We start from the raw sequence: 144,179 nt of genomic DNA on the forward strand, positions 1-144,179 counted from the left end.
GTCCCTTACTGCTCCCTTTTAAAACAATTTTGCCTTACAACTCTTTCGGCACGTCGTTATGAATTGTGTTTCAAATTTGGTGTTGGTATTTTAGCAAATCCGCAGCTTCGTGGACCCCTCCCCTCCCTCTGAGCATCTCCCTTCGCACCAACGGCTCCCATGATAAGTACCTGAATCGGTACCTAAAATTCAGCCGGTGCCAGCACGACATATGCGTTACACAAATAGTTTTTTTCCCTCGTTTGTCAATGTTTTTAATACTACACTCACTCGCCAATAATTGTACATACTTATTTGTTTTAGTTCCTAATTCTTTTCATTCGTTGTTGACTTTAAAGGTATTTTTTCTTTTTGAAATTTGAACTTGGATTTATTTTATTTGTTTTTTTACACAGAGCTCAATATTTCAATGTCTTAGGTTTTAGTTTGACTCTGTTTTTGATATTTCGAGTCAACATAAAAATTTGTATTACGAGGGCTGTGCCTGTGATTTTTTATATGTTTAGTTGCCTTATCTTTATTTATGACAAGGTTTGAACAAGAAACAACAACTATTGGTACCAGTGGGTTCATCAGTTGCCCCTATTACAACTGACAAGTATATCCAACGACACCCCTACGGTAAAGAGGGGACTTTAAGGGTAAGATTTTTACCAATTTTCTACTAATTTCCAACAATCCTGCTGCTACTCAGCATCTGCTTGCTTCCTGCATTGTGCTTGGTTTCTGTATTCTGCTGTGCTTTGCTCATATCGCTTCTTTGAAATGTCTACCAGGAGCCAATCTGCTGCTGCTAATTCTAGGACTGCCAACCCAAGTAATCCTGCCATTGTTACGCCTGAGATTCAGACAGATATTACTAATTTGAAGAAGATGGCAAAGTCCATTGAAGAAAATGTCTTTAAATCCCCGCCTACCATTGTTACAAAGAGTATTCAGTCACAAGTTCAATACTTTGGTCTACCTGAGAAAAGTGACAAAGTTGACCTTAATTTGAAAGTAAAAAACCTGAAGTCAGGCTCGATCCAGGAAGACATAAAAAGATGGTCAGTTAACAGCTTCAAGAAATGGACTTTTCTGGTAAAATTGCAGACATTGAAAAAAAGTTTGCTGATCATGTTGCTGCTCAAACTGATCAACTTAAGCAGCAAGAATTAAAAAATCAACTCATTATGTTTGGATTACCTGAGGATACTACACTTGACAACCCTGAACCTAATTTTTTATCACTTTGCCAAGATAAGTTTCCTGGCATTAGTCTTTTGAACAGTGACATCGTGTTTGTGAAACGTATTGGAAAACGAGTTGGTAATAAAAGTCGACCAGTCATTATTGAGTTCTGCAATCTGAGAGCACGTTTCTTGCTTCTCAAAAATAAAAAGGACCTGAAAGGATCTAGTGTGGTCATTAATGAGTGTTTTACTAAACCTAGGCTTACCTTACTTTCACAAGCTAAAGCTCATTGTGGCAGGAATAATGCATGGGCTGTGAATGGTGATATTTTTGTTAAAAGTAGAAGTAGGGTACTCAAAATATCATCCATTGGTGACATTAATGCCCTTCCTGTTTTGCAAGAATCTTTTGCCAGTATTATTTCAGAATGACTTGTGCTGCTTAACATAACTCTTCTCCTTACAACAAAATTTCATCTGCTTTGTTATTTTTTTGCCCATTTTAATTTTTTTTTTCTTAGGCTTGTTTTTTTTCCCTTGTCATTAAAATTATTGCATGCAGTTTGTTTTTTTAACTTATTTTCCATGCTGTATTCTTCCTGTCCACACTAATTTAGCTTTATCTGTTTCGCCACTTTTCTAATATTGGATAATGAAAATGGATGATACTCCAGATTATTTTTGTTTCCTAACTAAACTTTCTCTTCTTGATTCAGTGTGTTTTGATTCACCTTTAGTTTCTAGTGATGATAATGAAAATGATTGTTGGGAGAGGGTGAAGATGACTGGTCTTCGCCACTGAAATTGGGAGGCAAACCTCTAATGCCACCAGAGTAATCTGGCGGTACCCCAAAAACCAGTGTAGCTTCTACGCGCCACGGATGTCTACTTTTCCCATCTCTGGCGGTTTAAACAACCGTCAGGGCTCTCTGGCAAGTACATTTTCCTAGTGGTTTCCGTGTGCCACACTATTTGGCCTCAGGTACCACAAAGATCGAACTCCACAATTCCCCTTCAAAACACTTTGAGACGCGAACTTGCGCGCGCACCTCTGACCAAAGGCGATGAATGGCCGAATCAAATTAAATTCCCAGCATCCGTTGAAGCTTTCCAATCTGTAAATTTAAGCTATATGAGTCATCGCTCACCTGGCTTTTTCAAACACTAGCTAATTAATGGATCTTTCAGATGCATCGTAATAGAAGCTTTTCCGGGATTTAGATATTTAACATAAATGAAGTTAAATTTACAAAGAGGACATTTTTCTGGAACAAAAGGGGCCAAAAGTCCAATACCTCCCTCCTAAGAAAAATGACCGCCATCACGCCATGGGTCAGAGCACAAAACAGAAAACACAAAATAAATAACACTAACTTCAAAATCACCAAACTTGTTTATCTTCTCTTATTTCTTCCACCAGTGCCTGTGCTCCCACCACTTGGCTCAGAACCTGTCGTCATCCACCCGTCTCTACTGTAGAACCACCATAGTCTCTATCGCATGCCATCCGCATTTGGTTTTGAAAATTGAAGGTCCCAAGATTTGTAGAATGGTCGTGCGCAGCACAATCAAAAATACAAATTTTCTCGCTCTCACGAATTTACATTTAAGAGGAGCAGAGAATCTGTTTTTGGCACATTCGAGGATACCAGCCATTATGAAAAATTGGTTGCTCTAGCCTCTTAATTTCCATCGGTGGAAACAACACCACATGTCAATTAAACTATAAATTACCCCTTCGAATAATTTCAAGTAATTTATGGCCGAAAATGCACAGCCCAGTGAAAACTATAGGGGTTCAGGAAAATGAAGTAAAAATCTGAGCGAACCTTGAGTCGCTTTTTTCTGGGTGGTGTCCCCTAAAATAATCGAATGAATAATGCTCGGCGATGAGGGATGAAGATAATATTGAAGACTGGAAAGACAAGGCTTCAGTGGAAAGACAAGATCACAGCTTGTCCGCCAGTTGTGCATCGAAGACAAGGGCTATCTTTCACGTCTTCCCGCAGGGGATCTTCCCCAAGGGATTCCTCCACCTCATAATGGAACAAACCCCCTTTTGAGTTGATAAAACCAGTCTCAGATTCCTTCCCAAGTTTTTTCAATCCGACCCGACATTCAATATCTCCTAACTTTCCCCAAACCTGATATAGGTCGTTCATCTTTATTTTGTAACCATCTTGTTTTTTTCCCCATGGGTCTTGGACCTCTTTATGCCCCCTATTATTTATGTTATCAAGGCACAGCCCATCCAACTTTTTTTTATTTTTCGCCCCTGCAGGCTGAAGCTCCAAATTTTGTCTTTTTTTTGCATTTATTTATTCTTTTTCACTTTTCTCAATTTTTTCCATGGCGCAAAATAATAAATCATCGTTAAATCTGATTTGGACTCCAGTATCCACCATCTTTGACTGCATTACTTCATTGTAGCTCCGTTTAATATCTCTTTTCTCCCTCTCAGTTTTCTTTTCTTTTGTAGTAGCATCAAATAAATCGTCATGAGATTTGGATTGGGCTCCAGTGTCCATCTTTGACTGCTTTTCTTTATTGTAGTTTCGCTTTGCATCTTTTTTTCTCTCTTTTAGTTCTCTTTACTTTTACCGCAGAAACAAATATTTCGTTATTAAATGGGAACTGAATTCCTACATTTGGTTTTTCATACTGTACTAAAATTTCTCGAACTTTCCGAGGAAAAGCGCGTACAATAAATTTCTTCTCATTGTTCTCGGGCACAATCAGTGCTTCATTTTGGCCTCTACCTGTTAGCGTCTCATATTCATTAAAAGTGTTCTCAAGTTTTCTATTTTCTGCAAATTTTCCTGAAAAATTAGTTTCGCGCGTCTTAGTTTCAATATTATGTTGTCTTTTTACTTCTGCATCCCATTTCTGTGGATTATCAATATTCGGAACACGCGTGTCAACCATGTTGTTTTTCCAACAAGGCAGTGCAGCCTCCCAATTTGTATCATGGGCCGGTCCACCTCCCCCCGTAGTTAACGAAGTTGTATATTTTTCCGTCTTAGTATTTAATGTCTGGTAATTATTATGACAAATTATAGACATTATAGACAAATTATAGACAAATTATTATGGCTATCTGACAGCCTAGAAGTTAGTTGTGATAACATTTTGCCTTCCAAGATTCTCCAACGCACTCTTCTTATATCTTTCATGGTTCTTTTAAACTCTTGGTGATCTTCTCTTCTTTCTCTCTTGACATTTCACCGTTATCCTGCCTTCGTTCTCTGGTTATTGTATTAGACTCTTTCTTTCGTTCTCTGGCTATCCTATCAGCCTCGTCCCTCTGCTCTTTAGCTATCCTCTCTTTCTTTCATCAAATTTAATATATATTGTAGGCTATCATATCTACATGACTACTTTTTCGTAACCCCCTGCTGGATCTCGATTCCACACTGCTCCTTCTATTCGGACTACTTTGATTCCCTCTGTCATTATTTCTTCTTAATTCATTTTCTGAATCTGTTCGTTCTCTATCCGTATTTTCTTTTACCCGTAACTCCGCTTCATTTGGCACAGCCTCTGAGGGGTGAGTTCGTTTTGTTTTTCACATATTATTTCTTCCTTGTTTATTTCGTACCCCCTCATTTTACCGCACATACTCCTTCCCGATTATATTATCTCTTAAATAATTGGTCAATCGTGGTAAGCTCAAAAACTGCCAAGCAAAAATTATGATACACAATTACTATTGTCTATTATCAGCTCCGTGTAATAATATTCAACAAATTTTCAAATAACCGGAATATCTAGACTTCATTGGTGATTAACGACTTCTTTCACAGCAAGCAGTTTTAACCGAGTGAAATATATCTCCGAAAAACGAATTAACAGGGGTTGAACGAGAAAGTAAACCGAAAAACCTCGCGAATATTCCACTAGTGAATTAGCTGGACTAAACTCAAACAGGGAAACTACCCTGTAAAACAAATCACGTATCCTCGCTGGATATTTTTACTCCAAATGTAATCTCCTCTTAGGCAGATTACTCAATAGGACAGGTGCATCCCACCTTCCTTGTCCAATGTGCGCATTAACTGACAAATCCTCCTAATTTGCCGTCTTCAATACTCTTATAACCTTCGTCACTGAAGATCATATCTAAGTCTGCGAATTCACTCAAATAATAACCCAACTTTCAACGTTTTCTTATCTGTCCTTAAACCCTGTAATACTTTTCAATACGGAGATACCCCCACTGTAAACTCAACTCAATTAATTTTACGTTATTCTTTTTTATATTTGTCTAACAAGGCACAGCCCATTATAGACCTTCATAATTCTATCAATTGATTGCGTATTTTTGTCTCTTTAGATGTAATCACAATAGGCTACTCTGTAGGCTAAATTAACTTGTATCTTCGAAAACACAAAATTCTTTTACTATCAGTGCTTTTGATAACTCCTTTTCTTGCTGCCACTAGTATTGGGGGAGGGGGGCAGAGACGATGACTGGTCTTCGCCACTGATATTGGGAGAAAAACATCTAATGCCACCAGAGTAATCTGGCGGTAACCCAAAAACCATAGTAACTTCTACGCGCCACGGATTTCTGCTTTTCCCGTCTCTGGCGGTTTAAACAACCGTCAGGGTTCACTTGCAAGTATACTTTCCCCTTGGTTTTAGTTTGTTACACTATTTGGCCTCAGGTACCACAAAGATCGAACTCCCCAATTCCCCCCTCAAGGAAAGATCTCGGGCTTAGTATACGATTCTTTTTCTATACTATGTTAATCACATCTCAGTCTCGCCGTAGGTTGCTTACCCTACATAGGCCAAGAAAAATAGTATAGAGATATGAAGAAAGAATTCTAATATGTATTCACAACAACATATATCAGACTCAAAACGGAATAAAAACAATACATCCTTACAATAAATAAAACACTTTTAGAGGCGAACTTGCGCGCGCAACCCTGACCAAACGTAATGAATAGCCGAATTAAATTAATCTCCTAGCATCTTTTGAAGCTTTTCAATCTGTAAATTTAAGCTGTGTGAGTCATCGCTCACCTGGCTTTTTCAGACACTAGCTAATTAATGGATTCTTCAGACGTATCGTAATAGAAGCTTTCCCGGGATTTAGATATTTAACATAAATGAATTTAAATTTATAAAAAGGACATTTTCTGAAACAAAAGGGGCCAAAGGTCCCAACAATGATCCTCTGTTAAAATCTCTTCATCAGTCTGATTGTTGTTACCATTCTTATCAACATTACTTTGAAAAAGTGCTGCCCTCAATGTCTTCTGTTAATAACTTTAATGTGTTTACTTTGAATTTGCAAGATTTAAGGGACAAATGGGATAATGTTCTGCAATATATTGGTGGTATCAATTGCCCCTATGATGTAGTAGGTCTCACAGAAACCTGGCTATCTTCATGTGATGATATGTCGGTGTATAACGTACCATGTTTTACTGCATATCGCTCAACTAGATCTCTAACTAAGTGCTCTGGTGGTATATCCCTTTTTGTCAGAATTAATCTTAATGTTGTGAGACGTTCAGACCTTGAGAAGATTTTTGATCCAGTTGTAAATAATAGAAGTGTGTATGCTTTGATTGTTGACCTGTCATGTGATACAGTAAGTTCTGACACTTTTTGTTTGTTTTATAAGCCTCTACCTTTCCCAATAGCGAAATTTTCTGAATTAATTGATGAACTGTACTCTTTGATAAGCTTGCTTCAAGACATGTTTTTATGCTTGGAGACTTTAACTGCAATTTATTGAAAATTGGGTGTGATAATGAGTCTGACCGTTTTTTTAATCTATTTCTTCCTCTGGTCTTCTTCCTTGCATTGTCTTTCCTACTCGTGTGGATCCAGGCAGATCTTCTGAAACTCTGATTGACAACATTTTTCTGTCTTCTAAAAATGATATTAAATTTTCCTCTGGTATTATTTTCTCTGATCTTTCTGACTATTTTCCAATTTATAGTTCTGTTCCCAAATTAAAAATTCTGAGCCAAGAGGATACCAGAGGTGAGTCTTATTCGAGAATTTATAGTCAGAGCAATGTTCATAACCTCATGTCTGATCTTAGTGCTAGTGATTGGTGTTCAGTAATGAATTCTGAAGATGTTAATAGGGCTTCAGCCTCATTAATGAGTCGGCTGTAAACACTAATTAAAAAAAAAAAATTCACTAGCAAAATCTTCTAGTAAATATAAACCCAAGATGCTTTAGATGTCTCCTAATCTTATGAAATCAACAATGCAGAAGTCAGAGCTTTTTAAGCTGGCTTGCAAAAGCCCTGATCCTGATGATTTATCGAAGTATAAGCATTATAAGAATGTATTAACATCAACAATTAGACTAGCTAAGAAGAATTATTTTTGGTTGAAAATTCAGGAATACAAAGGTAATTTACAGAAAGTTTGGAGTGTAGTTAATGAAGCTTTATCTCGTAGGAAACAATCAAAGAAACAGCCTACCACCTTCAAGAATGCAGATAGTTGAAAAAGCATCTGTACCTATTGAAAAATCCGCTGTACCTAGTGCCTTCAACTCTTACTTTACCACCCTACCAACTGTTAAGACCCCCTCCTTTCCTAAACTAGGTAAATGTTCACCAGCTGAGAGAAGTATTTTTCTAACTCCTTCTTCAAGCATAGAGATCTGTGATTTTATTTCTTCTTTAAGTAGCAGTAACACAGCTGATGCGCTTGGACTAACAAACCATGTGCTTAAGTCTGTTTCTTCTTATGTTGTTGAACCTCTTATCCATATTTTTAATCTATCAATCTATTTCAAAAGGTGTATACCCTGATTCGTTTAAAATTGCAAAAGCACTCCCCCTTTTTAAGAAGGGTGACCCCAGCTTAGTGTCAAATTATAGACCAATATCCCTTCTCCCAATTTTCTCTAAATTACTTGAAAAAGTTGTCCAGAAGAGGCTTTTTTCATTCCTGCCTACTGGTGCTTCAACTGGAAGCGGTTCTGTTCTGTCTGATCACCAGTATGGCTTCCGGCCTAAACTCTCTACTGAATGTGCTCTAGTTGACGTTACAGAATTCGGGCGTGTTAACATAGACCTCGGTTTCCAAAGGGGTACCTCAAGGCTCAGTTTTGGGACCACTCCTCTTTCTTATTTATATTAATGACCTTCCTCCATCTCCCAACCTTGATACCGACACTGTTTTGTTTGAAGACGATAGTAATTTTTGTGTGGTTTCTAATGATCTGCCCTCTGCTGTTGCTAAGGCTCAGCTCCTGCTCAACCATGTGCGTGATTGGTGTGAGCAGAACGGGATGCTGTTGAATAGCTTATAAGAGTAGCATTATTAATTTCGAACCCCATACCACATGTCTGAACCTTCTCCAACAATCCTTGGTTTTTATGGTACTGACATAATTCCCTAGTGCTCTTGTCTCAAACTTCTTGGTGTGCACGTTGATTGTTTTCTTTCTTTCAAAACTTATATTTCCTATACAAATTTTATAATTTCTCGTCAAGTGTCTATGCTTCATCGTACCAATCAATTTCTTCCTCCCGATGTAATGCTTTCTCTTTACTATGCATTTGTCCTTCCTTATCTTTCTTATTGCTGCACTGTATGGGGCAATACTAACTATTCTTCCCTTCGGCAACTCCGGACAGCACAGAATAGAGCAGTGACGGCAACTTTTCACCTTCCACGACTCTATCCTACAGCTGATCTTCACAGCAATACAGGTCTAGATGCCTTAGATGTGGTTATCAAGAAGCAGAACCTAAAACTAGCTCATCGAGCCTTTAATTTCTCGCTTCCTCCAAACATCTTATCCTACTTTGATCTAGCATCAACACATAAGTGCCAGACTTTGCTTCGGAGCTCTGTTCACCAATTTCGGCTGCCTAAAAGGGTATCCTCAGCAGCTCAGAGGTCACCAATTTATAGAGCAATTGCTCTTTGGAACTCTATTCCCAGTGAACTTTCTCTTATCAAAAACTCTTCTTTCCTTTGCAGAAAAATATTCTCTAAGGCTTGAAGTATTTTCGTTTTTTTTCGTTATTTGTTTATTCATTTTGCTTTATCTATTGTTTTCTGCTTTACTTTATCTAGTCTTTTTTCATTTCTTTTGTCTTTTCTTATTATGTTGGATCAGATTATAACCCCGTGGTCTATTATTATTATTAATGGTTTGGAATCTATTTAAATTACAGGAAATTTTCAGTTTGAAGAAATTTAAGTATAAGGTTATTGTGTAGCAGTTGTTTTTTTTTTCTCTGGTATTGTTGTATTTTTTTTTCTTCCCTGATTTGTCCTGTTTTGTAAGGATTTTATGTTTGAAATGAGGTCCTCCACAAGCTATGCTTCTTGGGATTTCTAGCGCTTAAGTCTATTTATGTAATTATTGTAATTAGTAAATATTGTAAATTAGAAATTCTGACGCCTTCTGTTCCAAGAACTTTCAAAAACTACTTTAAGCATTACTTTTCCAGACTTTCGAATTACGATATAAGGGATGAGATTTTAATCAGCACAGCTAGAAATACTCCAATAAAGAGTTCAATTGGTAGGGCAAGAATACAAATTTCTTATCTTAATGCGTCAATTTGATTTTTCAGTATCGCAACCAAAATTGGCTTACTAACATATATCAGTCCAATGTTAGAAAATGCTTGTCTTCTATAGATTCCTCAATTCAATAACTCGGGTTATTGACCAGCTTGTCATTACAGAAAAGAACTGTCAAAATAATCATGTGCGATGTTTACATAGGCTATGAATCGGCCTTATCTACCTTCCCTTTACAAGCGTCGCTTTAGTTTGGTCTGTAATTTGGCCAATTTCTTCTCAGCAGTGATAAAATAGAAACATAGTACCATTATCTATGAAAAAAATAATATGCAAGATCAAAAACAAAAGTTAGATTAGAACCGTCAACGGCACGCACGAGGCACCTCCGAACTCCATTTGTACCTTAATATGAGTTAGAGTTTAGTAAGTACTAGTCCACCGTTTTTTTTTTAAGTATAAGTAAAATTTAGTTGTTTATTTTATTCTTGACTACGACAATCGGTTCTAATAAAATGATTTTTACTCTAATGATGTAACTGTTATGCATACTGGAATTTAATTTTTCTATAACTATATACCTTAATAGACCTACTAGATGTAAAACTAAGTCTTAAAATGTCAACTAAGTAATGTTGTAAATCTTTTATTTAGATTTCGTTATTTTTTTGTTTTTTCTTTTTTTTTACTCTTTTTTGGTTGAGAAGAATCCATCTGTTCCTGTTGATTTTCATTCGAATTTCCTTCCTCTGAATACATAGAACACGGTTCCGAAAGTCGACGTGATTCAAATCGCTGTCTCACTAAAACAGAGAAAAAAATGACAAAGAAACCCCTACGGAAAACATTCTTGCCATGGGAAAGCAGTGACTAAATTGAAAAAAAAAAACAATAAAATTTACTATAATAAGAACTGCGTTGTAGTGAGCAACAGCATAATTGAAAGAACAGCAGAGAACTTGAGCGTCATTAAAACAAGCACAGCGATGATTACTTATTTTTTTTAATAGTGATTTTGAATTCCGAATGTGGATTTTTCATTTGTTTATTTATTTTATTATTAAAATCAAGTTACCATCTCAAGGAAGGCACAAAGCAATACCGGATAGGCAGGTTTTCAGGAACGGGGGAGGGGGGAAAAAGTGTCAAAACAATAATAACAGTTATTTAGGTTCATTATATGACCATTATTCAAGACAAAAAATATAAATAGAAAATGAACTCCAGGAGAGTGGGGAGCCAAAGTCATTTCCCAAGTTAATTAAAACAGCCTTGGCGTAATAAAATAAACTAATTGGTTCAAAAGCTATTAAAAGTGTGGCTGAACAGGTATCTTACTCTAACTTAAGTATTTTAAGTAAGTTGCCAATGACAATTACGCCCATAAAATACGGCAGTGCTCTACTTTCCAATTTTTGGGACCTTTTTTTTATTGCCACCCACGGTGACTGCTACAAAGAATTCTATGCTTTCATTTAAAAAAAAAAAAACGAGAACACATAGGGTTCTTTCACATCGTTCTTTATTCAGTGCCCACAACTAGTGGCATTTGAAAAGCATCTCAAATAACAATTCCATAGGGGATTGAGGCCTCACGAAAATGTTTTAAAACTAGTTTTATAAAACCAGTAAAGTGTTTTTGATCAACATAAGAGCTACTTCAAGTTGGATTTCATCTAATAAATCTACAGACAGAATTTCATAAAGCAAAATACAAGGAAAACTTCTTTTACTGAATGGTACATCATTCATAAATCTTAGCCTTTTATTAACATTTGTGACTTCAGTGTGGCACTAATCATCTTTTGGACCAATTTAGAATTCATATTAAAAAATAAGATAATTATTAAGGGATTTTCAGAAAAAAAATCAGTAGACAGAACTTGAAAAAGCAAAATACAAAGAAAATTTTTTTTACTGAATGGCATCAAAAAGGAAATAAAGTTGACTGTTCTTAGTTTGTAGGCTAACACAAACTAAGAAAATAATGGGGCATTACAAGGAGAAAGCCTTTTCGAGAAATCGTGTTCCAGCTGAAATAAATTTGCATGAATTGATGTATAGCATAAAATATACCGTGGGTAGGAGTTTTCAAGTTTGTACCTTTCCTACTTTTCAAGTTCCTGCCGTTTTTATACTTTGTCAAACGAAAGCAAACACATAAATTTTAAAAATACTGAGAGCAAAAACAGCCTTGAACGGGAGAGAGCTGCCGTCCACCCAATCCCCATCCCCACTCGTAGCGATAATGTGTTCCCTACGTTGTACTAGAACAATACATGTATATTTTCTGTTAGAAATCGATAACAAAACCACAATTATCAACTGTTTATCAGTTGTATTGTGGTAACTTTCAAATTAAGCGAAAAGTTTTAACGTCACTGTTCATTTCTAATTAGAAACAGAACATATTTATGTCTGTTGTTTTTTTCTTTTTTTGTTTTTGTTTTTGTTTTTTTGATTTGATTTTCATCCGCTTTTATTAATTTTCATATAAATATGACTTTTCTTTTTCACCATAGCTAATCGGACTCCCCTCATTTATGGGGGTTCGATCCTTCATTTCCAACACAAAATGGTCATTATTTGCTTTACTGATAATGGGGCACAATATTAACTATTTTAGAAAACACAGTTATTATTTTTCTATGCTTAGAAAACAGTAGAATGGCCCCTATTGATCCCACGAGTACCACGTGGTTTATGGTTTTCTCAGTGAGAATGAAAAAACAGGAATTTTCTCACTTAAAAAAAACATGAATTTTCTCACTTTTATGGCTGTTTTCTTGGATGGTTATGGGTGTTGGTCAATTTATTTGATGTTTTTCATGGATGTCAACATCAATTCATGTTTGTTTTTTGGTTTTTGTCCGTGAGAATTTGAAAAAAAAGGAATTTTGTCACATTTAAGGATGTCAACAGCAATTCATGTCTGTTTTTTGATTCATTGTCAGTGAGAATGTACATGCTCGACGCAAATGTTATGAGATTGTTTGGCTAACCTAACTTGAGAACTTGATTTACATAATCGGGGGGGTAATTATTGTTCCACGAATGGGGAATTAAGAAACAATCATGGCTTCTTTGATCTTTAGGCTAACCTAACCTGAGAACTTGATTTACATAATCGGCGGGGAAATTATTGATTCACGAAGGGGGAATTAAGAAACATTATGGTTTCTTTGATCATTAGGCGAACCTAACTTGAGAAATTGATTTACATAATCGCTAGGGGACTATATTGATTCACGAAGGGGGAATTAAGAAACATTATGGCTTTCTTTAATCTTAGGTCTGAGGGATAAACGTTCTTTAGGTCAGAGAGAAAAATTAATATTATATTTTTAAATAGGGCTTCATTGATCTTTACTGTCAGGAGTTAGAAATGACATCACTTGTTATCTTGGAATTATGCGGGAGGCTAAAGAGATAGAAATTCTATTTTTAAATACGGCTTCACTGAGCTTTAAGTCGGAGAGATAAATTGATATTCTAACGAAACCTTAATAGTGTAGCTAGGAGAATTTATGAGATGAAGAGATTAACGTAGGAAAGGGTTTCCTAGAAATTTGAAATGTGAATGCACAGAGATGCCAAAAACAAAAGGAACACGCTGAGATTACTTTTAGGGGATTATTTGGGTTAAACGGTTTTAGTCATTTTAGGGAATTATTTCGACGAAACAGTTAGAGACATTTTAAAAGATGATTTTAGAAAAGGTTTTAGAAGAGGTTTTGAGTGTGGTCGTTATAGTAAACAAGTTCTATTTGAACAGTGTCGTGAGGTCCTCTACCCCAAACCCAAAGGGCCCCGATGGCCCTACCCCGATACAAAGGGTTCCAATCCCCAAAACCCAAACCAAAAGGAACCCCCCCGTCCCCAAAGGGTACCAGGGCTCCCACCCGGCCCCCCAGACCCACAAAATCCCTCCCCCGGCCCCGTCTTTCGTTGATGTATGTTGTCTGAAACCTATGATTTGAGGTGTATGGGTTGCTATTTTTGACTTTTCTGAGTTGGATTTCTTAGTCATTCATAGGTATGTGTTGTATGAAACCTATGATTTGGGATGGGTGGTTTGCTATTTTGACTTTTCTGAGCTGGATTTCATATCCTTTCATAGGTGTGTATTGTCAGAAAATTATGATTTGGGATGTGTAGTTTGCTATTCGGACTTTTCAGAGCTAGGACTCTTAGTCTCTCATAGGTGTTTGTTGTCTGAAACTTCTAGTTTGGGATGAGTAGTTTGCTATTTCAGACTTTTAAGAGCTAGGCTTTCCTAGTATATCGTAGGTGAATGTTGTCAGAAAATTATGATTTGGGGTTAGGTTAGGTTAAGTTAGGTTAGGCTATGTTAGCCTACGTACGCGCGCGTACGTAGGCTAACCTAACCTAACCTAACCTAACTTAATCTAACCTAACCTAATCATACACCTAACTTTTTGCCTGTCTCTCACCTAACCTAAGCTAACCTAAGTGAAGCGTCCGTAGGCTAACCTAACCTAACTTAACCTAACCTGATCAAACCGAACTTAATCTAGCCTAACCTAACCTAACAATACTCGCCGGAAAAGGTTAGTTTAACTTAGCATGAGCACTCATTATAAGATAACCTAACCTAACCTAACTTAAACATGTAGAAATATTTCTATTTATTTATTAATATTTATTTATACTTAACCTAACCTATTGTTTTGGAGGTTAGATGAAGGAGTTTGAACGATTGTCTTTAATAATAGAAGGAGTCACTCATTTTCTAATTTAAAAAATTGATGGGTAAATCCATAAGACAAAGGAGCCAAAATTTAATTTAAAATTAGAATAGAACCTTAAATTTTTCATCTCTTTGAGAAAAAAAAAACAGAACTGAAGTGGAGCCTTTTTATTTTCTTGGAAAAATTAGAAGAGAACTCTGAATTTTTTATGTCTTTGAGGAATTAAGAACTGAAGTGGAAGCTTTTTTCATTTTCATTGGTAAAATTCAGAATTGAGCTAACTTTTTTTACTTCTTTAAGAAAATTCAGAAGAGAACTTGAACATTTTGCACTTCTTCGAGGAAACTCAGAATTAAAGTGATGCTCCTTATCTTCATGTCGAATATTCAAATCAATGTATAACTTTTTTTATCTTCTATGAAAAATTTGGAACAGAACTTTAAATTTTTCATCTCTTTGCAAAAAATCGGAAGTGAACTTAAAAAAATTAGAATTAAAGTGAAACTTTTTATCTTCACTGAAAAATAATCACAATCATAGTATAACTTTTCCTATCTTCTAAAGAAAAATTTAGAACTGAACTTTAAATTTGTTATGTCTTTGAGAAATTAAGAACTGAAGTGTAAGGTTTTTTCATTTTCATTGGTAAAATTCATAATTGAGTTAACTTTTTTCTATTCTTTAAGAAAATTAAGAAGAGAACTTGAACAATTTGCACTTCTTCGAGAAAGCTCAGAATTAAAGTGGAGTTCCTTATCTTCCTGTTGAATATTCACACTCAATGTATAACTTTTTCTATCTTCTATGAAAAATTTGGAACAGAACTTTAAATTTTTCATCTCTCTGAGAAAAATCAGAACTGAATTTAAGAAAAATTATAAATAAAGTGAAACTTTTGATCTTCATGGAAAACAATCACAGTCATAGTATTACTTTTTCTATTTTCCATCTAAAAATTTAGAATATAACTTTAAATTTCTTTATTTCTTTGGGGAACTTCAAACTGAAGTGGAAGATTTTTATTTTCTCTGGAGAAATTAGAATTGAAGTGTGTTCTTTGGTAAAGTTCAGAAGAGAACTTGAACTTTTCTTCACTTCGTTGAGAAAATTTTAAATTGAAATAGAACTTTTTATCTTCCGGGAAAATATTCACAAGTATGGTATTACTTTTTCTATCTTCCACCGAAAAATTTAGAATTGAACTTTAAATTTCCTTATGTCTTTTGTGAAATAAAGAACTGAAGTGGAAGATTTTTATTTTCTCTGGTGAAATTAGAAATGAATTGTGTTCTTTAGTAAAATTCAGAAGAGAACTTGAACTTTTCTTCACTTCGCTGAGAAAATTTTAAGTTGAACTAGAACTGTTTATCTTCCGGGAAAATATTCACAAGTATGGTATTACTTTTTCTATCTTCCACCGAAAAATTTAGAATTTAAATTTAAATTTAATTATGTGTTTTTGAAATAAATAAATTAAGTGGAGGATTTTTATTTTCTCTGTAGAAATTAGAATTGAATTGTGTTCTTTGGAAAAATTCAGTAAAGAACATGAACTTTTCTTTACTTCATTGATAAAATTTAAAATTGGACTATAACTTTTTATCTTCCGTGAAAATAATCACAGGTATGGTATTACTTTTTCTATCTCCACTCGAAAAATTTAAAAAAGAACTTTAAGCTTCTTTATTTCATTTTGAAATAATGAAGTGAAGTGAAAGATATTTGTTTTATCTGGAGAAATTAGAATTGAAGTGTGTTCTTTGGTAAAGTTCAAAAGAGAACTTGAACTTTTCTTCACTTCGTTGAGAAAATTTTGAATTGAACTAGAACTTTTTATCTTCCGTGAAAATATTCACAAGTATGGTATTACTTTTTCTATCTTCCACCTAAAAATTAAAATTGAACTTTAAATTTCTTTATGTCTTTGTGAAATAAAGAACTGAAGTGGAAGATTTTTGTTTTCTCTGGAGAAATTAGAATTGAAGTGTGTTCTTTGGTAAAGTTCAGAAGAGAACTTGAACTTTTCTTCACTTTGTTGAGAAAATTTTAAATTGAACTAGAACTTTTTATCTTCCGGGAAAATATTCACAAGTATGGTATTACTTTTTCTATCTTCCACCAAAAATTTAGAATTGAACTTTAAATTTCTTTATGTCTTTGTGAAATAAAGAACTGACGTGGAAGATTTTTATTTTCTCTGGAGAAATTAGAATTGAATTGTGTTCTTTGATAAAATTCAGAAGAGAACTTGAACTTTTTTATCTTCTGTGAAAAATTTGGAACAGTATTTTAAATTTTTCATCTCTTCGACACAGATCTGAACTAAAGTGGAAAATTTTTATATTATTTGGAAAAATAGAAATGATCAATGACTAATTTCTTTTTCATTGGTAAAATTCAGAAGAGAACTTGAACTTTTCTTCACTTCGTTGAGAAAATTTTAAATTGAACTATAACTTTTTATCTTCCGTGAAAATATTCACAAGTATGGTATTACTTTTTCTATCTTCCAAAGAAAAATTTAGAATTGAACATTAAATTTCTTTATGTCATTGTGAAATAAAGAACTGAAGTAGAAGATTTTTATTTTCTCTGGTTAAATTAGAATTGAATTGAGTTCTTTGGTAAAATTCAGAAGAGAACTTGAATTTTTCTTCACTTCGTTGAGAAAATTTTAAATTGAACTAGAACTTTTTATCTTCCGGGAAAATATTCACAAGTATGGTATTACTTTTTCTATCTTCCACTGAAAAATTTAGAATTGAACTTTAAATTTCTTTATGTCTTTGTGAAATAAAGAACTTAGGTGGAAGATTTTAATTTTCTCTGGATAAATTAGAATTGAATTGTGTTCTCTTGTAAAATTCAGTAGAGAACTTGAACTTTTCTTCACTTCGTTGAGAAAATTTAAAATTGAACTAGAACTTTTTATCTTCCGTGAAAATATTCACAAGTATGGTATTACTTTTTCTATCTTCCACCGAAAAATTTAGAATTGAACTCTAAATTTCTTTATGTCTTTGTGAAATAAAGAACTGATTTGGAAGATTTTTGTTTTCTCTGGAGAAATTAGAATTGAATTGTGTTCTTTGGTAAAATTCCGAAGAGAACTTGAACTTTTTTTATCTTCTGTGAAAAATTTGGAACAGTATTTTAAATTTTTCATCTCTTCGAGACAGATCTGAAGTAAAGTGAAAAATTTTTATATTATTTGGAAAAATAGAAATGATAAATGACTAATTTCTTTTTCATTGAGAAAATTCAGAAAAGAACTTGAACTTTCCTTGACTTAGTTTTGAAAAATTTAAATTGAACTTAAAATGTTTTCATCTCTTTGAGAAAAGTCGGAACTGAATTTAAGAAAATTTAGAATTAAAGTGAAACTTTTTATCTTCATGGAAAAGAATCACTATCATAGCATAACTTTTCCTATTTTCTATGGAAAAGTTAGAACTGAACTTTAAATTTTTAATGTCTTGGTGAACTTAAAACTGACGTGGAAGTTTCACCTACGAAATACTAAGAAACCTTAGCTCAGAAAAGCCTGAAATATCCAACTACTCATCCCAAACTAGAAGTTTCAGACAACAAACACCTATGAGGGACTAAGAATCCTAGCTCTGAAAAGTCCAAAAAGCAAACTACACCTCCCAAATCATTATTTTCTGAAAGCACACACCTATGAAATGCTAAGAAATCTAGCTCAGAAAAGTCAAAAATAGCAAACCACTCATTCCCAAATCATAGGTTTCAGTCAACACACACCTACGATAGGCTAAGAAATCCAGCTCAGAAAAGTCAAAAAATAGCAACCCACATACCCAAATCATAGGTTTCAGACACCACATACCTACGAAAGACTAAGAAATCTGGTTATGAAAAGTCGGAAATAGCAAATTGCATACCTCAAATCATAAGTTTCAGACAACACACACCTATGATATACTAACAAACCATAGCTAAGAAAGCCTTGAAGTAGCAAGCTATTCATCCCAAACTATAGGTTTCAGACAATACACACCTATGAGGGAATAAGAATCCTAACTCTAAAAAGTCAAAAAAGGACACTACAAATCCAAAGTCATAATTTTCTGACAGCACACGCCTATGAAAGGCTAAAAAACCTAGCTCAGAAAAGTCCAAAATAGCAAATAAACCATCCCAAATCATAGGTTTCAGACAGCACACACCTATGAAAGGCTAAGAAATTCAGCTCAGAAAAGTCAAAAATAGCAACCCACCCATCCCAAATCATTGGTTTCAGACAACAAACATCAACAAAGGACTATGAAATCTAGCTGAGAAAAGCCCGAAATAGTAATTTACAGATCCCAAATCATAAGTTTCAGACAACATTCACCTACGAAATACTATGAAACCTTAGCTCAGAAAAGCCTGAAATAGCAAATTACACACCTCAAATCATAAGTTTCGGACAACACACACCTATGAAATACTAGGAAACCTTAGCTCAGAAAAGCCTGAAATAGCAAACTACTCATCCCAAACTATAGGTTTTAGACAACAAACATCTATGATGGACTATGAATCCTAGCTCTGAAAAGTCCAAAAAGCAAACTACAAATCCCAAATCATAGGTTTCAGACAACACACACCAACGAAAGACTAAGAACCTTATACCCCAAATCATAGGTTTCAGACAACACATACCAACGAAAGACTAAGAAATCTAACTTAGAAAAGCCCGAAATAGTAATTTACATATCCCAAATCACAAGTTTCATACAACATTCACCTACATAATACTATGAAACCTTAGCTCAGAAAAGCCTGAAATAGCAAATTAGACACCTCAAGTCATAAGTTTCAGACAACACACACCTATGAAATACTAAGAAACCATAGCACAGAAAAGCTTGAAATAGCCAACTACTCATCCCAAACTATAGTTTTCAGACAACAAACACCTATTAGGGACTAAGAATCCTAGCTCTGAAAAGTACAAAAAGAAAAACTACAAATCCCAAATCATAGGTTTCAGACAACACACACCAACGAAAGACTAAGAAATCTAGCTTGGAAAAGTCCGAAATAGTAATTTACATATCCCAAATCATAAGTTTCAGTCAACACACACCCACGAAAGGCTAAGAAATCCAGCTCTGAAAAGTCCAAAAGCAAACTACTCATCGCAAACTATAGGTTTCAGACAACAAACACCTATGAAAGGCTAAGAAATCTAGCTCAGAAAAGTCAAAAATAGTAATTTACATATCCCAAATCATAAGTTTCTGACAACACACGCCTATGAAAGGCTAAGAAACCTAGCTCAGAAAAGTCAAAAATAGCAAACTACTCATCCCAAACTATAGGTTTCAGACACCAAACACCTATGAGGGACTAAGAAATCTAGCTCAGAAAAGCCCGAAATAGTAATTTACATATCCCAAATCATAACTTTCTGACAACATTCACCTACGATATACTAGGAAAGCCTAGCTAATAAAATTCTGAAATAGCAAACAGCTCATCCCAAACTATAAGTTTCAGACAACAAACACCTATGAGGGACTAAGAAATCTAGCTCAGAAAAGCCCGAAATAGTAATTTACATATCCCAAATCATAATTTTCTGACAACATTCACCTATGATATACTAGGAAATCCTAGCTCATAAATGTCTGAAATAGCAAACTACTCATCCCAAAATAGAGGTTTCAGACAACAAACACATATGAGAGACTAAGAATTCTAGCTCTGAAAAGTCCAAATAGCAAACGACACATCCCAAATCATAAGTTTCTGACAACACACACCTATGAAAGGCTAAGAAATCCAGCTCAGAAAAGTCAAAATAGCAAACCACCCATCCCAAATCATAGGTTTCAGACAACACATACCTATGAATAACTCAGAAATCCAACTCAGAAAAGTCAAAAATAGCAACCCATACACCTCAAATCATAGGTTTCAGACAACATACATCAACGAAAGACGGGGCCCGAGGAGGGCCTTTGGGGGTCTGGGGGGCCGGGTGGGAGCCCTGGGAACCTTTGGGGACCGGGGGGTTCCATTTGGATTGGGGTATGGGTATTGGAACCCTTTGGATCGGGGTAGGGCGATCGGGGGCCCTTTGGGGTTGGGGTAGAGGACCTCACGACACTCTTCAAATAGAACTTGTTTACTATAACAGCCACACTCAAAACCTCTTCTAAAACCTTTTCTAAAATCATCTTTTAAAATGTCTCTAACTGTTTCGCCGAAATAATTCCCTAAAATGACTAAAACCGTTTAACCCAAATAATTCCCTAAAAGTAATCTCAGCGTGTTCCTTTTGTTTTTGGCATCTCTGTGCATTCACATTTCAAATTTCTAGGAAACCCTTTCCTACGTTAATCTCTTCATCTCATAAAGTTTCCTAGCTACAATATTAAGGTTTCGTTAGAATATCAATTTATCTCTCCGACTTAAAGCTCAGTGAAGCCGTATTTAAAAATAGAATTTCTATCTCTTTAGCCACCCGCATAATTCCAAGATAACAAGTGATGTCATTTCTAACTCCTGACAGTACAGATCAATGAAGCCCTATTTAAAAATAGAATATTAATTTTTCTCTCTGACCTAAAGAACGTTTATCCCTCAGACCTAAGATTAAAGAAAGCCATAATGTTTCTTAATTCCCCCTTCGTGAATCAATATATTCCCCTAGCGATTATGTAAATCAATTTCTCAGGTTAGGTTCGCTTAAAGATCAAAGAAACCATAATGTTTCTTAATTCCCCCTTCGTGAATCAATAATTTCCCCGCCGATTATGTAAATCAAGTTCTCAGGTTAGGTTAGCCAAAAGATCAAAGAAGCCATGATTGTTTCTTAATTCCCCATTCGTGGACCAATAATTCCCCCACCGATTATGTAAATCAAGTTCTCAAGTTAAGTTAGCCAAACAATCTCATAACATTCGCGTCAAGCATGTACATTCTCACTGACAATGAATCATAAAACAGACATAAATTGCTGTTGACATCCATAAATGTGAGAAAGTTCCTGTTTTTTCATTCTCACTGAGAAAAACCATAAAACAGACATGAATTGCTGTTAACATCCATAAATGTGAGAAAGTTCCTGTTTTTTCATTATCACTGACAAAAACCATAAAACTGACATGAATTGCTGTTGACACCCATGAAAAACATCAAATAAATTGACCAACACACATAACCATCCATGAAAACATCCATAAAAGTGAGAAAATTCATGTTTTTTTTAAGTGAGAAAATTCCTGTTTTTTCATTCTCACTGAGAAAACCATAAACCACGTGGTACTCGTGGGATCAATAGGGGCCATTCTACTGAAAACATAGTAGAAAATTCTACAAAATAAAGATACTTCAAACAGAGGCCTTACGTCTTACAGTATAAACTTAAGGGTAATATAGTGTGTTTAATCATTTAGACATTACAAGATCCACCTCAAAGCTGCGAGGCAATAAGAGGAATTTAATTTATCAAACATAAGGGGCAAAGGAGCTAAAATCACCATTATTATGACCGTTCAAACATCAAACAATGACATTCAATGGAATAGCGTTGATTCTCTATGCATTTTTTTTTCCAACATCAGCCTAAAGAATGGAGGATTATAGAAAGTTAGGAGTTGAACAAAGTGTTAACTGTCATAAGAGTTAAATCAATTAGCCATCGATTCATGGCTAATTGAAAAAAAAAGCCATAACAGATATTCTGAGTGAGAGGCACAGCTGGCAAAAGCCTTTTTCACGAATGTATAAAAAAATTATGTCATTTTCACTTGTTAATAGAATTATTAAATGATTGTGACTGTATTCCATTGCAACTTTGAAGCTCTAGTGCTATCTATAGGGGCCTAAGCAAAAATCTCCTTTATGCCCCAGGCATATCTACATTCTCACACGGCATCAAATCAACATTTCAAGATGACCAATTTGTTTGGAATGGTCTAAAGGTAAAAAAAACAGAACAAATGGGGTTGCGGGATCTACAAGCTGCATGGGCAAGGGCTATTTTCAAACGCTTCATATAAGTAGTATGCTTATATTGAATTTGCTTGCAGATATAGCAATCTCCATGTTATTTGCTTGAAGCTCTACACCTTTTCAAAGAGATTCAGAACTCCCTCACATGGCATTATACTTCTGGTCCATCTTGTGCTAGTTGGGAATTAAGTAATATGTTATGAAGGACAAGTTTCTGACATACTTTATGTAGACTAGATTTCTACTTCATAATAAATATGGTATACATGCCTTTTAGGGTAAATCCGTGTCAGAAAACCAGTGTGTCTTGTTTAGGTGTTAATATATTCAGTTTTTTTAGTATAAATTCAAGTTTCAAATTATAATTTTATACAGTTTGAATACTTCATTCGTTCTATCGATATCTATATTTTACGATCATTTACATTGATAGAGATATGGAATCTTCTAAGCGACTTCTGGTGAATAAAATTTTCTTATATTATAATAAAAAAAGAAATCTATTTTTGTCTCGCCATTAAGTTAAGGAAGAATTTCCTTTACCTTCCTTACTTACGCTTTTTTTTCACCGTACTGTTAGCTCTTTTAAAAAGCATCCTATGTTAATTAAACAGTCCATGTGTTTCAATTTTAGTAAATATTCAAAAAAAAAAAGAGAGGCAGGTTCACTTCGATTTTGGCTCATTGTATATGAACAATTAGAATAGAATTTGGATATTAGTTTCGGCAGATTTAATCCGGATATGAAGGGTCACCCTCTCCTGAATATCATGCTCTTTACGCTAAACCTGTTAGCACTTTCAAAAAATCTTCCTATTCTAATTAAAAAGTCCCTGTTTTTTTTTCTTTAAATTTCGGTAAATATTCAAAACAGGGCAATCAGTTTCGCTATAAAATAATCAAATCGCTTAACATCCTTCCACCTGAAAAGGGTGTTAATATTCAAACAGGGCGGGTAGTTTCACCAATAAAATAATCAAATCACTTTACGTTCTTCTACCTGAAAAGGGATGTTTTCTCACTATCTGATAAAGAGCATGTTCACACATTTGTTGGCTAAATGGCTTTCTCAAAATTCAGTTACGAATTAACTTACATAACGAAACTTCTATATTTATATGTTTTTATCACATGTATTAAGGAGTTTACCCCTAGTCAATACCTCGCTCTTTACGCTAAAGTTCGAATTTTGTTCAAATCGCGAACTCTTGAATCACAAAGGCCGGTTAATTAGAATAGATACCTCTTTTGAAAGGGCTAAAAAAAAACTTTAGCGTAAAGGCAGTGAGATATTGACTAGAGGGCGACCCCCCTCATATACTTAATAATATTTTGGTTTAGGTTATGTCTAGGAGTCTCCTTTCTTCCTTTTTTTTTGATTTTAAGTATTTCGTAATTTAGGTGTATAAAGTTTTAAAAGCTTTGCATATAAAGAAAAGATCTATAATTGTAAACTTGTTGTGTTTGGTACTATGGAATTGAAAGGTCCAGTGCCCTCCATCAATATTCTGAATAAGTAAAAATTGAACTAGCTAATTAAATTGTGTCATTTTTTCAACTTTTGAGAGTTTGGTACTGTGGTATTGAAGGGGCAGTGCCCTCTCATAAGCTAAATAGTTTGAGAACTGAAAATGATTTTTATTTTAGAATGCTGTTGATCAGCAATCGCAGCAAAAACGTGCCAAGTTGGATGAAGCTCAGAATAACACCAAGACAGGATTAATCGAATCATCGAATGCAATCACGCCAACTGTAATTCGCCTCGCACCACATTCTAAAGGAAAGAAGGAATCTAGCGAGCTAGCTTTGATTTTTGACGTAAGTTTAAATATAAATTCTTAAAATATTTTAATAATGTAGTAAATCAACTCCTTGTATGCTTGCGGTGAATAATGCTATTTCATGATTAACGTGTAAAAATATACGACATAATATAACTAAGTTAGCATGTATATATTTGGGGTAATAAGATACAGGAGCCATATGGGCGTTATAGCTGTATAGGCCTGTCAGCTTCCTTTATGCTTGAGTTATAATTGAAAAACTTATTTTGTAGAAAAACTCTTTTTAATCCATTAGGTATTAATGACATCCGAAACACAAGGATGGTTCAATTAGAACAATAAGTAACTTTTTTTGAATATTCGTCTTCGATATTAAACCGATTTTTAATGTTTAAATTTTTGTGTTAACTTATAAGCTCCTATTTCTAAAGTTCAACGCGGCACCACTGACAAAACGGAATACTGGGTACTTGTCTGTTAAACGAAACACATTCAAAGAAGTGAAGTTATATTAATCCTAATGAAATATATCAAAACATGATGATAATATTGTAGAAAAAAAATGGAAAGCAGGCCGCGTAGAACAAATTATATTAAATACCTAACCCCCTAACCATCTCTATATATCCGATAGACAATTAATATACAAATGCATCATTGTATTTCTTACCCAGAACAAGAAAATTATCACTGAACCCCCAAAGAGAAATCTGTTTCTGTCAGATCATACACAGTGTAATTCTAAGAGTGTGTTCTACGTAATGTTTTAAGGACTTCATAATTTTTGAAACAATCAAATAGAAAGATAATAGTGAAGGCTACTTTAATAATAAAAGTTGGTACAAGATTCGTCATCGGGGGGGGGGGGCTATTTACCAAAGCTTTAATTCGTATATCGTTTGTAAATTTTTAAAAACCTTTCCTTTCAAAAGAAAAATTGTGTCCTGTGGAAATAGCAAAACCACTCTCAATAGGTTTCAATCAGGAAGAAACAATATAACATCGGTTACTGTCAAAACCAAGCTGAAGTTCATTAATCAAAATTTTTATCAGGAGTTATGCGTTAACAACCAGAAATTCAATCTCTATGAATTTAGTAAAAATAAAGGTTATGATTAGTGAAGCACAAATTGCACTAATTATTTTAATAATTATCTTATTCAGTTAATAATCATATTTTTTGCAAGAGTCGCCGTCGGGATTCTCAGGGCAAATTTTACGGCTGTATTATGTCTGTAATCACTAGAAAAATCAAAATTTATCACTTTCTTGTTCATGCAGAGAGATATCGAAATGGAGGCGTTACGCAAAAGACAGTTGAATTCCGGGGGAGGGGCACTTTAATTGTTGAGATGGAAGGATAAAAAACTTCTTACCTTACAAGGATTTATTTAGTCCAGGTTTACTGCTGCCGGCACTTCAATCAAATCCGTCGCCAAGCGACATAGGAAAATTCGGATTTTCGAGAAAAGGGAGAAAGTTAGACAAAACCGGCAACAAATGTCTGGGATGCATGCTCATTAACCGAGGCTGAAGAGCAATGCTTAATAGAACACATTGCCTTGGTTGAACGATGGTCAGGTTTTATTGAGAATTAAAATCAAGAGGGACAGGCACTAGAGTTGGATCCCCATTTTGCATTTTCATTCTGAAAATTATATATTTTTTTTCGAATAAAACCATTAGTTTTATATATCATTCTCTTGTTCTAACTTATCCTCTAAGAATAAGACTTCATTTTCCTGACTAAACCAAATATTTTTTAATATGTTCAGTTGTCATTATGAAAGACATATGCCAATGTAACTTTTTTTTCTTTTAATTGTTCAGGTGGTGGGACAATGACTATGAAAAATTGACATAGTTTATTAACTTTATAAAAATAATGGTTATTTCACATAAAAAATAAGCCCCTTTTTTTATAGATTAATGAAATACCACCGCCATTCGGCAATGAAACATCAACATTTACTGAACCAGTTCTAACACCACCAATAGATTTTAGAGATGAATCATCAGCATTAGTTTTAGACAGCATGGAGTGGAATAGAGGTTTCCTTAGCTATGTTTTTGAGGATATGGCTAGCGTATCTGATTTAACTTGTGAATTTGATATGATAGAGGGTCCAGAATGAATAGATATATTTATACGTGAGCATTTAGGTGATGTTAGTAGATCAACTGAACTGGATCCTCACATAGAAATTACGTGAGAGAACAGTACAGTCCGTCTTGATTAATTGTCCCCAAACACACTGGCAGACATGCTAACTAGCCTAGGGGACTTAAAGTTACCTCAATCTAATTCAATTGAACAGATGGGGGATGATACTCTTGAAAATTATATGTCACCCCCCACCATTCCGCTTAATGATACATCTCGTGCTAATAATAGTAGTAGTAGTAATACAACAATGCAAATTGTTGGATCTAATTTTTCCGGGGATATTTTTTACGAAAGTTTTATAATTAATGAATTGGGTCCTGCGCACAAGGGTGCAGGACATGAAAATAGTCTCATATCCTCATAACTACGTGCATTTTATTTGTTAGAGTCTCCTCCAAGTCACATGCATACATACAGAGTATATTTTAACCTCCCTATAGGAAATGCGGTTAACGGAGGTATTATTTTAACAGACATTGTAAATGTCTTCAATAGTTACATCGACAGAATTTAAGTAAAAATTGAGATTCAAATTCAGAGTTGGGGGGGGGCGGGGTCAAGGGGGGGGGGGGGTTAAAGCATTAATGAATCAAAAAATTTATTTACAAAAGGGAACATCCGGGGATATTTTGTATTTTCATTTTTCAACTGGCAACCAGACTTTTTACCCTGCTCTTAATGAATTCGAGAATAACTGTTTCAACTGGGTAAATAAATTAATATCGACTTTGGACACGTATAATGAAAGTGGAAGTGAGTCAACCATTTTATACATTTAACACATGGATCTGAATCTCAGTAGATTTTAAAAAAAATTTTTTTTAAGGGGGGCGGGTAGTAGTCAACGAATAAAATGTCACCCAGACTTTTCGGCTACAGGAGGGGTTCAGGGTTTCAATTTTGAAACGGGACTGCAATGCTTTAAATATGTATTTTTAGCAGCAGCCCATAAAACATTAAAAAAAGATTCAACAATGAAAAATCTCGACGGACTTGCACGTAACGGTGGAAAAAATTTCCCTAAAGTAAATTTTGATTTTTTAGAGGGGAAGTATCCGGTGTCCGTGAATGAAATAGCCATATTTGAAAAAGCAAATGACAATCTCGGGTTGGGTGTGTTTGTTCTACAAAATGATACAGAATTTGTAATTGGGGAAAAGAAACCGAATAAAAAAAGGGTTTTGTACTCAGTGAGGACGTCAATCGTAGATAATATTGATAATTTGGTCTTGACGATTTATGAGCCCCCCAAAGATATGAATTCCTACGATAATTTTTTCCCCGTTCCAGCAATAAGTCGTCTCCTATCTCAAAGCAAGAACAAAAGAGAATATCTCTATTGCCCCATATGCCTTTCCTCATTTAGATCTGAGCGAACATTCTCGGATCACATGGGGCATTGCAAAATCCATGGGAATCAACGAATTGAAACGCCGGCAGAAGGCAAAGATACTTTACAATTTAAAAATTTCCAAAATTCCCTGCTACAAGTTGATAAAGTATCTTTAGACTGTGAATCAAGACTGGTGGAGGTATCAGACCCATCAAGGCCAAATATAGTCAATTAGCACAAACTAGTTGCGTATTCTTATGCACATGCCCGTCACGATTCCAATAATAAAATGCAGTTGGAAGAGTTTTTTTTGGCTATGGATGAGGAGGGTAGCATGGAAAATTTATTGATATCTTTAATAAAAACAGCAAACAGCGCAATTTCACGATTGCGTCACACCAACTATCCAATGACATTATCAGATAAAGAGCAACTGGCACTAGAAAAGGGTACGATTTTCTAGGTTTGTAGAGGTGCTCTTGCTCAAAAAAACGCTGTCCAGTATCATAGTTACCTTATTGGCTCCAATTCAACGGGAAAGTAAATTTCGGGGGTGGGCTCACAATTCATGTAATTTAAAATTAAACAGGAACTTTTTCTTCTGGTTTTTATACATAACTCTAACTACGATCTGAAGTATGTGCTACCAGCAATGGCACATCTTCAAAGAAATGGAACAGTGGATGATTTATGGGTGATAGACAGCTTTTCCTACAATATCATTCCTAAATCATCGGAAAAGTTGCTTGTTTTGGAATTTATGTGGAGATTTGTTGAAGACGATGTTGAGTACACGAATAAAATTCGCTTTTTAGATTCCTACAGTTTTTTCCCTAAATCATTGAGCGAATTAATTCAAGTACAGAAAAACGATGACGGCTGCAACGCTTTCCCCCTTCTCAAGCAACAATTTCCAAATGATTTATATGATTTGTTGACGGTCAAGGGCACATGGTACTATTGAATAGGAAAAAAAGACGCATTGTCCTGAATAAAAATATTGCTGCAGGCAGTGCGATCTTGGAGATCTCTAAAAAGATCATGATAGGACTCTGCTACAATGTGGCTAGTGTACAGTTGCCAAAAAACGGGCAAGAAGAGGTCTGTTACCGGGAAACAGATTCTCTAATGCCAAAAGTAAAAAACCAAAATCTAATTGACGATTTGCATAATGGTGAAATTATCAGCTCACTGATGGACTTCACAAATTGGGGTAGTCTTTACCCAGAGCTAGTGAAACGTCGGGCGCCAAATCAGCTTTTATTTTTTAAATCAGAAACGGGAAGCGACATGATTTCCCAAGGTATGTTTGTAAGTCCGAAGGTGTACTCTATACAGACACACGACGAGGAAATCAAGAAACGTTGCAAAGGAGTGCCCACGCGCTATGTGGACAAGAATTTTGACGTGGACATCTATAGGAAATGTATTGTTCAAAATACAATTCCGCCAGTCAAATTGCTGGCAATTCGTTCCCTCAACTACAGGAACTTTACTGTAAATGTAGAAAAAATTGCCATGAGTACTATTTCCGACAAGGTCTATGTTTGTCAAGATGGTGTGACTACCCTCCCCCTTGAACACTATTTAACTTCAGACCGGGCCGAATGTGTTATCCATAGGGAAAGTCTCGGTTTGAATAAAGTCCAGTAAATTTTTTCCTAAAACCTTTGGGGGGGGGGGGGGCCTCGCGGCCTTTGGGTGGGTGGGGGGGGGCGGGGCTCGCGGCCCGGGGGGGGGGGGGGGTGGCGACCGCCAGCGGGGGCGCACCGCCACTACCAAAGTTATCTTTTTTTTACTTAGAGCAGATTTTTTTTTGTAAATATACATGTTTCATTCAAAAAAAGTGATATTATTTTAAGTGCTTTATTCTAATAAATGTTGTATTTTTTCTATAAATAAACTAACAAAAAAAAGTATTTATTTAAGTGTTTTTCTCTCTGTGTCTATGTAAATTCTGTATTTTTTATCATAAATAAATTTAAAAAAGTGTATTTTTTTCATGTTTAATATGCTTTTTTTTCAATGTTTTATTTTTTTTAAGCATCGTTACTTTTTTATGCTTATAACAAAAGAAAATATTACTATTTGTTCGTCTTCTTATTCTTATTATTATTATTCTTGAACGGAATAGGGAAATTATTTAGTCCTAGCACAACTATAGTCTACGCATAGTTGTCTAAGTAAAATATTGAAGGGAACGTGTATCAATTCAAAAAACCATTTAGATTTACTCTGTGTGAGCCGTCAATCTCGCGCAAAACAACACTCTTAACTAAAATAATTAAAAATTGCGATAAAATGTTTGTGGAGAACCCGAAAAAAAATCTACTATTGTTACAGTATTTGGCAGGAGTCATACGATAAAATAAAAGCAATTCCTGCGACTACGGGATTTGTGCAGATACAATTCATCCAAGGACTTCATGTTTTCAACATTATTTAACCAAACTCTTGGCTGATTATTGACGATCTGGCTGAATCTATTGAACAATGGTCCCAGGAAATGCTGCAACTGTTCACTGTTCGCTCTCTTCATGAACAGATTTCTGTTACTCTGGTTCTACATAATCTCTTTCATCAGAGCAAATGTATGCGAAGATTTGCATTGAACTGCACCTACTATATCATCTACAGAGTTGTTCGTGATTCTAGCTCGCTAATAACTATCAATAAACAAATCTATCCAGGAGCCCCCAAATTTCTGCTCTCAGCATACAATCAGGTAACTAATAAACCCCGCGGTTATATCCTATTGGATCTTAATCAAAATACACCCGAGGATCTGCATGTAGTCACAGATATTTTTGACACTGAAATTACAGTATATCTTCTCGTGAACACAGAAAGACCTATTAGTACCTATAATGACACTGATAAGAATACATGAAAAAACACATTTGTTGTCTTTTCTAAGTACTTCAAAACCTTCGCTTAGGGAAGCCATACTCAAACTTGGTTGTGACAATGATTTCATTAACATAATATATTAACTTTGTTTTAATTTGACCGAGGGCAATGTTCGACTGCCAGAAGTAGTTAAGCAACAGGCAAAGGTACATCGTTCCTTTGTACGTACATTGGCCTCTAAAGAGAAAGGAAAGAATTTTAAAAGGAAACGACTTCTTCAGGCGGGCGGTAGCTTTTTCACACTTTTACTGCCAGTAATTGCAAGATTTGTAAATAGTTTTCTCTAGTTAGAATGACCAAACCCTCTAAATTGACTCCAACAGAACTCCTTTTCTCAGCAGTGGAAAACATTAAGAACAATCAGAGTAAATTTCTTGATAATAAAACCATTGAGGATGATAAAAAACTGCTTTTACTTCAAGATGCACTTCGCTGAGTGGACAAACATAAGTCCTATCAATAGAAGCCCACTGCTGCTGCTGGTATTGATCACAAAAAAGAATCATCTTCTCAAGAGTCTGCTGGAACACAATTAAAGAAGGTGGAATTGGATTCAATTGTATTGAAAATTGGAAATCTATTGCCTCAATAATATCTTGAAAAATTTACACGACTCCTAACCTATATCATGGAAATTGGTCAAGATCATATTCAACTTGAGAGCAAAGGGAAATGGATTATACTTCAGTGCAAGAGCTACAATCTACTTTATTTAATCAGTGACATAGTTACAAATCGTAAAGTGTTATTATCATTTGACGTTAATCTTCACGAATTTCTAAACACACTAAACGTCTGCAAAGTATTATTAGCAATAGAGAAATTTTAAGAAATTAAATGAACATGCATCGTCATCATCAACAACAAAATCGACGCCATTAAAACACGAACGTGAAGAAAAAGAAGAAGAAAATATTAAATCAGACTTGTAAAATAATAGCACACATAGTGGAAAAAACTTGACAATGGCGAAGAGGAAAAAGTGAAAACGTTCCATTTCACCATCGTCAACTAGTATACAAAAGGGTAGCGGACGTTACACAACATGTTTACGTTCAAAATGGTTGAAGTTCTGAAAGGTGTTTATTAAAATATTGGTGAAGCAGAGAGTTTAAGTTCACCCATCACTCTTTCCAAAGTAACTGGTGTTCACACTAAAATTGTACAAGACTATCTACAAAATGAATCAAGTTAAACTCTGCATAGAAATCATAAACTTCGTGCCAATCAATATCGAAAAACTAAAGCCTTTTACCCATTGCATATAATACAAGCAGATCTCCTGACTCTAGATGAGATTCAAAAACGTCACAATACACCGTACAAGTACATTCTACTAGCAATCAGTGTTTTTAGTCGCTACGCATATGCAGTTCCATTGCGATCAAAGAGAGGTGTTGAAGTTGCTCAGGCCATTGAAAGTATTCTCGAACAGGATTCATATAAAAAAAATTCAGACGGATCGCGGTAGTGAATTAGCTAATTCCCATGTTGCAAAAGTACTAGAGAAATATAATAAACTGTGCTATCATAGTTACAGTACTATAAAGTCCGCATTGATCGAACGATTGACAAGAACTATTCAACTTTAAATTTCAAGATATTGTATATTGAAAAATACATCGGCTTTTATTCATGATCTAGATAAAAACATGTTGATCTATAATCAACGACCTCATCAATCATTGTCCAACTCTACGCCAACGGAAGTTCATCATTCTGATCATGATACAATTGATACCTTTCTTAAACAATATTCCAATGAAACGATTGTCAAGAAGAAAAATAATTTCAATGTTGGTGATACTGTTCTAATTAATAGAACAACTAATGTTTTTGAAAAGGGGAATTACTTGTGGTCCACCGAACTTTTTTAAAGTGGCAAAAATTCTAGACACTAAACCCATAACTTATCACCTGCGTGATAACAAAGATGAAGAGATTCTCTGCGGTTTTCATGACTATGAACTACCAATAGTTAAAAATAATAGTAACATATATCCAATTGAAAAGATATTAAAGACACGTACTCGCAGGGGTAAGAAACAGTTACTTGTTCGGTAACTGTCGGCTAGGATACAACTCTGATTTTGATTCTTGGATCGGTGTTGAAGATATTGACAATGCCCCGTGATTTCTATTTAACTTACATATCAAACGTTTCCTATCCTCCCTGCAACGACTTGAATGCGACAAGTGATTATTGGACAAAATGCTCCCCCGCCATCAAATTTGACGGAGCATATGAAGTGGCTCTTGTCGACTGTGTTCTCAAAAATACCTATGACATCCTGAGAAAGGATCGAGTGTATGATATGAAGGTTATACCATTCGATTGGACACTCTTTGTTGACTATGAATGGGTTGAAGCACTTAAATCTAGCGAATATCCACATGCCAAATTTAAATATATTCAATATGATAATATGGGAGATTTGTGTCGCACAATCAAGAGAAAAATCTTATATGGTCGGAATGGCACATTCCATTTTAATTAGTCAATGGAACACGATAGGATTTAAATTACCTCACCTGCTGACACTGACATAATTATTCTCAGTGATAATCTGAGAGACTTTCTTGGTTTTAAACTGAATACGATCAATGGGAAAAATGCTGGAACTGTTTACGGGATGCATCAAGTTATTTTTGCTGATTAACCAACTGGTTTCGCATAGGACTCTTGCATGTTTGTCTATGCATCCTTTGTGGAAACGTCGAGAGTCAGTAATTCAAATGTACCTCTCCTACGTGTTCTTGAACGAAAAACAACTCATGAACTTGTTCATCCCTATAATATAAATCGTCTTCAGTATGTTCCTGCAAACACTTCATATTTGGAACTCTGCCAGTTAACACTAAGAAGTGAAGTGGGTGATCCTCTAGCAACAACAAAAGGCTTAGCAGTGATTACATGTCTTTTTCGACCCATTGTCAACGACAGCACAATCACCTAAAATGAGCAATAGAAGAATTCCATTTGTCTATCCCGATATCGATTGTTATGTTGATGCTTTGAGTCCACGTGAAATAGACAATGGATTGGACTACTAAAAGAGTCGTACTACAATGTCTGGCTATGGTCTTGGTAGCTGGTTTACTATGCTATCTCGTTCTGCACTACCCCTTGCGAGAATATATCTTGTGCCTGCTGCATCAATTTTTGCTGCCTCCACACTAGAGGACTGGGGGTCGGGCTAGAATTTGAAGGAGAGTGTTAAGTAAAATATTACATCTTCAGCAAGAGCCGTTGATGAGCAACTAAAATCTCGACAAAATGGGGAGGGATTGAAAACGATGCTTTCGCGTCATTCACTCATCAGCCTTCACCCAGGCAGGAAGCAAAGGACATCAACAAGGACTTTGAGGAATAAAACAACGAAGCCCAATAAGCAGAAGAAGAAAAAGAAAAATATTGTTAGATCAAAGAAGGATTTCTTCTCTTAAGATGACATATCTGCCCCACAAGGAATCATACCCATCAATCAGTTCCTCATTGAATCTATTCAATACTGAAATAGTTGATGTCAGTGTCAAGTATGGCTACTATGAACAATTTCATCCCCAACAACCCCTCTCGGAAAATATAACCTTTCAAATATTTTCCAATGAAGATTATTTCATTGATTTGTCATCAACATTTATTGATTTAAATGTTACAGTGAAGAAAAGGTCAGATAATATAACTCCAACTACTGTCGATGGTCTTTCCTATGAGAAATGTATTCTACACAACCTATTCAAACAAATTAATGTATTTATTAATGGAATATTGGTGAGCAATAGCAATAATTTATCCAACTATGCAAGCTAAATACAATTTATGATGATGACACCAATGGCATACAAGGAGTTGAGGGGACAATCATTGGGCTATGAATATCGATCAGGTGTTGATACTGATGGTGAGTTTACTACTGCAGTGACCCAGGAGTATAATCTGGTTGGAAAATTAATTCATGAGATATTCAATATATCCCAATTGCTACCCCCCGACGTCAAGGTTGACATAAAGTTGCAGATGGCCCCATCAAATTTCATTTTGAGAAAAACACTTCCTGCAGCACCCGATGCGAATGTCATTATCACATTGGCAATTCTCCACGTCCGAAAACTACAGGTTATGAGCTCTGTTGCATTGGCAGTGGAAAAACTAAGAGCCAATGGTAACAACATTAAACTTCTTGTCCCCCATACGATCACCAATCAACGTCACATTGCCACCGGCTCTCGTAGCTATACCGATTCATGATTTATCAATGGAGAAATCCCATCAAAATTGGCTTTGGCCTTTGTGAAGAGTGGCAGTGTCGTCGGATCCTGGACTGTATCCCCCCCATGATTTTAATTTATTTGGTCTATCTAGCCTTGCATTCAAAGTAAATGGTATTCCACTGTGCACTCTATCATTTGACGAAAAAACATATAGAACTCTGTACGGGTTGACAATGCAGTCCCTAGATCAAGACTCTCAACTATTTGAAAATGGAACAAACGATTTAATGTGCTCAAAAAATCTTGGGTTTTCTGTTTTTAAATTGTCAGGGACTAAGTATATGACCATAGTACGGACAGGGAATTTACTTTATGAGTGTATTTTTGCTTATGTTCTGAATGAGAATATTATGCTAATATCACTGATTCAATTTAAAACCTATTGGTAGATCAAAACCGAAGGCAGTGTTCTATTAAACCTAGCACCATGAACACAAACCAAATAATCAATGTATTTAGTATGGATCCATACATATCCCAGTACAAGTTCTATTGCATACCTTCGGACTTCATTGAAAAAATTCCAAGCGTTAACAATACCCTTATCATTGTTAATAGCAGTCCATTGACTTTGGTCAAGACTAATCATTGGCTATCCATCTTGCAAACAACGAAAACCAATGAATTTTTTGATTCTATTGGCCTATTGTTTAAAGTTTACACGCCATACATCAGCAATTTTATTGAAAGCATGGGGAAAACCATTATTCAAAATCAACGAAGAGTAGAGGATTTAACGACTAAGACATGTAGCTTTCATGCACTACTCTGTTTCATGTTCAGATGTCGTGGCTACACCTACAAACAGTTTCTCAACATCTACGTTGACTTACCTCGATTGAACGACTTTATAGTGGAGAATATACTTACAAGTGTATTTAATATTGATTTTAATGCCATACGAATAAAATGTTCTAAAAATGTATGTGGAATTGCTTATTAATAAAAAAAATTATATACATGATAAAACGACTTTCCTACTCTCTAGATTTCATCTTCTACTAGGTATTTGTCGACAACAACTAGTGCAGGTAGCTTATCTGAATTCACAGTGTACTGATCCTGATGTACTGCAATGTCAGGGTCACATTTTCTACAGTACAGTGTAACTTCACTCTTGTCATATCTCTTTGTATAGTCAATGATACTATTCTCATTCATTCTATATAATTCACATGTTTCAATTTGCTTATTTGAAACAATGTCACAAACATTGTCCTCAAGTGTCGCATCAAATTCCATCAAAGCTAAATAAAAATCAGTGGGCTTATAATCATAAGACCCATTGTCTCCACAACAATGAAATATAAGCCATATTCATTTTTTGTTCCAGCAGTTAAATCGCTGACCCGATTCCTCCACCCAGAACAATCTAAAACCACTATGATACCAATCTCGTAGCAATAAACTAAAATCACGGTTAGGATTCTTTCCAATCATACCGGGATATGTATTCTCCCACTGATTACATTTATCATAATAATAATTGGAGCATAGGTGGCCTCTAGGATGAGTCACACACCTCTTCAAGACAGGAATTACAACCTTTAATTTGTACAGCATATCCTCTATGCAATTTACATGGGTTGCATAATCTAAACTTTTCATCATACTCATCAATCATTGTGCAATTCTCACATGATGACCATCTGCCCAGTTTGTACATACATAGTGGACATGTATGGAACATTTTGTCATGTGTAGACACTCTCACTGCCACAATGAAACTGAGCTAGCAACAACAAAAAAATTGTCGGAGATGGTGAAAGAGAGGAGTAATTCATCCTTGAACACCATCTTTCTCATGAAAAAAGTCATAAATGTCTAAACTAATGTTTAAAAGCATATCCACAATATCATTTTGTTGTGTCGTGATCAATATATCAATAAATTGTATAAATGCATTTGGACCACGACGTAGAAGCTTCATACAATAGTATAATGATGGAGAATCAGTTTTCATTATATCGACAAGCATTCCCTGAGAAAATATCTTCCTTTGAATAGACAGCTCTAGAAAATTATCATCTATATTCTAACGTTTTTCCATAAGCACTAGATTCTTCATGTTTCAATCTTTCTAAAATCCATCCATTTTTTTTTTTTTTTTTTTTTTTTTTTTTTTTTTAGTCCTAACACTCACAACCAACTTCAGACTAACCAGAATTTTTCTACTCTAAAAAATATACGCTAGTCTACTATAGAAAGAAAAATAGCTTTGATTTAGAAACAATTTTATTGAACATAATTACAATAATAATATTCACTGATGCATTTTTTTCTCATCAATATATTTCGATAGGACATCTAATGCTGACCGAAGTTTATTTATAAGGTGAATATTCACTTTTCCAGCAAAACATAGCTGCTCCTCCTGTTTAAATTTACTTAATGATATCATGTATCTAGCATACATAGTGTCCCATTCAAGACATAGTCTACAGCCAGCGGTTATTTCCACAGCCACATTGGGTACTCGTATATCGTTGCTGCTGTTTCCGGCTCCATCATTAATCTCCAATAATGTAAATGCACCACTCATTTTTCTCTACTAATATCTTCTCAAATAAACTATTCTCTTTGAATTCAATTCTCTTACTAAAAAGGAATTGTAAAGAAAACTATTCCTTTTATTCAAATCCCAATCACCAATCAAGTTATACTCACTCTCTTTGAAAAGGTGTATATGTCCCGTAGAAATGTTTACCTATATGTCCCATAGAAGTATAAGGCCATGTAAGAGGATACTCACTCTCTTTGAAAAGGTGTAGAGCTTCAAGCAAATAACATGGAGATTCCTATAGCTTCAAGCAAATTCAATATAAGCATACTACTCATATATAAAGTTAAAATATAGATGGACATATTATATCTTAATGGAATCAGGATCGTGCAAAACATTTTGGTCCAAGGGGTTGCCTCCAACTTGATACCCTGCTCTTTACGCTTAAGTTTTTTAATACCTTTAAAAAAGCTTCTGATAGTATTTAAGCGGACCTTGAATATTCTTAAAGAAAATTCTTAAAGAATTGGGACACAAGGTAAACTTTAGCAAAAAAAGCCGGGTATCGAGGAGGGGCAACCCCTTTCATATACGGAATAATTTCTGTTCGTTTTAATTTTTAACGTTGCTGCGTACTTTCAATAGAAAAAATATGTTTTTTATATTTAATTTCTGATCGTTTTCAAATAATGCCGGGAAATCCTCCTCACCCTCCATGGAAATTTCCCCCCACAGAAATTTCTCTATGAAAATTAACTCCCACGTAAAATGCCCCCCTCCCCCGAAAATTCAATCCTCACTGCAGATTCCCCCAGAAAATTTCTTGCGGATGATTCCACCAGAAAGCTTCTCCTTAGCATACTTCCATTTCAAAAAAAGACTGCTTTTTATTATATTTCTGATCCTTTTCCAGGTCATGCAAAAACCCCCCTATCTCAAAAATTTCCTCGGAAATGCCCCCCCCCAATGGAAAGTCTCATGGAGGTATTCTCCTGGTGATAATAGGCATAGTCATTTGACCTTTCAACTACGGTGAACAAAATAGCTATATCAAAATTTTGATCGAATGACTTTGGGGGAAAATGGCGTTGGAGGGGGGCTAGTTGCCCTCCAATCTTTTGGTCTCCTGGAAGGGCAATAGAACTATCAATTTCTATTCAAATGAACCCTCTCTCGATCTTCTTGATACGATCATTCTTGAAAAAAAAAACACGCATCCCTGATCTTTCTTCTGAAAAAAAAAATACAAAGATTTTTTTTCAGATGAGAGCTTGAAACCTCTACAGTAGGGTTCTCTGATGCACTGAATCTGATGGTGCGATTTTCAATAAGATTGCTTGACAATTTAGGGGATTTTTCCTCTTTTTCGAAATCAGGCAAATTTTCTCACGTTCTTAGCTTTTGAAAGGCAACATTAAACTTAATAAATCTCATGTATTTGGAATCAGCATAAAAAGCTATTATGTTATATGTATCTATTGTTATCCAAATTCTATTTTTTAAGAGTTTAAATTACCATTGGGTTGAGTCGCTCCTTATTTATAGTTTGTTACGACAAACTGTTTGATAATATGATTGCTTGAATCTGAGCCTTGCCCACCCCCCTTCCAGGTTTGGGTATATAGACTCTTCGGTACTTGCTAATTAAACGAAACAAACGTAAGATATGAAGTTAGATAATCCTAATGAAATATAACCTTTAGTTTATACAATAATATAACTTGGAGTATTTATTTGCACATTGGGGGTAGAATAAAGTATTTGGACAGCGCCCCTAACCTGACCTAACATAACCTAACCCCCACCGCCTAATGTGCAAATATATAGCCCAAATCATACAAGTCCAATGTATTCTATCACCCATCACTTATCTTTGTGGCTATGAAACCCGTTTTCTGATATCTAACCTAAGCGTAATTCTTTAGTGTGTTTCGTTTAATTAACAAGTGCCCAATCTTCAATGATAAAACAAAACTGCCCTAAAACCAATAATAATAAGTACCTGTTTCACATATGGTCTTAGATTTCAGCCAAAGTGGGCTTATTTGAGCGTTTCTGACAGAATAAACTACGAGCATCGGACAAAATTACAAAATGAGTGTCAACAACAAAACCGAGCATGTAGCTTACAAATTCAGTAAACTGCTTCCAATTTCCCTGTGTACTGTGAGCAAAATGCGATATATTTAAAATACCAAAATAAAGTTCCTTCTTTCTAAAGATAATTCCGACTTCCTCTAATTAAGCTAAATCTAGTTTCAAAAATGAAAAGTCCTTAATCAGCAAAGAGAAAAAAAAAACTGCAGTTAGCCTCAACAAAGAACGGCGCTATCCAAGCTTTGGATTTCGCTAAGACAGTGAGCAATAAAAAAGGTGCTACGCACAATATTTCTAAGGAAGTTTAAACGATAAGAACCGTGTGAACGTCTAAATCATCCAAAAATAGTTAAGAAAGATTATTGGACGAAGGGCTCGCATCTTTGGGCCACGTAAGCCAATTGCGAGCCAGTCCTTACAGCGCAGGACGAAAGAACTGCGTTTGGTAGTGGGGTAAAAGTACTTTTTAAAGGTATTCGTATTTGAGAATCAGGATCGCTTAGACAGAATTACTCGGCGTACGATCTTAGCAATTCTTTGATTGTTGTACCTCTGTCACCATTGTTTTCGTTTGAAGTGACTCACTGCTGTGCACCTAAATATGTAAGTCCCAATAAATCTATTGTTTTTTACCTGTGTTTATTTCACTTTACATGTCTGGATCTAGTCTAGTAGCAGGTAATTAGTTCGCAAAAACCTTCAAGGACGTTCCCAGAGAATCTGATCTCCAGATCGCTCGAAGAAAAGAGGTCACATTTATATGGCTACACATGTTGTTTTCTCTCAATAATTGAGGGTGGCGCGGTTATAAATTTACTTCACTCCCCATTGTTGTGGCGCAGGGCTCGATGGCACAATCAAGTTCACAGTTTTAAAGTAAGTTCACAGTTTTAAAGTACGATATTAGATTTGACGACGTCAATATTTGTTACCGCAATCAAGCCCAGTCCTTTCTTTTACAGCCACATTTATAACCACAGTAAAAAATTCAATCGCTACAAATGGCACGGTCGGAAATTGGAGGAAAACTTGCGAACTAATAAGGCTATAAACTTTGTAATTTTAATTATTAGGAACGATACAGACATATAAGTAAAGTGATTAGGCCTATTGCCGCTAAGCTACTACAGGGAAACCCTTTAGACATCTCATATGATATAATAGCCTTCCCCCAAATAGGTTAAGTGAAAAAAAAAATTTATTTTGAATTGATTCAAAAAAAAAATGGCGGAAGACCTTAATGACTTATTAATAGTGCAGAAATTGGTCGCGAAAAATATAGAAATAGCGAAATCAATGCCCGAGTACACTGGTCATTCAAATGTTGAAGAATTCAATATCAAATTGGCTCAGTTTTTACAACTAAAAAAACAGATCTAGCAGCGTTAAAAGAAATGCTACAACTACGATTAAATGGCCAGGCCTTAACCTTTCTGAAGAAGATTTAACCATACCATATGCAATAACAGCAACTTTCCATTAAATACAGTTGATAAATTGATAAGAGCATTCAAAGATAGATTTATAGAAACCATTTCCATAAATAAATTGAAACAGGGAACAGGGAATCTTGACTTTTCACAAAATATAAGAGAATACCTTGATGATATACGTATTTCTGTAGAGGCAAAATACGGAAGTGGTTCGGGGCAACTGTATGAAAAAGTCATACTAAATACCTTTTTGCAAGGTCTACCCCTAAAACTATATAGAGTGGTAATATCCGAAAATATTCAGACGCTGGATCTCGCAGTTCAGGAGGTAGAGCGATTGATCGAAGACGATATGATGGTCGCAAATCATAGTAAAGCAAAAATAAATAGCCTAGGCGATTCAAATGCGAAAATAAACTTCAAGGGTGATCAAGCATCCCCCAATTTCTTTTCAAGGCATAACTCCCCAATAACAGAAAGGAACAAAACGGAAGAACTTGCTGGGCAGAAAATATTTCGTTTTCAACCTTTCAAACAATCCAATTATGAATATAGTCCTAGAATAATAAGGTACTATAATTGTAATCTTTCTGAACATATCGCGAGAGAGTGTCTTTATGTTCACAATCGCACACCAAGAATTGCTGTTGGTAATACGGAAAGTTATGGCAGCCATTTGTTCGGAAGAAAAAATTTTAGCACCGGTCGTGCAATAGGCTACAGCCAGGGGGATTGCGCCAAGCAGTACCCTACAACACGTACCAACCAAACTTGTATAACCCTCCCCCCAACAGACAAATTAATTACCGATTTGAAAACCCAAATACTCGCCAAAGCCAATATAATGCGAGAATGCTAAATAGAAATCACGAAAATTTGCCGACGAGAAATGAAAATTTTCCAAGCCAACGGCATCGGCTGTCAGCGCCATTAAGCGGCACTGACGCAAGACACCCAAGATACCATAATAATATATTGCGAAGGCAGACATGTAAATCAATTAGATATGCCTACGGAATCTCAAATGTCTGAATATCTATTACAGGCACCGACACATGAAATAAATCCTCAGGGAACCGTTTCAGGCCCCTCAGAAATATAAATTGGACCCAGAGGGTGCCCGGAATATTTAATAGGTCCAAAACAATGGTAGTGCCGTCTTGTAGTGATATTAATAACAAGTTACCTATATTTAATGATTTTTGTGTAGAAAATGTTTATTTTAAGGCTTTGATTGACTCTGGTGCAACAATTAGTATTATAAATTCTTGCGTATTTAATATGTTGCCTCTGCATATTAGGCAACAGAGGAACCCTAATAATCCCAATTTAACGACTTGGACAGGCCATAAATTGGACGCAAAAGGTTCAAAGTGCCGAAACGTAAAAAGGGACAATAGGATCTTCCAGACAAATTTTATAATATGCGATAACTTTCCATATGAAGCAATCTGAGGCGCAAATTTTTTAAGGTCCAATAGAATACTATTAGACGTAGCAAATGAGAGGCTTGTCTACCCGGCTAAGGTGGGGGAAGAAATTTCTACCTTAAGAAATCGTAACAGAGGTTACGAAAACAACGTAACAGTAAACAAAATTTCTGACGGTATAATGTCGCATTCTTTTGAACCTTATGTCTCGCAAGGAGGAAAAGAAATAATCAGAAACTTGACCAATTATTCTGAAAGACATTAGAGAGATGAAGTAAATTCAAAAAATAAGGGTATTGAATCTACGAAAATAAAAATAGGAGATATGCGACAGTACAGGTCAAACGAAATCAAGAAAATAGTGGAATTATGGAAAAACATAATAAAACCCAACGTGACGCCACAAGATGCCGCAATGGCGCAGCATAGCGCCAGTATGAATCTAATAAACAATGAAAATAAAGAGAAATATTACGAATTCGCGATAAGGAAAACAAAAGTCCCTCCCAAAACGATGCATAAATTCAAATATCACAGATGATTGAGCCAGTGGTTAGCAAATGTGAAATATGTTTTGCGACCCCATCTAAAAGTCCCGAAAATCTGCTATGCGAGGAACAGATTATATCTTATGACAAATGAGGATGTTTTATTTGGGTAACTAATAATCACGAAAATAATACAATTACAATTAAAAAAGGGACGTGTTTAGTTCAAATCCAGGTTTTAACGGAGAATGGTTTAAATACATGGGAAAATTTTAAAAGAAACCTAGTTAACGGCATTAAAACTTCAAATAACGAATATCCTTTAACTAAATCGCAATTTTTAAACAAATTTAATATGGATCATATTACGTACTTGGAAATTAATAAAAATTTTTGCTAATTTTTTTTGATTTTTAATTATGTTTTTTCGGAATCTTATTTTTACATGGGGCTGTTACATTTTTTTGAGAATTCATTTTCAACGACTGGTAACCCCGTAGCGAAACAGCCATATCGTGTGCCGTATAAGCACAAAGAATGGTTAAAAAATAAAATCCATGAATTAGAAAAAAATGAAATTATACGCCCCAGTATAAGTCCGTATAGTGCACCGGTGATCTAATAACGGGAAGAAAAATCCCCCCAGCTTATCCTAATCCTCCAATGGGAAGGGTCCCGGTAGCAAAGTACCCCTTCAATATTATCTCATTTGACTTATACGGAACGAGCGGAGGCTTGCCTGTTTCTAGCAGAGGTCATACTTGCATTATTTCAGCTATAAACCATTTTTCAGAATTTACTTTTGCAAAAGCAGTTAAAATTTAAAGTGCGTACGCCACTAGTATGGCGTTAGCGAAATTATTTTTACAATTTGGCGTTCCAAATAAAATTTTGAGTGACAACGGAGGTAATTTTGTTTCAAAAGTAACAAAAGATTTAATGAGTTTTCTTACTATAGAAAAAATGGTGACAGATCCTACCACCCACAAGCTAATGTTAAAATATAAAATAGGCTTAAGATAATTTCGAACGTATTAATTATCTATACAAAATACAGTTGGAACGACTGGGATCAGTTCTTACTTTATTTAACTAACGTAATCAACACTGCTTATTCAGAAACAACTAAGGATAACCCATTTTATTTAATTTTTGGTCATGGTTTTAGCGTCCCGTACAATTAGCTTATTGAATATCGGCTGTATTATAATAGCTCAGAAGACTAGAAACAAGAATTTATAGGCAAAATGAGAAAAACTTATAAAATAGCTGTGCAAGAGTTGAAAAACTGTTAAATAAACCAAGAACTAAGAAACCAACCCACAGTCATGAGGAGTATAGATTTCAAAGTAGAACACTGCGTCTACCTAAGGAACGAAGCAAAAACGGAAGGAAAAAAACTTTCCGACAAATATTCTGGACCGCACAGAATAGTCAAAAAGTACGATAACGAATATACTGTACAAATGGAAAACCCCGATAGTGGAAGAACTTACAAGGCGCATGTTAGCCGAATAAAAACAGCAAAATTTCCAGAGAGATGGGTATCACATCCCTCCTCTACTGATTCGTCAGATGCAGAAAATGATACCCTTAGATCAAGATTGGCAGAGCTAAAACCCTTTAATTTCAAGCAAGACTATTTCAAGAATGACAGTGATGAGGAAAATTTTGAAGAATTTTTAGCTATGAAAAATCTAGTTATTCCAAAGAAAAAATCCCTAATACCAGTAAGAATAAAAACGCCAAAAAGCTCAAAAAGTTCATCACTAGAGAGCGCCGGAGAATTAGATTATGCAATATCCCCAAAAACCCAGTTTTTCCCCGATAGAATTTCGACCCCATGTCCCCCCAAAAGATTTCCAGACGATATGGTTTCCCCTGCAACTCCGATAAAAAGGCCCCTGTCTTTACAGGAAAAAATAAACAGAGCTGTAGAAACCCCAGGTATTAATGCAAAGAAAACTCCTCCCAAAGATTTAACTAAAACCAACCTGCGAGAAGCTATGGATTTAATAAATTTTCCCATAAAAACGAGTCAAAGTAAAGTGCCCGAGACTAAAACTCCCAAGGATGACCAGCAAGGTCAATATCATGATATAACTATGTCCAAGGTCAAACCTAAACAGTCGACTTCATGGAAGGAAACCCTAGTGCAAAAAATGTTCCACCCCCCGGAGGACAGGGCAATCAAACAGTGAAGGAACCCCGCAAAAACTCTTTATTCTTCCCAAAGCTCCCGAGAATCTTCCAAATCTCCAGAGTTGAAAACTCAAGACGAGGACTTAGGAAATAAACCTTCTACTTCCAGAGGAGTAGAAATTTACGAAGGAAGGGCAGGTGACACCTCAAAAAGTGCCACCTCTAAAAGTTCTAATCCGGATTCGCTTGAAACCTGTTTCGAAGAGTCTGACAGCCAATCAGACCATATAGTAGCTAAAGAAATAGGAAAATCAAGACCGGACTCAGCAGCCACACGCGGGAAAAAAACGAAATTAAAAGGGCAAAAATTTTTGAAAAACAAATACAAGATTTTCAACACTATTTTGCTACAAAAATCGAAAAACAAAACACCAAAACAAACCGAGGTTAAAATAATGACAAAGTCAGGTAGAACGTTTAAAAAACATGACAGGTGTATATATTCCTAATTAATGTAAAGACAAATCTCAAAGATAATAAATTTAACACCATAATAAATTTAACAGTGTGCAAGCAAAGTTAACCAAGTCAATATTAATAAAAAAATATATATATAATACAAGTGATGTCAAAACGTCGGCGATCAGGGAGAAAGGCCCAAGGTGAGAAGCTCATGGTCGACCGATGGTTACAAATTGTGTTTTTAGGTCCTGTGCGGCACATTCTGCCTATTAGGTACTACCTTACGAAAATCAACTATACCCCTATAAATGTGAATTAATCAGTTGGATAACCTATAATGTGGCCAGTTATGGAAATAAATAACGGAACTTATATTATGGGAAGGGTAGGTTCGGTCTCCCCTACGGACCGTGTTTTCAAAGTCAATATCATCTATTCTATAGGTGTTGTTGTTATACTTGGTCATTGGAACGACGCGTATAGGATTGATGAGAACTATGGAAGCAATCCCCTACTCAGTATTAAGTTGTGTAATCAAATCTAAATAGATGGACCACGTTTTGTGGGAAGCTTGGCGAGTAACTCCAAGCCCACACAGCGTTTAATTTATTGGTTTTTGGTGGTCGCCCTCGGAATTTATATTAAAAATCGACCCAGGTCCTAACTGTGAGCATTATCCGATCACGACAATGGAATCAAAACCTACTCGAAAGGCGATAATTGATACTGAGTTCATTAGCATAATGAACGCGAAGGAAAACATTATATATTCGGCAGCTATGTTAGTTGTGGACGAACAAGGAAATCAAATATATGAGAAAGAATGGGATTTAACCTACAACCTTAAAGGGTATCCACCCTACACTTATAAGTATTGTTTAGCACTTTCAAAGTCACCTAAGTATCGTCCAGCTAGAGAAGTGTTTAAAAAAAAATAGAGAAGAAGAAGTTCGAAGCAGCTTGCCTGTTTACAATTATTGATAAGATGCCTACAAAAGAATCTGAATATAAGTTATTTCAATTGCAAGGGATCTACTGAAAGAGACTTATTGCTTATCGATAAGTAAAGACATCCCAAAATCTGCCATAAACTCGAAAAAAATCCCCAATGTGTCAAATATGAAGGCATACATCATCTCTTAGTGGAAACTCAATATTACAAACAATTTTTATTTGACCCTGAATCTGAAGAATACAAATCCCTTGGTAGTAAATTATTCCTGAAACGCATGAAAACTTACCAAAGAAAAAGAGACGCCGGATTGTTCTCAAACAATTTCTGGTGGAACATACTATTGGCCGTATGTTTCGTATTCGCAACTTCCCTGACCATAAGAGCCCTATTGACTTTTAATTACGGAAAAATTCTAAGACTAAGAAGACGAAAACCAAGAGAAGAACATGGGGAAACAGCTGAAATGCAGAGGTTAAACCGGGAACCCCATGAGAACGTCTAAGCCAAGAAATAGGGACAACAATAGAAAAAGAGTGGGTATTAAGATTTCCACTCGTCCTTGTTGCCTCGTTCTCTCATTGTAGTATCGCATGCGTAGAACCATGTGGTTATGACGCTCCAACATAAGCTTCTTAAACAGCACGGGCGTGCGGCAACAACGCAGTCATGAAACATGTTGTAAAATTAGACCTCAAAATTTAATCATGTAGCATAAACTCTGTTTAAATGATTATTTTAAATCTAATGTAAAATTAACTGAGTGTTGAAAGAGTGTTGAACACGATAAAAATTTAGTTTTCTGTACTAATATTAGTGTATTTATTTAATTCTGTCTCATAGCGTAAAATTCATGTACCCGATCAATACGTGACTTATATGTACTATAAGTATTTACTTTAAAGAACGTGTGATTCTGCCTCGTTATTTTTATTACAGGAAGCAGCTTAGCACATTGGATATCGACCATTACAATGAGTTGTCCAGTGCAGATACAAGCAAGTAGCATCGATTTTTATCATACCTTAACCAACGAAGAGTACTCACCATACATTCCAGGCAATTTTCATCCAAGCTTCGCCTACGAAAACAACAGTTACCTTTGATCATTGTTTCTTCGACGACAAACCATATTACGTATCAGATAACATTATATTTGAATCTCAGTATCCAGTGCCTTATCGAACTATATAATCACATAAATGCTGAGAACCCCATCGATCGGTACAAGATATAAATACATAAATATCGCCTTTGACAATCAGTATGGACCCCAGAACCATTTGACTGTATAGTGATGATATTTGATGATCCCGAAAATTATTTATACAACGCAGATTCACGCATCGAATCTCTTTCGACCATCTCTCAGAATCCATCCTATCCCCTCTGTGTGGAAAGTTCATATCTTTGTTATGCCATAAATGTACGAGATAATTTCTGAAAAAAGGACCTAGAAACCAAAATTAACCCCAGTGACTAAGCCAGTGAAAATATGCCCCTCCCACAAGTTAAAGACAATATGTTGAAAGAGTCACTATAGTTTGATGTCAACCCGTCCAAATCCAAACTTCAATTCCCCCGTGATTAACCTAGGAATCACCGCAAAGGTTAATAGACGTAAGCCATGAGCTAACAATTTTATAAGAAACACAAATGAACAATTTTGTGCGAGAATACATTCTCTATGTGCCTCAAAATATCCTAAAAATGATATGCTGAGAAGAAAATAAACGCACTCCCAGTGTTCGACCCCTTAATGATAAGGCACCCTATGAACTATCAAAAAACAGGTGAGAATGAACCCTGATAGCTTATTTCAACACCTTTAGTTGGAAGCATCATTTCCCAGTTGACAATTAGAGAAAGCTCATCGTGTGAACACAATCGTGCTTGAACTGTCCCGTGAAGAAACCATAAAGTAAGTGTTTCAAAAATTTTGCCAAGACGAAGAGAGTGAAGGAAAATAATTTGCAACAGAAGGATTGAGTACGCTAAAAAGACTCGAAGGTACTGAAATAAATGTGAATTTACATATGTAACTTCCTAATAACTTTGATTACTCAGAAATCCCAATATCCCATCATTAACGTTGCGTAGCAAAACATCCCCAATGAAAGTGTTTTAATTTTACCAGTGAAAATGGTAAACATAATATTGTGTGTTATAAATCATTCATGTATGTACCGCTAGATGTTCAAGTAGAATTAGGTGTAGCATTATCATGTTATTCATTTAATGTAGCGTAGATAGAAAGTATTGTGCCATATAAACAACAAAATCAAAAAAAAACTTGTAAAAAGTGAATTCAAAAAAAAAATGCGAAGGTAGAATAGCCCCAACCTTGTTGGAAATGTAAAAGTAATCAGCGTTAGATGTAGAAGAAAAAAATCTTTAGCATAGTAGCTAGCCTAGAACCATGAATAATCTTAGTCCGGTAGATGAATTTCAGATAGGGACGTAGAATAAAATAAGAAAAGTAATAGAGAAAATTTTTAGCACTCCGGATCAAGCCATAACATAAATATAAAATAATTATGTAGAAGAAATAGTTAATAAATTGCGAACATTTTAAAAGCCCAAAGGCAAGCAAATACTAATGACGGGACGGCATTAATTGATGGGAAGGGTAATATGTAGTGTGAGCAAAATGCGATATATTTAAAATACCAAAATAAAGTTCCTTCTTTCTAAAGATAATTCCGACTTCCTCTAATTAAGCTAAATCTAGTTTCAAAAATGAAAAGTCCTTAATCAGCAAAGAGAAAAAAACCGCAGTTAGCCTCAGACAAAGAACGGCGCTATCCAAGCTTTGGATTTCGCTAAGACAGTGAGCAATAAAAAAGGTGCTACGCACAATATTTCTAAGGAAGTTTAAACGATAAGAACCGTCTGGACATCTAAATCATCAAAAATAGTTAAGAAAGATTATTGGACGAAGGGCTCGCATCCTTGGGCCACGTGAGCCAATTGCGAGCCAGTCCTTACAGCGCAGGACGAAAGAACTGTGTTTGGTAGTGGGGTAAAAGTGCTTTATGAAGGTATTCGTATTTGAAAATCAGGACCGCTTAGACAGAATTACTCGGCGTACGACCTTAGGAATTCTTTGATTGTTGTACCTCTGTCACCATTGTTGTCGTTTGAAGTGATTCACTGCTGTGCACCTAAATATGTAAGTCCCAATAAATCTATTGTTTTTTACCTGTGTTTATTTCACTTTACATGTCTGCATCTAGCTTAGTAGCAGGTAATGAGTTCGCAAAATCTCCAAGGACGTCCCCAGGGAATATGATCTTCAGATCGCTCGAAGAAAAGGGGTCAAATTTATATGGCTACACATATTATTTTCTCTCAATTATTGAGGGTGGCGCGGTTATAAATTTACTTCACTCCCCCTCGTTGTGGCGCAGGGCTCGATGGCAATATCTTTGGCGCTATAAGCGGCGCTATTGGAGAACTTATAAGGTGTAAGTTCACAGTTTAAAAGTACGATATTAGATTTGACGAGGTCAATATTTTTTACCGTAACCAAGCCAAGTCCTTTCTTTTACAGCCACATTTATAACCACAGTAAAAAATTCAATCGCTACACCTGTAGTTTTTGTGGAAGGAATCTTTGGTCTTACAAGGTTAGATCCGTCTAATTGGAGGGCTCAAAGCAGGATCCTGAGTGCGAGCTCTCCAAACTCCAGGCACACCTCACAAAAAATGCATATATATTGCATGTCTTTGGAGCAAAATACAGTATGCACATGCGTACACACTTGTACATTTGTTTAAACCAAAGTTGGTATATATATATATATATATATATATATATATATATATATATATATATATATATATATATATATATATATATATATATATATATATATATATATATATATATATATATATATATATATATATAAAAAAAAGACAAAAAAAGCTTCTATTCTCCATAAATTGTTTGCATTTTCCACACCGGGTAGTACCAAAGGGCACCCAAAGCTGGATTTCAGGGTCCAAGTCCCTTCCACGTGCCCGCAAAGTCGTAAATTATGATATATACGATATGTAACTTCAAAAAGCAAAACAGAGTGTGGCACATGTCTTGCACAAAAGGTGTTTGATTTCCAACAATGACGGTATTCAATTAGTTTTGAAGGCACAAATTACAAATATGAAGCAAAATTGCAATACAAGCATGTTGAACAAAACACATGTAGCCTAGATTTTCCCTAAATGAGTTCCAGTTTCCACTGTTGCTTAAATCTAGGTAGTAGCTTTAATCCTTCAACTTTAAAACTAAATAAAAGTTAAATACATTTTGACAGATTTCCCTCTTTTTTATTTTCGTCAGCAATCGCTTTCCGGAAGAGAAGCGGAGTCAGGTGAATATAGCTTTTCGAAATCAACTGAAATATTGAATGCTGAAGAACATCTGAAATTTTATTCACCTAGCTCACTTATTTATCTTTGAAATATTATAGAAAATTTGATTAGAAAGCAATTGTCTGCCCTGAAATATGTAAAAAAGTTAAATGGCTGCTGAAACTTCCAAAAAAAAAAATGATCGGAATATTTGTAGTTGATTTAGTTTAACTAGTCTAACGTGGCGCAAATTTTCATCAGTGTTTTTGTCCTTTAAAGCAATTCCCTCCTAGATCCCTCAGTCCCTTCTAGACTCAAGAGTGTTTTTTTGTATTTTACCAAAAACAAGATTAAAACTAAATATCTTCTTGTTTTTTTGTCAGTCGTTCCTAAAATTTTCAAATACTAAAGTCAAAATATTGCTCACATTTCCAAAATAAGTTTGTTTTTCTATCAGTATATTTGTAACAATCAGTTTTGTTTTAGAGCATAACATTTCACGAACCTCCATACTTGTGTAGACAATCCATTGGGCTCAATATCAGTAGCAACAATTGTATATGGTTTTTTACTTTTTTCATGCTTTCGAATTCTATTTAGTTATAAGCTAGATTGGATTTTTCTTTGTTTTTAGCGTTGAAGACGCTTTATTTTATATAAGCGGAATATCCGCGTCGTTTTAGTTTGTCTTTTTCTTCTTTTGGCCATAGTCCCGTTTGTTTTCTTCATCTTGAGGTTTCTTTTTCTCTTTGTTTTTGTTATGGCTGGCCAGTTCGTCTTTAGATTTTTCATTCTGGTCGCTTGGGTTTCATTTCTCCATTCAAAATCCTTTTTATTTGCTTTAGGTTTTAATGTCACTCTTTACCTTATTCTGAAAAACTTGGTATGCTTAATTTAAGTCTCTTAATACGACCAAGCGGAAGAATATCTAACACGCTTTTTACACCAGCCCTAATGAAGCCACGGTATTACACCAACCCCCGAGTCCTAATAAACTCTACTAACTTCGGATAGTTCATCCGATATTTTCATTTTTCGCGATGGAACAATCTGAAGTTATGAAAATGGGAAGAAAAAAGACTCTAGCTCTTGACTGAGCCCTTAATTGTTACCCTAAAACTGATCATCTAGTAAGTCTCTGGTCCCAATGACAAAGAAACGGAGAAAAAAAGTACACCCATCAGTGCTAACATACATAGGACAATTTTCTTTTTAATCATGGTTGCAGCGTATGGAAATTAGTTTTGATAGTAAAATTTTATTTTGTATACGAATATAAGGGGATTTCAAAAAATAGCCTGAAACCCTTAGGAATTGGGGTCAGATCGAAACAAAAAATACACCATTGGAATCGCCATGGAAAACCTTATACAGGGAACTTACAGCCCCACTGGCTTGAACAACAAGGAAAATCCCAATTTTCCATGGGTAGTACTGATGTGTTTTTTTTCTATTTTCTCCATTGTTAGCAGGGCACTGGAACATCACAGAGAGCTGTTTCAGGGCTCATTTTAAAGGAAATTTCCGTATCTAGTTCCTTTTATAACTAACAGAACACAGTATTTAAAATAAAATAATTTTTTTGAAAAAAAACTGCATCTTCGTATAGAAGAAAATTAACGACGTCATTATCGTAGATTAAAACTATAAATAATGTTACATTAAAACTATATGATGACGTCAGTTACAATAACTTCAGTACCAATATGAAAGGTTGAAACAACGATAACAGTTTTTGAACAGTGGCAATTCCGAGGCCGAATTTAATCCTTTGGATCTGACGTCATTTCGAGGAATTTCATGCTCATTTTTCGGTATACTCGGAGATATATTTTTCGGTTAATCTACATAAAGAAAATGAATCTAGGCAATAACTACCATTTCTGAATAAGTAAAAACTGAGAAATACTGCCGTACAAACGAATTGTTACAAACACATTTGAAATTTTTTTGTAGCATGGGGTTATGGTTCACTATTTACTATATAGTGTCAAATATTGCGTATAGTCTTCTAATCTCCAGCGGCGTAGATTAATGAAAATATGGGGGGGGGGGGGCAGGGGGAGGGGCAACAATAATTGGGGACAGTTTTATTGTTTTAAAACTGTCCCCGATATGCAATATATTTCCTTCTATTTTCGGTAAATCCGTCAAATAAGCAAAAAACCCTTCTTAGAATGATTATACCAATACAGATATCAAAATTAAAAACTGAGCAAACAGATTCATAGCACCCTGCGTAATCGTTACAAAAATAATTATACAAATGCGACTAATTTGTAACAATAGACCAGCCAGTAGACTATATTAGTACTAGGTTCTGGTTAATTCTTTTGCTTGTAAGATATTTCTTTTTATGAAGTAAAAAAGAAACAAAAAAAACTAGTAAATCCCCTGCGTTAAACTTTTGCTTTTGTATGACATTGAAGTTTCCTGACGGCATTAACACGTGGGGGTGGAATCGGTGTCGCCTTTCGACTCAAATCAGTTTAACGCGAATTTTGTCGTCATAGATAATCCATACGTTTGGTAAGATACCTTTTGTCCAGGAATATTTTTAGGGTTCAAAGTTGTGTTACGATTAAGGAAGAGGGGTAATCAATTTAATCACGGGAGTGAAAAACTATTCTTCGTTAAGTCAATGGAAATGATAGAAATCTTACCTTTGTCACTCTCTCGACAATCCCAGACTTTAAAAGAGCAGTCCTTTCTATCTCCCCCAAAAGCAAAGGCCCATGGCACATCAGGACAGCAACCAATTGTATATACAGATCCTATTTTGACATATTTTTCAAAGATCATCTGAGGAGCATTAGCGGCAATGTCCCAAATTTTAACAGAATTATCAATTGATCCAGTGAGCAGCAAACCAGGTACTTGGGTACTTAAACTTAAGGCTAAAAGGTAGAAAACAATTTGACGATTATTAAAAAGTTAGCTAAATATTAAACAATTAATTTACAGAAACTTTAACAGTCTTGGTCTACCAAGTTGTTGTTTTTCTACAGAAATTGGGCCTCTTTTTGATTATTTTTCAAGCCTTTCATAAAAAGTCAAATCTTCCAAGTGTACCTTTTCAGTTTTGCATCTGACTTTTTAAAATAAAGAATCCGCTACTATTCTTACAATAGGATTTTCTTCTGTTAGAAGACGTCAAAAGAAACTAATCTAAAAGGATAATAAGGATGATCCAACAAATCCCTAAAAGTATGCTGCAACTTAAAAAAAAGAGAAAAACACACATACAGTCGAACTAAAATTCGATAGCTTTACAAAATTTGTTAGTCATTACCTACTAACTCTACTTAAGGCAAAAAAAAAAAAACTCCAAAATGGATTCTTTTTAGTGAATACTTCAAGAGATATGAGCGATTAAGTCCTAATTTTTATGCAAATATAAAATTTCCCAATAAAAACAATACTAAACTTTGGTTTCTTCTTCTTCCATGCATTGTAATATTCATTGCAAACAGGACATATATCGCTGGAAAGGCAATTTAAAAAGAATATCATGCATATTAAAGCACGCTTGACATGTATTTTAAACGGATTCGATAATTAGGTATGCAATTACAGCGGAAAAGGAAACCCATGTTCCATTCTCCAGTTTCGGGCCATTACAGATATTCAAATGCTTTCATTTGATAAGTTCTTAGGGATATAGCGGAAATTAAGTTTGTAAAATACAAAAGGTTGATCGGCCCACTTTGCATCCTGATCAGTAAAAGGGAATTGGATGGAACTGTAGTCAGAATTATCCAGATGATTATTAACTGAAAAAGATGATAAATAAACTACTGCAAACAGATGTTAGAGACCTGTACAGCTTTAAGCAATGACACCCTGTTACACACATGAAACATTCCAAACTTCAAATATGTATATTTGTTTTATACGAGTTTGTACAGCTAGTGGTACAGAAGCTCACCGAGTGACAATTTTTCTGAGTTATCTTGGACACACTTTAAATGGTAAAAGCATATTATTGCATTAACGACAGGGTAGCGTATAATATAAGAGACGGTGGGTAAATTGTCAACCCTTTTGCAATTAACATTCTGTTTCACTGAAAGCCACTACCACCAGTTAAAAGATATCAGACAAAAATCCGTCATCTCTTCGAACTGTGACCTATAAAACGCTGAAGAAGAAAAACAAAATTTAATCTACAGGCATTAAGCGTTACTTTCTACCAAGAACTTCCAAAGGCTTTCAAATGGATACAGACCAATGAAGTAGTCACTGAGCAAGCATTTCCGTGCTGGCTGTTTTTATATTGCTACAATGTCTTCAAAGGCAACTGCAACAAAAGACTGGCGTGCTAGTGTTCTGTGATATTAATTTTTAAATCGCAACTCAAAATGAACAGATTATCCTATATAAAAACGGAATGCCAACCCCTCATTTTCCCACCCTCTGCACTAAAATTAGACCAATGCAACAAACATAGCTAGTTTGTAATTGCAAGAACTGTATTTATCGATGGCCTTTAAACACTTGAACTAAAATCTGTATTGTTTAGAGCAAACACGAACAAACAATTCGTTTCATTACCGAGACACTGGTAATAACAAAAAGATAAAAAAGAAGTTCTTATCACATTGCTCTAGGTTTAGAGCATACGTTCTTCAAGCATTAGAGAACGAAGTCAAAACTTGTCGTGAAGAGCAGTGTTCAGAACAGTCTCCCTCATATACAAAGCTTCGAGGAGAAAGGCTCAGTTAGGTTATTTTATTTTCAAAGTTACATAGTTTTCCCGGTTCTAGGCGTTGACCTCCACCCCCGGGGAAAAAACTCCCCCAGTAAATACCCCCCTCCCCCGTGGAAAAGAAGGCTTTCCAAATTTGAGAATTTTAATTTAGTTTTATTTTTTTAATCTCCGTAGGGGCAAGGAGTTTTGGTACTTGCGTATTATGGGCAACTCACTCAAGTTTACGCTGTATAAACCTCGAGAAAAAAAAAACGGTTTCTTCATGAGTTTTTTTCAGCTTAGCGCGAGACAAGACAAAGACAAGTGACAGAATATATGGGAAATATGTAATTTGGGCTATATATTTGCAAATAGGGGAGGGGGGTGAAGTATTTGGACAGTTTGAAGTCAGAAAACAATTATTTATAGGTATATAGCCGCTAAAAAATTACAGAAGAATAGCGAGGTATCTGAAAACTTTGCTAACTATATATAAAAGCAAATGAAAAAAAAAAAATGTAAGTACTATTATTAGATTATTAGTACGATTATTAGGTGTTTCATGTAAGTGTTTTTTGAAGATCGCTCATCAAAGTCTATGTTATTTGTGCAATTCATTTATGTTTTTTACTCTGTTCATGGCCGTATATTGGGCTTTAAAATACACTTATTTATCTATCTATCTAATATGCAGAATAATTGTACCAAACACATTTTGCATGCATACACGCTATACATTACGCCCCCCCCCCTCCCTAGTATGCAAATCTACAGCCCAAATTTATTTCTAAAGTAACAAAGAAACTAACGAAAAACCGGTGTGTTCTCGAATTTTACACAGCGTTAACTTGAGTGAGTGGCGCATAAAACACAAGTACCAAACTCCTTCTCCCTACAGAAATTTAAAAAATTAAACTCAAATAAAATTCTCAAATTTGGAAAACCTTATTTTTCGGGGGGGGGGGAGGATTTTCCGGGGGGTAATCGACGGGGGGGGGTAAACTCCGGCCACCAGTTTTCCCAGTCAGACCGCTCTCGCGCTTTGATAGACCTTAGACATTCAAACTTATATTGTGACACGCTTTGGCAGAACTGTAGCTTGATCATTTAGATATTCTTTAAAAATTAACATTAAAAAAAAATACAGCCATGGATATTTCCATCACAATAAGGCTCTATTGCCAATAAAGACATCAAGAATAGCCTATACGAGAAAATTGCACCGGAAAAACAAAATGAATTAAAAGTTATATCATAAAAAATGAGAAATTATACAAAAAAGGTTTTGCTTTTAGTAAAACAATGGCAAAAAAAAGGTTTTTCTACATTTAAAAATCTCCCTCTTCACCACCAAATGAATTAGACCCCTCCTGAAGTAGAAACCTAATTACACCTCCGATTAACCAGGTGCTAGCCAGGTGGAAGCAAAACAATTGTTCCATGCAATATTAGTTTCGGTTAACTTATTAGATCCTAAAAAGAAGAAAAATGGAATACAGTATTTACCTGTACACGGTTGTGAATGAGCACGGAGTTGCCATAATTGTTTATCTGTCCTAGTGTCAAAATAGTACACCATCCCAGAGTCTGTGCTAACCTAAAAATAAATCAGTAAAAAAAAGAAGACGAAAAAACCGTTAAATATAAATTTAGCCATGCAAGACACGATTTTATTGCGTACATACTTTTTAACTTTGACTTGTCTGTCACATTTAGAGCATAAGTTAGAGCGATTCTCTAAGTTAAAATGGGGACTTTCAGGGTAAACCATAAGTTACCTATAGCCACAAATATAGTGTATTTTCTCTCTCGGGATAGCGATAGAACCTTTCATCTTTGAAGTGATTTACGTTTCTGAAAATAATCGAGATGGAGTAGATGCCTCTCCCACGAATGACTGAATATCATGACATCGTCTAGGTACTTCTTCATTATTCTCCCTATAATTTCCCTTAATCATTGAAAGCTATCAGGGAAGCCTTGTAAGCCAAAATGCATTACAGCAAATTTGCAAAGACTCTACGCTGTCTGGAAAGTCACTTAGGAACAGTTTTCGGGAATTAAACGAATATACAAATATTCCCTAGTTAGGTCCCCTAAGGAGAGATATTCACTCTTCCTGATGGGATGGCTACAAGCCCTCCAATCACTTGCAACCCTTAAAAAGGGCACTAGAACTTCCACTTTTCAATCCAATAAGCCTTGTTCGAGAATTCTGTGACAACCCCTTATATACAAAGCTGTCGAAAAGAAAATAACACACGGGGAGCATATGACTATTTACTTACATAATGCAAGAGAGTTGTCACTAATATGAGCTTTGGCATTTTCCCAGAAGGTTAATAGTTGATTCTCAAGGATGAGTAGCATTTGTGCTGAATAGCAATTAAAAAAGGGTTGAATCCAATTGCAGCATGTTTCACAATATGCTAAAAGTGCAATAGGCAAACACCGATCATCCTTTAGGGCCATGCATAACAAGTTTCTGCAAAATATTTACGATAGACACGTTTAAACGTTTCATCATTCCAACAAACAATGGATGATGAACCGTTTTATTGGTTCAGTCCCAAGGAGCTGATGCACATTTTTAGGCATTAAGTCCTGATTTACGAATACCTCTTTATGGTTTCTAACAGGAATAAATCATTTTTGTAAGATTTCTGAAATCTTGTAAGATTCTGAAACATTGATACTACACATAGGAAATGCCTAAGAATATCTTGTTCAATTATCAGAGATTAAAGAGGGCCACATACAGTCATTTCCCGAATAGCTTGTCGATCAGTAATAGCTTTTCGAAAAGTAGATCACAATTGTACACTAACATTGGTGGGAAGGGTAATCAGTTTTTTCGTAGGATAATGAGGAACTTGAAGCCTTAAAAAAGTGTGCTAAAATGTTTCAATTGTACTTCTGTTCGTGAGAGTTCCTTCAGATCAATATGGAGGGGGATAACCCTCTTAACTCACTTCACTTGGAAGAATATATTTCGACAAGGCATGCAATATAGATACTGAGGAATTCACAGCTCTCCTCTCACTGCGGGAACATTTTTATTATGAAATATAAGATCACATTCATACGTTTACCTCAATAAAGGCGGCAGAGACGACCCACCCCTCTTTGAATATTTAGAAACCAAGATTTAAAAATCATTTACTGTGTTCCAGACACACCCATCCCACCCTTAAAAATAATTAGGGGAAGCACCTTTTCCATTGTATTGTTCTCATTTTCGTAGCATTGTGCAAAAACTAATCACACCCATCCCCCCCTTAAAAATAATTAGGGGAAGCACCTTTTCCATTGTATTGTTTTCATTTTCGTAGCATTATTGTGCAAAAACTAATCTTTAGCGTAAAGAGTTATAGGGTGGCAGCTGCCCCCCCCCCCCATCATATAGAATAACACTGAATCAAATTGTTCAGGGTAATGGACGATAAGTAAAACGACGACCCTTGTCAATAGAATCTGAAACTCTAAAAAACAGGCTTCCGGTAGCAAGACCCTATACGGGGGGAGGGGGTTTGACCCCCCCCCGAACATTTGCCCGACCCATAAAAACGTAACAAAACTACATATAAACAAATTTTTGACGCGTTTTTTAAAGGTTTTTTGTACCCCCCCCCCTCCCTTGAACAGAAATCCTGGATATGGCCTTGTTAAGTATCACCATATACATGATGAAATCTATACATGTGGTACATTTGTCCCTTAACATATATACTGTTATAAGACGTTGCATAATTATGCATCAGCTAATACAGATCAAATTAAATGAACTCTTATTTTCGAAGCATTATTATATGAGGGATAAGCTTTAGTATAGTTAAAAGTTCAACGTCCAGCTCAAAAGAAGAAACTCTGAATATGAAACTAAAAACGAACAGAAATTAAATGAAAAGAAACAGTCTTTTTCAAAAAACAGTAAAGAGTTACATTTAAATTAAAAGCGGACAACAATTGCTGCCTCCTCCCACTCTTTACGCTACAGTATTTTCTCTTCCCTAATGCTTCACGAATGAATTTTCTATCATAAAAGTAATGTGATTAAAAGCTTGAACTTTATATCAAAACGCTTTGAGCATGAAAGAACGGATTAGTTCGTATTTAATTAAAAACAATGAAATATTCTGTCCATGTATTTTGAAAGACAATCAATACATTAACACTTGAAACTACCAACTGGATATATTTGCTACACTCTAGAATTCTTCAGAAAAAAAAGCTTGTCAAACTTCAACAAGGGGAGGAGGGTCAAGGGGGCGCCACCTCAAGTAATATTTGCAAGATAAAATTTATCCATTAAGCTTTTATTCCGCTTTTTACTTTCATTCCAAAAAGGCTTTTTATTTCCTAACAAAAGAAATGACAAGAGTACAACAACACAGATATTATGCAGAATAGCATAATAGTTTTAGCTGGATTAGTCGTTTTGGCTGGTGAAGAAATTGCTAAGTAATTTTTTTAATGAATATAAAAAGCAATATTAACACCTAAAACGATTCAAAAATACTCTATGCTCTAGGAGTATGTCCCCCCTGCCTCAGGCCAGGAATCTTTACCGGCTACAATTGCTGTTCTCTTAGATATTTTCAGGAAAGAACTAGTCAAACTTTAGTGCAGAAAGTTCAGGGATAGATGGGAAGTTAGCCTCTTTATCAGTAGGATTTGCTTTACTTATTTTAAAGTTTTAGTGTCGCTCTTTACTTTCATTTGAAAAAAAAACTATTGCTAATCAATTTAATTACCAGCTTAAAAGATTCGTCTAAAGAAGCCCAGGAAAGATTATAGGGTAATTATGCTATATATCATACAGAAATTTGGTGTTCAATCCATAATCTAATTTACGTTTGTTATACAGGTTTTATGTTCCTCTTCCTTTCTTTGTTTCTTGTCGTTGGCATAGCGTTAACTTCACATACTTATGTTAAAAAGCTAACTATTTAAATACTTGATAAGGACTACGGTGACCAACAACGTTTGACCAATAAATCCATAACTCAAAAGCTGACACCCAATGAGGGCCAGCTGAAGATCTTCGCCCCCAAGAACACTACGAAAATTAGTTATAACGTATAAAATCTTATTTATCTAACCAAGCAGACGTCTGTTTGATTATGCTCCTTTTTCCAACAAGTCCCTTCCAAACAAAATCCGCTGATTCTCTCACCCGATGTTTGGATTTTGTACATGCGTGGCTGAAGATCTTCCATAGTGTACAGAATGGAATATTTTTATCCAAATAATTTGATTTGTACAAAAATATAAAGTTATTTCAAAATTTGGCTATACCTTACAGGTTAGTTAGAAAACTAATACTTTTCCCAAGATTCCCGTAAGTCGATGACAACAAAATACAGAAGACGTAGTTCTTGACGTACGTTTTCACGACCTGATAACTGTTAGTTCACTCACTAATTAGATCAATTTCAACTTGTATGCAGGTCAGAAATGTATATCTATATTACCAACACGCATTAGATACTGGCAAAGCTTGCAATTCGAACAAAGATACAATCAGCTACTTTCAGGAAAACAAAAGATAGGACCTAAATCTAAAAGTTGAAGAGAAAAATGAAGTAACACTTACTAGGTACCAATTAGGGTTAAAATGATCATACTGGATGCGTTCAACATCTGAATCAACTTGCCAGCTTTTTACCAAATCGGGTTGTCTAGAGTCAAATTCCCGGACAAACCTGAAAGAAGACAAACGTAGGTTATGTAACTGTTCACTGCGAGAAACTATCTCCTGAATTAAAGGTGAAAAATGGAGATAATTTTTTTCAGCAAAAGTAATGAAACGAGTATATTTTACCCATGCCCACCGCACTATTACACCCCATCGAGTTTGGTTGGGAGCCAACGTCTCCTTCTTGTAGACATGTTAAATGGCAAGAATGTAGGGCCTCCTTCCCTTGCTCCTCATACGAGTGAGAGAAAGGTTGGACTTCCAAGGAGCATAATTATGCCATCAGTTCTTACTCCCCACTAATTGTGATTGAAAGCCAACGAACTTCAAGACAAATGTCTTGATGAAAACTTGATTTACCTGATCTCTTTCCGAATAATCGGCCACTAACTTTAGAGAGGCATCGAATGTTACTTCTGAATGTCTTGCAAAGATCTAAAAACCCTTCTGGTTATTGTTCTGACGAAATGTCTGAAAAAACAATATTGTTCTTCAAACCCAGAAGAGGTATCACAAAGAACACTACCTTCTTGCAATGAGATAGGGTATGTTCATCAGATTGTCAGCCTCATTCTGTATAAACGAAAAGTTAGATTAGATTTGTTTTTCTTTTTTCGTTCTTTTTTTTTATTAAGTACGCATTGTTGATTAAACAGGCAATATATTCCCGATACATTTTTGTTTTCTTATAACAAGTTCACTGTCCTAAAGTCCCATTTCATAGTTGTATATCTGGTCTACTATTTTTAGTATCGTCATCGGTGGTAAGTCTGATCTTAGAATTTTTAAGAAAAAAAAGAAGAAGAAAATACCAATTAAAAAAACACAACTGATATTCAGTTTTCATCAGCATTCATTCCGCTTACATCTAAGTACACAGGCTGTGAAATAACTTGAAAAACCAGTTCCCATTGACAACAATTGTCATGTTAAGTGGAAATCTTACTTTATAAGACTTGCTATGTTAAGCAGAAATTTTGTGTGAATAATTACAGGCACTGGAATAGTCACTCGGATGCATTTGTGAGGCTCGGCCCTCAAAGAAAGATAAGTAATCTTTCTAATTATTATAACTATACTTCCGGATTAATTATGACTTCTGTTAATTTTTCTGAAACTCTACAAGAAAATAATCAAAAATTGAACGGAATAGAAATAGTTTCATCGCAGGTTCAAGAACTGAGAAACGACCTATCTGCTATTTCGTCGCGAATTGATTCGACAGTAGACAAGTTCTCGGAGGATACGTCACAATTGAAGAAAGATTACTTAAGTTTGCAAGCTGAATTGTCGGCTACTAACGTAAAATTGCAAAGACTAGAAAATGAGTCTAAAAAGTGCAATTTGGTCCTGTATAATTTCGATCCTACAAACAAAGGTTCTTCGTTACGAGAAGATGTAATGAGAGCACTCAACTTACATGTGCCAAATTTAGGGCTGAGAATGATGGACATTAGAGACATTTTTCGGCTAAACGCTAAACAAGGCACGCGACCGGTGCTGGTTAAGTTTACGATTGGTTACATTCGTGATACTATATTGCGTTCAAGTGCGCACCTGAAAAGGGCGGGTCTTGGTGTTAGTCCCGATTATACAAAGCGTGAATTGTCTATTCGTAACCACCTAAAGCCTTTTCTTGAACGGGCTAGAGGAGAAAATAGAGAAGCAAGACTAAGAGGGACAAAGTTATATATTGGTCAACAGTGTTTTACGTATAGCTTAGATAAGCAGTCTGTAGTTGAGGTTACGAATTCCCCTAATATAGAGTCATCAGCGAGTACCATGACCCATTTTAAGGAAAATTTTGGGCAAAAGTTTCTCCGTGAACCTGGGTCTTTATCAGTGCCACAAAAAAGTTTAGTAAAGAGTTTTGTTTCTGAAAATAATCGGTTTAACCTGGAAGAACCTTGCAACTCAAGATCGCGTTCTGGATCTTCATCCTCAATTCAATCTTTCTTTAGTGTAGTGGAGGAGCTTAGTAGTGATAACGAAATAAATGGGGTGAACAGTGAAACTCCTGTTATTAAAAAAGGCTCCACATCAACTTTTGTCGGGCCTTTGGGGGCTCCCAAACGTAACAGCCAACAAATTATTAGCCCAGATGACCACCTAAGACAGAAGAGCAAGTCGGTTAGAGCTGACGACCCTAATAAAATGGAGCCAAGGCGGCTATTTAACTCGTCACAACCCATTGGCTCAAATAGTGGATAGGATAAGCAGGGCCATGGCGCAATTTACGAGTGTCATTTATCGCATTGGAATGTTCAGGGCTTTTCGTATCTTAAATTAGAGTGTCTTCTTAAATGTTGTGATTTTTCAGTTGTATCATTAGTAGAAACGTGGCTGGAAAATGAGGAGAGAAGAAAAGGTTTTTCTTATTTTGGATCACACAGAAAGCGATCGCAGAATGGTAGAACTTATGGAGGAGTGGCATTATTGATAACGAATAGATGGCAAAATTTATCTCGGTTGAAAAGTGTTTCATGTAATCTAGTATGGGTGCGAGTACCTTTAGGTAGTAATTCGTTTATCTTTTGTTCAGTGTATTTACCGCCGGAAACTAGCACTTTTAGTGATGAGGATACCTGGGAGATATTAGAAAATGATATGGATCGTTTTTCAGAACAGTTTCAGTCCGATTATTTTATTTTTCTAGGGGATTTTAACGGATATACAGGGGAGGATGAAGGAGCCCGTGAGGAGGAGGTGGGTCTCGAACTAGGAAAAACTAAGGGAGTTGATATGATTGAGCCGTCGGTTAGGAGGAGGACGAGTAAGGACGGTCATCAGAGAAAGAATAATTGGGGGAAAAAATTATTGGATTTTTGTGGTAAGCAGAATTTGGTTATTTTGAATGGGAGGACAGGGAAGGATAAAGGAGTGGGGGATTTTACATGTTTCTCTGGTAGATCTCCAAGTGTTATAGATTATGGGGTTGTTAGTCTGGGGCTTCTTTCTTGTTGTGTGGATTTTGAGGTGATGGCGCTTGCAGGGTTTGACCACGTGCCTATTTGGGTTAAATTAGGAGGGAGAGGAGGGGCTGATAGCCAGAAAAAGAAGTTTGGGGCTAAGGGACAGATGGGTAATGAGCTTGATTGGAGGGAAGGTTTAAGGTTTGATAATGATAGTGAGGAGAAGTTGAAAAAGGTACTAGTTGAGGATAGAGGGCTGGATTCATTTATTCAGAAGAGTGAGGATATGGCAAGGGAAGGGGATATAGCAGGTTCTGTTGATTTTTTGTCGGGGGTTTTGTATAAGATTGGAACTAAGGTGGCATGCAGGAGAAAAAATGGTAGAAGTACTGGTTTGATGAGTTTTTTTGATAAGGATTGTCAGGAAAAGAAGAAGGAGGTTTTAGTAGCTTTTAGATTGCTTAAGGCTAGTAGTACAGTTGATCTGGAAAATAATTTGCAGGTTTTTAGGGACAAGCGAAGGGGATATAAAAGGCTACTTAAGTTGAAGAAGAGACGTTCTGAAGAGGAAGAGAGCCAAAAAATACTGGAGAAATTTAGCGTGAATGGTACAACGGAGTTCTGGAAGTTAATTAGGAAATCAACAGAAAATAGAAAGTTGACTGATTCAGTCCCTCACGCCGATACCTGGCCAGAATACTTAGAACAAAAATATAAAGAGATATACACCGAAGAGGACGAAGAGAGAGCTGATGAGGAGATGAATAGTTTAGGAGAAACAGCCGATTTTGAGTTGGATTCAGAGGACGCTAAACTACTGGAACCGGTTAGACAGGAGGAAATATGGCACGCCTTGAAAAGCATGAGAGGGAATTCAGCTCCGGGCATCGACGGAGTACCAACTAAGCTGCTGAAATGGTCAAGAGCATGGATACTGCCAGTGCTTGCATTGATATTCTCGGATATTCTAAGTACACCTCTATGGCCAAAAAATTGGCAGATATCGATTATGATCCCATTATTTAAGAAAGGAGAAAGAAACCTACATAAGAACTATAGGGGGATAAGTTTAGGAAGTTCTATCAGTAAGCTATTTTGTAGAGTCCTTTCTAGTGGGATGGATAAATGGTTGCATTATAAAGGTATATTAATTGAATGTCAGGCAGGGTTTAGGGAAAACTATAGTACAATTGACCAAATATTTTGTTTACAGGTTTTAGTTAGTAAATATAGGAGGCATAGGAAATATAGGCTATGTACGGCGTTTTTAGACACTAGGGGTGCATTTGACGAAGTTTCAGTTTGTTGAAAGCGGTATTGGTGAAATTAGGATTGCCAGTCAGGTTAGTTAAAGTTATAACGAAAATATATGAGGTCGTTAAAGTAGTAGTGAAGGTAGGTATTTCTTATTCTAGGCCAGTTTTAAGTAATGTAGGCCTCAAACAGGGATGTACTCTATCACCGCGTTTGTTTTCTCTTTTTATTAATGATATTGAGCAGTATTTTAGAAATAGAAATGTCCCTATGTTAAAATTAATGTCGCTGGAGCTGTTTTGTTTATTATTTGCAGATGACATAGTATTGCTTGCGAAATCGGCTCCGGATTTGCAAAAGATGTTAGAGATTTTGGATAGTTGTCTGGAGAGTAAAAAATTAGTTGTAAATATTGAAAAATCAGTTATATTAGTTTTTGGAAATGATGAAAGGGAAAAGAATAAGTTTTATTTTAAAGGGAAAGAGATGAAGGAAGTTAATGATTATATTTATTTGGGATGTAAGTTCACAAGTTAAGGGAAATGGAGTGATCAGGTGCAAATAGCGAGTTGGAAGGGTCAGAAGGCTTCATGGGCATTATTGAAGAGTCCCCTTAGGCATCTAGGACCGGCAGATATTAAGCTACAGAAGAGAATTTTTGAGACGAAGGTAGGCCCATCATTGAGTTACGGTGGGGAAGTTTGGGGTTTTGATAAAGGGAAAAAATAGAGAGAATTGATTTAGGACATTTCAGGAGACTTTAAGGGCTAAGCGGGAAATTTAATAATCTGGTGTTAAAGGGTGATCTAGGATTGTTTTCATTGAGAATAAAAAGATTGGTTAGAATGATAGGATACTGGGAAAAGGTGATTGGTTTACAGAATAATAGGTTAGTAAATGCAGCTTATCTGGAGGTGTTGCAGGATAGAAGGAAATGTTCATGGGCTTCCCAGGTGAAATCAATCTTAAATAGTTGTGGGTTATCAGGTGTTTGGAATGAAGGGAAGGGGATAGGGCTGGAAGTAGGAAATGTAGCAAAACTAGTAAAGGAAGTGCTTGAAGATCAGGAGATTCATAAATGGCAGTGTGAAGTCGCAGCCTCGGTGTCCCTCGGCATTTACCGGCAATGGAAGGAGGTCTGGGGATATGATAATTATTTTAAAGCGGGTTTAAATAGTGAAGAAATTAAGTGGTATATATCAGGGAGGGGTAATTTTCTAGCACTTGGAGACAGGAGGAAATATTTAGGGCGGGTAAGGGTAAAGGAGGGTCCTTACTCATGCCCTATGTGCGGAGAAAATGGGGAGGATCTGCTTCACTTCATGGCCCTTTGTCCCGAATTACAGGATCTAAGGAAAGATTTATTTTTTGTTAATGTGGGGACAAGTGAGTGGTTGTTTTCAGTAATGGGATCAAAAAATTATGGGACAATAAGAATGATAGCAAAGTATATAAAATTGGGTATGTCACATAGAGATAGATTTTTGTAAAAAGGGTGGGGTGAGTGTGGAAAGTATTGTTGTATGTGTGTAAGTTGTTTTCTTGTTTGTTATTTTTGTAGTCATGGCCCTTGATAGATGTAACATACATCTATCTATTTATGTTAGTTTAATGGTATCGTGTGCTTTATTATGTTTTTGTAATGTTTTTTAATTTTGCGTTGTTATTGTTATGTAGGCTACCATACTTTGCTATGAGTGTTATAATCATGTTATTATTTTGTGTGATTTTCCTTTTTTTGCCATGGCCCAAAGTGGCTTTTATTGCAATAAATATCTATCTATCTATCTATCTATTTGACATATTGATAAAATACTAATTTTCTGACAAGCACTGACTTTTAGTGACCAGCTTACAGCAGACAATTGACTAAAACAGTTTCATTATTTATATTCAGACAAATAAGTTTGGCCCATTTCATAGCTAACGCAACATAAAAACAAGGCACTAGTAAATATGATACTCTCTATGAAACTAAAATTCAATGTGCAATACAATGTAGCGTTTTTTATTTGAATTTTACAGTTGTATGGAGGATATGTTTATATGAAAGCAGAAGGTTATTTGAAAATTCTTTTGACAAAATTGTGTCTTAAAAATAGAAAAAAACTGAATATGACATTTGGCTTAAGCTAGTATATTGACTTTTGTTTCACGATTAAGAAATAAAATCACTCTATAGCGTTGGCCATTTTCAAGGACATAAACAAGCCACTTCTGAATTAAACTGAAGAAATGTCTAATTCTACAGCAAAGCTATAACAACTTAAAATGGCGAAGATGAAGAAAAACAAATACACTCAGAGGGGATAGTTTCATTTGGACCTTGAAAAAGATACCATAATTCGACTATGTGTTGCCATCCCAGAAAAACAGTTTCTCTCCCCATACAGAGCTAGCGAGCTGTTCTCTATCAAACTGCTAGTTACTGCATTAATTCGCAATATTTAAAAAAGCTTATTTAGTAATGCTTAGAAAAATCTTATAATTCAATTATAGTAGGCCACAGCGAATCAAAAAGAAATGAACTTTTAAAAAAATAATAGCAAAAGAATAATAGATGAAAAAAAGAAGAAAAACGACATAATAAAAATAAAGCCAAGCATGGGGTCTAAAAACAGAATAACAGAAGAAAAAACAGTAAAAATCATGAGAATTAGGGTGGGTGGGGGGGGGGGTGGAAGAGGGGGAGTACGCATTCAAAGGTCGTCTCAAGCTTGCATACTCGGCCTAATTCATTGCCGTGTCAGTTTTTGAAAGTTTGTCTAAATTTACTATCCACCTGCTTTTTTAAAGCAAAGCTAAGAGTAAAATTTCGTAAAATTCCGGAATTGTGGCAGATTCAAGCTTTGAGCATATTTTACTTAAATTTTTATTCACCCATCAAGCAAAAAAAACAAAAAACATACACATGAGGGGGTGCGTTGCCCCCTCCTCAACACCTCGCTCTTTGCGCTAAAGTTTTTTAGTACTTTTTAAAAGGATTCTTATTATTCTAATTAAACGACCCTTGTGTTTCCAGAGTCGTTCTTAAAGAATTGGGATGAAATTCGAGCTTTAGCGTAAATACCGAGGTGATGAGGAGAGGAACCCCCCTTATATACGCAATAATTTCTGTTAGTTTTAAATTTTAATGTTTCTCCTTACTTTCAGTTGAAAAAACTTGTTCTTTTTTATTTAATTTCCGATCGTTCCATAAATAATGCCAGAAGATCTGGCACCACCTCCACGGAAAAATCCCCCCTCTCCACGGAAATATCCTCTAAACAATTAAATCCCGTTGAAAATTAACCTCGGACAATTACCCTTAACGTCTCCACGCGTAAAATTGAGTCGGCAAAGAGAAAACAAGACATAAAAAAAAAAATGAATAAAAATTCTGGCAAATTTCCCCAGTGGAAAATTTCCCTGAAATTTCCCATAGTTATTGGGCCCTTCAACTATGCTGAACAGAAGGGCTATCTCAAATTTTTGATCGGACGATTTCGGGAAAAGAGGCGTGGGAGGGGGTCTACCCCCCCCCCCCCCCAATTTCTTTAATCACTTAAAAAGGGAACCTGAACTTTTAATTTCCGTTCAAATGAGCCCTCTCCCAATATTTTAAGACCACTGGGTCGATACGATCCCCTATGAAAAAAAAACATCAAAAAAACAAAGAAACAGATAAACAAAAACCCGACATCTTTCTTCTGACAAAAAATACAAGATTCCACATTTTTGCAGATAGGTTTGAAGCCACTACAGTAGGGTTCTCCGATACGCTGAATCTGATGGTGTAATTTTCATTAAGATTCTTTGAATTTTATGGTGTGTTTCCCCCCTTTTTGGAAAATCTAGCAAATTTGGTCCGGCTCGTGGCCTTTGATGGGTAACACTAAACTTAATAAATTTATATATTTGGAACCAGCATAATAAGCCGATTCTTTTGATATTGGTGTCAAAATTCCGTTTTTTAGAGTTTTTAGAGTTCGTTACTATTGATTCGCGTCACTCCTTACTTACAGTTCGCTACCACGAATTGTTTGATGTACTAGTTTTTGGATTTAATTGCACATCCTGCAAGTACCGATTCGTCTCTTAATTATTATTCATTTAGCATCACATGTGGTGTCAAGACGCTGTATCTGGAGTGTTGCTTTGGCTAAATCAAGATTCGCTTTATAACTCTAGTGCCGAAGCATATTGCTGGCGCATTCTAAGGTAGGCCTTTGCGATTTTAGTAGGCAACCTTAAATAGAATTATGAACTATAAATTAGAGGTAAACCAATTAATATTGGCGAAATTGGAAAATGTGGAAGAAAAGATAAAAGCTCTTAATCCGATGTCTCTCAAAGTTGATAATTTATTGAAAGATTCCCAAAGCCTGACTACAAAATCTTTCTGGTGAAATTAGTGAAGTACGAATTGAAAACGAATTGAAGGCATTAGCAGGGAACTAAGATCTGTCATTGCAAGAACGGGAAGAATAGAAAGAGTTGAAAAGGTGTAATGCATCCTATTTAACTTTTCTCCGACTGTAAGAGTAAGATACCTCAAATAGGATCTTATTACCTGTTTTACCCGTGTGATGCCCCATTTGAGAGTAACCAAACATGATATTATCGCATTTCGTTCACCATCACAAAAAACGTCCGACCTATTGTGATCCAGATTACAATCTACAGATCTGAAATTCGCGATCCTGAAATTACTTCATAATTTCCATAGATTAGGCCTTACTGTAGCTCATGATTGCTCAGCTAGTGAGTCGCTCGCCCGAGGGAAGTTAATATCAATTATGATGCAAGCGAGAGAAGGTCATGCGGACGTTAGGTTGAGGGGTGTGAAACTTTTTATGATAAAATAAACGGTAAAGAGAAAGAAATAAATAAAATTGAGAAATCTATAGTCCGTGAGTCAGAGAATTCAGATGAGAGTGTAAGTGATGTTAGGACTATCACACCTAAACCCACGATGAAATGAAGCAGTGAGATGGTGGAGAGCCCATATGACCAAGGCCGTCAACCTAGTGCAGCATATGTTCAGAACAGTGGGGGAGATAAAAGAAGAGTTCTTGTGGGAGTTATGGTGACAGGGGGCTGAGGGGCGTCAATGGTGCGTTGGAGTTTGAAGACCAGGGCCCAGGTCTTAGACGGTATTCTGTTGGTTGAAGTTCCTCTGGTGGACGTGATGATGGTAATTTCTGGGAAAATAATATCCACCGGCAGGGGCTGGACCATGAGCAAAGTAGGACGTGCATTAAGTTTCTGCAATGGAACAAGGGCATAAAGATGAAAAAATGAATAAATTATTTAGGCTAGATGATTATGATGTTATTAGCTTAGTTGAAACATGGCAAGATGTGCCAGTGTTTAGAAAAGGTTTTTTATGTTTCCATGTTTCAAGAAAGAGACCTAAGAACAATCAAATTTATGGTGGTTTTACAGTGTTGATAAGGAAAAATATATTTGTTCAATAAGATAGGTTGAAATCGCAATCGGAGAATATGATTTGGTTGAAGATTATTATAGGGATTGTTAAGTTTATGATTTGTGCAGTGTATATCCCTCCAGAATACCCTGAGAAATACGCTTATTTCTTTTAGAAGTCCTTCGAACTGGTCTCCTATATGTCTCCTACAAAAAAGAAACACAGCCTATTTAAAATCTTAATGTACAATTAGTGGCACAACCAGCCGTCGAAAGAACACATAAATGCTTAAAAGCACAATTTCACACAGCCTTACTTTACGCTAATTAAATTACAAAAACACAATAATGCCTATAAAAACATGACATTGATGAGGTAGATTTCCATCTTTAAGCTTGTGACCCCTCCCCCCCCCCCTCTTATTTTTAACATTTATGATTGGCCAGTCCACGTCATGTTCATTTACAAGCTTTTATGTCACTAATTTCATTTAGTTTTTTCGACAAGTCCTCCCCCTACCCCCAGTGTAAGCAAAAATGAAATAATGTTCTATTACAAGTCAAATTTCAAACACCGAGTTTAGAAAAAGATATCGTCTTTCCAAAAACAAAAGGGCATATCTAGCATGTTTTAAATTTTATATGAGAACGCAAAATAATATTTTTAATCTATTCACAGGAATAGATTTTATTGGAAGATTAAATGCGAAAATCTCCAAAAACTAACATTTTCTGCTGAGTAATGCAGTTTAGTATTTATGCAGCAATGACATATACAATTATGTTATGTTGTTTCAGATAAAACGGCACTGAAACATTTTTGTATCCAAATCATACTGCCCCCCCCCCCCCCGACCTTATATTGTGCGCGATGGTATAATGTATTAAACTCATTTCTTATGCAATTTACTATTTAGTTTAAGAATCCGCATGTAAGTAATAAGAACAAAATTTGCAAAAAAAAAGAAACAAAGTGATTTTTTATTTCTAACTTTTGACTGGCACACCTTATCTTTCATCTCTCATCTTCAGTTTCGTTAAAAATTTGCAATTATAATCCCCACAAGAGGAGGAATTTTTTTAGTATGCTTTATTCCAAGCGGTCAATCTTAAAATTTGATTAAGCACTGGACCTATTGTACTACAACAACTTTGGGGGGATAAAATTTGTCAAGGTTTTTAATTTTGACCAGATACCTTGGGGGGGGGGGGCGGCAAGGGGACTGGTTGTCCACCGATCACTTTTGACTCCTAAAAAGGGAACTAGAGGTTTCAATTTTCAATCCAATGAGCCCCCTCCAAAATTTCTACGGCAGCTCCTTTCATACGAAGTGGCTTGCTGAAGAAAACAATACTTGAACTCACGTCGCTCTTTACTTAGGCAGCGCAATTATGCGTTGCCAATGATAATAATGCTACGATCTATACACAATTATGTTAGGCTGTCTTAGAGCTAGATGCGCTGAAATATTTTAGTATCCAAATCATAGCCAGCCTCTCCGTTCCCCCACTTATGAAATATATGCCTCATAAAACACGACCAGTAAAATAGTATCTACTAACAGTGTTTCTCACTTTCTGACTAACCTTCGAAAGGTCTAGGAGATACCCCTTAATTTTGTGCACGATATAATTTGTAGTTCATTTCTATGCTGATAAAAATCTGTAAATTCCTTTTAGTCTAAGAATCTACATGAAAGTAACAGGTACAAAAATAAAAAAAGGTTTTAAACCGATTTTATTTTCCAGCTTAACGGACACACCTTTTTCCCAATCGTCTTCTAGAATTTCGGTAAAATTAGAGAATTACAGTTCTCAGTGTATGAGAACATACACTGAGAAACAACTTTCTCAGTGTATGTTTTATTTCAAACGCTCAATCATAGAATTTGATTTATTGTTGAACTTCCTGTATTCCAACTTATTTTTTTTGGGGGGGGGGAGGACGGGAAATAAATTTGTCAGGGTTTTTAATGTGTAATTTGTCAATGGGAAATATAATTTCCAAATATAAATTCAATTTAATGGCTTTTTCCTTCACTTTCAAACAAAAGTTCATTGATTGGGGTCACAAAAAAATTAAACTGAAAAAAAAAGTCAACCCTAATGACTAAAGAGTCATACTTATCAGACGATCCTGTTAGAAGTCTTTGCATCTCAAAAGGGTGAAACTGAAGAGACTGAACATCATCTTTAAAAACATTGACTGACTGTAGAACTTCCCCTTTCTCCAAATCCCATACTATTGCTGACTTGTCTGCTGAACCACTTGCCAAGATATTTCTAGAATAAAATCAACGTTGAGTACTCAATAGATAGAGCAGAAAATATAAGTTTTAACACTCCTACACACTCGAATATGCTGTGTCAACCTTGCCAGTTTTATATCCACAAGAACATAACCCATGAGGTTAGCGACCTCGCCATCAAGCGAGTTATACCTTACTTTAACGGCAAAGTCTAAGGGCAAACTTAAACAGCTGTTACTCGGTAATTGAAGTGAAGATGAAAAAAAAATCAGGCCTGATGGCACGTTGATGGTAACTCAACGTGACCTTTGGCGCAATCGAAACATCCACAACTAGAAACAACGATAGATATATCACTATGGTAGGTCAAAATTAAGCTTGGGTCTACAACATTTCCTGAGACGCGTAAAATGGCCATTTATCAATATTTTGAACATTTTTTAAAATCAAAGCTACAGCTCAAGACCTCAGTACTAATTACAGAAACATGTTTATTTTCATAAGTCATCATTACAAATCAATTTTTCGAATGGAACTATAGAGTTAAGTTGAATCGTAAAATCGGAAAAAATTATTACTTCACAGCTAATGCAACATCTATCTATAAAACTACCTCAAACAAACCGACCCACGATATTTTCACATATTAGCAGAATTTTTGAAAAACTATTTCTTTACTAAAAACGTACAAATCATGAAAAAGAACAAGATGTTGTTATAGAAGTAGGAAAGTCCTTAAATACCCAGCAGAAAATGAAAGACTAGTTTGTTAGGTTCTCAACTTTCACTGACGATGCTAATGATAGCTTTTAGTTTACAATTCTAACCCTCTAAAAAATACTCATATAAACAAAAACTGTTTTTGCAATTGAAAATTCATGAAGCAGAATAGAAAAATGAAAGACTGCTTTACAAGGCAGCCCACTGGTCTCCCCTGTTGAACTATAAATAGCTAGTAAGATAATTTTTTACGGTTAAAATGCCCATTAATATTATTCCAAGTTAAGAACTAATAAACCCTAATATAAACTCCAGAAATCCTGTTATTTCTACCCACATCACGGATAATTTCAAGCTATTGTACGAATTTCTGACGGCAATCTCAAATCCTAACACTACTCAGATACCTTCACTTGAATTTTGTCTACAAAAGAATAATCGAAAAGCCGTACCAATATAAGTGAAACTCCTCGGGGACTTTGTTGATTTGGTAAAATACTAGTTTTAGTGCGTTTAGCTATCATGGACAGTTGTTTAGTTATGAAAATGAAGCCGTCAGGTGTGTATTCAAAACTTTGGTGACCTGGGAAGATATTTTGAAGCATCTACCTTCACTCATCCCTCCAGAGGGCACTAAACTTTGATGATCAATAGCAATCTTTGAGTTATAAAAGAAAAACCTTCCAAATTAGATTTCTGCCCAAATGAAACAAAAAAAAGTATTACTTCAGGTGCCCTTTTTAAGTGATTAAAGAAATTGGGGGGGGGGGGGCTAGACCCCCTCCCATGCCTCTTTTCCTGAAATCGTCCGATCAAAAATTAGAGATAGCCCTTCTGTTCAGCATAGTTGAAGGGCCCATTAACTATGCCTTTGAAGATAACATGACCCCTCCCCACCCCCACAACCCCTTGGGAAACTTGTCCATTGTTTAGCCTACTTATAGTAGGCTATTTGTTATTTAGTATGTATACATTTTTCGGGTAGGGGGAGGTGAATTTTCCGTTAAGGAGATTTTCCACGGGGAGAATTTTCCGTGGGGAGGAAAGTTTCCAGGGGGTGAACTTTTCAGGGAAATTTTACACTGGGGAAATTTGCCAGAATTCTTTTATGTTTGGGTTGTTTTTCTCGTCAGTGGTGGTTGTCACTTTGTTGTATAACTGATGATTTTTCGTGTTTTGTTCTTTTCTCTTTATTACTCCTCTAGTGCATTATTGTTTTAATGTAGCGAAAAAGGGAACAAATGTGTATGTGTTTGCGTGTATCTGTGGGTTATATGTATGTATGTATGTATATAGTAAGGAGAAATATGCCCCAAGATTGCCGAGTTGTCATCGTCAACGTTACATTACTAGTGATCAATAGCAAAAAAAGCCTCTAATGTCTCATCTCGTTGTTTTTTAATGTATATTTTATAAGCCATAGGATTTATTCTGTGAGGCATACGATTTATTTGCCATTTGATGACCGATGTAGGAATTTATTAGACTCACTGTTTAACCTTTATGATATATGGATGGGTAGACCGTTATGTCCGGTATTTTAGTGTTGATTTAAGTTCCCCACAGTTGATTTAAGCTTCCACTTGTTTGTCTTTTTTTTCTCGTTAGACATGTTGGTAATGTATTCGTTAACTATTTTGTATTTCTTTTCTGTTTTTTTCTCTCTTTGTTTGTACTCCTCCACTGCATTTATAATGCATCGAAAGAGGGCAAAAAATAAATTATTATTATTATACTATATAATAACATCCTAAAATACTTTATTTACTAATTGTAAAAACATAATAAAACCATAATAAAACACATAAAGTGTTTCTACTTTACAAAAGATATATATTATTTTCTTCGCTCTTTACTTCCGTTTGAAACAACTTGTTTTCTTTTTATTCAAAGTCAATTTTTATTCAAATAGTGTACTAAACAAGTTTTGCCACTCCAAAACTTATCTATAAAATTTGCACGAATCAATTATCATGGAAAATCAATCAATTATCAAGAAAAATCAATTAAACATGGAAAATCGTCTTTGAATAACTTTATAGTTGTATGCAAGATATAAAGTTCACTCATTCAGTCTACAGTATCAGGAAAAGACATGTCTGATTTTGCTTTTTAGGATTACGAAGTAAGTCCTTTTCCAGGAACATACACAGGGGGGGGGGGAGGGAGCAAATTGGCAAAAAACAGGCATAGTCCATAAAAAAGCAAAAAAAAAAAACGGCTGGTCCCTGTGCGTACAGTATCTATCCGTTATTTAAAGAATTAGATAAAAGTATAATAGGTCCAGACGAATAGTACTTTCGGGACTTAGCCGAAATATCAATTCCAGAAAATCTCCGGAAGTTCCATCTCCCTAGCTGTACTATTCTCTTTAAAATACTGAACACAACTTGTATGAAAAGCAAGTTGCACTTATTTTGAATAAGGGACTTTATTTTATCCATTTTATCAGAAGATTTTTTTTTTTTTTATAAAATTTGACTGTCGATATTTGCAACAGAAAGGATTATTTTATTTGAATAGCGTATCGAAAGTCGAATTGAATGTTGTGTTTATTAGTTAGCTATTTCTTTATGGACCCTTATCATCTCATATCCCCCCCCCCCAAAAAAAAAACCGTTTGTGCATGTGCGTATACTAAAAATGAAACTCCTAAAGATATGAAAACAACAAAGTTTGTCAAGTTCATAAAAGTTCAGTGACCTTTGGAGGGTCAGGGGTGGAGGTATATTCTTTGAAAAAATTAACAGCGGGTTGGGGAGCATTGCCTAAAGCACTTATAGGAGAAAAGATTATAGAAAATAACCTAAAAAAATTGTTTCTTAGGGGGAAGGGATTTTATATACAGATTTCAAGGTTCTCGAAGGATTGGCTGTCCCTGAAGCTTCACTCACAAGTATTTCGGCCGAAATGACAATTTTGCGGCAGAAAACAGCACTTTGTTGTGGTGTGATCTTTCCATGACTGAGAAAAGAGTCACAGGAACTTCAAACTTTCGTTCAATGAGGCCCATCATGATTACCTACGACAACTGGATTGGTACGAACACCCCTTGAAAGGCTTTTAATTGAGCGAGCCGGTTGTAAAAAAATGAAGCAAACACGCTTAAAATATGGACATAATGTCCGATGATGTCAGCTTGAAGATAAAATCAGCAGGCTTTCGATCATAAACTATTTGTGATTGGTCCGGAAAAGAACAGCTTGCATTACAATGGTAGACCTGTTGATTGATTGAATAATGAAATAAACATAACGTCCTCGAACCAAATATCAACAGGGACTTTTTAGATCTCAAAAGGTATGGGGGAGAAAGTGATGGCATGGATAGACAAGAATACCCATAGGGCTAAAGTGTCATCAGGTTGTGGCCTGTATTCTTAGAACATCTAAGACTAAAAAAACGAGTGGAAAGGTATTGGGCAAAAATTTTAGTATTCATATAAGTTCATAACACTTACTGCAGTTCTATCTTCCTTAGTTCTACCCTAGGGTAATAGACTATAATGAAGAAGTGAAAACAGTCATTTCGTATACAACGCTGATACAGCGATGCCAGCTTTGTCGTTCACAGAGACCATTATTCTTGGCTTTACTCTAATTATGCTTTCAAGTCTTCGATCACTTTGACCAAACTTTTCACCTGAACCTGACCGTTTTTTAAACAAATTTTTGGAGCATTTTTTTGGGGGGTGGCTTGATATTGTCTAGCTAAAGACTTCAGTCTATTAAAACTTCGACCCGATGGAAGATATTTTTCTTTTTTTTTAACTTAAAAAAAAGTCAGGTCCGCTCTCTGAGGAAAAAATTTTTTTTCTCTGATCAATCTAAAATTTTAATATGATGTAATCTTTAGTCTAGGAATACCTAGTAGTAGAAAAGAAAATGAATAAATATTTTTTGGGGACTTAGTCAAATAGTCCCTATATTAGCCAATATTAGAAAATAGTCCATATGTTAGCAAATAGGGCTAAAATAGTTATGTTACAAAAAGGTTACATTCTCCAAATTTCTGTTACAAAAAGATTACAAAAGGGTATTATAGAAGGGCGATATTACAAAAAGGTTACAAAAGGGTATTATATTTGAGGGTGATATTAGAAAAGGTTACAAAAGGGCATTACGACAGTAATACGGGTATTCGACTAAAGGATAATAAAGGGTATTCGACTCGTTAGTTACACATTTTAATGCTAGTCTTGTAACATAGAAGTCCAGAATAATTGGGTGGCAAACCTTACAACAAATATTACTGTCACATTTCTATATTTAATTTACATCATGCATCTACTAACAGCACGTACTAATCAGCCAATACTGCAACTAAAATTGTAGATAATACTTCAAAGCCACAAGCAACGTGGCTACAAAAAAAAACTCCTACAGTTAACATTATGTACAAAACTACGTCAGTTAAGAAAACCCAACAGAAAATGAATCTAAAAAATTCCAACAAATATGGGTAGTGCTACCACCCCAGATATTCCTAAAAGGCAAGAACCTCTTTATCGCTTTAATAGAAAGAAACATATTTTTTATATAATTTTTCTGTTTTCAAGGTAATATTACAAAATTAAATACTGATTACATGGATCCTTTTTTCGTTAACAATATATGTGTAACAATCAATTCAGTTTTATCAGCTCAGTGTGAAATAAGCTTTCAGCGGTTTCTTCTTTTTAAACTTATTCCGTTCAAATAATCAGCTGGCTACACCCAAAAGCTGTTTATTTAGTTTTTAATAAGCTCACATTACTCTCTAGCCTTACGAGGGGTTCCAGCAAGGGGGAGGGACATCCCATTTATTTATGTCTATTTTTGTTTCTTATAGGTTCGACATCTTATATAATCTATTTTCGGCGGATTTTAAGTTTTAAATTCACTGTTTATTTTGACATAAAAATCTGGTTTATCACATTTAATCAAACACAAAGGCAAAAGAGACCTTGCATTTTTATTCCAAGATAAAGAAAGGATAGCATCTTTGTGTCCAAATCCAGGGATCTTCTTCTTTTTCTTAGCTTTCTTGCCCAAGCTTAGTGCAGGCTCTAGGCAACCAACTATGTCCAAGTCCCATATATCAATGACCGGAGAAATGGTGCCAATCGCAGCTAAATTCCCTTTAAAAAGCAGACGATTAATAACAAAGCTAAATAAAGAAAATATATTCAGGGGTTCTCTAAAAATGTATCATACCATTTATTTCTTTTATTAATACCCTGCTTCTGATTTTGTGGCGATTCAAAAATAAACATACATGCCGAGTCATACCTTGGCCCCCAGCTGCAGAATCGCAGTTACTACTTGGAATTAGCTCGTTTTCGTATTAACGCAAGACTTAGATTGCTGTTGCAATGAGTTAGGAGTTAGTCTTCTCAACGTGTTAGGAATTGGTATATGTTTGTACAGTCAGTCAAGGCTCGCTTTCCCACCAATATTGCAAATTTTTGCTTAAATACAAAGCAGCATATGGTTCACTTTTCTGTTAAAAAGTTCGCGGAGGAGGGAGAGTTATCCGAGCTCAATTTAGACCTTCAGTCCTAAAGGACCTTAAGATTCGTTGCAGGATTCCGGTTTACCCCCCCCCCCTTTTTTACTAAAATTCATAGGTAAAGAAAGGTCCAGTTGCTTAATTTAATGCTGCACGGATTCCTTTCCCCTTGCAAGTGTTTTTTTTTTACCTTTTGACCATTCTGAGTGAAATGTTTATCTCAAAATTTTGAGATAGTTTTTTTTAACTCATTTTTTATTAGAAACGTACTTGCACTTGCTGCGGGACCAGACGTGAACGCCTCACCCAGCATCTGGGAAACTCCGTATGGGTGACTCCCATTTGTCATGGTCTTGCGCCAGCTTTTCAATAAATCAGAGCCAGCAGCTCTCCCACTTTCTGTCAAACTTTCGAAATTCACCAATGGCATCGAGGTCGTTTTTGACAGTCGCCCAGCAATTCTTCAATTGACCGCCAGGACATCCGTGCCAATCTAAAGGAGCAGCTAGAAGCACCTGCTTGACAATGCGGTCATTGGGTCTTCTCAGGACACGACCAAGCTAACGAAGTCTTCTTTGTTTGACAATCATGTCTGTGGACTCAATGTTACACCAGAGGTGACGCATATCAACATTTGAGATTCTTTCGGAGTATTCCACAAACGGCGACAGTGTTGAGAGACGACGGTTTGGGCTTTGTTGATTCTGTTCTGTACGTCAACGTCACAGCCTCCACAAGAGTCTATTAGCAAGCCAAGATAAGTGAAGCTATCGACTTTTCCAATTCCTTTCCATAAAGCACAAACTCATAATCCGACTGTATATTTCGGTCCATTATTTTAGTTTTGATCGCGTTGATCTTCATACCCATCAGCTGAGAAAAATATACCATTTCATTTAGCATTGCTTGGGGAGTTGCTGTATCAGCAGCAAGAACAACAATGCCATCTTCGTAGTCCAGGTCAGACACGTTAATACCAATTCCAATATAAAGACACCATCAAAACTCGAGAGTGCTCTTTCTAGAATCCAATCTATACGGTAGTTAAAATGGGGGACAATACGCACCCCTGTTCTACACCGCTAGAATGGGTGGTAAGAATACCCACCCACTTTGCAAGTGTTTTTCTTTCTTTTCCTTGATTGCCGCTAAAACAAAATGCCTTACTTTCAATAAAAACAAAACGAAAAAACATAACAGTGACCAACACAATGCCCACATATTCAGACAAGTCTCTTCCACTACCAAACGGAGCATTAATAACTGAATTATGTACAAACGTAAAACTAACTATTAGCAACAACGAAGCAGCAAAACTTACCCGGAGATGATGTTGACGGGTCATAGTCGAGCCATTCAATACATATGGGAGCACCAGGTAGCAAAATTTCATGATGTACATAAAGTGCCTCTTCGTCGGCGTTATAAACTAAAATGGATAAACAGTAAAGAACAATAGAAAAAGTTGCATAACACTGTTGCCACGTGTATATCTCGCTTACGGCAATTTTGACAAAAGAGACTAGCAATTTCAAATTTTTAAAGCAGAGTCAAATGGTGCTCTCAAAAATTCTCATTTGATGACAGATGAAGAACATGATACTAAAAGACAAAATAGTATTTCTTTGAATAATAGAAATTTCGTTTGATGCGTATTGTACTAACGTATTGATTATTAAGTTTTTTTTTGTATATATATTAATTTTCATGACGACATATGTATATTATAAACTTTCAGTTTATTATTTTTATTTGGTTTATCAGTCATGGTCAACTTTAGCCATCGCCTTTGGATAAAAAAGTGAATTTTAAGGAAACTTTTTTTTCCAAACAAGCAACTGCGAAGGGGGAAGGAGTCTTCTGGATTATTGGGCTACTTGGAAGCTTATAAACTGACCCTCCTGGACTTAATAAGATGATTAAACTAAAACAAATTAGCTGAATCAAAGGCCATTTAATAGAAAATATTATTCCAATTATCGACAGGAAAAAATATTGTTCGAATCTATTTTGAATTCCTGAAAATGTTCTGTAATTTTCTTTTATATATCTTAGGGTTAGTTCCGAACGTCTACGGAGCATTAACAAAAAAAGAAAGAGAAGTAATCTCAAACTTTTCGGCTGCAATTCAAAAATTAAGGAAGACACAGGAAATAGATTCAAGGATGAAAAGAATCGTGATCTTAACTAGCAAAACCGAAAGAAAATGTATACTTGTGTTATTACAATCATATTTGCTTTTTTTAATTGAACGCCTCATAAGGAAACTCATAAACAGCCACAATGGAATATTTCCGACCACTATGTATTATATTTTTTTTCCATTTTCAAATAGTATTAGAAATTTATTATGACACGGGAACAAATTCCCCTCGTGTTCAGCATCTTATCTAAGATGGGAGTCTGAGGAGTATCGAATATTCCCCCCCCGGGGGGGGGGATAAGTCGCAATCAGACATCTGTATTTTGAGGTACAAACCTTTCATATATATATATATATATATATATATATATATATATATATATATATATATATATATATATATATATATATATATATATATATATATATATATATATATATATATATATATATATATATATATATATATATATATATATATATATATATATATATATATATATATATATATATATATATATATATATATATATATATATATATATATATATATATATATATACAAATTAATTAGCAATACATTTTTAAAATATATCAGTATTTAAAATACACCTCCATAAATAAAGCAGATTTGGGTACTTGTATGATAAACCCCCTACCGCTCAAGTTGTTCATTCATTAACGCATTATAGAACCAATTTTTTTTAGTTAGTTTCTTTCAGCTTACCGTGAGACAAGACAAAGGGAAGTGACAGAATAGATTGCAAATATATAACTTGGGCAAGTGAATATGTAATAATAATAATAATGTATTTCTTACCCGTCTACAAAAAGGGAATGACGGAGTACTAAATAAAAAGAAAAAAGGAACATGAGCACTAAGAACTTATTTTTCCCATAAATAATCAAATCAATTTGATATCAGGAAGACTGCTCTTCGTAGACTATGCATAAGAAAACTTTCAGCAAGGGTAACAACGGATGAGTTGGTGAGTCAGTCAGGAAATTTCGAAACTTCGTTTAGTTTTTTTACATTTGATGCTATAACAGGGATGTCTCTTACTTCCACAATTTGCACATTTTATAGGGGCAGAACACGGTTGCTCACGACTGGAGGTATGTCCTCCAGAACATCTAGCACACTTTGCCGCGTTTCTACATTCGGAAGCTACATTTCCATAATGTTGGCAATTGTAGCAGCGTTTCGGAATAAACAGGAATTTCACTATTCAAAAGACATCACATTTGATCCGAATACCGTGTCGAATTGCAGAGGAAAGGGCACTTTCTGTCGGAAAATACGTTTTGAATGTCGTAGAGCTTCCGATACGGATCGCTCTTGTGCATTCTGGTGAGGCAGTTTTTAAGTCTTTTTCTGCTACACAACTAGGTATCCCTTTCACAAACGCCGATGAAGACGAGCTAAGTTACTTTCGTTGTCGCAGTGTCGCTTTTTAGGTGTTTTGCAATGTTTTCTGCCGAAACCAAGTGGGAAACTTTGATCAACCAACGAGTTTTTGATGACTTGATACAAACATCAGTATTGCTAATGCCACACTTCTCAATCAACTGTCTTTTTTCCGTGAGATTCGATACTTCAGGTGTATTAGCCACAACAACGGAGAAAAGTCTTTTCTCAGAAACGTTCGCTATCTCCTTGTTCGCACCTGCAGCACCTTTCACGGGTGAGTTCGTTGGCGTTTTGAATTTTATGTCCAGCGCATCTTCCAACTTACGTTGGATTTTTAGCAGCCGGCGCGACAAATCTGCACGTGCCTTAAAACTGGCTTCGGGGACCTCTGAAGGATCATACATTCAGAACACCGTCTCGTCTCTAATTTCCTTTTCTCGAAAAACGACATAGCAGTCGTATAGCTCACTAATTAGTTCTTCCTTTGTACCGTCCTTATGGGCATTTATCTTACCACCAGCTTTAGCTAAACATTTTCTCAAGTTCAAAATCGATCCTTTTTTGTAAACATCGCAAGCCACAACGCACACATCTTTCTTACCAATTTCAATCTCGCTGTCAATGCATCGCGAAATATAGTTCAGCAATCCATCCCAGAATACTGGCATGACGCCAGCGCACAACGGAATATAGCGAGATGTTCACTTGTCAACTTACTTCTGTGTGATATGTACTTCAGATTAGTCAACAATAAAGTGTAGCCCAAGAGAAACTTAACAACTGACTACCCTTGGTATTGAGCGGCAGCTGTCCACACATTGCCTGCTCCTCTGTACTTTTACTGGTGACTTCGTAGCAATTCCAAACGAATAGAAATTGACAGGTAATTACGCTTAAATTTATTAAAGGATTCAAAATCGTGTTAAAGAGAAAGTAAAAATTAAACAGAGCTTCTACAAATACAGTCACCGTACGAAAAAGAAACAATCAACAGAGTTTTTAGTTGGTGACAGCAAAATAATGAATAACATTAGTAAATTCTTCTCTTAATCACCGGTAAAATGTAAATTTTTGAAACAGGCTATCATGTTATCAGGAGAACACTGAAGACTTTACTGATCTGCGAATGGGTTTCGTTTTCTGGACTCTGATACTGATACAGCATGGTGACTTTACTAATACGGGCACAACTAACACTGGCTTGCTTACTAAATATTGATGCTAGTTTGAAATACATATCTTCCATATAGGTGATATGAGCCAGGTTGTAATCAGGACGATGTTTTGCACCCTATGGGTAAGTTTACTCGACCTCGAAAGGACTTATTTGGTTGAATGAATGGCCCAAAAAATTTGACAAAATTAAAAAGTAAAATAAAATTGCCATTGTTTTTAAATTTGAGAAAGGAATGGTGGTCTTGCTGTTAATTTTCACGTTAAATATTTCAGGAGCAGTTAACCCAATACTGCTTCAAGAACCCAACTTGCCCCAGTAGCGTTAAAATCATTATAGTTTCTGAAACCAAATATAATTCCATTTCTAAGCTTCCGTTGTAATTATTTCCACTAGGCCCATCTTCTTTTTTAAATACTTCTTTTAAACAATCCGCAAAAAGGATATTAAAGCAAAAACGGATTTTCAGGGCAATACACGTTCAACATACTTTAATCTTCCCGATCCACATTACCCTGATGATCCCCCCAATGAGAACAGCTTATTAACCGGTTTCTGGCAATTATCATAGAAGTGTGAAAATATCAGATATAACCTTTAAGTGTTGCACAAACGATTTTTTTCGATCATTGCTAGTGTGTTTCAAAAGCTTCGTGCTTCCCAAGTCTTCTTTCTCCCTCTTTTCCTATTTCTTAAATTTTAGCATTAAATTTTTTCTTTAGCATTCCAAGTTTCTCAATTATTACAATTCCGTATAAAAAGTAATTAATACAAACGTACCATAGACCTCTAACATGGCAGCATCTTCTTCAACATGTCCAACCAAGATTAGGTTATCAGTTTCTTTCAGCACAAAGTCTTCATCATTTTCATCAGAAGAAGCATCACTCCATACTTCTGAGTCTTTGAGATTCTCTTTAGCTGCCTTAAGGATAGGATCGTCTTCATTCCTAGCATAAACAGTTAAAGTGCCAAAGTCAGAAATCATTTCTTCTGAAACAATGAAGGGAGTCATGAAAAAAAGTTTATAATTGCTATCTAAATGGTTAAAAAAATACATACCCTACCTTTTTTTTTACAGCATTTCCATGACAAATATAGACCATTTTCATGGCAATATTATCTCGTAAAAGCACCTCAGATAATTCATTGTCATTAGAATAACAATAAATATTTGAAAAAGTTCTTACATACACGTTCTGTAGCCCCCAACTACAAAGAATTGTAATTTTTGTAAATATTCAGATACACTCCTGTAATACACATATTTCAAACTGTTTAGACAACCTCTTCTAGTCCCCCCCCCCCCATGAAATGACTCCTCTCACAAGATAAATTTCTGTTTCTTGGACTGAAGAAACAACATTCCCCTCATAACGCAACTACTTCAACTATTTCTGCTCTCTCTCCAACCCTTCTTAATACGGCTCTAGATACTATAGATTGAAAAAAAATATTTACTTTAAACAATTTTTCTTTCACTTTTCTTATTATAACATTACAAAAGTTAAATATTGCTCAAACCTCCAGATTTTTTTGTATCTGTAGCAGTAATTTTATACGATTTAAAATGTAATAAATCTTCACCAACGAATACAAATCAGCAGGCAAAATAAAATTTTGAATTTCAGTAATATTTGTGAAAATCAATCCAACGTTAAAGCAGTCTTCTCATTAAAGCAACTAGAGCAGTCAAATTAAATTTACACCTTTTGGTTAGTCTCGGTAAGTAGATAGTTCTCCGAAGAAACTGGATAGACTGACTGCAGTAATGATGGTGATAGCAGATCAGAATTAAATGAATCCAGACCTTGACAGCCGTAGTGAGACTTCAGTACCTATTAATCCATCCATCACAAAGAACATAAATGTTCGATAGAATAGCACTCTTACCATTATAGAAATGTGTGAAGTTCAAGAGAATATGAAGTTTTACTGTGCCTCTTGCAGGGCTCCCTAGCTTTAGCAAAAAATTAAAATAATTAAGCACTAAAAAAGCTATTCAGCCATGCTTTGCAAAGATAAACTTAAAGAAAAAAGGCAAAAAATAAAAAGATTGGAAGTTCATTGTGATTTTCTTATACCTTCTTCATTGTCATAATCATCCATATTGTATTTTGCTTCTATATCAGCATCATCTTTGTCCATTCCATCATCCAAAATTCGATCCTCTATTGCCCCATTGTCTTCTTGTTCTTCTTCTAATTCACTAAAATTAAATAGGCTCATTAATTCCAGAAGGTAAAACAGATATATGAATTTGTTCAGGCACATTCTCAACTAAAAGAAAATCAGGAGGAAATAATAAATAACCCATATATGCAGCCAGAATTCTTCTAGGAGATGGGATCCAGCTTTTGAAAAATGTTTTCAGTCAATTTTCAAACCAAAATATAATTTTTTTGTGATCTTTTGCCTTTCATGGGTGGGGGACAAAACCGCTTCCCCTTGTCCATGCAAATGAACTGATGAAAAACTGAATTCAATTAGAAATTTCAAGTGAATCAAACAGGAATTGAGGATAAGTCTCAAAATGGAAAGCAGATGACAGAACACAATAAAATAAGTCTATTGAAGATACAAATCCTTTTTTCATGTTAGTTGGCGCCAGCTTTGTCTCCGGCGTTCTAAGATTACGATTCAGGGAACAGAAAAGAGAATGGTTAATTCACCTTATAACTAGGTAGTCATGGAAACGGAACATCTTAAAGGACGTTTACAATTCGATTGTATCATTTTCACTTTTTAAATAAGTGAAAATGTACAAGCATCAGCTGGAAAGTCACAGACCTAACAAAGAAAATAACAACTTTTTGCAGATCTTTTTTATTGCTCAGCATATCTTCCAGAAAGGCTAATGCAATTTTCAAACCAGTGTTCTAGTCTAATTATTAATATTATCTATTAATAGGATTTGTTTAGTCACTCAAAATAGCTACTTTCACATTGACAACCAACTGTATTGATATTAATTCGCTCTCAGGAGTATAGTGACGATTCAAGAGTCATACATAGTCTTAAAATGTCTAAAAAATTCGTTAGGATTTTTATTGTAGTGCCAAATTCTCATTTGAAACATTTTTTTATTTCTGCATATTGTTGGTCAGATGTGAACAAATGTGGCAGCCATGTTGTAGAGACCTTGTTAAAGCCCAAAACATTTTATAACACACCCACATGTTCTTTTCGTATTTTAACAGGCTCTGTTTTTTTCAAGCAACTTTAATCAGCTGTCTTCCAGTAGGATTTGATATCTTTGTTTTCTTTTTTAAAATTTCATGAGTAGTAACTTCTAGAAGGTGTCTTGAGCGAGGCTCATCACTTAGGCTTGTTTTAAACTTAAATACACACATATTCACCATGGAATATGATGGGCCAGAGTTTTAGAGTGTATTCTCAATTTCCACCTTAATTTGTTTTGATGTTAAACCTTCGAAATGAAAGTATTTGACAACTATATGTTTTCCAAATTTTCTGACTTTATGCAAACACCCGCTCTAGTCTAGATTAAAATACCGTCAATCAAATACTTATCAAGCTAAAAATCTTAAATTACACTTTTGAGCTGTTTAGGGTTGGCATTATATGATGCTAGTACAGATTTGACCTACTGGCACCACCTCGGTTTTAGACATGGGACAATTTAGCCAACCTTTGTACTTTGCTCTTTCGGAAAAGAATTAACCATTTCAGCCTTATAAGGTAACTAGCCTTACATAGAGACTGATATTCGTCACATACCTAATCACTCATGCCCCAGAAGAAAGGAAGGGCAGGAAAAAAATTGAATTTTCCATTAAAAAAAAGGAAAAAAAGAGAAAAGTCCATTAAAATGCCTAGAAATCTGGCCATCTCCAGAAAATTCAGACTTCAGTATACTCCCTCAGATTAGGTACTTTATTTGGACAAAAAGGCATATCCTTCTTAAAATTCTCAGATGATTAATAAAGTTACTAATAAAACCTACTATAGTAGACATGTTTCAAAAATAAATTTCTATTGCAGCCATTCAACAGGTATAGCAGTGCACAGACATTAAGACAGAGATGGAAGGGGCAATTTCATTTGAGACCAGTATAAAGAACCCCTCTTTTCCAGAAATTGTAGCTTAAAAATTGATGCTTTCAGTATTTTTCTCCCAGCCCCTCTATCTCTCTAAGAGTTTGATCTCCATACTCCTATTAAAAACAAAACAGAAAGGCAGTCTCGAGAGGAGAGAAAGGGAGAAAATATTAAAAAAAGACTTACTCGATTTCCCCTTGAGTGCATTTTATAATTTCTGCTAGTTCATCAGCAGATAGTTTAACCTGAAAAAAAAGCGTTTGTTAGGCAAGGAAATGAAACAAACCAAATTTTTTTCTGATATTACAGTTGGATTTAAAAAAAAAGACATATTTCGAGGTGTGGCTTAAAAAGGTACTGACAGGAGAAAATAGGGCGGAAAAATTGACCTTGCTAAATTTTAACATGCAAAGGACTAGCCAACAAGCACACTTTCCTGATGGAAGCTAGTCTTGCCTTGAATTGCCATTCTAATTTTAACAATCATTGATGTCACTTCCATCAAGCAAAATTTGCAAGTTTGACGCAAGTAAAATGTGTACATACAAGAAAAATATACTCCTTTTTTTTGTTTGAAGATTTGAATTCTTAAGGTTCTTTGTCTCTTGTAAATTTGGCTTAGTATGACCTATGAAATTGGAACAATAAATCATTTTTAGAAGGATAATATCTTTATTTATTTTCTTGAAAAATGGGTTCAAATAATTCAAGAGCAACAGGAAAATTAACTTGAACACTATATATGAGTTTATATTTTGATTTTTAATTTCTATTGTACATATTAGTATCAAGTTACTTTGATTGAATTCAGTTATTTGTACCATAGCTAATTTTTTACTTCTGAAAGTAGCAGTGTTTCTGCCATCCCAACAAAATGGTTTGCTAAGAACTGTGGTTTTACAAGCTAACGGAATTTTTTGCTCAATTTCTAAAAAACTTTAAAGCCTTGGTTACTGACCTCTTATGCTAATTTTTATTTACTCCTTCTCATTCACTAAGTTAAACCTAGAATAAGTATTAGCTCCAGGAAAAAACTTAAATAGTTATAAAAAACACTGATTTTTCTTCAAGAGGAAGATCCCAAAATAAGAATTTAAATTTGATGCTGTTGTTAGCAACTAAAATAAACACTTAAAAAGACCAAGTTCTAACAAGCACAAACAATAAACCGAATGAGCGAACATTTTAAGAATAATTCTAACCTTTGATAAAAAAAAAAAAGAAGAGCTGATATAGGATATGGTTATAGAGGTTTAACAATAAAGTGAGGAAAAAATAAGAGGGAATGACAACAGATACATATAATAGAAGATACAAAAACAAGGTAAAATCAACAGGTTAATAAAATAAGACATGAAAAGACATGCCAATGATTAAACATGATAATAAAGATCCAGATCGAAGTAGGATAAATAGAAAGATTAAATTATAAATATAAATGAGATGAAAATAAAATTTAAAAAAAAAACTATAATGATAAAATGAAAGTGAATAAATAGAGGAAATATACAAAATATGATGACAATAAGAATTATAAGAATATTAGGAATAAGAATATGTTTGTGATGAAGAGTGCGTGGAAGAGGTATATATGTAAAAAGAAGAAAAAATGAAATTAGGTAGAATAATTAATGTATCAATAAACAAAGTATATGATAAAGTGATAGACAATTAGAAGAGATAATAAAAGACACGGTTAAGTAGAATACAAAATAGTAATATATTTGAAGAGAAAAGAAGGAGCATAAATAGAAAATAAATATATAAAGAACAATGTAATTAATTTGTGAGGAAGTTAAGAACTGTAATAAACTTTTATCAAACAAACCAACTTAAGTTTTTGAAGTGAATAAACTTTTGATCCAATCAAACAGGGCATGACTAAAATGAAAAACAAAGGGGAAAGTATGGATTAATTTTGAATTAAAATCAACTTGATAGAAGTGATGGAATCAAAAATTATATAATTTCAATTATTGATAGCTGGTCAATCATCCATCCTGGGGCAGAACAACGTTAGACTGGCATGGAGTAAAGGTAAATCAAATGGTCTATAAGTTCTGTGAACCATTTAAAGGACATATTAGTGAAGTTAGATGGAAGAAGAAGAAGAACTATGATAAACTTTTATCACACAAACTAATCTAAGTTTGTGAGATGAATAAATTTTTGATGCAATCAAACTGGAAATGACTATGCTGAAAAAAAGACAATAATTTCACGCAGTCTATGCTGCGCGATCTGGATATTTTGTGTCTGCAAGAGCATCATCTTCTGGACCACTCTACTAGTCTTCTTTCGAGCCTGTCGCAGCAGTTTAAGTGTTTTATATCTCCAGCTACACCTACAGGTGGACGCCCATCAGGAGGCGTTTGCATTTTTATTCGAGAGAATATTCCAGTTTCAGTGTTTGCCGTTAATCGTTATTTTGTTGCTATTCGAACCCCAGGGATTATTGTTTTTTCGTGCTATTTACCAACAAAATATCATACTATTGATTCGGATTTTGATTTCAATTTTGCATGTTTAGAATTATCGCGATTTGTGGCGAAAGTTCCATCAGATTTCCAGTGGCTTATTTGCGGGGATTTTAACTGCAACATTGCTATCTCTGATGTCCGCTCCTCCGCTCTTTTATCTTTGTTTTCGGTTTTTACTATAGTTTCAAAAGATGCGGATTTTACATATGTCCATAATTCTGGTTCTTGCTCTAATCTAGACCATGTGCTGGTTTCAAATGCAGCGTTATTACCACAGCCTGTTCCTGTTGGATTGGATATGCCTATTAGTGACCATTTTTACCTTTTTTTTCATTTAAATATTCAAATTCCATCTTTTAAAATTATCCATCGTTCTAGTCAAATTGTAAATAAAATGATCTGGGATCGGGAAAAAATGTGCAAATATCATGAAGAATCAGATGCACTTTTAGCCAAAATAATTGTAAATAGTTCTAAGGATTATGATCAAATTTATATTGATCTATTTTACCTTAAAATCGTTCATAATTTAAAATGTGGGGATAATAAAGTCTTTCGGACTTATTCTTTCCGTTGCGGATCTCATGTTTTAGATTGGAACATTAACCTGATTTTAAAGCAAAGCCAAAAGAATGCATCTCAAGCTTGTTACCTTTGGAATTGCGCGGGAAAACCGCGATCTGGACCATTTTATGATGGTATGAAAATAACTAAACGCGTTTTTCGGGCAGAGTTGCGTTTGCATAATGAAATTATAAAAGATGAAATTGGTTCAAGGATTACTAGTGATAGGAATGCGCTTTGGAGTTTGGTTAAATTTAGACGTCGTAATAATAATTGTTCACCAGATTCTAATAGTTCTCTGAAACTAGATGATTGGATAACTCATTATAATCAAGTTTTTTCATCCGGTGATGCGGCAGTTGAATCACGGCTTGACTCTTTATTATCGGAAGAAATTTCAAAGGCCCGCCCAAATAGTAAAATATCTGTTTCTGTTGATGATGTAACGGTAGCAATTAAAGCTCTAAAAAGTAAGCATTCTTTTGATCATGATGGTATACATTCAAACCATATAAAATGGGCATCCCCCAAAGCAATCTTTCTCCTCGCTACTCTTTTTACTACTATTCTTTCTTCTGGAGTTCTTCCAACTAGCTTTTCTCGTGCTACCACTTCACCCCTTTCAAAAAAAGGAGGGAATACGAATCGATGTTCTGATTACAGGCCGATTACCGTTTCGTGCCAGATTAGCAAAGTTTTTGAGTTAGTTTTATTAAAGTATTTGGAGTCTTGTAACCAAGGCGGGAATCAAATTGGGTTCCGTAAGGGTCTAAGCATGGATGTTGCTCATACCCTCCTTTCAAGAATAATATCCTTTTGTAAGCAATGGGATAGAGTTTATACACTTGCGTTGGATTTTGCGGCGGCGTATGATTCAATTATCCATTCTTGGGCTATGACTGCGCTTCTGAAGAATAATGTCCCACTACCAGTAGTTTTGGTTTTAAAAAGTGGTATGGCTCCTCTCGTATTCGTATTAAGTGGAAGAATCAATTTAGTGATTATAATGTTAAGTTATGTAAGGGGCTGAGACAAGGAAGCATTATTTCTCCTTTGATTTTCAATATTACTGTTTCGGGGCTATTTGATCAAATTCGGTTGACTTTTATTTATGGTAAAGGTTGTGTTCTGTCGTGGATTGCTTACGCAGATGATTTACTCCTTTTGAGTCGATCGCTTCAGTCACTTTAACAAAATGTAGATTTTTTAGCAAAGGTTTTTAGTGAGCATGGACTTCGTTTTCGTCCTGAAAAGTGTCAGTTTTTAATTCTTGGTCCTAAGGCTAATGATCTCGTTAATTCAGAAATTTCTGTCCGTATTTATGATAGTATTTTAAAAACTTTGGAATCTTTTTTATATCTTGGTGTGCCTTATGGACCAACTTTAGCTCTATGCCGTGCTTCTATTTCTAAAGCAGTTAAAAGTAGAATAGCGTCTAGTTTCGGGGCAGTAATTTGTCTTCGCGATCTTCTTTCTCGGAAATCCCTGGCTCAGGTATACAATACAGTCGCTTTGCCTCAAATTTTAGTTTTTTCATCGCTTCTCCCATTTTTTATAATTAGTAATATTGCGCATGTAAAAACTACATTTTTTAATTTTGCTAAGTTCCTTTGCCGCTTTTCTAAATCTGAATCAAATACTTTTGTAATGAATGCATATAAAATAAAAAAAAACCTGTTGATGTTTTGGAGAAAAAGCAAAAGAAATTTTTATCCAAATTAAATGTTTTTTCTCATAATTTATATAGAGCTGCGCACGAAGCTTAATTTATTTTATTTGATTTAATTTTTGAATGAAGTGTTAATTTGTGAAGTGTTAATTTATTATCTATTGAATGAAGTGTTAATTTGTGTGGTAAATTTGATTGAAGGCCTTTGCGTATTTGTTGTTATATAGCTTAAAATAATTTTATGGCCTGTTGATTAGCGGTTATTGTTTTTATTTATTTTTTTTCTTTTACTCTTCGTATTCGGAGGAAATAGAAAGTTTGAATTGAATTGAATTGAATACGTAAGAACAGAAAAGAAACAATTAATAAATGATCCTTTGTTTCTAAACAAGTAAAGTTTTAGTGAATATACAAGGACAAATAAGGGTCAGTGAAGAGGAAGGTTGCAAAATACTAAACGAACATAGAACAAAGGTAATTCATGCAAGAAATATGACTCAAGCATACTAGTTGATTCAAACATTTCAACTATGTCATACTTATTGTACCATTTATTTGAAATTTTGAATTTTTACCTTTAATGAATTATTCACCTATCTAATTATCTATTACTATTCCAACTTATCAAGGATAACCAATTTCCCTTGTTAATTGATAAAGTTAAACAAGGATGGAAGCAATTGATATTTGGTAAGTGTAGTGTGAATCCATAGGGTTAACATGTATTAAGTATATAGCATATCAAGGGTGTAGATAGAGAGAGTGAATGAAATTAAGGGATAAAACTGAAGTATATATATTGGGGTTATAGGAATATAAGAAAAGAATAATGAAAGAAAATTTCGTCTCTTGAATTTTGGGATAGTGCCTTACTCTTTTAAGATGACGAGGATATAGTGCTCTTTTGGGAATAAAGATACGTAATAACAGGGTGCAAAAACATTCAATAAGTTTCTAAAGAAAAAGAGTGGAAACCAAAAGTCAAAAATTACATTAGAAGTCAAGCTGAAAATTGATACAAAAATAACGGAAGTTTCATGAAAAAAGAAGCAAGCATTTCTTGTAAGAATTGTAGAAGCATTTTCTTTTGAAGCTTGGAAAGGCTGGAATTGCAAGCAACTTGCAATTAAATTATGTGCTGTCAAGTTTGAAGAGAAGCATCTGTTCTAGACCCTTGATTTTCTTCAAACGCGATCCCAATGTGTTCAGTTATTTCATGAACCTGGTAGATGAATTCTTTCTTTGTCTTAGCATGTTTTGAGTGGAGTTCCACAGGGTAGTGTTTTGGGTCCTACACTTTTTAATATCTTCATCAATGATGCTCCTTCCACTATCAGCAGTAAACTAACACTCTATGCTGACAACCTGAAGCTCATTGGACCAGCCTTGTCCTGTGAAGGTCATACCTTTCTACAAAATTATCTTGGAATGCTTGATCAATGGGCTGAGACTTCTTAAATTTAATATTGTCAAGTGCCATGTCATTCATTTTGGCAAAACGAACCATTGTCACTCTTATTGTCTCTCAGGACACCCACTCTATTCTGTAAATACTGAGTAAGATCTTTGAATCATAATTGATAATAAATTAAAATTCAGCACACATGCTAAAAATTATGCTGTTGGCGCTAGTTCAACCATGAGGCTGATTAAGCATACTCTTTCTATTTGTTCCCCTAAAGTCATGAGTCTTTTCTATAAGGAACTTGTTTATCCTTAGCTTGAAGTTGGAATGTCTCTAGCCTCCCCTCATTTTAAAAAAAGACACAAAAGTGTTGGAAGATGTGTCACCAAAGTGATATCCTGCATGTGGGAACTTTCCTACCCAGCAAGACTAGCAAAGCTGAAACTCCCAACTCTTGTAGACAGGAGAAATAGAGGCCATTTTAATCCAAAAAATCCATGAGGACTAATACACTCCCAGCATTATTTCTCACTGGTGGTCCTAACTCAATAACTAGAGGTCATCTGTTGAAACTTTTTAACCAGCCTACCCTATCCAGAGTCTGTGCTCAATTCTTATCCTAACAGTTAGTATAAACTCTCTGAAGAAACTGCTACTGCTGGATCTGTGGACATCTCCAAACGAAGACTGGATTCTGAGTGGTCCTCCAGGAAGTGTGAACTCAACTGGGAAACTATGGATCAGCACAGTGCACCTGGTCACTAAACATGGGCGCCCATAAGGGGGACGCCAGTTCCTCCCCCCCCCTGGCTGAATGACGGTATCATATATTTGTATCAATTTAAAAACTTTCTCCGCAAAATAAGTTTTCAAAGAAAACTAAAGAGCTCTATTAAGCCAAAAATGGGCAGAAATAAAATCAAATAATCTTTCAAGCGTAAAACTACCACAAATCACTATCAACAATAAATTGAAACTCAAAATGAACAAAAATTGTAATAAACAGCCAAGTCAAACTCAAAACGAGCAAAAATTAACATTACTAGGGCTGATAACCCTCATGCCTTCTCAAGACCAGAATATAACTTAGGCTTTACTATAAAAAAAAAATAAAAAAAAAAAAAAAAAAAAAAGACCATGGATTGTCATTTTAATATATCTCTACTGATATTTATTCCTTAAAATAAAGAAAGGGTAAAAAAAGTGAGTAAAAAAAGTTCTTTTTTTTACTTATTTAAGTAAAAAAAGTGAAAACATTTAAACATATTTTGTTTTCAGTAAATCGCAATTATTTTCTGGTCTTGAGAAGGTATAGGGGTAATCAGCCCTACTAATGTTAATTTTTGCTCGTTTCGAGTTTGACTCGGCTATTTATTCTAATTTCTGTCATGTTGAGCTTCATTTATTTATTAACAGTGATTTGTGGTAGTTTTACTCTTGGATGATTACTTGGCTTTATTTGTGCCCATTTTTGGCTTATTGGAGCTCTTTACTTTTCTTTGAAAAACTTGTTTTGTGGAAAGTTTTTTTAGATTAATTTCTTTTTGTTTTTTTATTGAGAAACTCATTTTCATGAATAAAAAACGATTTGTATCTTTTTGGTTTTTGTTTTTATATAAGAATCTACAGTTTGGCATAATTGTGGGGGTTTGACATGCCTGATATCCATTTGACATGCACATGGGCATTTGACATGCCCATGCCCAATATCCAATGAGCCCCCTACGAAGTTTATACAACAACTGGTTCCATAAAAAAAACTAAATGCAATTGTGGCATACCTTACAATCCTTGCCCTGAGGAATATGAGGGGGTCTCATCCTCAAAGACATAATTTCTGTACTCTTAAACTTCATAAAAAAAATAACTATCTAGAAATTTTGACTGAAAGTGTTTGGGGAAATAATGGGCGTGGGGTGGGGTGGTTGCCCTCCAATCCCTTTTGACTATTAAAGAGGCCACTAGCCCTTTCAATTAGAAACCGACTGAGCCTTTTTCAAAGTTTTTACAAAAACAAATGGCCATCTTAAAATTTCTATTAGATACATTTTAGGGAAATACTAAGTGTGTGTGGGGGGGGGGGTATTTGCCTTTTGATCACTTTGACTCTTAAAAAGAGCACTATAACTTCTGATTACTAACCCAATGAGCCCTCTTTGAAGTTTATACAACCACCTTTTCTATAAAAACCTTATATGCACCCATGGTGTAACTTACAACCCTTGACTTGAGGCTATATGAGGGGGGGGGTGGTTACCCTCAAAGCCATAATTTCTGGACTTTTGAACTAAACTGAACAAAATGGCTATCTCAAAAATTATGATTGAACGCGTTTGGGGGAATGATTGGTGTATGGGAAGGGGGGCGGGGCTGGTTGACCTCCAATAACTTTTGACTGTTAAAAAGGGCAGTAGAACTTCTGATTACCAATCAAATGATCCCCCTCTGGGGCTAATACAGCCACCCTTTCTATAAAAAAAAAACCTTATATCCCCCCAAGGCATAACTTACAACCCCTGCTCTGAGGGTTGTGAGGGGGGCTGTCATTCTCAAAGTCATAATTACTGGACCTTTAAACTATGCTTAACAAATTCGGCTATCTAAAAATTTTGATTGGATGTGTTTGGGGAAGTGATTGACGTTGGGAAGGGGCAGCCTGTTTCCCTCTGTGAGATCTTTTTGAAGTTCCTATGACATTTCTTTCTATAAGAAGTGCCCTGGTCTAAAAAAACAAAACAATATATTGTGCCCATATTGCTCTTTACTTAGGCAGCGTTATCCTGCTGTCTATGATATTTTGTTTTTATATTTCAATTATATAGCACTGGAAGTGCTGATTAGACCAGGTAAGCCCCCCCCCTAAAATACAGCCTATGGACGAGCATGTCACTATAGAATCCTGAATTTAACTCAAATTGTCAACTCTGGAGCTCTACAAGGAGAAATCCTTAGATTGCTCCAAGCTGCAATTTAAGGTAATGCTTTCTGTCTCAAAAATATTATGACAAAATTTACTTTTGGTCAGCGGTCAGCATTTTTTTAATATATAACAGGGAAGGAAGGATTTTTATTATCAGTAGGTTATAGTTTCTGGCGTTTAAGGAGAATCTTTTTGGATTTGGAACTTATTGTAATCAATTATCACTGGAACCTATCATAACCTGTAAGTCACTTAAATAAACCTATCTTTTATTGAGCTTATATATCTTACTTGTTTATTCTGACATCTATATAGGTACATTAGCCCAAACCTTTATTTCTACCACAAGACTGCTCCCTTGGCCATGACCCCACCCAAGGTAAACATTAGCCAATACATTTAGGATAATTCTTGGTCCACACTTAATGTACTCCATGGTAAGCCAAACATAACATAGGGAACAGTAACCATGAATGTAACACTTGATTTAAGCATATTTTAGATCTTTTTGCACAAAACTCAGAATCCAGGGGAGCCAACCTTTCAAAAAAGAAACAATTTTTTTTTTATTATGATTATCATTCCCGTCAGTTGTTCCAAAGCTCTTTGCAAACCTATGTCCAATGAATGAGGCCTACAATTAAGTTTCAGCTCTATTCCCTCCTAATGGTGTCTCTACATTGTTTGATAAGATTTTGACATGACTTTCTACAAAATTTATCTCTTAATCTAAAACTATGATGCAAAATCAAGAAGCTCCATAAAAATTATTTTACTGCAGTAATCTTAATTTAAAATTGTGTAGAAGCTGCTGGATGAAATAAACATAGTGTTTAAGTAATACCATCAATGGTAAACTTACATACTTCAATTGACACAGTTTCTGGTGCTGCTAAACTATTCATCAACTTTGCTTTTTTGTCTGGTTGGTTAGGTTTAAAAATATTGATTATCTTTCTTTGAATCGTTGCACACTAATGACAAAAAATAAATTAATAAACGCATTTATTGAAATCTTTACTTGATCATTGAGGCTCCAGAATGTGCATTTACTTGATCACTAGCCTAGCCTATATAAAGTGTAACCCTTGGTTAGATTTACACTTAATAAAGGATAAATTAAGGCAGGCAAAATTCTAGTTTAGCTACTTTTTGCTATAGGTCTATTGGAAAGGAATGAGGTTAGGAAAAAGAAACTTTCAGAAATAAATCCAGGGCCAAAAACATACTCTGGGAAGATAATGAAAGCATCTATGTTAACCCTCTTCTGATTTCCAAGTCTTAGAAATTTGCCTATTATTGAAATTTTGACAATATTGAAATTTTGACAAAACAGCATTTTACCTTAATTGATTTCGTACAGAGTATTTAACTTCGCTCAACATTCAGTCATCAGTTTCTTTGTCTCTGGTTTTAGTTCTGAAAATGTAATTTCTGTTGTTTTGAGTAGAATTTTAAGCCATATCAACTGGTTTTTTTTTCAGAATTAAATAAAAAAATAAATTTTTTAACTGAAAGTAAGGAGCACCATTAAAACTTAAAATAAACAGAAATTATTCTGTATATGAAGGGGGCTGTCCCATCCTCAATGCCTTGCTCTTTACACTAAAGTTTTTTATTTTTAAACAATAGAGTTGTGAGAATGTCAAACTTTAGCGTAAAGAGCAAGGTATTGAGGAGGGGACAGCCCCTTTCATATACAGAATAATTTCTGCTTGTTTTAAGTTTTAATGTTGCTCCTTACTTTCAGTTAAAAAAAAAACTTGTTTTTTTAATTTAATTTCTGATCGTTTTTGAATTAATACAGGTTTTGATTTTGGCTCATTGTACATGAATGATTAAAACAAAATTTACATATTAATTTTATTTTTTTTTGGTTAAATGGCTTTCTCAAAAGTTGTTTAATTTTATTTAGGAATGTTTGTATTAGTAATAAATATAAGTAACTTATGAATTAACTTACATAACAAACTTCTATATTCATATATTTTAATTACATATATTAGGGGTTTGCCCCATAGTCAATACCTTGCTCTTTACGCTAAAGTTCGAATTGTGTTCCAATTCTTTAAAAATTACCCCTTAATCACAAAGGCCATTAATTAGAATAAATAGGTCTTATGAAAGTATTTAAAAAACTTTAGCGTAAAGAGCGAGATATTGACTAGGGGCAGAGCCCAATCATATACGTAATATTTTCTATTTGTTTTAATTTTTGATGTTGCTCCTTACTTTCAGTTGAAAAAATCCATTTTTTTATTTAATTTTTGATCGTTTTTTTCAAATAATGCTGGAAAAAATGAGTGTGGGAGGGGGCCTAGCTGCCCTCCATTTTTTGGGTCACTTAAAAAGGGGACTAGAACTTAAATTTCCATTCGAATGAGCCCTCCTGCAATATCCTAGGACCACTGGGTCAATACAATTACCCCTGGAAAAACAACAACAAAAAAACAAACAAAAACGCATCCATGATCTCTCTTCTTGCAAAAAATACAAAATTCCACATTTTTGCAGATAGGAGCTTGAAACCTGCACAGTAGGGGTTTCTGATAAATTGAATCTGATGGTGTGATTTTCATTAAGGGCTTCCCTCTTTTTTCGAAAATCAGGCAAATTTTCTCAGGCGCGTAACTTTTGATGGATAGGACTAAACTTGATGAAACTTATATATTTGAAATCAGCACAAAAATCTGATTCTTTGATGTATCTATTGATTTCAAAATTCTGTTTTTTAGAGTTTTGGTCACTATTGAGCAGGGTTGCTCCTTACGTACAGTTTGTTACCACAAACTGTTTGACAATGGGCAAAGTTAATAGCTTGCAGCCCTTCCCCCAAGAGCTGTGGAGGATTAAGTCATCCTCAATCATATATTTATTAGATTTTCAATTATGCTGAACAAAATGGATATATCAAAATTTGGATTGGGTGACAATGGGAACAAAATGAGCATGGGAGGGGGCCAAGTTGCTTTCCAATTTTTTTGTCACTTAAAAAAGGCACTAGAACTTTTAATTTCTATTTGAATGAGCCCTCTCACGATATTCTAGGACAAGTGGATTAATACAATCACCCTTGGAAAAAAAACAACAAACAAATAAACACACATCTGTGATCCTTCTTCTGGCCGAAAATACAAAATTCCACATTTTTGCAGATAAGAGCTTGAAACTTCTATAGTAGGGTTCTCTGATACGCTGAATCTGATAGTGTGATTTTAATTAAAGTTCTATGACTTAGAGGTTGTTTCCTTTTTTTCAAAAATATGGCAAATTTTCTCAGGCCCATAACTTTTGATGGGTAATATTAAACTTAATGTAACTTATACATTTGAAATAAGCATAAAATTATAATTCTATTGATGTATCTATTGGTATCAAAATTCTGTTTTTTAGAGTTTCGGTTACTATTGAGCCAGGTTGCTCTTTAGTTACAGTTTACAGTTCTTACTTACAATTATCATGAACTGTTTGATTTAGGAAATATATTTGCAGAGTTTTGAAGGCTCATAATTCAAATTGAGCAAAGTTGTGAAGGTGAAAACAAGTTTTGTTGTACTTCATTTAAGCAGAAGATTGATTTTGCAAGGTGTCACTTTTATGAAGCCAAAAATTTAAAGGTCACTGCCCTCTAGAAGGAAAATGAGTGGAGGTAAATACTTTAAAATGCCAGTAAATTTTTCACAGTTCATATTATTGACTTACAAATAAAGTGATCATACCACTTTATGCCTTTTTTTATAATTTTTATGAATATAATAATCACTTCTATTGCAAATTCGAATTTACCCAGCCCCCTATTGTGCAAATATATAGGCTACCCTGAATTGTAATCACACAAAGAAGTTATCAACACTAGTTAAGTTATTGAAAAGTGGTTAAAAACATATCACTAGTTTATAAATAAGTTATTCAAGAGTAATATATTCCAAAAATACTTATTTATAATCATTCAAACCTCATTTATTAGGCAACTCAAATATAAAATGTTTTTATACCATTTCAAGTTTTTCAAATACTGTCAATAAAAATACCCCTGAATTTTGCTATTCAAAACTTTGCCATCAAAAATTCATGGTACATTCCAATTCAGGGTATATATTTGCACATTAAGGGGTTGGAGGTGGGTAAATTTAAAATTGCAATAGAAGCAATTATTATATTTGTAAAGAGCATAAAAAAGGCATTGAGTTGTATGTTCACTTTATTCAGAAGTCAATCATATGAACTGCAAAAAATTTACCAAAATACCTTCCCAGGGCATGCTTTAGTCTGTAGACCCATCCCTGAAAGTTTCATTTCCCCTAACAAAAGCCCTTTCTAATATAGCAAAAAATGGCTCATGTAGAATTTTACCAAAGTTTTATTTTCTTAACCTAACCACTTTCCAAGATAGCAAAAAGGGTAAATATTTTGCAGTTCATATTGCTGACTCACAAATAAAGTAAACATACTATAGTACAGGCAAATGGAGGTTTGACCCGAAACAAATTGCAACAGAAATGATTCTTACACCATCTTGTAGATAAAAAAAAACTGAACAACATATCCATTTTCGCATATTCTGAGTCGACGCAAAATAACGGTTTTTTGGCTTTTAATGCGATTTTTTTTACGTTTTCCGGAAAAAAATATAATTTTAGTATCCGACCGTTTTTCTTGAAATGAAGTATGATTCTGATGCAGAATGACAAGCTGAGACAGAAAATGAAGTCCGATTGGGTGTCTGGTGCAAAACAAAAAAGTTTCACTATCATCAATATGCGTTGCGGTAATTTTTGTAAAGACAATCAATCGGCACTTGTTATTCAACAAATGATCGGTTGTTCGTAAAAATACCTGAACTAGGCACTAGTATAAGACACTTCGAAGGATACGTAATGCAATAAAAATGAAAATCGTCACATTCATCACTCAGTGTTTTAAAGATTTCAAAGTTTATTCCCAAGATTTGACTGAGAAATCAATTAGACGAAGACCTCAAGTAATGCCAGAAAGTCGAGTAGAAAACTAGTTCCGGTCAGTGACAGTCATAACCTTTATTTAAATTCGCCATCTACCCCGAGAAAAAATTTTATTCGAAATTCCGTCATCTAACAGTCGAGTAATACTTTCCAGTGAATCTGCTAGTGTTCTGATGAATGATTAGCGCAGGTAAAAAGTCGGTTTTTATAATGGTTGTTCGGAACTGAATACTTTAAAAGTTTAAAGGATAAATTATTGTACTTTACTGCTTTGCGTCAAATTCTTTGATGTTTCATGTCAGTTGAAGTTTTTTGTTTTTTTTTTTTTTTTTTAAAGCGACATCTATTTATAATAAAAACGTCCCCTGAAATAAACCATGTAACAACAGGTGACCTCATAATCACGACAGGTTAAATTTAAAAGTATTTGCAATAGAAGTAGTAGTAGTAAATGTTGCACTAACAGTAGCGTTAGCAGTAGTGTGCGCATATTGCCTTTTGATGAGACGATATTTCCCCTTTAAGCATTCTCTGAAAGTTCCAACTTAATACCCCAATTAATTCTTGAGCTAGGCTAGTTTGACGCTGTGCATGCACACAGCGTCTTTGGATTTAGTTCAACTTTCCCCTCAGTATTGTAAATGGAGAAGTATGATAGTAGTAGCTCAAGTAGTATTGGTAGCATGCAAATATTGTCTTTTGATCATATCCCTTATCATTCCCTGAATTTTCCCAATTAATATACTTACTTATTCCTGTGTTTCACCCTTTTGACAATCTGTGTAAACATAACGTGTTTTCATTTAGTTCAACACTTTCCTCAACATTCTCTGTAAGGCTCATTTGAATATCCCTCGTCTTCTTGGAAAGTAAAGTTCAAACAAACATAGCCCTCTCAATAACGTATCCATGTGCAACAATGAAGTAATTGCCTTGCCTATAGCCGTTGTCTTGAAGACTTTGGGGACGTTGACATCCCTAGAGACATTATTACTGGACCTTTCAACAAGGCTGAACAAAAGAAATCTCTTAAAATTTCGATCAGATATGTTTTGCTTAATAACTCTTTTTTTTTTTATAGCGAGATGTCTACTCAGTTGGAGCACTGCAGAATCTGCAAAAGAAATGTCGAAGACGACTCACATTACACGATTATTACACAGAAAGGAGCTGCCGGAATTAACCAATCTAGTCAGATACGAAGGGATACCGTTGTGGTCACTGCCGGACAGAAGGTCCATGAGTTATGCAGAAAAAATTATACACACAGGCGTAACATTGACAATGACACTCAAAGGCGAAAGGATGAGTGGCTAGCTAAAATTTCCACTGCCAAGTGCGAGTTGCGGTCGAGTACTTCACAGTTCAGGTTTAACGAGTGTTGCTTGTTTTGTGGCTGCCCTGTTGACCTCTCAGCTTCACACCGGAAAGGCTCAGATGTTTTCTGCGTTCGGACCATAGACTTTGACAAAACAATTAAAGAAACATGCGAACTGAGAAATGATGACTGGGCAGTCAGTGTTTACCGAAGGATATGCACCGTCCCAGACCTTCATGCCGCTGATGCCGTGTACCATCAGCTGTGCAGCAATAACTTTCGGACAAGCCGAGGGATTCCATTCAAATACGAGAACATGAACTGTGAGCCTGAGAAAAAGAGAAGAAGGTCAGGCAGACCAGAGGACGAGGTGAAAACGGATGCTTTCATAAAAGCGATGCAGTTTCTTGAAAGGAATGACGAAGAACAGACAACAGTCAGTGATGTAGTTCAAAAGATGCGTGACGCTCTTGAAGTGGATGTTGAACCTTACAGCAATGTTTATATGAAGAAAAAGATTCTCGAGCACTTCGGTACTAGAATTCTCATCTCGACTGTCGACGGAAAGTCGAATGTAGTGACTTTCACGGATACTGCGTCATCAATCTTAAATCAGTATCATGTGGAAGCAAGATCTGCAGATCCCGAGAAGGAAAAAGCACAGTTGCTTTGCGCTGCAGCGAAACTGTTTAAAAACGACATAAAAGGCCTACAGACAAACAAAGACGACTACGACGTTTTAGAAAAACTGTCAACCACTTCAGAAGCTGTGAACTTTGTACCTGACAGCCTCAGACTTTTTCTTCGGGAAATATTTGTTGGGAAGACCGTAGACCTCAAGATTGCTAGTATTGGTCATGCGATCATACAAGCAGCTAGACCACAAGCTGTAATTGCACCTCTGCAAATAGGTCTGGGTGTACAGATGCATCATCACTTTGCGTCGCGATATCTCATCGACACTCTGAACGCAATGGGATTCTGTTCGTCGTACTATGAAGTTCGGCGATTCGAAAGATGTTCAGCCATCAGCGCAGTTGAGGATCTGGATGAAATTCTCCCTGGCGGGTTTATTCACCACGTTGCCGACAACGTGGATCATGATATCTGCACTCTCGATGGCAACAATACTTTCCACGGTATGGGTATCATTGCCTCTGTGACACCAGCGTCAACTTCTGCTAGAATACGCATTCCTAGGATTAATCCCACTGCCGATGACATAAGAAATGCTCAAAAGATACGCATTGTGCACCATAAATCAGACGATTCCATACTCTCGCGAATCAGATATGAAGGTCTGAGAGATTTTCAACCAGTTGTTAACTCTACCCTTGAAATCCTCTGGCATTCCTCCTGGTACCTGAAAACTCCAAGACCGGGTTGGAATGCCACGCAGCAAGCACTTATGGTTGACCCTAAATTGTATACGAAGAGTGTTTTAAGTGTGATTTACGATACTGACCACTGAAAACCAGTTCGGTTTGTAATTCACTTTCCCTAATTATTTTCTAAAAAAATGTAGATCATTCATTAATGATTACGATTTTTTTTTCTTGTTCAGTGAACAACCTATTTGATTCTATTTTCGATCTCAGCTCGTGATTCTACGTCAGAACCACACTTTCATTCAAGAAAATCGGGCTACAACGAAAATTGTATTTTTTAGGCGAAAAAAGTCGAAAAAATACAGTTACTTTTTGTATGGTGCTTCTTACGCTAAATCCGACTTCGTTTTCGGTCTCGCCATGTTATTTTGGGTTAGAATCATACTTCCGTTCAAGAAAAACCGATGTCCACGAAAATTGCGATATTTATTCGAATAACGAAAAAAATAGCATTAAAAGCCAAAAAACCGTTATTTTGCGTCGACTCAGAATATGCGAAAATGGATATGTTGTTCAGTTTTTTTTTTCTCTACAAGATGGTGTAAGAATCATTTCTGTTGCAATTTGTTTCGGGTCGACCTCTTTTTGGAGCTCATTTTCCTGTACTACTACTTGATGCTTTTTTTTATGGTCTTTACAAATATAGTAATCATTTTTGTCACAAATGAATTTTACCCTCACCCCTGTATATACCAATTCAGGGTATATATTTGCACATTAGGGGGGGGGGGTATATACAGGGGTGGGAGTAAAATTTATTTGTGACAAAAATGATCACTATATTTAGACCCGGCACCGCGCCGATGAGGGAAGACCGGCGGCGGCGGGGCCAAAAACAGCGCGCCATGCCGCGCCACCAATAAGATTTCGTCAGCGCACCATCGGCGCAAGCAAAATTGACCGCACACAATAGTATTTCTCCCAGCCGTTCTCAAACCAAAGCTTAAACTTGCAACAGATTTAATCCTATTCATGACTTCAAAAATTCACAAGTTGCTGGCTTGAAGCTGGTCTTCATCATTATTCATCAAGAGAAGTAGAAATCTGGTAGAACCGAAATGGCTGTGGCGTTTCAGAACCCTTGCATAATACGAGGAGTTGAAGTATCTATTAGCTATGTATTCTTAACATCAATAATTATCAAAATTAGTATTGTTTTTTCATTGAGCATTGCTGTATACAAAACTTCAAATACCTTACCACAAAATTCGTCAGTTATCTGGGTAAAAACTTTTAATATAACTTCGAACTCAGAAGCTTAATTTTTTCATAATGCTCTTTGCCTATATCTGTTTTGTCACCTTTAAAACAGTCGAAATGGGCAACTTTGATATTGATTGTTTTTTTTTTTGCTCTTTTGGATTCCTAAAAAGCTTCTTGTATTAAAAACTGGTTTTTAATAACAACTTAAAAAAAAATACATTTTAAAGGTTTTTTTTGGCTCCTTTATAGAATATATGTCATGTAGGCTAAGGCTGAACTGCTGCTTTTTTATTGCTTTTGGCTGCTCTTTTGGATATTATTCATTTTTTCTTTTGAGGATTCATTCCAAATTATAAACTGATAAATACCTAATATCAGTCAAATTATGAACTGCATCTAAAAAGAGTAAAATTATCAAATTGAAAAATGCATGATCAACACTTCAATTACAATGAAACAAAAACACTTAATGGTTTATTTGGTATGAAGAAAAATGAAGTGCCAGCTATTTTCTTAGGTAAAAATGAAAAGCTCGTCCGTTTTAAATGTAATTACATGAAATAATAAGCAGACTGAAGTACCTCCAGGAAGATGTTGAGATTTTCATCCTAGTTTGTCACTTTTAATCCAAGCAAAATGTTAGGACACTTAGTATCAGTTTTTGAGTTTAAGCTTTGATTTCCAAATGCTCACAAAAATTACCAAATTTAAGAAAGTCGCAACAATAATTCACCTATGGTCAAAATACTCAAAGATTCCTCTTTGATCCCCACCCAGGCTCAAAGCTTCTGCTATGGTCATTTCCATGGAAATATCCAAAGAGCTTCTTTTTAAAATAGCTTTCAAGCGTAGTTAGGGGTATTTAGCCTTTTTTGCTTTTCTTCAAAGCTTTGAAAAAAGTGTTAAAATATTCCAAATGTTACATTTGTGCATATTTTTGGTAATCATTTGTGGGGTAATCAATTATTTTAAACCACTGTAGATGCATAAGAACGTTGCAACATCTAGTACCCTGAGGTCACAAGACTGTCAAAGACTCCTTCTTGAACCTTCCAAATTGAAAGCTTTTATTATGACCTGGCCTTTTAATGCAACTTGGGCACTGGACCAAGGGCGCCATTGTCACTCGAGCGCAACGTTAGGTGGGGATGTCGATATTGCTTTTGTCACACCGATTCGTTTTAGTGTTAATCTGCGTGGTACTTATGAATGAATATTTTCAAAGTAAACCCATTTCACCAATAAGAAAAAAAAAACGGGTTCGACGCATATGTCCCTTTCCCTTTGGAAAATAAAACCATGCAAGTGCTGTATCAAGTATAAATCATGAAAATCTTGTTAATCTTTGTCAACTTTTCAACTTTTTGGCATCCCTGCTTTCAATAATAAAAAAAAATCCAGGTACTATCACTTAAATATAATAACTCCCTATCCCCCCCTCTGAATGCATTATAGTAGTGAATGCGTTCTATAATTCTATTCAACCTGAAAATAAAATTCTTGACTATGAATGATGTAAGAAATAGTGATTGGGAAACTGCATTCGAAATAATTTAAACCCATTTCATGAAGATGATACTTTTTTTGTCAACATATTAAGAACTGTGTATATTGTAATACTTGCAAATGCATATTGCATCTGTATGGTTTTTATGCAAAGTAACAAAAGAGACTAAAATTAATCAACAAGAGATTAGTGAAGAATTATGGTATGCAAAGTAATATTTGGCAGGGAAAGTCATTGGTGATAAATCACTAGGGGTGGCATGATCCCCACCCAGGCTCAAAGCTTCTGCTATGATCATTTCCATGGAAATCTTTTACCATGGAAATTCATTCATGGAAATCTCCAAAGAGTTTTTTTTTAAAATAGCTTTCAAGTGTAGTTAGCAGTATTTAGCCTTTTTTGCTTTTCTTCAAAGCTTTGAAAAGTGTTATAATATTCCAAATGTTACATTTGTTATATTTGTGCATATTTTTGGTATTAATTTGTGGGGTGATTGAATATTTTAAACCACTGTAGATGGGTAAGAACATTGCAACATCTAGTACCCTAAGGTCATAAGACTGTCAAAGACTCCTTCTTGAACCTCCCAAATTGAAAGCTTTTATTATGACCTGGCCTTTTAATGTAACTTGGGCACTGGATCAAGGGCGCCATTGTCACTTGAGTGCAAAGTTAGGTGGGGATGTTGATATTGCTTTTGTCATACCAATTCGTTTTAGTGTGAATCTGCCTGGTACTTAAGAATGAATGTTTTCAAAGTAAACCCGTTTCATCAATAAGAAAAAAGCGGGTTGGATGCATATGCCCCTTTCCCTTTGGACGATAAAACCATGCAAGTGCTGTATCAAGTATAACTCACAAAAATCTTGTTAATTTTTGTCAACTTTTCAACTTTTTGGCATACCTGCTTTCAATAATAAAATAAAAATAAAATCAAGGTACTATCACTTAAATATAATAACTCCCTATCCCCCCCCCCTCTGGATACCATCTTGATAGGATACCGTCTCTGCTTTAAATAAAAAAAAATTAACTTATTGGTACCCCTGCTTTCAAAAAAAATAAAAAATGAGGTATTATCATTTAAATATGATAGCTCACTACCCCCCCTCTGGATACCACCTTGATAGGATGTCCTCTCTGCTTTAAATTAAAAAAAATAACTTTTTGGGATCCCGGCTTTCAATAAAAAAAAATTGAGATATTATCATTTAAATGTAATACCTCCCTCCCCCCCCCCTCTGGATACCACCTTGATAGGATCCCGTCTCAGCTTTCATTAGAAAAATAATTTACTTAATAATTAACTAGGTCACTATATCGTTCAAAAAAAAACATAAAATAACATTAAACAGATTAGTGTTCATTGAAAAAAAAATTGAGGGTATGAGTAAAGGGGTACAAAGACAACAACAAAAATGTCAAAATTATTCAGATATACCTCAAATTATTGGAAAACTGAGTCATAGATTTGCCGTGGCATTCAATAAGATCCAAAGAATCTAATTAAAAGGGAGCATACACAAAAGCCAAATTACGCAAGTAGCCTATGAGAAATTGCAAAATACCCAATACGATGAACCAGGCCCAATGGGGGGCCCTGGGTCTTTCAAAATATTTCAATGGTTTCCCAGGGACTTTGATATCATTTTCTTCTGTCTCTACTTTAAATGAAAAAATAATTATCTTTTTGACATCCCTGCTTTCAAAAAAAATAAGGTATTATCATTTGAAAATGATAGCCCCCTATCCCCCACCTATAAGCAATAATTTACAATTTATTTATGAATCATATTTTTGGGGTAACTTCCAGTTCAATCTTTAATTCCCGAACCTTGTACATAGCTTAGTCTATAGCTAAATTTTCTCTCAATAGAAGGGTTTTTTTGGGGGGGGGGGGTAAAAATGTTTCAGAAAGATTATTGTATTTTCTATCAGGCGTTCGATAATTGATTATTAAACATTAAGAAAATCTTATCTAACAACAGCAAAAAAAAAAAAAAAAATCTGCAAACTTACAATTCAGCTGGAGAAACAATCTGTCGGCTGTTAATTTCAAAATCCAACAGAAGGCTGAAGCTGTATAGTAGTGAATGCGTTCTATAATTATATTCAACTTGAAAATAAAATTCTTGACTATGAATGATGTAAGAAATAGCAATTGGGAAACTGCATTTGAAATAATTTAAACTCATTTCATGAAGACAATACTTTTTTTTTATAAACAAATCAAGAACTGTGTATATTGCAATATTTGCAAATGCATATTGCATCTGTATGGTTTTTATGCAAAGTAACAAAAGAGACTAAAATTAATGAACAAGAGAGTAGTGAAGAATTATGGTATGCAAAGTAATATTTGACAGGGAAAGTCACTGGTGATAAATTGCTAGGGGTGGCACCGTGATTGCGTGATTTTCGGGGATTTGGGGAACCAATTTTATTTCGGGGAAATACCCAAAAATTTGGGGATAGTGCAAGCCCTGCTTGATTTCTAATCAGGAAAATCAAAATACTAAACCACACGAGAAGGAAAAGCTCCAACTTTGCGGTTGATGCAATAAAGATTTGCTGCAAAATTAATTTAAAGTCGACCAAAACGCTGCCACCTCTGCTGGTGGTGATGCGCCTGTGGCAAGCCGGAAGCATTACAATACTTTGGTGGCATTCAACTGGGCCTCTCGTCAGCGGTGTTTGGTTGATCCGCCAGCGCGGTGCCAGGGTCTAACTATATTGTTTTCAGCTTCACAACTTTGCTCAATCCTAATTTATAAAGTTTTAAAGGGACATCCACCACATGCCTAATATGGAAGTAAAGTTCATTTGCAATGCAAATTTATGTTATATTTAGATTGAGGATGCAATTCTAGGCACATAGTTGCAGCTCAAGAGAGTGAGTATACATCGTAGGTGAGTATAATACCCCTAAGAAATTCATGAATTCCTGGGGAGAACTAGAAAAACAAGGAAAAAAGTGAAGATAAAGGTCCTACACTTGCAAAATGTGTTAACTAGGATTATTCTGCATATTATAGAGTAAGAATTGTTTTCTTATGTTCATCTGGACTACTGGGCTTAAAATACTGGTTGGTTGGTTGGCTAATTCAAAGATTTGTATATATATATACACTGTCAAATTAGCCATCTGGTGGTATCCCATTTTAAGGATGTTCAAAAACATTTCCTAAATTTGAAAACAAAGCATTGATATAGCTTGAAATTCTATTCAAATAACAAGAATTGCATTTTCAGAACTAAAGCCAGAGAGATAGAAACTGATAACTGAAAATTAAGGTAAAATGTTGTCTTGTCAAAATTTCAGTAGGTAGGCTATTGGGTAAATTTTTACCAAATCATATCATTGACTTATAAAATAAAGTGAATATACCACTTGCTGCCTTTTTTTAAGCTCTTTCCAAATATAATGACCATTTTTGTCAGAAATGAATTTTACCCCCACCCATATTTATACCAATTTAGGGTATATATTTGCACATTAGGGGGGTAGGGTAAATTTTATTTCTGATGTAAATGAAAGGTAAGATTAAATGTTCCCCCCCCCCCACCCCCCAATGTTCAAATATATACCCTGAATTGGTATATATAGGGTTGGGGGCTAAAATTCATTTCTGACAAAAATGATTAACCTGTCATGTAGGCAAATTTCAGGGCCCTCTAGAGGGAGAAGGAGTGGAGGTTCAAAATACCTTCCCAGAAGATACTTTAGCATGCATACCCATCCCTGGAAGTTTCATTTTCCTAGCCTAACCCCTTTCCAAGATATCCAAAAGTAGAATTTTACCCTATATTCATAAAGAGCATAAATACAGCATCAAGTGGTATGTTTACTTTATTTGTAAGTCAATAACATGAACTGAAAAAATATTTATTGCAAAAAGTAACTTATCTAGAATTTTACCTGGTAATATCTGCCAAATTATATTATTGAGTTAGGAATAAAGCAAATACACCATTTGATGCCTTTTTTTATGCTGATTACAAATATAGGCTAATTATCATTTCTATCAGAAATGAGTTTCAGCCCCCCCCCTATATATGCCAATTCAGGGTTAGGTTGTAGAAATATAGACCTAGCCTATACCCTGAATTGGAATATATTGGGGGGGGGGCGAAATTCATTTCCTATAGAAATGATTATTATATTTGCAATCAGCATAAAAAAGGCATCAAATGGTGTATTAACTTTATTCCTAACTCAATAATATGATTTTGTAGATATTTACCTTTTACCCTAGCCTCCTTCCAAGAAAGCAGAAATTAGCTATTCTAGAATTTTACCATCTCAACATCATAGGCATGGCCTACCCTATAGGGCCTACATATTAAGATGGTCCCAATAGTCAAGAGTGATATCATCGTGCTAAACCATTTGTAATTTTACCTTTTCAGGAATAGATTTGCAAGCTCCTCTTTTAACCCATGCAAGACAAGGAATAAAGTTAATTGAAGCCTCCTTAACTTCATCCATGATGGGCTATCAAATTTTGACTAAAAGCAGTGGGTCAGGTTTGCCAGTCGGCAGATTTTTTTGGGTGCCATTCTGAGTGGCAGAATAGTGTCACTTTCGTATAAAAAGCGTAATTTTCTAAAAATTTGTTACCAACAAGCTTTTCAAATTGAAAATATTGGACAATCCGCTTAGGATCCCCTCTGTGTGGTTTTCTACATCTTTAAATTTTCAAATATGAAAAAAGTGATTTTGATTTTACTTAGGTGATGCTGATTCTCCGATTTGCGCAGCACTTTCACTTGTCAAATTTCCAGCCTAGACCCCGAAGCCGCGCCGAAAAGTCGGCGGCGCGCCGCCGAAAAAAAAGGTGGTGCACCTCCAAGCTTACGTCACCGCGCTGACACCGCCGCGGATTCTATCGGCGGCGGCGTCACTAATACGCCGCCGTTTTTTTTGTTTTTTTTATCTATTTTTTGGTTATCGATATCGACCTCCGGGCTTCAACCGTCATCCCGGCTAATGTGTTTCTTAACAATAAATACTGTCACCGTGGGCTCGCCATGTATATCGGTTCATAGGAAGGAGAAGAAGAAATTTTTCTTGAAACAAAAATTCCACCTTCCACTTTAAAATTCTGTTCATTTTTCTTTCTGATTTTTCGGATAAAAAAAGGGGGGTAAAAGAGCATTAGGCAATTCAGGATGTTATCATAGGCAGCGTAATCGAGCTATCTAAGTAAAGAACAATGTTGGCACAATGTATATATTTTTTTTTTTTCATAACAGGGCAATTCGTATCGAAGGAGTTGTCGTAGAAAATTCAAAAAGGGCTCATTTGATTGGAAATTGGAATAACTAGTGCCCTTTTTAATAGTCGAAAGTGATTGGAAGGCAGCTAACACCCCTTCCAAGCCCACCGTTTCCCCAAACACATCCAATCAAAATTTTAAGATAGCCATTTTGTTCAGAGTAACTGATTTCCAGAGAGAAAATATGTTTTTTGAGGAGGTTACTCCCCCACAACCATTAGGGCAATGGTTTTGTAGTTATGCCGTGGAGGTATATAAGAACGATGTTGGCACAATGTATTATTTATTATTTTTTCCTTTAGACCAGGGCACTTCATATCGAAGAAGTTGTCGTAGAAATTTCGAAAAGGGCTCATGCAATTAGAGATTGGAGTGGCTTGTTCCCTTTTTAATAGTCAAAAATGATTGGAAGGCAGCTAACACCCCTTCCACGCCCACCATTTCCCGAAACACATACAATCAAAATTTTGAGATAGCCATTTTGTTTAACGTAGTTGAAAGTTCTGAAAATTAGGTCTTAGAGGATGACAACCACCCTCATAGCCCTTAGGGTAAGGGTTGTAATTTATGCCCTGGGGGCATATACGGTGTTTATAGAAAGCGTTGTCGTAGAAACTCAAAAAGGGATCATTAGTTTGGAAATCGAAAAGCCTAGTGCCCTTTTTAATAATCGAAAGTGATTGGAAGGCTTGACATTTTTATAATAGAGATCGATGTGGGTATAATGCATCATTTTTTTGTTGTTGTTGTTGTTGTTTAGACCAGGACACTTCGTATCGAAGGAGTTGTCGTCGTAGCTTTGGAAAGGGCTCATTAGATTGAAATTAGAATGGGCTGATGCCCTTTTTAATAGTCGAAAGTGAATAGAGGACAACTAATCCCCCTCTCATCCCCACCCACCCATTTGACTTTATGTTTAAAAAGTGAATGTTGCCTTAAGATTAAATGAAAATGCACTGTGTTTATGCTAATTCCCAATAAGGCATCTCAGCAGTATCCCAAGAACGACTGAGGGTATTATGTTCAAACTTTCAGGGTTTCTTCTGCTCTTAAAAATTGACCAAATCAAAATAGCGTAAGTGTATCCAAGCTATCAAAGAAAGTAAATAAAATTTTTGGTGAACGTTACGAAGTTTTCCATTTCAGGTCAACTAGAGGAGGTATGAAACTAAATTAAACACTACTATTTGTGTCCAGATTTTTATAAGGGTCTATGTTGGTAAATTTTGCTGAAAATTGTTTTCCAGCATACAAATAGCAGGCCAAACAATAAATTCTTAAAAAAACGAAAAGATTTAAAGTATGATTTTCTGTTTCCCTGAAAAGACTATGTCAATATAAAACGAACAGAAACTAATTAAAAAAAACTGATTACAAAAAAAAAGTTTTTTCAAAGGAAAGCAATCAATATTATTTAAAAATAAATTCGCAAAATTAAAATCCAGCAAACTTTCACACGTGAAACATACATAAAACAGTATTGATAAGCAGATGACACCCAAAATGAATAGACCAATCAATGAACACCTGAGTAAATCTCGAACCGAGTAGAAAATAACATGCTTAGGACTCAATACCCCTATGCCTTCCCCAGGTCAAGTTATTATTTTCACTTCAATTAAAAAACTACAGATGAATATGCATTGTCAGTTTAATATACATATACTGATATTTAGTAATCAAAATGTTAATATTATTTGATTTATTAAAGTCATAAAAGTAAAAACATTTATATTTTTTCAGTAAAGTGAAAATTAAGTGAAAATTGAGTTTGACTCGGTTATTTATTGTTATTTCTGTTCGTTTTGGGTTTCATTTATTTATCGATGCTGATTTGCGGTAGTTTCCCGCTTGGTAGATTATCTAGAGCTAGTATAGAAATATATCTATAGAAATGAATTACATTTTTTCTGCACAGTTAGCAGAGCACACTGAAGTTGAAGTAGCCTTAAACTTTGACTTGAAACGTTATAACTTGACCACTTCTTTCAGAAAAGAATTTCGGAGGGTTATTCCGTGTTGATAAGAAAAGAGGGTAAAGGTGCAGTTTAGTTCCTCCTGTGGTGTAGGGCGCAGGAGCCCTATGGTGAAGGTGCAGGTTTGTTCTCCCTTATAAAACAACTTATTTCAGCATATACAAAGAAGAAGCCCATTTGCGGCATTCTGTGGGACCCCTAGGTCCAATACTAGTATCAGATCCCGTGAGTGGCAGTTTACGCTCGTCAAGTTCTGGCTGTACCGGCCACATGTGCCCCAGCTAAACGGCTTTTTAGCACGACAGGACTGATAGTGGCTGCGAAAAAATCAATGGCTCCAGTGAACAAACTCACTTTTGTTACATCAATTGTAACTGAAGTGATGTAACCGCTGATTTAAAATTGTTGGTGTTGTTAAGCCATGGTATCTGATTTGTTTACAGTGTTTTTTCGATGTTGTTATTTTTTTTTTTTTTCACTTCCTTTTCGTATGTATTTGATGAACAGGAGATGTTTGAACTTCAAATTTTGAAAGTTATACACACATTAGCCCAAATCATTAACAAGAAGAAAATGACTAAACACGTGATTTTATAGGAACAATGCGAAGTTAAACATAAGCACAACATAGGTTTCCCTGGGTCTAGTGGGTAAAAATTAGAATTCTACTTGGTCTGATCAACGGTGGACATAAACACTTTCTGCACGGCCCAACAAATTCCTGTTTTGTCATATTGTTCTTCTATGTTTTTAGCCAACCATTTAATAATCCTTGCTAAAATCGAGGTTGAACGTGCTTGGTGAAGTGGAATTTTATTATTATTTTTAATCAGAATAAATCGGCGCACGGTGGCGCGCCGCCGGTCTAAAATTGGCGGCGCGCCGCCACAAAAATTTCGGCGCGCCTGGCGGCGTGCCGCCACCGATGCTGAATTACACATTTGCCGCCGTCATTTTGTCGTGGCGCGGCTACGGGGACTATTCCAGCTCTCCCCTTAAAACCCACTAAAGCGCTAATGGTGCTTACTGTATATGATGAATTACCACGTTTCTTCTTCTTCTATTTAACAGCAGGCGGGCTTTTCAGTGATACTATTTAGCCCTTTTCCTTTTGCGTCACTCTGTGGGCTACAGAGCTACTGGCTTGATTGCCTCATGATTATTAGATATTTTCAGATATCTTTCAGTAGATCTTTCGACTCTAGGAGTTCAATTATGATAGATGTCGATTTCTATGCTCTGTGTGCAGGTATAGTTGGCTAGGCTCTTGGCTGATAGTGAGATTTTGTGGTGTTTGAAGCATTTTAACAGTTTACAAAGCAAGGTATGTTGTGCAGACGTCAGCATATTACATTCAAATAGGCTATGGTCAATTGTTTCATGATTCATATTGCAATGCCTGCAAAGAGGGGACAGGGAAATTGAACCAGTTGAATTAGAAAACTTACACGAGAATGCAAGAAAATTTAGTCCATTTGTTCCAGAAAGAATTCTATAATACATTTTAGAAAGATACTTATTGGGAAAGGGGGAAAGGATAGGATTAATCTTATTAAAATTAATATCTGATAGCCTCCATCGGTAAATATCTCTGATCGGGATTGGTCTCCCACTTGGCTGGTCAATATTTATAGCACGTTTTCACTTGTTTTTTAGACTTTGATCTACTTCCTCGTAAATGGTTGAATTTACCAGAAAAACAACTGGTGGTTTACTAAGCGAAGCTCGATCTCCTAGTGCTGCATATTAAAACTGATAAGAATAGATAAAGAGTACGGACTGGTAATACTTATTTGTGAGCATAAGATTTTCAATTTGTGAGAGAAATATACATATAATGGTTGGATTCACTTTATCCCACTTGCAGCAGATATTTCTTACAGCATGCTGATTTAGGTATAAATATCACACAAGGAGCACTGGTGTTGCGTGAAATGCGACTAATAACAGTAATAGTCCTCAGCACATTTATGTCAATTCTTTCTTTGGAGCTGGTTATAAGTAAAATTTAGAAAACTAAAAATAGGGAAAAGTTACCATGGTATTGTATATTGAGTCAGTATTTATGGGTCAGTATTTGAATCCAAAACGCGAGGAATAGGATGTTGTCAGCGCTTACTAGTTGTTTCAGTTACACATTTAAGAGAATTGGGAGCTATACTGGAGTTTTGATTAAAATTTTGGAAGCAAAAACTTAAAACAATTAAATGATTCCTAGAGCTGATCCCTCATTCCTACTAACATTCTTGACTAAACCAAAACCGATTTTACTTATCTAGCTACAATACAAATATTATTATAAAATCACTAAGTCTTATTTTCTTTTCATTGATTTCTTTTCATATTTTTCAATAACAAAAATGTCTTGTTTCCAATGATTTCTTGTTTATTAGTGATTCTATGTAGCGGGTGTATTCATATACATTTTGAAAGCTTTAAAATAAGACAATCTTATACTGACCTGATATATTTTAGGAAGTAAAAGACTCTTACCTCTCGCGGGAAACAAGGTGACCTGAGCAAACGTGGCAAAACAGGAAGTATTGTATATTTTCGTAGCTTTTCTGTTATCTAGGCTCACCTATTTACTTGACGATAAGGTTAAGAAGACGGTATATTTTTATAAGTATTATTATGGAACAAAATAGGAAGAGTAATGGACCCTGTTTTTCGCGTTTTTTTTTATATATTAAAATGAGGATGGATTAATTTTTAAAAATTATCTGCTCAAAGTAAAAAATGAAGTTGAAACTTAAAACTAGCAAACGTTTTAAAGTTATTTAATAATATTTTATCCAAATTATTGGGTGGATGGAAGCGATAACTGCCCCCCTGCCCTTCTCAATAATGCCACTTCTCTTAGCCTTACAAGAAGTTGCAATAAAAGTAGCAGTTGGAGTAGTGGTAGTAGTAGTAGTAGTAAATGTAGCAGTGGTAATAACGTTAGCAGTAGCGTGTGCACATAATACCTTTTGTCAATATATCTTCTTCTTTAAGCATTCTCTAAAAGCTCCAAATTAAAACACAAATCCATTCTTAACATATGCCCTTTTGACATTCTGCATGCAATAGTGTGCTTTTATTTAGTTCAAAATGTCTCTCAAACTTCTTTCAAATTTACACCTTCATCCGCGCAGCACTAATAGTGCTAGCATCATAATAGTAGTGGTCGCAGTAGAAGCAATAGTAGCAATAATAGTTTCGTGTTAGTAGCAGTGGTAACAGTAGAAGCAGAAGTGTTAATAACAGTGGTAGCATGAACATCTTGCGTTCACAGTCTCAGACCAGTTCACATCTTAAAATAAAAAGTACATTTCATGGATTAATTTTTTACTTGTGGATAAACCTAGGCACGGAGCCAATTGATTTTGCGTAAAAGGAAATTATCAAGCTAAAATCTGATTACACAAGTGACTTGCATGTGATTACGGCTTAAGGATTATTTATGGATTGTGGCTTTGGATTAGTATTCAGCACTATTATCATCTGAATCGTGCATTGAAATACTTGGACTACTCGCAATTACTTGAAATTACTGGATTAATTGGCCCACTCAAAGATAAGTAATTATTTATTTTCAGTGCTACGCTCATGTCGAAATTCAAGCCTTTTGACATTGTTCTCGCTAGTTTCAAAAGTTACCCCCCTTGGCCAGCAATTGTTTTGCAGTCAAAAAGTGGTGCTAAAGGATTATGGAGATATACAGTTTTTTGCTACGGCGATCATTCTGAGCACCAAGTGCCAGAGTCTAATTTGAAATTAATTTCGGATAACGCTAGTGCTCGCAAAAGAACGGAAAAAGATGTTGGTAAAGCATTTACCGAAGTGGATTCGTTTCCACACATTTATAAATCGTCTTCACCTACTTATCTATCATTAAACCCAGCGAGCGTTATTGCAGAAGACTCACTGGCACCTAGCCTAATCCTGCAAAAAATAGCTTTTACCCAGGATGAATTAAATCGGCCACAAGTGAATCTTACAGCTGAGATTTCCCGTCAAGTTAGGGCTAAACTATCAGACCCTGATACAGCAAATCAAGCAATTGATATTATGGTAAGAAAAATTCATGATGCTATTTCCATAGATTACAACCGAAAATTCCAAGAAATAGAAAAATCACTCAAGGACTATTTGCAATGGTTAAAAGCTTGGAAAGTAGGATGTTGTCATTGGAATCGAAAGTGGATAATTTTGAGCAAGAAAAGATGTTGGATTGCTTAGTGATGAATGGAGTAAGGCAGAGGCCTGGAAATGACCTAAAGAAATAAGTGTCGGTTATCATTAAAGACAAGATGCTGGTCCCTGGTTTTGAAGTCAATAATATTGTAAATGTTTATTAATTAAGTTTGAATGATTCTAACGATCAATCTAAAGTGTCTCCAGTGCTAATACGCTTCAAAAATGTGGAATTAGCTCGAGTTGTTTTCAAAGAAAAGACTAAACTAGCAAATAGTGGAATATTTTTTATCAGAATCGCTAACCAAAAAGCGTCATGAAATTTTAAATGCGGCAAGAGATTGCTTCGGTAAATTTAATGTATGGACTGACCACGGGCAAATTTTGGCCAAACCACCTGGTCATTCAATGATACGAAAGATTCGATCAATCGCGGATTGTGCTTAGATTTTTTTTTTTTTTTATGATTTAATGCCATATTTAAAATCGATTGTCTTTTTTTTACTGGCAAATTAGAAACGCCCCCAGTTGTAGGACGACTTTTTGAGCTTGAAAATAACCCGTTAGATGTTTTAAGCATTATCAATAATTCTATCGGACATGTCAACAGTGATTTGACCACAGTGAACCACACAGTAATTAGTAAATATGTTTCTAGTCTGAGGGAGGCTGTCAAGCGGGATGGATATTTTTCAGTGCTCAAGTTGAATATCCAGGGTCTTTGTTCTTCAATTGACCATCTAAAACAGATTGTTTCTGATGGGCTACCTGACGTTGTTGGTTTATGCGAGACTTTTTTAGATTCTAAAAATGATATGCTTTTGGATTTGTAAGGTTATAAAATGGAACGACTGAATCGACGAAAGATGGCCAAGGGTGGTCTTGATTTGTATATTTCTAATAATCTCCCATATTCTCTTAGAATGGATTTATCCAGAAATATCGAAGGTGTCTTTGAGTCACTTTTCGTAAATATTAAATGTGGAGGTAAGGATTTAATTGTCGGTATTATTTATCGATCTCCTAGTGGCTCTATTCCACTGTTTCTACACACCCTTAATGATCTACTGGATACCATCCTAAAACAGTCGACTGAATTAATATTTATGGGAGATTTTAATATAAACTTGATGGATATAAAGTCTTCTGTATCTTTGGATTTTCTGTCGTCCATGCTTGCCGCAGGTACTTTACCTTCTATATGTATCCCATCTCGCATAACAGAGATTACGTCATCTCTGATTGACAATATTTCCTGTACGGCCACCTTGATCCAAAATTATGTTTGAGTGAGCGACATTTCCGATCATTTCCCTGTTTACTCTAGATACTGTTTTGATAAACTGGCTATTGAGAGGACTTGTGAGTCTGGTAAGAGGCCTTTTAGGTTTGGTGAAGTGGAGTTGATACTTCTTAGGTCAAGATTGGCAGAAATTTCTTGGGGTGGTTTTGAGAATGATTCTTATTTTTGTAATTTATTTGATACTTTTTATGAGTCTATTAAAGACGCTGTTCTTGATATTTGTTGTGTTTCACCTTCTAATCGTAAGTCTAAGAATGCCTTTCCTCTAAATCCTTGGATGACCCCTGGTCTCCTTAGGAATTGTAGGAGAAAAAAAAAATAATCTCTGGAGGACCTTTAAGTCTGCTAGCCCCTCAGTGACAGCTATTTACTTTCAGCGATTTAAAATTTATAGGAATATTTATTATTCTGTATGTCGAAATGTCAAGTCCCAGTATTATTTTAATAGTTTTTCAGATTGTGGTAAAGATATACGAAAAACATGGCAGGTTATACATTCTGTGCTTAGGCCCTCTTTTCAATCTCCATCAGCCCCGTCTTTTTTGGATCTCGATAGCTAAATCATCGAAGGAGAACTGAATGTTCAAGATTCATTTACTTCATATTTTGCGAATATTGGTAATACAACCGCTTCGGCTGTTGGTTCTTCTCCTTCAAGATACAACTTCAGGTCTTATCTTGGGCCACCTTATATGAAGTCAATGTTTTTTGGAACCAGCGACGGAGAATGAAATAGCTAAAATTTTTATGGGATTGAAAAATTGTTCGTCTTCTGGCCTTGATAATATTCCTACTAAAGTAATTAAGTTCATACTTCCTTCCATTATTTCTCCCTTAACGAAACTTATTAAACTCTCCGTTCAGCATGGTCTTCTCCCGAGTAGTCTCGAGAGTGCTCGAGTCATCATATTACAGAAGGAGGGTACACGGGATAATCCAGCCAACTATCGGCCAATTTCTTTGTTGTCTGTGTTTAGCAAAATATTTGAGAAGGCGATGCTTTCTCGTCTTAATAATTTTCTTACTTCTAAAGATTTTTTTTCACAATTTTCAATTTGGTTTTCGAGCAAATCATTCGACTGAGCATGCTTGTGCAGTTTTACTGAATTATCTTCATTCTGCCATATATTCCCATTTGATTCCTGCTGCTTTGTTTCTGGATGTTCGTAAAGCCTTTGATTCTTTAACACACAGTGTTCTTCTATTTAAACTTTCTCATTTTGGCGTAAGAGGTAGTGCGTTTTATTGGTTCAAGTCTTTCTTGTCTGGTAGAATGATTTCTGTTGATCCACTTTTTCGCTCACCATTAAGTGTTGACCAGGGGGTCCCTCAAGGGTCAGTTTTAGGGCCGGCACTGTTTTTAATTTATATAAATGACCTAATTTTTGCAGTTAGAAATAAAAATCCTCTTTATTGCTGTCGTCTATGTCATCCAACAGTCTCCCTTACCCACAACTATAGTTTGCATACCTCAGATTCTCTTGTTACTTTTGCCGATGATACCACCCTTATTACTTCTGGGAGAACAGAGGATGAGGTTCGTACAAAGTTAGTAGACATCTTTGAGAGAGTTTCAATTTGGTTTGATGCTAACTCTCTTGCCTTAAATGTTTCTAAAACTAGTTTTTTAGTTTTTTCTCCTATATCCCAGGCTTGTCCTCAATTATCTGAAATTCATATATCCAAAGGCTTTATAAGTAGACCAAAGGATGGCCATGTCCGTTTCATAGGTATCCTCCTAGATGAAAATTTATCTTTTAAACACCATATTGATTTGATTAAAATGAAGGTATGCAGAAACCTCGGTATTCTAAGAAAACTAAAACATATCTTTCCAGGGCCAATTCTAAGAATCCTATTTCATAGCTTAATTCATTCTTATGTTTCCTATTGTTCAGTCATATGGATGTCTACTTTCCCTTCTTTTCTCAAACCGCTTTCGAATACTTATGATAAAGCTATAAATCTTATCCAGGATGTAAATCGTTCGGCAACTAAACCGTTATTTGACATTAAAAAACTTTATTTTCTTTCCTGTGCGTCTTTCGCTTTTCTTCAGCTCCATGGTGATATTCCTAGATCCCTTAGATTTAGGTCTTCTTTTATATCTGATCGGTTAAATTATCAACTCCGTAGGTCTCTAAATATCCAAATTCCCCATACACCAACAATAAGATCTGATTTTAATCCTCTTGTTGCGTGTCATTTGACATAGAACACCCGTCCCGATTCGGTTCGAGAATGCCACTCGTTTGGCACCTTCAAAAGACTAGTAAAAAATATTTGTTTTGATGAGATTAATTTTCTTTACTTTTGCCTGCTGCCAATATTTTTTTTCTTTTAATTCTTTTTTTTTATTTTTTTTCTTATTTTTTTTATTTTTTATTTTTCGATATATATAGATGTTGTGATTCACTGTAGTTTGATAAAGCTTATTTAGTGAACTCTCCTTTTTTTTATAGATGTTGTTATTCACTGTAGTTTGATCAAGCTTATTTATTAAACTCTCCTTATTTTTTTTTTTTTTTTTTTTTCGTTTTATTAAGCAAATTATTTACATTTTAAAATTTCAAATTATTTTTTTTTTTTGTTTAAATATTAATTTTTTGTTTATATTGTTTAAATATTAAGCGTTTAAATGTTTAATGTGTATTTGATCTTTTCATAATCCCCCTCCTACAGGCCATGGAGCCTTTGTGGGGATTTATAGATTGTTATGTAATTATTTTACTGATAATATTGAAAATAAATCTATCTATCTATCTATCTATCTATCTATAACCTTGATATGGTAATTCGTTCCAAAATACTGCTGATGTGTCCCTTTAACCCCCTTTTTGCACCCTTATCGTCTAATACTCTTAGTCTTACAAGTACTTGAAACTGAAGTAATAGTTGGAGAAGTTTTGTAGCAGCAGTAGGAACAGTAGCAGTAGTAGCAGTAAAAGTAGCAGCGGTAGTAGTGTTAGTAGTAGCCTGCACATGTTACCTTTGGTCAACTGATCATTTACAATTAATTCAATCATACGTGCAGCCTTAATAGTGCTAGTATCATAGTAGTAGCGGTAGTAGTAGGAGTAATAATAGCAGTAACAGTGTTGTGTTATTACTAGCTGTGACAGTAGAAGCAGCAGTAGTAATAGAAGTAATAGCAGGTACGTGATACCCTTTGGTCAGTTGAACGTCCCATTCAAGATGCCTCAGAAGTTTTATCTTAAAAAGCCGTTCCCAAAAAATTGCTGATACGACTATATCAGCAATCTGTATGCACATAGTCTGTGTTGATTTAGTTTAACTTTTCCCTCAAAGCATCGTTAGATGTTCATTTCAATATCTTCAGCCTTCATACTACTCGCTAACGAAGCAGTTGTTATAGCGTTAGTACTAGTATTAGTAGTAGTAATAGTAGTAGAAGTAGAAATAGTAGTAGTAGCAGTAGTGGTAGTGATAGTAGTGGTGGTAGTAGTAGTAGCGGTGTGTAAATATTGCCTGTTTGGTCAATTGAACATATCCCAAATCATTTCCAAATTAATATGCTCTGTCATTCCTGAGTTACGATCTTTTGACTATCCGTATGTAGATGACGTGTTTTGATGTGGTTTAACACTCCCTTCAACATTTTCTGAAAGGATCAACTGAATGCCCTTCATTTTTCTGAAAAGTAAAGGTAAAACTGCCCATCTTTCTTAATAACATATTCTTTATGTCAACAATGAATGAATTAAATTAACTTATAGCCACTTCCCTGAGCGCTGTGGGGGTTTGATGTCCCCAAAGCATAATTATGGAACTTTCTACAATTCCGAACAAAATATCTGTCCCTAAATTTTGACTGGATGTGAAATGGGAAATGGGGTAACTGGTTGCCCTCCAATCACTGTCGATTCTTAAAAAGGACACTAAAAATTCCGATTTCTGATTCAATGAGCCCCATTGAAGTTTATACGACCATCCATTCTATAAACCCTTATATGCCCCCGGGGCATAAATTGAAACCATTTCCCCTAGGCTCGTGGGGTTCGTTAATCCTGGAGGCGTTGTTTTATTCTTTGAACTATTTCTAACAAAACCATTACCTCACAATTTTGATCATATATGTTTGGGGGAAAATAACATTTGGGGGGAGGGGAGGTGGCAAGTTGCCCTCTATCATTTTTATTCTTAAACCGAAGCTAAAACTTTCAATTTCCAATCAAATGAGTGTATTCAAAAGTTTATACGAAAACCCCTTCCATAAAAACCTGATATGCCCCCGGGTAACAACTTACAACCCTTGCCCCCAGATCCCGGGGGGTTGTTTCGATCCCAATTATTTTTCATATGATCATTGGACTATTTTTGACGAAATGACTATTTCAAAATTTCTATTGGATACATTTGAAAAGAAGTGAACTTGAGGGGGGTCTAGTTGCCCTCTGATCACTTTTTGTTTCCTAAAATGGGCACTAGAACTTCCGATCTTCAATTTAATGAGCCTCCTTCGAAGTTTATACGACCTTCCCTTCTGTAAAAGCCTTATATGTTGATAATGGGCGACTAGAATAACTTATAGCCCTTGCCCTGAGGGCTCTGGGTGTTTTGCATCCTCAAAGACATAACTAATGGACCCTTCAACTATTCTGAGCAAAAGACTCTTAAAAAGGACACTAGAACTTTCAATTTGCAATCGAATGAGCCCCTTTCAAAGCTCCTATGACAACTGCCTATATAGTTGCCTATACAGAGTCTTGAAATAGCATTCATTCTGGGAACAACTCTCTGCATTCAGAGCAAGCTATCTTTGATAAACAGGTTCTTGGTTATAATGACTGCATCTATGTTAAATTTCTAAAGGAATTGAAATTTTGATAATTGGCTCAATTTGATATTCTGCTTGAGTGTGATTAAAGTGTTTTTTTGGATAGTTGTTAATTTAGCAAATTTCGGATAACTGGATGCCAGAATACCGTGGAGTTTAAATTTGCAAGTCTCACGCTCCATTGAGCCAGCTCCACTAATCTGATTGCCACTGCACCCGTAGGCCTACCCCATTCAAAAGATTAGTAACTATTTATTCTCTTTGCTACGTTCGTATGTATTCTTTTCGCTACGATCATGTCAACTAAATTCAGGTCTTTTGATATTGTTCTTGCTAACTTCAAAAGTTATCTCCCGTGGGCTGCAATTGCTTTGGAGACAAAAACTGGTGTTAAAGGAACATCGAGATACACATTTTTTTTAAATATGGCAATCACTCGGAGCACCAAGTAGCAGAAGCTAACTTGAAATTACTTTCGGATAGCCTTAGTGCTCACAAAAGAACGGAAGAAGATGTTGGTAAGGCATTTACCGAATTGGATTCGTTTCCAGATATTTATAAATCATTATCACTTACGTCTAGCATTAAACCCAGCGAAACTTATTGCAAAAGATTCACTGACACCTAGCCTAATCTTGGAAAAAAAAATGCTTTTACCCAGGATAAAATTAAATCACACACAAGTAGTGAGAAATAGATGGGTCCTATCACACATATAGGGGGTATACTTTTAGACTTTTTAGTCCCTCAAGAAGCCATTACGTGCACCTGTTTGCTACTTAATACTATAGTACACCTGTTTGTTACGTAATGGGAGATTATTTTCTTGGATTGTTACGTAATTGTTTAAAAACCTAAGGGTGTAAGGGTGTAACCCCAGGTCCCCACCAGTTAAGGTGGAATCTTCAAGATTCTGGTATTATCAAGCAAACGTAGGTGTTACATAATGCTGGATGTTTTCTTTGATTGTTCCGTAATTGTTTAAAAAACCTAAGAATATAGGAAAAAACCCACAGGGCACCAACCAGGAAAGGTCGTACATAGTCCAAATTGCTCAATTTGATCCTATTCCAATATTTACATAGGTTTTTCCTGGTTACAAACATACCCTTTGTTTTCATTGCTTCCAGCAGACAATGGAATTCCCGTTATATGTTGATTTTAAACAAGAACAAAGGAGTCCCGTTATATAAATTTTTTTATAAGTCAAATTTATTACGAATTGGGCAAGGCGATTTCATTCATGCTAATTTATCGGTATAATTATTTTCTAGTTGATACTGTTTCCCGTCAGGGGGTGATGGCTAAAAGATAAGGGTAAAAGTACCCTCTTCCCATCCTAGATGAACCAGCAGAAGTGACTGGAAAGGCAACTCATTGTAGCAAATGCTAAACATATCTCAAAGGGAAAACCCTTAATTGTGTCCATGAACACAGCCTGTTTACTTAGAACTACCAGAATTTCTTCGAGTCTGTACGGTTCTCTCTGACGAAGGGTCCAAAACGAAAATGTCGTCTGGATCAACGAAAAGTTTGGCACTTCTGTAAATAAAAAAGATATTGAATGAAAATGCAAGAAACTCAGATATACATTGTCGAAATATCTTGTTTTATTTGTAATCTATTCACTTTAATATAGTCACACATGACCAGGATTCGTTCACTTCCCGCCACTCGGTCTATACCAGGGAGCATCATTTGTGTCACACAGTTTCAGCACGTATGGTACAATACTGCAGTCCTGACAGGGCTTGCTTGGTACACTTAGGCCACGTTTGGGATGCGCCAACCAGTGTAAGTGATTTGGTGCTCCCTCGATCCATGGAACCTGTACTAAACTCAAATCAATACCAACTAATTATTTTTGTACTTATGTAGTACAAAACTAATTATGTAGGCTATTATTAATTAAAATTAAAATTCTTGGAAAATAAGGAAGAAAAAGTGAGAAAAGGAGCCATAATTGTTTCCTGTCTTTTTTATAATTGTTTATCCTAAAGACGTTTTGGAATTTTAAGGATGAAAAGCCATGACATTTTTTGTTATTGTAGAGGTATCACGAAAAAATGTAATTGTTTATTGTTGAAATATTATGCTTTTATATTTACAATTCTGTAAGAAAACTGCTGAGAAATATTCGGTAACCAGTCACCAGCTCCCTGATAATACTCGAGTTTACCGTCATTTTTCCTTAGGGAGGGGAGAAGGGGATTATAAATGTTCTCACGAAGCACTTCTTTACTTACTTATCAAAGCTAACAAATAAATAATATAGAACCCTTAAAAATAAACGCTACAGAGAAAACTGGGTAATTTTGTCAATTCAAAATTTAAAATATAGAATTTCATATTGAAGCATAATTTTCAACTAATAGAAAAAATGGTCGTCAAATCATCAACTATGGTTAGTTGAATGTCACCAATGAATATGTATTCCACTAGAAAGGTGAGCACGCTATGTCTTGCTGAAATCCCAAATACGCAAGGCGCTCTGACCAATATGGACTTCAACTGATTTCTTAGGACCCATGCCATCTCCTTGTCGAAACCTTATATGCTACGTCTCACTCTGATCAGGATCGTTCACATATCATTTAGGGAATGGAAATAATCAAATCATTGATGGTAATGATTTTTTAATGTCATTTTTAATCGTTTTTGTGGGGAGTTCGATTGCCAATGGGGTGTAAAATGGTATAGGAGGGGGGGGTTGCCCTTTAATAAATAAACGTCAATTGAAAGTGCATTAGAACTTTTAATTTTCATTAGAATGAGGCCCCTCCCGAGTCTCTATGACGACCTTACTTAAAACGGCAATGGAAAAAATTACTTATAGGACGCCCCTCGCTCTTTAAGTCAATCCTAGTGCGTTAATTACGATTTCTTCTCATTTAAGAAGCTTTTTTAAAAAAAAAGTAAAGAGCCATTATTATACTTATGATCAGCAGAAACGAACTCCTATAATTATTCAAACTCAAAGTGAAAAGGATATTAATATCTAAAAACAAATGAAACTAAAAGGAACAGATATCATGGGCAGCGCAAACAGCGCTGCTTATGTAAAGAGTAATGTGAGCATTTTTTTTTTTTTTTTTTTTTTTTTTTTTTTTTTTTTAGACCAAGGCACTTCGTATAGAAGAATTTGTCTCGGAAACTATGAAAGAGGCTCATTTGATTGGAAATTTAAAGTCCAAGCGCCCTTTTGAATAGTCGAAAGTGATTGGAGGTCAACCAGCCCCCCCCCCCCACCCCGCGGCCATCATTCCCCATACACATCCAATCAAAATTTTGAGATAGCCATTCTATTCAGCGCAGTTAAAACGTCTAGTAACTATGTCTTTGAGAATGAAACCCCCTCACCCCACAGCTCTCAGGGCAAGGGTTGTAAGTTATGGCCTGGGGGTATATAGGGTTTTTATGGAAAGGGTGGTCGTATTAATTTTGGAGGGACTCATTGTATTAGAAATCCCAAGTTCTAGTGGCCTTTAAATTTCAAAGTTATCGGAGGGTAACTAGCCCCCCCCTCATTTTGATATAACCATTTCATTCAAAATAGTCTCAACATAAAAAAACCAGGCCTTTGGGGGTGTAACATCCCCTCAGAACCTGGGGGCGATAGCTGTAAGCTATGCCCCTGGGGGGCATAGGCTTATACGGTTTTATGGAAGGATGGTTGTGTAAACTTTAGAGGAGGTTCTTTTAATTTGAAATTGAAAATTTACTTTTAAGAGTCAAAAGTGATGGAAGGTAATTAGCCCCCCCCCGAACACCCTCTTTTCCCCAAACACATCTGATCGAAATTGTAAGATCACAATCCTGTTCAAAATAGTCCAAAGGGCATGTAACAATTCCTCCAGGGTTGACGCAACCCACCAAATCCCTGGGGAAAAATTATTATTTATGCCCTGGGAGCAAGGTTTTTATAGAATGGATGGTCCTATAAACTTCAGATTGGGCGTTTGATCTGAAATTGGTAGTTTTAGGACCCATTTTAAGAGTCAAAAGTGATTTGAGGGCCCCCATTATTTCCCGAGACAAAAATGTAATAAAAATTTTGATACATCTATTTTCTTCAGCATTGTTGAAAGGTCTAGTAATTACGCCTTTGTGGATGTCAACCACCCCTACCCCCCACAGCCCTCAGGGCAAGGGCTGTAAGTTAAGCAATTCGTTCATTGTTTAAATATGGCATATAGTATTGACTTTCCATAAAGATTATTATTACTTTCTAACAAGACAAAGGGTATTCAGGTGAGCCTTTCAGAGAATGTTGATGGGAGTGCTAAACTAAATCAAAACACATCACTTGTAAAGGGGTTGTCAAAAGGGCTTAGCTCAGGAGTGACTGAGTATATTAATTGTGAACTTTCAGGAAATGACAAGGGAGGTTAACAACTGACCAAAAAGGTAATATTTGCAAGCTAATACTACTGCTATAACTGCCACCACTACAACTGCTTCCACTACTGCTACTGCTACTACCAATAGTGATAGTGTATAAGGTTTCAACTATACGCCTGAGGCATGAATATACAGTTTAGTTTGACGAAAACATTCAAAAAGCGACCCATCCCTTTATATTATAGACCTATAAAGCGATCAAACATTTTTTGGAACTAGGAGTGAGATTGTATAATGCAACCAGACTAGTTTCTGAGGCAACACCCATTTTTTAGGGCCAATCAGAGAGAGCGGAGGCTACTCCATATACGATAACTTGATTAGTAATTGGATTCAAATAAAAGAAGTGATTTTCATTGTGGTTCATATTAATAGGAGAATTGAATTCAGAGAATAGTTTATTTGATACGATATTAGTAGAGAAAATGAGTGGAACATTTACACTATTGGAGCTTGAAGGTGGAGCAGGTAGCAGCAGTAGCAATGATACAAGGGTACCAAACGTGGCTGTGGAAATAATACGAGGATGTAGACTGAGCCTTGAATGGGACGATATGTATGGTAGATACGTGATATCATTTAGCAAGTTTAAAATGGAGGAGCAATTATTTTTTGCTGCGAAACTGAACATAGTGGGAGAATACATATCCTGTTATGATTGGAAAGAATCCTAAGCGTGATTTTAGTTTATTGCTAAGAGATTTGTATCGTCGTGGCTTTAGATTGTTTTGGAAGGAGGAGCCAGGCCAGCGATTCAACTGTTGGAACAATAAAAGAATGGCTTTTTACGTCATCGTTGTAAAGACAATAGCTACTATGATTATAAGCCCACTGATTTTTATTTGGCTGTGACGGAATGTGATTCGCCACTTGAGGACACTGCTTGTGACATTGCTTCAAATAAGCAAATTAAAACATGCGAATTCTACAAAATGAATGAGAATAGTATCTTTGACTATACAAAAAGATATGACAAGAGTGAAGTTACACTCTACTGTAGAAAATGTGACCGTGACATTGCAGCACATCAGGATCAGTATACCGTGAATTCAGATAATCTACCTGCATTAGTTGTTCTCGACAAGTACCTATATGTAGTAGAAGATGAAATCAAAAGAGTAGAAAATTTGTTTTTATCATGCATATACATTATTTTTATTAATAAACAATTTCACATACATTTTTAGAACATTTTATTCGTAGGAAAATAAAATCAAAATTCAACATGCTTGTCAATACATTTTCCTCTAGAAAGTCGTTCAATCGAGGACAGTCGACGTAGATGTTGGGAAAATACTTGTAGGTATAGCCACGACATCTGAACAGGAAAAATAGTGTGCATGAAAGCCACATGTCTTAGTCTTTAAATCCTGTACTCTCCTTTGATTTTGAATAATAGTTTTTCCACTGCTCTCAATAAAGTTGTTGGTGTGTGGAGTGTAGAATTTATATGATAGGCCAAGAGGATAAAAATATTCAATATTCTTCGTTGTTTGAAAGATGCATAGCCAATGGCCTGTCTTCAAAGTCGATGGACTGCTATTAACAATGATTAGGGTATGATGTTAACACTTGAAATTTTTTCAATGAAGTCCGATGGTATACAATAGGACTTGTACTGGGACATGTATGGATTCATACTGAATAGGCTGATTATTTGGTTTGTGTTCATGGTGCTAGGTCTAGTAGAACACTGCCGTCGGGTGTGATTTCCCAATAGGTTTCAAATTGACTCAATGATATTAGCGTGATACTCTCAGTCAAAGCATCGGCAAATGTGCACTCTAAGCGTACAGTCCCTGTTCGTACTATGCTCATATCCTAGGTCCCCGACAGGTCCAAAACAATTACACCATGATTTTTTGAAAACATCGAATCGGTTATTCCATTTTCAAATAGTTGGGAGTCATGATCTAGGGATTGCATGGTCAACTCATACAGAGTTCTATAAGATTTTTTGTCAAATGAAAGAGTGTAGAGTGGAATACCATTCACTTTGCACACAAGGCTAGATAGACCAAAAAAATTAAAATCATGGAGGGATGCAGTCGAGGACCCAACGGCACTCCCACTCTTCACAAAGGCCAAAGCAAGTTTTGATGGGATTTCTCCATTGATAAATGATGAATCGGTATAACTACGAGACCCGGTGGCAATGTGACGTTGATTGGTGATCGAATGGGGGACAAGAAGTTTAATGTTGTTGCCATTGGCTCTTAGCTTTTCCACTGTCAATGCAACAGAGCTCATAACCTGTTGTTTTTGGACATGCAGAATCGCCGATGTGATAATGACATTTGCATCGGGTACTGCATGAATTGTTTTTCTCAAAATAAAATTCGATGGGGCTAGTTGCAACTTTATGTCAATCTTGAAATTGGGGGGTAACTATTGGGATATATTGAATATCTCATGATTTAATTTTCCAACTAAATGGTACTCCTGGGTCACTGCAGTAGTCAACTCACCGTCAGTATCAACACCTGATCGATATTCATAACCCAATGACTGTCTTCTCAACTCCTTATGTGCCTTTGGTGTCATCATCATAAATTGTATGTAGCTTGCATAGTTGGATAAATTATTGCTAGTGCTCACCAATGTTCCATTAATAAATACATTAATTTGTTTGAATAGGTTGTGTAGAATACAGTTTTCATAGGAGAGACCATCGCCGGCATTTGGAGTTGTATTATCTGACTTTTTTTTCACCACAACATTTAAATCAATAAATTTTGAAGACAAATCAATGAAATAGTCTTCATTGGAAAATATCTGAAAGTGTATATTTTATGAGAGGGGTTGCTGGGGGTGAAATTTTTCATAGTAGCCATACTTGACACTGACATCAACATTTTCAGCATTGAACAGATTTAATGAGGAACTGATTGATGGATGTGATTCCTTGTGGAGGAGATAAGTCATCTTAACATAAAAATCCTTCTTTGATCTAACAATATTTTTCTTTTTCTTCTCTTATTGGTCTTCTTCGTTTTATTCATCAAAGTCCTTGTTGATGTCCTTCGCTTCCCGCCTGGCTAGAGACTGATGAGTGAATGACGCGCACGCATCCTTTTCAATCCCTTCCCATTTTGCTGAGATTTTAATTGCACCAATGGTTCTTGCTGAAGATCTAATATTTTCCTTAACAATCTCCTTGAAATTTTTACCCGACCCCAAGTCCTGTAGTGTTGAGGTAGCAAAATTTGATGCAGCAGGTTCAAGATATTTTCTGGCAAGAGGTAGTGCAGAACGGAATAGCCTAGCAAACCTGCTACCAAGACCATAGCCAGACATTGTAGTACGCCCCTTGTAGTAGTCCAATCCATGACCTATTTGACGTTGACTCAGAGCACCAACATAGTAATTGATATCAGGACAAACAAATGAAATTCTTCTATTGTTCATTTTAGGTGGTGCTGTTGACGACGATAGGTCAAAAATAACATACAATCACTGCTAAATCTTTTGTTATTGCTAGAGGATCACCCAATTCACTTCTTAGTGTTAACTGAAAGAGTTCCAAATATGAAGTGTTTACAGGAACATACTGAAGATGCTTTATATTATAGCGATGAACAAGTTCATGAGATGTTTTTCGTTCAAGAACACGTAGGAGGGGGGCATTCAAATTACAAACTCGTGATGTTTAAACAAAGGATGCATATAGAAATATGCAAGAGTCCGAGGTGAAACCAGGTGGATAATCAGCAAAAATAACTTGATCCATCCTGCTAACAGTGCCTGCGTTTTTCCCATTGATCATATTCTGTTTAAAGTCAAGAACGTCTCTCAATTTTATCATTGAGATGAATTATTTCAGTGTCCACAAATGAGCCAATGTAAATCCTATCGTGTTCCATTGAATAATTAAAATGGAATGTACCATTCCTACGATATGAGATTTTTCTATTGATTGTACGACACAAATCTGTCATACTATCATATTCTATATATTTCAATTTAACATGTGGATATTCACTAGATTTAAAAGCTTTAACCCATTCATACTCGACAAAGAGTTACCAATCGAATGGTATAATTTTTATATCATACACACGATCCTTTCTCAGGATATCGTAGGTATTTTTGAGAATACAGTCGACAAGAGCCACTTCATTCTGTCTGTCATCGAATTTAATGGCGGGGGGGGGGAGTTTAGTCCAAAAATCACTTGTTTTATTCAAGTTATTGTAGAGAGGATCGGAAACGTTGGACAAAAATGTTACATAAAAATCATTGGGCACTTTCAGTTTTCTTCAACACCAATCCAAGAATCAAAATCAGAGTTGTATCCTAGCCACCGAACAAGTAACTTTTTCCTACCCCTGCGAATATGGGTCTTTAATATCTTTTCAATTTGATAGATTTCACTATTATTTTTAACTTTTTGTAGTTCATAGTCATAAAATCCGCCGAGAATCTGTTCATCTTTGGTATCGCGCAAACGATAAGTTATGGGTTTAGTGTCTAGGATTTTTGCTACCTTAAAAAGTTCTGTGTACCACAAGTAATTACCCTTTTCAAAAACATTAGTTGTTCTATTAATTCGAACAGTATCACCAACATTGAATTTTTCTTGTCATTCGTCTCATTGGAATATTGTTTAAGAAAAATATCAATTGTATCATTATCAGAATGATGAACTTCCGTTGGGGTTGAGTTGAACAATGATCGATGGGGTCGTTGATTATAAATCAACATTATTTTATCTAAATCATGAATAAAAGCAGATGTATTTTTCAATGTACAATATTTTCAAAATAAAAGTCAAATAGTTCTTATCAATCGTTCTGCCAATGCAGCCTTTATAGGATTATGACTATGATAGAGCAGTGTATTATATTTCACTAGTACTTTTTCAACATGGGGATTAACAAATTCACTGCCACGATCCGTTTGAATTTTTTAGTACGAATCCTGTTTGAGATTACTTTCAATGGCCTGAGCAACTTCAACACCTCTCTTTGACCGCAATGGAATTGCATATGCATAACGACTATAAACACTGATTGCAAGTAGAATGTACTTGCACGGTGTATTGAAACGTCTTTGAATCTCATCTAGAGTTAAGAGATCTGCTTGCATTATATGCAGGGGGTAAAAGGCTTTAGTTTTTCGATAATTATTAGCACGAAGCCTATGATTTCTATGCAGAGTGTAGCTTGTTTCATTTTGTAGATAGTCTTGTACATTTTTAGTGTGAACACCAGTGACTTTGGAAAGAATGGTGGGGGAACTTAAACTTCCCGCTTCACCAATATTTTCATAAACACGTTTCAGAACTTCAACCATTTTGAACGTAAACACGTAGTTTAACGTCCGCTACCCTTTTCTATGCTACTGCCTGATGGGGGGTCTTGACGTTGACTTGATACGTCTTCGCTTTTGTCTATCTATCAGTTGTGTGCTCCTCCTCATTGTCAAATCAATGTTCCCACTAGGTGTGCTAGTATTTTCCAAGATTGATTGAAAATCTTCTTCTTCTTCTTCATGATCATATTCTAATGGTACTGACGACAAGGATGCATGTTCATTTTTTTTTTTTTGAAATTGCCTATTGCTAATAAGGATTTTTGGGAAGTTTAATGTATTTAGAAAGTAGTATAGATGAGTGTCAAATGATAATATTCCTTTACGATTTGTAACCATATCATAGATTAAATAAAGTAGATTATAGCTCTTGCCCTGAATTATAATCCTTTTCCCATTGCTGTCAACTTGAATATGATCTTGACCACTTTCTATGAGATATGTTATGAGTCGTTTACTTTGTACACGATATAAGTGCGGCATTATATTTCCAATGCTCGATACTATTGAATCCAATTCCTCCTTCTTTAAATGTGTTACAGCAAAAGCGATGGCAGAAGAATCCTGAGGAGATGATTCTTTATTGTGATCAATACTACTGGCCTTCGCACGGGCTTATGTTTGTCCACTCGGCGAAGTGCATCAATAAGTAAAAGCAGTTTTTTATCATCCTCAATATTCTCGTTGTCAATGAATTTACTCAGATTGTTCTCAAAGTGTTTCACATTTGAGTGAGCGAGTTCTATTGGAGTCAATTTATAGGGTTTAGCCATCTAGAGAAAACTGTTTACAAGTCCTGCAATTATTGGCAGTAAAAGTGTAAAAATCTACCTCCCACCTGAAGAAGACGCTTCCTTTTAAAATTCTTTCCTTTCTTTTTACAAGCCAATGCATGTACAATGGAACGATGTTGCTTTGCCTGTTGCTTAACTGCTTTTGGCAGTCGAACATTGCCCTCGGTTAAATTTAAACAAAGTTCAGACATTAGATTAATGAAATCATTATCAATACCATGTTTGAGTCTGGCTTTTCAAGTGGGGGTTTTGAAGTGTTTAGAAAAGTAAGTAAATGTCTATTTTCATGTATTTTATTCAGTGTCTGGATGCCAACTAATACGCCTTTTAATTATTCATAGGGAGATATAGTGTAATTTCATTGTCAAAAATATCTGTGACTTCACGTAAATCCTCGGGTGTATTTTGATTAAGATCCAATAGGATATAGCTGTAGGGTTTATTAGTTGCCTGATTGTATGCTGAGAGAAGAAATTTACGGGCGCCGGGGTATATTTGTTTATTGAGAGTTATTAATGAGCTAGAATCACGAACAACTCTGTAGATGATATAGTAAGTGCAGTTCAATGCAAGTGTTCGCATAAATTTGCTCTGATGAAAGAGGTTGTTTAGAACTAGAGTAACAGAAATATGTTCATGATGAGAGCGAACTGTGAACAGTTGTAGCATTTCCAGGGACCATTCTTCAATAGATTCAGCTCAATCGTCAATAATCAGCCAAGAGTTTGGTTCAATAATGCTGGAAACATCAAGTTCCTGTATGAATTGTATCTGCACCAACCTTGATATGCCAATTGGTTGTATTTTATCGTATGACTCCTGTCAAATGCTGTAACAATAGTTGGTTTTTTCGGCTGTTCCACAAACATTTTATCTCATTTTTTAATTATTTTAGTTAAGAGTGTCGTTTTGCCTGACATTGATGGTCCACAGAGAAACGGTCTGAATGGTGTTTTAAATTGATACATGTTCCCTTCAACAGTTCACCTACAACTAACTGTAGACTATAGATGTCTAATGACTAAATAATTTCCCTATTAGTACTAGTCCGTTCAAGAATAATGAGAAGAATAACAAAATCAAAAAAGAATCATATTTTCTTTTAGTATGGTTAAAAGTAATAGAACTTTATAAATTATACATTGAACATGAAAAAAAGCACATTAAACAAGAAAAATGCACTTTTTTTTAAATTTATTTATAATAAGAAATACAACATTTATTTTACATAAGCACTAGAAAAAACACTTTAATAAATACACTTTTTTTTATTTATGTCTAAAAAATATAAAATTTATTAAAATATACACACACTTAAAATAATATCACACTTAAATTTATGTACAACATTTTAAATTTGAAATGGGATCCCCCCGGGGGTGGCCAATGCGGCAGCCGAAGGCCGAGGGTGGCCACTGAGGTGGCCAGGAAGCGGCACGGGGTGGGAAGCGCCGCGGGGCCTGCTGCGGTGGGCCGGGGGGCTGGAGGGGTGCATTAAATCATTTTAAATAGTGGAATTTATTTAGAAGAAGAAATTGCTCTGCCTTGCACACACATTGAAAATTGTTTGTGATAAAAAGTGAAAAAAGAATTTAAAACACCAGCCACCCACCCACCCACCTTGTATTATTAAAGAATTTAAGTTAATTTTTGTAGACCGAGTTGTTTTCTGTACTCTAAACATTCAACTCAGTCTGAGATTAAATAATGACCGTGTGGTAGTACCTTCATACCATCCTCAAGTACATAGACTTTGTCCGATATGGCCGACATGGCGTTTTTTGTATATGACTCAGAATGGAATAATGATTATTATCCAAGTGGTTATGAACTAAGAGAAGTGAGTAACTCTAGTGTCAAGAGAGAATCTAATGATTTATTTTATGAATCAGAATCAAAAATGTTCAAAGTGGCTCAATAGTATTAATAGTGTCTAATAATGTACGTAGTGTAGTGTCTTTTATGTCAATATTCTACATGTTGTTATTTAAATAAAAATATTTCATGCATTACTTTTTTATATTCATATTATTTTAGGATGTGCTAGCATGTCAAACGCTTAGGATGTTTATTAGAAAAGCCGGAGATTTTCTATTTTCTAAGTAGAAATTTTGAATCGAACTATTACTTTTTTCCTTTCTTTGAGAAAATTCAGAAGAGAACTTGATCTTTTTCTTCACTTCGTTGTGTAAACTCTGCTTGGTGTTGGGGCATTCAAAAAGCCATAAAGTAGAGTTGTGGGTGAAAAGAATGAGTACTTCAAGTTGTAAAATGGGTTTAGGGGGGAGGGACATTAAGAAAGGAACTTGTTCTGAAAAGATATAAAAATTCAAGTTGTAAAATTGGTTCAGGGGGGACATTAAGAAAAGAACTTGTTCTGAAAGGATATAAAAAGGCCTTTTGAAAGTATTGCTTGGTGTTGGGATATTCAAAAAGCCATAAAGTAGAGTTGTGTGTGAAAAGAATGAGTAGTTCAAGTTGTAAAATTGGTTTAGGGGGGAAATTAAGAAAAGAACTTGTTCAGAAAGGATATAAAAAAGCCCTTTGAAAGTATTGCTTGGTGTAGGGGTATTCAAAAAGCCATAAAGTAGAGTTGTGTGTGTAAAGAATGAGTAGTTCAAGTTATAAAATTGGTTTAGAGGGAAATTAAGAAAAGAACTTGTTCTGAAAAGATATAAAAGCTTTTTCTATCTTCATAGAGCTTCAGAGAGGTTTTTTCTCTGGAGAAATTAGAACTGAATTGTAAGTTCTCTAATAAAATTCGGAATTGAGTTAACTTTTCATTATCAAAGTATAACTTTTCTATCTTCTATGAAAAATTTGGAACAGTACTTTAAATTTTTCCATCTCTTTGAGAAAATCTGAACTGAAGTGGAAAATCTTTATTTTCTCTGGAAAAAATAGAAATGATCAGTAACTTATTTCTTTTTTCATCGAGAAAATTCAGAAGAGAACTTGAATTTTTCTTCACCTCGTTGAGAAAATTAGAAATAAAATGAAGCTTTTTATCTTCCTGGAAAATATTCACATTCATAGTATAACTTTTCCTATCTTCGACATTAAAATTTAGAACATTACTTTAAATTTGTTTATGTCTTTGGGAAAAATCTCAGAATTAAAGTGGAGCTCCTTATCTTCATATTGAAATATTCACGATCAATGTGTAACTTTTTCTATCTTCTGCAAAATATTTGGAGAACTTTAAATTTATGTTTTTGGGGAAAAATCTGAATTGAAGTGGAACCTTTTTATATTATTTGGAAAAATAGAATTGATCAATAACTAATTTCTTTTTTTATTGAGAAAATTCAGAAGAGAAGTTGAACTTTTCTTCACTTCGTTGAGAAAATAAAAAATTGAACTACAACTTTGTCTTTCGGGAAAATATTCACACTCGAGTTGTTTATCTTCATTAAAAATATTCACGACCAAAGTATAACTTTTTCTATCTTCTATGTAAAATTTAGAACAGAACTTTAATATTTTTTCTATGTAAAAATTTTCCTATGTTTTCCTATGTTCTATGTAAAAGTTTAGAACAGAACTTTAAGTTTTTTATGTCATTGAGAAATTAAGAACTGAAGTGGAACCTTTTTATTTTCTCAGGAAAAAATTAGAATTGGTCTGTAGTATATTTCTTTTTCATTGCAAAAATTTGGTGTTTAGATATAAAAGAAGTTGAAAAGTAATGTATTACTTATCTGTCATGCTGAATCTGAAAATGTATTTTCAGAGAAATTCTTTAACCTTTTAGAGTTAACTTACCTTTTTAGGGATGAGCATTTAGGGTTCTCCAACATGTTGAACCTGAAAGTGTGTTCCCTGACATGCTAAATCTGAAAGTGTGATTTCAGAAAAATTCTTTAACTTTTTAGAGTTAAATTGCCTTTTTAGGGATGAGTATTTAGGGTTCTCCAACTTGTTGAATCTGAAAGTGTGTTTTCAAAAAGTTCTTTAACCTTTTAGGGTTAACTTGCCTTTTTCGTGATGAGCATTTAGGGTTTTCCTACATACTGAACCTGAAAGTGTGTTCCCTGACATGTTAATAGAAAAAGACAAATAAATTCAGACATAGATTCTATAGATAATAGAAAAGATAAACAAATAGATTAAGACATAGAAACAGAGAAAGACATGCACTTTAGACATTCAAATCAACAAAGACAAATTCTTTGACTTGCAAAAAAACAACCCAGATACAAAACACTGGTGAAATATTCCAACTATTGCATTTCAACGAAAGAAATCCAAAATGAACTTTGAAAAATTAAGAGAATGTAACTGTGACAAGGTAAACCTTGACAAAACACTATTGAAATATTCCAACTCTTGCATTTCAATGACAGAAATCAAAATTGAACTTTGAAAAATCAAGAGAATGTAACAGTGACTAGGTAAACCACAACAAAATAGTACTGAAATATTCCAACTCTTGCAGTTCAACGAAAGAAATTCAAAATGAACTTTGAAAATTTAAGAGAATCTAACATTGACAAGGTAAACTACGATAGAACTCCACTGAAATATTCCAACTCTTGCTTTTCAACGAAAGAAATCCAAAATGAACTTGGACAAATCAAGAGAATGTAACTGTGAAAAGGTAAAGCACGACAAAACACTACTGAAATATTCCAACTCTTGCATTTCAACGAATGACATTCAAAATTAACTTTGAAAAATCTAGAGAGTGTAATAGTGACAAGGTAATCCACGACAAAACACTATTGAAATATTCCAACTCTTGCATTTCAATGAAGGAAATCAAAAATGAACTTTGGAAAATCAAGAGAATGTAACAGTGAAAAGGTAAACCACAACAAAACACTACTGAAATATTCCATCTCTTGCTTTTCAATGAGAGTAATCCAAAATGATCTTTGAAAAATCTAGAGAATGTAAGTGTGACAAGGTAAACCACGACAAAACACTACTGAAATATTCCAACTCTTGCATTTCAACGAAAGAAATCCAAAATGAACTTTGAAAAATCAAGAGAATATAACTGTGTCAAGATAAAGCACTACAAAACACTACTGAAATATTCCATCTCTTGCATTTCAATGAAAGAAATCCAAAATGAACTTTGAAAAATCAAGAGAATGTAATTGTGACAAGGTAACGCACAACAAAACATTACTGAAATATTCCAACTCTTGCATTTCAATGAAAGAAATCCAAAATGAACTTTGAAAAATAAAGAAAATGTAACTGTGACAAGGTAAATCCCGACAAAACACTACTGAAATATTCCAACTCTTGCATTTCAACGAAAGAAATCCAAAATGAACTTTGATAAATCGAGAAAATGTAACTGTGAAAAGGTAAAACACAACAAAACACTACTGAAATATTCTAACTCTTGCATTTCAACGAAAGAAATCTAAAATGAACTTTGAAAAATCAAGAGAATATAAGTGTGAGAAGGTAAACCACTACAAAACACTATTGAAATATTCAAACTCTTGTATTTCAACAAAAAAAATCCAAAACGAACTTTGAAAAATCAAGAGAATGCAACAGTGACAAGGTAAAGCACAACAAAAGACTACTGAAATATTCCAACTCTTCCATTTCAACGAAAGAAATTCAAAATGAACTTTTAAAAATTAAGAGAATGCAACAGTGACAAGGTAAAGCACAACAAAACACTACTGAAATATTCAAACTCTTCCATTTCAACGAAAGAAATCCAAAATGAACTTTGAAAAATCAAGAGAATGTAACTGTGACAAGGTAACGCACAACAAAACACTACTGAAATATTCCAACTGTTGCATTTCAATGAAAGAAATCCAAAATGAACTTTGAAAAATCAAGAAAATGTAACTGTGACAAGGTAAACCATGACAAAACACTACTGAAATAATCCAACTCTTGTATTTCAACGAAAGAAATCCAAAATGAACTTTGACAAATCAAGAAAATGTAAGTGTGAAAAGGTAAACCACGACAAATCACTGCTGAAATATTCCGCCTCTTGTATTTCAACGAATGAAAACCAAAATGAACTATGAAAAATCAAGAGAATGTAACTGTGACAAGGTAAACCATGACAAAACACTACTGAAATATTCCAACTCTTGCATTTCAATGGCAGAAATCCAAAATGAACTTTGAAAAATCAAGCGAATGTAAGTGTGAGAAGGTAAACCACTACAAAACACGACTGAAATATTCCAACTCTTGCATTTCAACGAAAAAAATCCAAAATGAACTTTGAAAAATCAAGAGAATGAAACAGTGACAAGGTAAAGCACAACAAAACACTACTGAAATATTCCAACTCTTCCATTTCAACGAAAGAAATCCAAAATGAACTATGAAAAATCAAGAGAATGTAACTGTGACAAGGTAACGCACAACAAAACACTACTGAAATATTCCAACTCTTCCATTTCAACGAAAGAAATCCAAAATGAACTTTTAAAAATCAAGAGAATGCAACAGTGACAAGGTAAAGCACAACAAAACACTACTGAAATATTCAAACTCTTCCGTTTCAACGAAAGAAATCCAAAATGAACTTTGAAAAATCAAGAGAATGTAACTGTGACAAGGTAACGCACAACAAAACACTACTGAAATAATCCAACTGTTGCATTTCAACTAAATAAATCAAAAATGAAATTTAAAAAATAGAGAAACTTTATGTTCGACGAGTTAACAAATAATAAGATTCTAATGAAATATTCAGCCAAATGCATTTAAACGAAAGATATCAAAATAAACTTTGTAAAATCATGAGAAGATAAGAGAGTAATAGTGAACTACGACAAAACACCATTGAAATATTTAAGCTCTTGCATTTCAACGAAATAAATCCAAAATGAACTTTGAAAAATCAAGAGAATGTAACTGTGACAAGGTAAACCATGACAAAACACTACTGAAATATTCCAACTCTTGCATTTCAATGTCAGAAATCCAAAATGAACTTTGAAAAATCAAGAGAAGGTAACAGTGAATAGGTAAACCACAACAAAACACTACTGAAATATTCCAACTCTTGCATTTCAACGAAAAAAATTCAAAATGAACTTTGAAAAATCAAGAAAATGTAACTGTGACAAGGTAAACCACAACAAAACACCACTGAAATATTCCAACTCCTGCATTTCAATTAAAGAAATCCAAAATGAACTTTGAAAAATCAAGAGATTGTAACTGCGACAAGGTAAACCACGACAAAACACTACTGAAATATTCCAACTCTTACATTTCAACGAAGGAAATCCAAAATGAACTTTGAAAAATCAAGAGAATATAACTGTGTCAAGGTAAAGCACTACAAAACACTACTGAAATATTCCATCTCTTGCATTCCAATGAAAGAAATCCAAAATGAACTTTGAAAAATAAAGAGAATGTAACTGTGACAAGGTAAACCACGACAAAACACTACTGAAATATTCAAACTCTTGCATTTCAACGAAAGAAATCCAAAATGATCGTTGAAAAATCAAGAGAATGTAAGTGTGACAATATAAACCACGACAAAACACTACTGAAATACTCCAACTCTTCCATTTCAACGAAGTATATCCAAATGAAATTTGAAAAATAAAAAGAATGTAACTGTGACAAGGTAAAACACAAGAAAACACTACTGAAATATTCCAACTCTTGCATTTCAACGAAAGAAATCGAAAATGAACTTTGAAAAATCAAGAGAATATAACTTTGACAAGGGAAACCACGACAAAACACTACTGAAATATTCCAACTCTTGTATTTCAACGAAAGAAATCCAAAATGAACTTTGAAAAATCAAGAGAATGTAACTGTGACAAGGTAAACCACGACAAAACACTACTGAAATATTCCAACTCTTGCATTTCAATGGCAGAAATCCAAAATGAACTTTGAAAAATCAAGATAAGGTAACTGTGAATAGGTAAACCACAACAAAACACTACTGAAATATTCCATCTCTTGCATTTCAAAGAAAAAAATTCAAAATGAACTTTGAAAAATCAAGAAAATGTAACTGTGACAAGGTAAACCACAACAAAACACCACTGAAATATTCCAACTCCTGCATTTCAATGAAAGAAATCCAAAATGAACTTTGAAAAATCAAGAGATAGTAACTGCGACAAGGTAAACCACGACAAAACACTACTGAAATATTCCAACTCTTACATTTCAACGAAGGAAATCCAAAATGAACTTTGAAAAATCAAGAGAATATAAGTGTGTCAAGGTAAAGCACTACAAAACACTACTGAAATATTCCATCTCTTGCATTCCAATGAAAGAAATCCAAACTGAACTTTGAAAAATCAAGAGAATGTAACTGTGACAAGGTAAACTACGACAAAACACTACTAAAATATTCCATCTCTTGCATTTCAATGGAAAAAATCCAAAATGAACTTTGAAAAGTCAAGAGAATGTAATTGTGACAAGGTAAAGCACAACAAAACACTAGTGAAATATACTAACTGTTGCATTTCAACGAAAGAAATCCAAAATGAACTTTGAAAAATCAAGAGAATGTAAGTATGATAACTTAAACCACGACAAAACACTACAGAAATATTCCAACTCTTGCATTTCAACGAAAGAAATCCAAAATGAACTTTGAAAAATCAAGAGAATATAACTATGTCAAGGTAAAGCACTAAAAAACACTACTGAAATATTCCATCTCTTTCATTTCAATGAAAGAAATCCAAAATGAACTTTGAAAAATAAAAAGAATGTAACTTCGACAATGTAAACCACGACAAAACACTACTGAAATATTCCAACTCTTGCATTTCAATGAAAGAAATACAAAATGATCTTTGAAAAA

At 35.1% G+C, this 144,179-nt stretch overlaps 1 protein-coding gene across 2 annotated transcripts; it reads right to left on the reverse strand.

The window, feature by feature from the left end:
- Positions 1-10,324: 10,324 nt before the first annotated feature.
- Positions 10,325-111,891, reverse strand: nclb (PWP1 homolog no child left behind). Of its 2 annotated transcripts, none has more exons than XM_089088335.1 (11): positions 111,742-111,891; positions 88,111-88,169; positions 85,947-86,071; positions 84,643-84,852; positions 80,456-80,563; positions 78,589-78,763; positions 72,800-72,958; positions 60,999-61,107; positions 56,909-56,999; positions 53,376-53,609; positions 10,325-10,497 (listed from the first exon to the last, which is right to left on the reverse strand). In XM_089088335.1, the coding sequence occupies exons 1-11, from the start codon at positions 111,826-111,828 to the stop codon at positions 10,355-10,357; spliced, it is 1,500 nt and encodes a 499-aa protein (XP_088944461.1). In that variant the 5' UTR covers positions 111,829-111,891; the 3' UTR covers positions 10,325-10,354. The 2 variants fall into 2 exon arrangements, with proteins under 2 accessions (XP_088944461.1, XP_088944460.1); XM_089088334.1 differs by having other exon boundaries at positions 84,643-84,855; positions 111,742-111,890.
- Between the last annotated feature and the right edge of the window lie 32,288 nt (positions 111,892-144,179).

Source organism: Artemia sp. Qi Xiang Cuo, chromosome 4 (genome assembly GCF_049724085.1).
Source record: "Artemia sp. Qi Xiang Cuo chromosome 4, ASM4972408v1, whole genome shotgun sequence".
NCBI classification, from domain to species: Eukaryota; Metazoa; Arthropoda; class Branchiopoda; order Anostraca; family Artemiidae; genus Artemia; species Artemia sp. Qi Xiang Cuo.

What these genes read in the sequence shown, in the direction of transcription:
- nclb (XM_089088334.1), bottom strand. Translation starts at nt 111,828, where the DNA reads ATGGATGAAGTTAAGGAGGCTTCAATTAACTTTATTCCTTGTCTTGCA. An exon ending in TGATTATGACAATGAAGAAG is followed by an intron (nt 84,856 to 85,946) that starts GTATAAGAAAAT and finishes TCATTGTTTCAG; the next exon opens with AAGAAATGATTTCTGACTTT. An exon ending in TCTTGGAATAAAAATGCAAG is followed by an intron (nt 72,959 to 78,588) that starts GTCTCTTTTGCC and finishes ATTTTATTCTAG; the next exon opens with AAATATCTTGGCAAGTGGTT.